Source organism: Megascapheus bottae, chromosome 1, assembly GCF_031878675.1.
Source record: "Megascapheus bottae isolate mThoBot1 chromosome 1, mThoBot2.hap1, whole genome shotgun sequence".
NCBI lineage: Eukaryota > Metazoa > Chordata > Mammalia > Rodentia > Geomyidae > Megascapheus > Megascapheus bottae.
The window spans coordinates 56,896,457-57,040,635 of NC_143509.1; the positions used below are offsets into that span (position 1 = coordinate 56,896,457).

General features: G+C 42.8%; 1 protein-coding gene across 1 annotated transcript; it reads right to left on the bottom strand.

Annotated features, from left to right (window-relative positions):
• Nucleotides 1-14,998: 14,998 nt before the first annotated feature.
• On the bottom strand, nucleotides 14,999-103,919 carry Pdia5 (protein disulfide isomerase family A member 5). The gene is made up of 17 exons (XM_090345345.1): nucleotides 103,824-103,919; nucleotides 81,491-81,617; nucleotides 79,096-79,183; nucleotides 68,362-68,445; nucleotides 68,072-68,117; nucleotides 65,592-65,684; nucleotides 61,427-61,487; nucleotides 56,124-56,191; nucleotides 47,674-47,765; nucleotides 47,513-47,584; nucleotides 41,054-41,190; nucleotides 28,637-28,707; nucleotides 27,972-28,132; nucleotides 26,210-26,340; nucleotides 20,972-21,042; nucleotides 15,577-15,711; nucleotides 14,999-15,224 (listed from the first exon to the last, which is right to left on the bottom strand). Exons 1-17 carry the CDS (start codon nucleotides 103,866-103,868, stop codon nucleotides 15,144-15,146), a joined length of 1,563 nt encoding a protein of 520 aa, XP_090201471.1. The 5' UTR covers nucleotides 103,869-103,919; the 3' UTR covers nucleotides 14,999-15,143.
• Nucleotides 103,920-144,179: the final 40,260 nt, after the last annotated feature.

The following is a 144,179-nucleotide window of genomic DNA, read 5'->3' on the forward strand; positions in this document are numbered from 1 at the left end:
ACTCTTCTCATTCATGGAGTCAAATCATAGAACACTTGTAATCTACCCTCGTGCCCTAATAGTTACCTTTTGATAATGAAATAACCGGCAGTTTTCATTTTATCTTTTTTTTCTTTCTCAAAGCAGGGACCGGGAGTTTGGCCTAGTGGTAGAGTGCTTGCCTAGCATGCATGAAGACCCGGGTTTGATTCCTCGGTACCATATACATAGAAAAAAGCCAGAAATGGTGCTGAGGCTCAAGTGGTAGAGCTCTAGCCTTGAGAAAGTCCAAGGACAGTGCTCAGGCCCTGAGCTCAAGCCCAGGACTGGCCAAAAAAAAAAACAAAAAAACAAAAAAACCTATAGCTAATTTCCCTCAATCTGAGTAGTGCAGAGAGGATCAGGGAGAAAATTATAAAATACTTAAGAATCAAGTCAAAATGAAAATACAACTTGCTGGATACTTTGGGAAAGAGTAAAGATGGCTAAAAGGAAAAATGTATAGCTATGAATGCCTTCATTAAAATATCAGAGCAAGATGGGTGCCAGTGGTTTACTTCCAAAATCCTAGCTTCTTGGGAGGCTGAGATCAGAGGATCTCAGTTTGAAACCAGACAAGACAGTAAGTCCGTGAGACTGTTATTTCTAGTTAGTTACCAAAAAGCCAGAAATGAAGCTGTGGCTCAAGTGGTAGAGTTAGCTTTGAGTGAAGAAAGTTAAGGGACGGGAAGAAGAAAAAAATAAGCCGAGAATAAACCAAACCACGAAGTACTAGATGGAAAGAGATAATGGAGATCAGATTAGTAAAGTGGAGAGCAAAAGAATAATATAGTAAATAAGACTAACATATCTTAGCTAAACTGAAATAAAGACAAGGACCCAAATTAAAAATTATAGATGAGCTGGACGCTGGTGGCTCACACCTTTAATCCTAGCTACTCAAGAGGCTGAGATCTGAGGTTTAAAGCCAGCACAGACATGAAAGTCTGTGAGACCCTCACCTCCAATTAACCACCAGAAAACTGAAAGTGATGCTGTGGCTTAATATGGTAGAACACTAGCCTTGAGCTGAAGAGTTTAGGGGAAACACCCAGGCCCAGAGTTCAAGCCTGAAGACCAACCAAAAAAAAAAAAAAAAATAGATGAGAAAGGAAAGATCACACCAAATAACCATGAAATTCAGAGGATCATTTGAGAATACTTGAAAATGTATACTCTAATAAACTAGGAAATCTAGAAAAAAATGGATAAATTTTATATGTATGCGACCTACTCAAATTTCAGTAAGAGGATATAAACTACCTAAACAGATCTTTAGAGTGTCCCAACAAAGAAAAGACCAGGACTAGATGGATTTACTGCTGAATTCAACCAGATCTTTTTTTTTATTGTAATTAGTAAAAGGGTTACATGATACTTGCCAGATAGAAGGTGCATTAATTCACATACTTTGATACCCTTTCACATGTCTTGGTACCCATTTCCCTCCCCCCCCACACCCCCCACCCGTCTTGGTTTTCCCCCCTTCCCTATCAAATTTCAAATATCCAAATACAAATAAATTCAATATGTCAGATAACAAAGTGAGATACTATACCAATATGAGATAACCAAGGGACAGCAAAGGAGATGAGAGACAACATAGTACATTAAGGACAACAATCATTCATTATATGGCTTTTGTTTCAATATCCTGGAGGTCCTTTCAATTAGCTTCACATTATATGGCCTTATGTATCAAGATTTTGCTCTATTGCAGATCTCTGCTAGTAGAGCCCAAGGTTTCTACTGATTATGACAAATGAGGGAAACCATTGAGCCTAAGTTCCTTTGAGTCTGGCTTACTTCACTTAATATGATTTTTTCTAAGTCTTTCCATTTCCTAACAAATGGGGCGATGTCATTCTTTCTGACAGCAGCATAGAATTCCATTGTGTACAAATACCACAACTTGTTGATCCACTCATCAACTGAGGGACATCTAGGTTGGTTCCATATCTTTGCTATGGTGAATAGTGCTGCAATGAACATTGTTGTGCTAGTGGGTTTAGTATGTCCTTGTTTCTGGATGGTTGGGTAAATGCCAAGTAGTGGAATTGCTGGGTCATAGGGGAGTTCTATGTTTAGCCTTTTGAGGCACTGCCACACTGCTTTCCATAGTGGTTGGATGGGTTTGCACTCCCACCAACAGTGTAGTAGTGATCCCTCCTGGCCACATCCCCTCCAGCATCTGTTGTTATTCGTTTTCCTGATCCTGGCCATTCTAACTGGAGTGAGGTGGAATCTTAGAGTTGTTTTGATTTGCATTTCTTTTATGACCAGAGATGTTGAGCATTTCTTCATGTGTCTATAGGCCATTTTTGTTTCTTCTTCAGAGAAGACTCTCTTTAAGTCTTTGGCCCATTTTTTAATGGGATGGTTGTTACTTTGGAGGTTAGTTTTGGAGTGATTCAATTTTTTGAGTTGTTGATATATTTTAGATATGAGGCCTTTGTCCGTTGTTTGTCAACCAGATCTTTTAAGACAAACTAATACTAATGTTCCTCACACTGTTCCTTATAATAGAAAAGGAAGGAACAATATTCAATGCATTTAATAATAACAACAAAAAAGAAAGTGTTGTACCAGAACTCAGTTATGAGAAAACAAAGAAAGCCACATTTTGAGAGGTTGAATTGGGAGCCTTTATTGGGAATCTGCAGGTAGGCTCCCATCTCAAAGACCTGCAGCCTAAAAGAGAGCTAGCACAAAGCCTTTAAAGACAAAAACCACATGTTTGGGGGTACAGGCCAGAAAAAAACAGAACTTTCGGTATAGGGGTGAGCCTCAAATTTCTCATACACAGCATTCACTGTAGCAAAAGCTCTCCTAAGTCTAAATAGCATGACATCTGCAATTCAATGAATGGCCTCTCTCACCTTTAGGCTTTACAGAAGTGGGTAGAAAGCCCCTGATACCCAGCAAGGCACCAGGATGGGTTTGAGAACTAGGCGATGTTGCTTAGACCCAGTCTTCTTACTTTAAAAGCAAGCAAGCAAGCAAACAGACATCCCCCATCCCCAATAAACAACAACAAACACTCAAAAGTTAAAATATTTTCACCATTCCGAAAAGAAGCTCAATAACTATAGCCCCTCTTCCATTCCCCTCACTCTGGGGAGCCATTAGTCTACTTTCTACCTCTATTAACTTGTCGGTCTTAGCCATTTCATAATTTAGTTGTATGAGGAGGCAATCTGAAAGGTGCTTTTGTGAGGCCCGTGAACTGTCTAAAAGCTGGGCATACAGCCTCTTGCCACCTTGAACCTGTGCTCTTTGATCTGAGTTATTCCCTGCCTGAAGTCACTTTACAATCATCTGAAGCTCCATGAAAAATGGAATTCACCAATAAAAATCTTGTGACAAAAGGCAAATTGCCCCTTAGACCTTCAGTGACTTCTTATCATTTTGAACAAAGCAGCCCCAAACTACAGACCACTTACACAGGAAACCTAGGGACAAAGACTGAGCTAATGGTCAAGTAGGCCATACCTCTAACTTTGGGCTCTTTTAACTGTGCATAGCTTTTTCATTCCTATTCTTGCTATTTAACCTGAAGTCAGTTGCCAGGGGTCCAAATGTGGCTCACACCTGTAATTCTAGCTACTCCAGAGACTGACTTATGAGGATTGCTGTTTGAAACCAGCCAGGACAGGAAAGTCTGTGAATCTCTTATGTCCAATGAGCCATGAAAAAGCCAGAAGTAGAGCTGTAGCTCAAGTGATAGAATGCTAGCTTTGAGCAAAAAACTCAGGGACAACACTCAGGCCCTAACTTGAAGCTCCTAGGAACAGCACAGTAAAAAAAAAAGAAAGAAAAAAGCAAGCAAGCAAGCACAAAACAAACCTAAAACCAGTATTTATACTACTGAAGAATGCTGAAGATATATGTAAGTGGTCTTCTCACCAGCTGTCACATAACTTCTTTCCTCTGTCCTCATCATGTCTCTTTCTTTTCATATGAGAGGGGTAGGGAGAGGCTAGATCTAACCTAAGATCCCTGGGTCTTGGGTCTTAAAACATGGTTTTAGTTTCATTGTGACATTTTCATAAAGGTATACATTGTATCCAGATCAATCTCAATCCCTCTATTATTCTTTCTTATTCTTTTCTTCCTTTATTAAAACAATTTCAACAGGTTTCATTGTTCTATTTCCATACATGCAAAGAAACTACTTTTACCAGATTTTCATCCTTATTTTAACTGCCCTCTCGATCCCGTTAGCTCAATCCCCCCCTATTAGTACCCACCCTTCAATAGAGCTTGTTTTATTTTCCTGATACTCATTTTGTTCTAGAGTGTATTAATTGCATCAAGGGTTTCACCATGATATTTCAGTACATATATATTGTGTTTTGTATATTTATTTATTTATTTATTTATTTATGTGAGTCATGGACCTTGAACTCTGCCAGGGCGCTGTCCCTGAGCTCTTCAGCTCAAGGCTACCACCCTACCCACCCTTGAGCCAAGCCCCACTTCCTGTTTTCTAGAGGTTAATTGGAGTCTCAGGTCCTTTTGTGCCTGGGCTGGCTTTGAACCTCGATCCTCAGATCTCAGCCTTCTGATTAGCTAGGACTAAAGGAGTGAGCCACCGGTACCTGGTTTATGTTTTATGTTTTTTTCCTTGTTCTCTCTCTCCCTCCCTCCCTCCCTCCCTCCCTCCCTCCCTCCCTCCCTCCCTCCCTCCCTCCCTCTCTCTCTCTCTCTCTCTCTCTCTCTCTCTCTCTCTCTCTCTCTCTCTCTCTCTCTCTCTCTCCCTTCCCTCCCTTCTTCCTTGCCTTCCTGCTTTCTTGTCAGTTCTGGGACTTCTGAGTTTTGAACTCAGGGGCTGAGCGCTGTCCTCAAGCTTTTGTGTGTTTGAGTCCTGGTGCTTGAACTCAGGGGCTTGGACATCATGCCTGAGCTTTTTTGCTCTAGACGAGCACCCTACCACTTGAGACACAACTCCACTTCTGGCTTTTTGGGTGGTTAATTTCTGCCCTGGCTGGCTTTGAACCTTGATCCTCAGATCTCAGCCTCCTGTGTAGTTAGGTTGACAAGTGTGAGCCAGTGGCACCAGGCATGCTTGTTGTCTCTTAACTAACATTTTTATCATCTAAAGCATATTTCAAATTAATGTGTTGTAATTTACACATGTTTTATTATTACATGTCTGGATATTTGGAACAATACTCTCATTTGTTATTTATGTATTTATTTTTTGTTGGTTGTGGGACTTGAACTCTGGGTCTGAGCACTGTCCCTGAGTTCTTCAGCTCAAGGCGACCACCTTACCCCTTGAACCATAGCACTATTTCTGGCTTTCTGGTGGTTAACTGGAGATGAGTCTCATGTTCTTTAGTTCCTGGGATGGCTTTGAACCTTGATCCTCAGATCTCAGCCTCCTGAGTAGCTAAGACTGCACCTGACTTCTTGTTTTTTTTTTTTTTTTCTGGTACTGGGGTTTGAACTTAGGGGCGCGTGCTTGCTAGAAAGATGTTCTACCACTTGAGCCAGGTCCTCAGCCCTTTTTAGTTATTTTCCAGATACAGTCTTACATTTTTGCCTGGGTTAGCCTCTGCCTGGCCCCAGTTACAACTCCATCATAGCTAGGTTGAAGTTGTATGCTATACACTCAGCTTATTTGCTGAGATTCATTCTCAGCAACTTTTTCCTCCAGACTGGTCTCTAAGGGCAATCCTATACTGTACAGTAATCCCCTTAATGTGCCACCATGTCAGACCCTTTATTTTCTGTAATGAATAATGAACAGATTAATAATCTCTTGCTTGTAACTTTCTATTTTGGGGATTATTTCATAAGGATATATTCCTACAACTAGAACTGCTAAATTGAAATGACATTTTTGTATTTCCTGACATATATTTCCAAATAACGGCCAAACATGTTTTATGTACTTTGAAATATTACTGGTGCCAGGCACTGGTGGTCATGCCTATAATCGTAGCTATTTAGGAGGCTGAGATCTGAGTATTGTGATTAGAAGCCAGACTAGGCAAGAATGTCTGTGAGACATTCATCTCCAATTAACTAGCAAAAAAGGCTGGAAGTAGATTTGTGGCTCAAGTGATAGAGCATAACAGCTCAAAGACAGTACCTAGGCTCTAGCACAAATTAACTGAAAATGTTTTGGTTCCATGATTTAAAAAATACTTTGCTCATCTGAATGTAGAAAAATGGCTTATTTTAATTCACATTTCATTTTATTGCTACTGAGATTATACTTAAGCATCTCTTCTTAGAGGTATGGCTTTCTAGTTTTACTCATTTTTTTGAGTTAACTATTAATGCGAACAGTAATCAGATCCATCATACATTATATGTGTAGCTATACTTCCACAAACAAAAATTAATGTGTATATTTCAGAAGATCCATTAACTTTTTATTTTTTATTTTTTGCCAGTCCTGGGCTTGAGCTCAGGGCCTGAGCACTGTCCTTGGACTTTTTCAAGGCTAAAGCTCTACCACTTGAGCCTCAGCACCACTTCCGGCTTTTTTCTATGTATGTGGTACCGAGGAATCGAACCCGGGTCTTCATGCATGCTAGGCAAGCACTCTACCACTAGGCCAAACTCCTGGCCCTAACTTTTTATTTTTATATTTTAATACTAGTTCTGTCCTTGAGCTCAGGGCCTTCTGTTCTCACTTGGCGTTTTTCACCAAGACTATCACTTGAGCCACACTTTCACTATATTTTTGGTGGCTAACTGGAAATAAAAGATTTTGGTCTTTACTGCCTGTGCTGGCTTTGAATGATATCCTCAGATATCAGCCTCCTGTGTAGCTAGGATTATAGGCAGGAGCCAACTAGGATCCAACTAAGATCCATTAACTTTAAGTTTGTTTCAATAGGAAATATGTTTGTTACTTTGTCATGGAGATGATATATCTTCAATAATTTTCTTCTGTACCTGTTGAAGCAAAATCTGTAAACGGGTGGGACTTTTCCCCCTTCTGGGAAAAGAAGGGCAAGTGAGGTTAAAAAAAAAAAAAGATTAGCAAAAATTTCAAGGAGACAAGGTATCATTATGTCTTGATATTGTTAACGTTAAAACTTTATAGCTAAGTTCTTATCATTTTGTAGACACCTTCTAGTGTGTAATTATTTAAATATAGCCTATTATTTTAATTATCTCTAATTAAAAGCACTTTCACATATCAATGTATAGTTCAGTTAAAAGGAACTTTGAGTTCTTCTACTTTATAATACAAGTCTCAAGTTCTCTCTTTAAAGTAATTTTATATGTAGGCAATAAGTCTCAGAGAGTTTCTTTAGATAAGCCATGAATTTTAAAACTCACTTTTTTATTTTATTGTGCTACAAAAATAAATGTTAAAAGACTTTTCACTAAGTGTTTCTTGCCTTCACTAAGTACTTTTCTTTTATCTGATTATTCACATGCTGCTTTCAATGAATACTAACTATTTCTATTTGGCATTCTATTTCAGGGTGGAAAGTGGATTCACCACCTTTTAATTATCATCATTATTCCATTACCCAGGTCATCCTTAGAGGCTACAAGAATCTCTTGTTATTTGCAGTTATGGTCAGTCAGCACCACACAAAATTAATGTGCAATTAAGTCAAGTTATAAATATCCCCCTCACCTCTCTCTCTCCCTCTCTCTCTCTCTCTCTCTCTCTCTCTCTCTCTCTCTCTCTCTCTCTCTCTCTCTCTCTCTCTCTCTCTCTCTCTCTCTCTCTCTCTCTCTTTCTCTCTCTGCCAGTTCCGGGGCTTGAACTCAGGGCCTGAGCACTGTCCTTGGGCTTTCTCAAAGCTAGAGCTCTACCACTTGAGCAAAAGCACCATTTCTGGCTTTTTCTGTGTATGTGGTACCGAGGAACCAAAATCAGGTCTTCACACATGCTAGGCAAGCACTCTACCACTAGGCCAAACTCCCGGCCCCAAGTTATGAATATCTTGATCCAGGTGACTCATTTGAAAAATTGGAATTAAGAAGGCATTTGGGGCAACTTCATAACATTTTTCCTTTCCTCTTTTGGAGAAGACTCCATCAAAAGTTTACAAAATGGTATTTATTTACCTCCTTTTCAACTCTGACTCCCACTATCTTGATAGTCTCATCAATTTATTATTCTGAAACTAATTAAGAAAGTTTCCATGGGGCCGAGAGTTTAGCCTAGTGTAGAGTGAGTGCCTAGCATGCACAAAGACCTGGATTCGATTCATTGGTACCACATACACAGAAAAAAGCCGGTAGTTGTGCTGTGGCTCAAGTGGTAGAGCTCTAGCCTTGAGAAAACCCAAGGACGGTGCTCAGGCCCTGAGCCCAAGCCCAGGACTGGCCAAAAAATAAAAAAGTTTCCAAGATGGGCACTTATTTTTAATCACCAAGTCCATTTTACTTTCATTATTGTTTTCATTCCTCCTATGGTTGCTCTCTTTTTTCTTTCCTAGTACTATTTTATCTTAATTTCACTAAGATCCCCCTCTACTTCCTTCTTGGTACGTTTTTGTAGTTTTCTTTTTACATTTCTAGAGAAGCTATTCACTGTATTTATTTGTACTAATACTAGGGCTTCAACTCAAGGCCTCATGTTCTTCATCATGACTGCTTTAGTGCTGGAGTCACACCATCACTTCCAGATTTTGCTGGTTAATTAGAGATTAAGAGTCTCTCAGATCTGTCTTCCCAAGCTGGCTTTCCATCTTGTTCCTTATATCTCAGACTCTTAGACAGCTGGGATTATAGATTTGAGTCACCAACACCTAGCTCCAACTCTAGTTTAATGAAACCTCAGTTTTTCTCAATCATCCTTTTTTTCTTATAGGGACATTTCTCATTTTAAAACCAATTTCTGCCTTATCAAAAATAATCGTGCCCATTAGAAAATCTGTAAAACCACAGAAAAGAATGGAAAACTCCTTGTAAGTACAACTTCCAGAAGTAGTTTCTGTGAAATTATGATTGATCCCAGATTTTCTAGCTGCCACTTCCTGTGGCTGAAACCACTCCATCCCATTCCAGCCCTGGCTGATGAAGCTTTTGTTTACTCACTCATTCTATGAGCTATTGTTATCAGTATTTTCCATTTTCTCAACACTTCTTTTACTTTCTAACAAGGCAGAGGCTTCTGAAAATGAAATGTCTGCTTGCATTCAGATAAGCCCCATTATGCTTTTACAGGTTTATTTTTTGATTTGAAGACTTTTAAAACCCAGGTAAATTTCTGAAGAGAAAGTGGATAAATGGAAGGCAGTCAGGAGACTGCCCTAACATCCTGTTAGAGGAGACATCTGCTTGGTAATTCTCAGCCTAGAAGCCAGGCCAAGCAGTCAATAACATGGTTCATTTACTGGTCCAGACAGATACAGAAATGGACTTACTATTCCTACCCTTGAGTTTTCCAGCTGAGATCTTTGTAGCTGTGTGTGTGGTAGCTTTGTACTGAGTGTTGATAGCATGAATGTGTTTATATAAGTAGCTTCCAACTGAATGTATGATGAAAACAACTTGAATATTAAAAACACAAAAGCAACATTTTAGAGAAGGATGTTGGAAAAACCTAATTTTCCTGTTTTCCTAGCTTTACTTCTACACATATATACGACCATCTCTTTGTATTCTTGGGAGACTGCTTCAAGGAAAAGTCTTCAGATGCTCACATCCTTTTATAAGGTGGCACAATATTTGCACAGAACTCACACACTCCTGTATTCTTTACTACATCATTTCTGGATTACTTAAATACATACTACCATGTAAATGCTATGCAAATAGTTGTTGTACTAGATTAGTGAGGGAGTTATAACTAGAAAAAGCCTGTTCATGTTCAGTGCAAACCCAACCATCAAAGTCCTGTCTTTTAATCCACAGTTGATTGCATCTGAAGATCTGAAGTATATGTGGGTACTCAGGGCTGACTCTACCTGCATGGCCAGCCCTGTGCACCTCGGCAGTTCACAGCAGTTTACCCAGGGCGCTCAGTGTGGCTGCGCAGTAAAGTAACCTGGAGGTCTTTTGAAATATGTAAGTAAGTGTCGAGGTTAGAGCTAGGGAGACTTATGGATCCATAAGGGCATTGTTTTCAGCTCATGAAAGTGACAGACTTAGAGAAAGCTGAAATACGCAAAGTGAAGTCAATGACTAAGGATGTTTTCTTTAATTACTGTCAGTTTTGGCAACCATCAAGCGGTCCTTGGGCAGCTCTCTTCTAGCCTGTTCATTATATGTCAGGAACTGTGTGCAGGCAAAGTTTTAAGAAGAGTCCAAGGAAACTCAGGGCTTTATTCCTGCGATCTGCAGGTCTGCAAGGTGTGGAGAGACTAGGTGATAAGGCCCAGATGTGCCTCGTTTGGTCCGTCCATTGTACCTAACTGTCTAGTGGCGCCCCTCTGGTGCTATTGCATCAACCACTCCTAAATAGACTGGACACATGTCCTCCATCCTCTCATTGAGCTCACTTTTCAAATGAAGCTGTCTTCACTGTCTTCACATTTGTCTCTAGCATTAATTGGCTTGTTGTGTGGTTAGCAGCCACACAAGAATACAAGATGTAACTCAAGATGAGGATGTTCTAAAAATGCATTTTTAAAAACAAAACAGTTATTAGAAAGGTGATATACAAAAGTCAAATAATGAGTGCATTTCTTTTTGGACATCACCCATTTCTTTGTTCTCTCCTAGTTAAAAATGTGTCTTTTGACTTCACAATTAGAAGTGATTTCAGTGAAAAGGAAGACACATATTAATCAATGGGAGATGATTACTTAATAATTAATGCAATGAACTTAGATGGTAAAGTGAAGCAGGGTGGGGAGGGGAAGAAGGGAAAAAGAAGGGAAAAGAAAATGAAGGCACACATCAATCAAGCCAGCAGTGTTTGCAATGGGAGATGAACTTACATGTTAAAGTGAAGGGGGTAAAAAGAAGGGAAAAGAGGTTGTGAGAGAGGCCTTACTGGAAAATTTCTAGAAAGCTTTGCCAACTAGAGCTTCTAAGAAGCTAGAGATGACCAAAAGGATGATTTTAATTCAGTCCAATAGTACAAGGAAGATGTGGGCTTTTGTTTGATGAGAAATGAATATGAAATTCCTCAGCTTCCATTTCTGTTTACTTGTCAAGCAGAGTGCTTACTGTACTGAGAGGATATCATAATCTTTGGTTAGAAGAAACTCAACTATGAGACAGAAAGTTTAACTGGAAAAGATTTATAAAAAAACAGCCAGAACAAGTTTTAAAATGCCAGCAGGGAACCAAAAGACAACAAAACAATCCCCAAACCTCCTACAACAACCAAACAACACACACACACACACATACACACAAACAAAACAAAACAAAACAAAAAACTGGGGGTAAGAGTCTCATTGTAGTGGGGGAAAAAAAGACAATTCAAAATGGAGCTATTTAACCATCTCAAAGATTTGGAAACAACCTAGATGTTTCTCAGCTGATGATTCTATGCTTCCTTCAGAAAGAATGACATCACCCTATTTGGAAGGAAATGGAAAGACTTGGAAAAAATCATATTAAGTGAAGTAAGCCAGACCCAAAGGAACACAGGCTCAGTGGTGTCCCTCATTTGTAATGATTAGTACACATCCAGAACTCTCCTTGCAGAGGATTACAATAGCTCAAAACCTAGCTACATGAGGTCATATAGCATGAGACTAAATGGGAAGGGATGGGGGGGGGAAGGAAATGGGCACAAAAATATGAGAAGGGGTATCAATGTGTGAGAAATAGTGCACCTACTAACTAGCAAATGTAATTCTAACCCCTCTATACATTACCCCGACAATAAAAATAAAATTAAAAACAAAAAAAAACAACAAAATGGTGCTGAGACAAGTGGCTAGCCATTTTGAAAAACAAAAAGCTGGATTCCAATTCCATTCCTTAAATCAAAATAAGTATGAGAGATATCTTTAAATACCAGGAAAAAAATCATAATTTTGAAATAGAAAGTTGTTGGAATTCATACTATCTATATATGCATAGACATACATGTATATACATTAACACACAGACAAAAAGCATATTATGGAGATGAGGGTACAGCTGGTGAAGAAAGCTCACCTCACATGTATAAAGACTTAAGTTGAAACCATAAAACAATATATATTTGTTTACAAATGAACACTCTAAAAGGATACCTACCGCACTCAAGAGTAGTTAATTTGGGGGTATGAAATTAGAATACAGGGGCCGGGAGTTTGGCCTAGTGGTAGAGTGCTTGCCTAGCATGCACAAAGACCTGGGTTCGATTCCTCGGTACCACATACATAGAAAAAAGCCAGAAATGGTGCTGAGGCTCAAGTGGTAGAGCTCTGTTCTTGAGAAAGCCCAAGGATAAGTGCTCAGGCCCTGAGCTCAAGCCCAGGACTGGCAAAAAAAAAAAAAAAAAAAAAGAAATTAGAATACAGTGAGACTCTGTCTGTCTATGGAGACAGATACAATAGTGAGACAGTCTCTCTCTCTCTATACATGTACACATATACCTATACACATACACATGGAGATAGAAACCAGGGAATTAGTTGATTAAAAAAAAACAGGTAATTTCATATACTCTTAGCAAAAAAAATAATAAATTTCTGTCGTATAAGGTTTTTATGCTATTTTTTCCATATATTTTTATTGTAATTAATAGAAGGGTTACATTATATTCACCAGATAGAAAGTGCATTACTTCCCAAACATTGATACCCTTTCTCATGTCATGGTCCCCATTTCCCTTCCCCCCTCTATGCTAATTTTTAACAAGCATACTTTTGAGCTAAAAAATTGGTTCTGAAAAATGGGTAAAATAACACAACTAGAGATTATGATAGAAAACAATTATAACTTACATATACATAATGGTATTTACATAGGATGAAGTACTATATAAGCACTGGTTCTTAACTAGAGGTGATTATGTCTCCCAAGGGTTATTCTACAAAATCTGGAGACATTTTTGGTTATCAAAAACTGCAGCAGAATCTGATCCTAAATGTCAATAATACCAAAGTTAAGAATCTCTGCTTCAGTCTTTTGGAGTTATGTTGATAATTATTTAATGGGAAAATGCTCAAATATTTTGTTAAATTTTCTCTTTCTTTTTTTTTTTTGACAGTTATGGGGCTTGACCTTAGGGCCTGGGTACTTTTATGAACTATTTGACCTATTTGCTAGTGCTCTACCAAAGTGCTACTACTTTTGTTTTTTTTTGGGGGGGGGGAATAGTTTATTAGATTCGTCTCACCGGGACTTACCTGCCAGGGCTAGCTTTGAACTGTAATCCTCAGATCTCAGCCTCATCAGTAGCTAGGATTATAGGCGTAAGCCACTGAAACTGGGCATTTTGCTAAACATTTGAGACTACTAAACAGTAAATCTCATCTCCATGCAAATGAGCAGCAGGGTTATTCATGACACAAATTTTATTCAGCTTACCTTTTCAAGTTTGTTAGTTTTGTGGGTCATGGGGCTTGAACTAGAACTGGGTGCTGTCCCTGAGCCCTTTAGCTCAAGGATATCGCCCTACTTCTGGGTCTGGGTGTTATCCTTGAGCTCTTTAGCTCAAGTCTACTGCCCCACCCTAGAGCCAAGCCCCACTTGCCATTTTCTAGAGGTTAATTGGAGATAAGAGTCTCAGTCCTTTTGTGCCTAGGCTGGCTTTGAACCTTGATCCTCAGATCTCAGCTTTCTGAGTAGCTAGGATTATAGGCATGAGCCACTGCACCTGCCTGGTGCCTTTTCAAGTTTTATTAAAAAATAGAGTACCTTAAAATCAGTGAGAAAACATGTAAAATATCAAGGATTAGTTTTATCTATGAGTAGTGTGAAAGTTTTGGTGAATTTTGTGCTACTGAGCCTATAATCACGGATGAGATTAACAGAAGGTATGGTGTCTGGCATGAGAGGATTCAGGATTCCTTATTGCCTATGTGAGCCAGGCCTCAGCAGGATTCTTGGGCTTGGGCCCCAGTTTTCCCTAGTGAATTCCTGACATGAAAGGAACTCGTGTGTGTGTGTGTGTGTATGTGTGTGTGTGTGTGTGTGTGTGTGTGTGTGTGTGTGTCAGAGAGAGACAGAGAGAGAGACAGAGAACACAACAGAACTTGAATTGTTTTAGGAGAGGAAGAGGGTAAAAGAATGATGGGGGAATGATTTATTGGAACACACTGTATACATGTGTGAAAATGTCACAATGAAACCAGTTTGCATAGATAATGCATGCTAATAAAAATGAAGAAAATAAAAAGATTGAAGATGTTCTCTTCCATGTGGAGAAATGCACAAGTAGACAGAAGTTTCATAGGAGAGCTGGGGCTCTAGCTGTACCATTGGGCACAGAGTTCAGTTGGTCGTGCATGATGTAGAATACCAGAAGACCAGTGGGACAAGTGGGTCAGGGGAGTTGTTCACAGGCAGGCAGCAGGTCAAGTAGTGTGGATGTTTGAGGTTCTTATATCTGGGGTGGGGTTGCTAGAAGTAAGGCCTTGTAGCAGTGGTGCTAGCAAACAGTCAGTGCAATGGTCCCTTTCCCATGTACCTCCAAGGGGCTTCGGCATTACATTCAGCCTGAAGGGTGACTTAATTTTCTTTAGCAGGACAGCAGGAAGGGAATGGAGAAAGGAGAAAAGAGAAATCATTGGAAAATAAAAAATATGTAAATGAGTTTCAGGACGACTTACCAATATTAGAACAATAATTTGGAAGTCAATGCTTGGCTGATGTTGCTTTAGCATCCAGGTCCCCTGAGCATCTTAACATTCAAATATATTTCTCTGCTCAGTATCCAGCCTTTTCCCAATGGTATTTTTTGGTCTGATTTCTATGTCTGCTCTTTAATAACAGGCCAGCACCAATGCCCTCTCTGCCTGCCCCCAGGAGACCCTTGGTATTGATGTGGCACTCAGCACAGCTTTGCCTCCCAGACAGGCAAAGGTCTGAGGACATGTGTCTCTATTTCCATGTGAGCCTGACAGTCCCAGGCTCTGTAAAGACAAACCACACAACCAAATAAAGCTTAATTTTATTTCAAAATTGTACAAAAGGCCACAAGTGGCTATAAAAAAATCTTGTCTTCAGAACATGGAAATTCAAGAAGAAAGACAAAACAGATTATCATTCACAGTGTAATGGAAAAGCTTTCTCTGAGGTGGAAATTACAACTCCTCCTTCCTTTTCCCTAGTCTTTCGAGGTCTCCCTCTCGGAGGGTTCGAATAAAATTGGTAAATCCCAATTCCTGTAGTACAGGGAAGAGAGAGAGAAAAGGGACTTAAAACTCAGAGCTGGTACATACACTCCCTTCCCTCAGACTCCAAGAACTCAGGGAGGTGGGCAGACTGACAGGAAGCTTCTGCTGGGTTAGATTAGCCCTGAGACGCGCTGAGAAAACTAGCTGGCATCCACCTGGCTCTGAGACAACTCCTTGGGCTTTCTCTGCACAGTAAATACCCAGTCAAGCCAAGGGCTTGAATGTGTAGAATGTCCCAGCTGACTGTTGAAAAGACAACCTCTAGTTCCTGCTTTCCACAGTAGCTATTTCCTGGCCCATCCAGAGAAAGAGCTCTAGTCAGGTGCCTCCCCCAACTCACCGTACGGTCACTGTCATACTTTTCTGCAAACTTCCCATAGTGGTAGTAGTGGAAAGTGGGGTAGGCCTTCACGGCCTCCTGTTGACACAAGTCTTGATTCTTGTCCTTGGCGCAGTCCACAGCAGCACAGGCAATCTAGGGAGACAAGTGAAGCAAGTCAGCAGAGGCAACTTCAGCCTACACTCAGTTAGGTGCTGAGTTGAACAGTGAAGTGAAAGAACTTTTGAAGGCAAGTTTCCTAACAGCAAATCTTGGCTATACATTAAGCCTTATGGTGCTGTAATCATTTCAGCTGCAAGTAGGGATAATGATAATACCTAGGTTATAAGAGTAATATGAAGACCGAATAAGAAAAAGTAAGCCCAATCAGGACAGGACCTGGCACAGGATTAGTAGTTAGAACATGTTGGACTCTGACAATCACTCTTACCCATGCTCTGTCCCTGCTAGGAGCTCAGTGACCAAGCAGGGAGTTGGATAGAAACAAGCCTAACAATGTGTGATATGAGTTAGGATGCAGGGAACCCAGGTGTCAGGGAGCTGAAGGCATTCTGCACTACTCACTATCTGAGCCAAGGCCTGAGGACAAAGGAGGAAGCCCGGATAACATAGTCCAGAAAGGAGCTTAGCTAAGGCAACCAGGGGTTTTGGTCAGAAAGGGGTTCTTGAATTGGTTTATTTAGTGAATTCCACATGTTGAGTAACTTTTCCTTATTGTCTGTTGTTTCAAAATAAGAGGGTATAAAGTAGAATGTGGGAGTGTTTATTCTATTAAATGTCACAAGCTATAGAAGGAAGTGAATGGCAATATGTAATGTAAATGACCGGGAAAGGACAGGCCCTGATGAGGAGGAGTCCACGTGTTAGGCAAACTTTACTGACTCTCTGCTATATGCCAAGTCTGTTCCAGATGCTCAGGGCACAGAGATGACCCTGACAAAGTCTAGTCACCCAACATGTACCACCAAACAAATGACGTTATTCTGGAGTTCAATGAACCCTCTGAAGACATTTTGAAGGGTGACTCAGACAATTTAAATTGAAAACTACAATTCAGTTCTTTGCCTGCTGGCTGTTCACGTTATACAGAGGCCCTGTTCCAAGGAGGAAGACTCTGAGCCAACAGCCAGTTCCTGGTGACTCACCATGGGCTGAGTGGCAGGACTGAGTCATAATGGGGAAGAGGCATGGCCTTCCCATGTCACTCCCTCACCTCCCTCATCTCACTCTTCTGTCTTGCTGCTCTAGATGGAGCATCCTATATCACAATATTTTCCAGAGTAGTTTGCAAACTCACTGCACATAATCCATAGCTGGCTCTCAGTCCTGTTGTATTTGGCCCACAGAATTTAAAAAGAAAACAAATTTGAATTAGCTATCAATATAAAAAAGAGCTAGAGATTTAGTATATTACAGAAAATGGCTTCTCTTTAAATGTCAGAAGATTTGATGGCACTTGCCCTGCATTTCCATGGGCAGGAAATGGTTGGGGTAGGGCAGCTGTCTCCTTGAGGCAGGTTAACCCTTGCCTTCGCCAGTGCCCCCACAGAGTCTGATGCCAGCCCCAACAGGCTCCTGAGAACGCTGGCTCACCCCCTTACATGTGTGCTGAGTTATTTCAGAAACACGAGGCAGATGTTTCTGTGGTTTTCCAAGTGCAGGGTTTCATTCCTCAGGACAGGCGCATCTGACTGCCTATGCAGGGCCAGCGGTGGAGGGACCTCTGTGGCCAGCTCCAGGCCAGAGGCCGCCGCTTATCTGCTCTGCTGTGAGAGTGTTTGGTGAACAATGCTTCAGGCTGCTGCTCTCCCTGCATCCGCTTTAAATTATGAATTTAATTTGTATATGTGCCCTGGAGCTGTTAGAAACACAGTGAATGGTTTTATAAATCTACTAAATTAAAAATGTGTACTTCTTCTGAGTCTCCATGCTAGCTTCTAGCCACATACATGGGATACAACTTGTAGCTGCAGAAGAGAATCCCAGTTAGATGCAGTGGCTCACGCTTGTAATCCTAGCTACTCAGGAGGCTGAGATCTGAGGATCGTGGCTAAAAGTGAGCCCGGGCACTAAAAAGATCATGAGACTCTTATTGACAATTAACCACTAGAAAACTTGAGTGGGGGGAGAGGGGGCTGTGGCTCCAGGGGTAGGGTGGTAGCCTTGAGTTGAAGAACTCAGGGACAATGCCCAGGCCTAGGGGTAGGGCAGTAGCCTCGAGCTGAAGAGTTCAGGGACAGCGCCCAGGCCCAGAGTTCAAGCTCCATGACTGACAAGAAAAACAAACAAGCAAACAAAAAAAAGGAATCCATGCTTGGTTTGTACAGAAGAGCAGACAAGTGCAGCCCTCCCAATGGGATCACTTCCACTCTGTGCTCCCCATTTCATCCACTTACACCAGCTCTGCACTGGTCACCTGCACCAGCGTGTACACCTACAGCTCTGGCTTTGTTCTATGGTAGTTGGCACCAAATCCTGGGCACAGAAGCTGGTGTCCTGATAGGTCACTTGGGTCCTGCACTTACTATGGCACCTCAAGTCTCAGCCTGAGAGCTTCCTGCCAACCTCAAGGAGCTGGATGCACGGCTAGTGACAGGTAAGGTTCAAGACAACTGGTTTCCTCAGCTTTCATATGCGACAACTCAGGGACATATTGCCTGGGGATGTCTCCCACAGCCATCTGCACCTATCGTATCTACTTTTGCTTCTTCCTTTTTCTGTTACACTTCCTCGGTTCCCTCCTGTGTTTCCGAAGACCACTACCCAACTAAATTCCCTGAGAACAAGGGCCTGGCACAGTATCTGCTTGTAGGAGATTCAAAGTCTGGCAGTCCTATTGCTTTTTTCCAGCCAAGGGACTTGGGGCTGATCACTGAACCAGACTATAAGTAAAATGAGGGCCATAACAGTACATCTGATTAAGCTCTTGGGAGGACCAAACAACATATGCTTTTAGTGGAAGAAGAGCTCTCAGTCACTATCAAATGCTATTTTCCTTTATTTAGTCTACATTTATAAAGCTGTGAGATGCTAATACTACAGGGAATTCAAGGACAAATGAGGTCCTTGGCCCCCAGGAAGCTGTCACTCTTGATGGGCAGAATACTAGCCTGGCAAATGGAAGGAACTATAACTCAGAGCCATATTGCAATGATGATATGGATAGTCTACTGAAGGGCTCCTGCCTTATGATGCCTCCAACCCTGAAGAATAACCTTTGCACTTTTTCTTGCCCACCCTATGATATGGTTGGGCATACTTTTAAGTGTAGTCCAGCTGTTCCCTGGCATCTGATCCAATCCACTCACCTTCCTCATGGGTCTCTGTCCTCTGGACCCTTCAATAACATTCTCCATGCCAATACTAACATTATGCAGCCCTTTCTTCAGCAGCAGGTCAACTGATAAAAGTCCCCAACTAAGCTCCTGGGAGGGAGTGAGAGCTCCTCAGCTAAAATATGAGCTACTGCACACAGCTTTATTGATTCAGTAAAATAAATCTCTGCAGGAGCTAATATTGACTTTGGCTATGAAAATGGAAGTGAAGAACCAACTGCATATTGATTGGGGAAGGAGCTGAGACTGGCTTTTGTATGATGGGGTGGGGGAGCAGGGATACTAGCTAAGGGGTGTCAGCAAAGGGGAGGCGAACCACTTCTGGCTTTCAGTGACCCACAGGGCATCCCTGGGCATGGGACACAGCTTCTTTATTCCTCGTGAGCTAAGGAGTAAAGGAGATCAGTGGTCTTCAAACACTGGCCTGGGGCCAGCACCAGATTGGTGATTTTAGAAATCACCAATTTCCAGAAGCATCCCTTGGAGCTTCTGGCTTGACAGTTGTAGTATGCTGTAGCCATGCACCATGCCTGGGCACTGAATGTGCAAAAGTCACATTAGCCCTCAGGCTGGATGCTAGCCTAGACAACTACTGTTAGTGCTGTTTCTTTCTAGTAACTGCAGGTGGGCCAGCTGCTCTGATACATAGGGTAATATGTGCGTTTTAAAAACAAATGACAGTAACTCCAGCCTGAAAGATACTTGCAGGTCTTTTATCCTCCAAATCATCAAATCATACCCCACCATCCCTAGGATGGTGACCTATTTAGGTATTTGCCTTCCTTGCCCTGGCTAAGCCCCATTTCCACCTGCTTGAATTTCTGTATCATCTGGAGTTCTATTTAAAGTCTGGTCCTGAGTCTTTCCAGCCTGCCCTGCCTAGGAATCCACTTGGGACAAAAAGGTACTCCAGCAGCAGAGCATCTGACTCTGGATCCATGTGTATGAGTGTGGATCCCTTTAAAACCCTGTTCGTCATTCATATGGAGGAGAGGGAGTTCTGACTGAATCGGAGGGCTAGGGCCAATCTTTGCAGTCATCTTTAATAGCCCTGTTGGGACTGAGAAGATGATATGGAAACTCAAGGGCTGGAAGTATCATCAGTGGTATGGCACTTGCTAATCATGCACAGGAGTCCAACTCCAGCATCTTTTTCCCTAACATTAACAATATAAAGCAAAACTGCCAAGGAAAAGGGAAGTCAAGGATTAGATGTAGACAGGACTTTCTGAGTTCTAAGGTTTGTCTTGCCCCAGGGACTACACACTACCTTCTCCTAGTGGCATCCTGCTGCATGAGCTGCCTTATATTCACACTTGGCACCCACACCCAAATCCAATCTGCATCTAACTTATTAATTTTGTGCTTCATCAGTTGGGGGCTACAGGAAACTTTTGCTTAGGCAGGATGAGGCTCTTCTAGTATGGCCTGACTCCTTCACTACAGCCTCCTCCACTTGGCTTTTGTGGGGTTTTTAATTGTGTGTGTATATATATATATATATATATATATATATTTTTTTTTTTTTTTTTTTTTTTTTGCCAGTCCTGGGCTTGAGCTCAGGGCCTGAGCACTGTCCTTGGACTTTCTCAAGGCTAGAGCTCTACCACTTGAGCTTCAGCACCACTTCTGGCTTTTTTCTATGTATGTGGTACCGAGGAATCGAACCTGGGTTCGTGCATGCTAGGCAAGCACTTTAACCACTAGGTCAAACTCCCGGCCTTAATTGTATATTTAATTATATAAGTAATGAATGACCACAATCCTAATGTTAAAAGGGTTCAACACTAAAAACTGAACACACGGCTCTCTACTACTCACACCTCCAAATGAGTGCTGTAATAGTTCAATTTATCCCTTTAGTCAGTTTTGCAGTGTAAATCCAGCCCATTGTGTCTTCCTTGTGAAAAGGAACGATGTGCTGGTTTGCAGGAATGACCCTGCTCATGGTCTTGGCAGACACCTGTTTAGGGATGTGGATCGGATGGCAGGGAGGAAGGTGGAGGGTCAGTGGTAAGGCAAAGTTGGAGTTGGGACTGGAAGGAAGGAGGTGTTCTTACCTTTCGGTCATCTTTGAAGGCATCAGCAGTGGCAGTGAAGTATGGGATGACCTTCTTACAGTGTGGGCACCCTGAGAGAAAGATGACAGAGTGTCACACACACTGGGAAGTTAGAAAGCCAGGGTGAATTTCTGGAACCACTCCACTGCCAGGGTCTATGTGTCAATCTTACCAACCTAACTACCTTCATGTCTGGTCTCACATGATAGAAGTCCCTGCACAAGCACTGGTACATTTCTGTTCTGGAATCTCTCATCTGCCACCTGTGCAAGAAATGGAGGTCACTGTGTCTGTTCTGCAGAAGCTGTTTTCAAACTAAGAAGAGCCATATCTAGGCCACAGAGGGAGCTCTGAGCTTAGCACTGAAGGCTTATACTTTGCTGCTAACTTCTTCCTGGCAACTTCTACCTTTGCTTTACATTTCAACCTTTCAGCCAGGGACCAAACAGCCTGGGTTAGACAGGGAAGGCAAGCTATAGAGTCACTATCAAACCCCACATCTCTTCACAAGTCCTGTACCAGGAAAAAGAACTATCAAAGTCAATGAAGGCTTGTGATGATGTTTAACTTATGTCGTCTGTGGTCTTGTCCCTGCATTACCCAGAGCCTGTCCAGCTGGGAGGTGTGCAGGCAGGAATCTGCTTGTATCACATTTAGTTCAGGAAGCCACAGGTGCTCTGGCCCTGCCTCTCAGTAAAATAGATGAGAACGCAAACCTATCACCTCTCAAGTATTCCCTAGATATGAATGAAAAGATGACAGCCAACTTTGATTTTACCATGATAATCAACTGATTGAAAATAAAACCAAACCAAACCACAGGTGAGGAAAGCCATATGTCTTATGGGGTGACCTGGCGCCAGGCACAATTTCTGATAAACAGCCTGCTTGTCTCACCTGAGGAAGGCAGACAGCTGACTTGCTGACTTGGGGAATTGAAATGGCTTTGCTCTTCTGCTTTCTCCTTTTTAGAATAAGATAATAATGACTGGCATTTCAAAGGGTTTTGTGAAACCAAATTAAGGCTAAGCTACAAATTTAATCTGAATTTAGCATTTGAGCTGCTTTCTAAGATGGGCAGGACCACCCATATGTCCTGGCTGGCAGAACAGCCAGCTGGCCTCAGAACATCATGGGGGTGGCAGGAGGAGGCTTACAGGGATTTTCCCAACAGCTGATGCAGAAGAAGCAGACCAGACCTGGGCTAGCTATGGGTTATCAGAATTAAAGGAGACAGAGTGCCTAGCACAGCCTACATGGCAGATACCAGATGGATGACTTTTTAATTGCCTAAGATGGCAATTAGAAATAACACTTGACTAATTTGACCTAACAGAGGGACAAAAAACTCAAATTCAGGGAAATGTCACAGTATAAAGCAGCAATGTTATATGATTTTCAAAACATTTAAAGCACACAATCTACTGGTTAACAACATGTGGTAAGGACTAACCCTGTGGACAGTTATAGCCACCTGAAAAGGGCACAGGCCCATTATCAGCATGAGGTTGGCTGAAAATAACCTATGTCTGGCCTTAAAATCTGGTTTTACTATTAATTCTAAGTATAAAGGTAACTGTCAGTCTCATGTACATTCCTGTACCATCAACTTAAAGTATGGAGACCTGTGATTAATGGCCTCTGTTGCATCTCATTTTCTCATTATCTGAAAGAAAGAGCATACAGATGAGTAAGTAAAAGGGAGGCTGTCTCAGTAAGTGCACGTCCCAGGAGGTGCCAGCCATGAGATATTTAAATCTGGGCTTTTAAAGTGAAGAAATGGAGAGGACAAAGCCTGGTGTGGGGATGGGTACTGCACCCCTAGAAATCAAGCTAGACTAGAAGGGCAGTCCCAATAGTGAGCAGGACAATGCCCAGCAGGAGGAAGAGCTGTGGAACCCATGTGGGCAGGGTATGGGGGATTTGAGATCTGGGGATAGCAGATATGGTGGAGCAGGAAAATGGCAAACAGGCAGGATATGAAGGGACAGGGTTTGTTTTTACTTTATACTTTTATCAGGTGTCTCCCTTCTGTGTGCAGTACTTACTTAAGTTTTCTTGATCTGTTTTGCTTTTTGTGCCAGTCCTAGGTCTTGAATTCAGTGCCTGGGTACTGTCTCTGAGCTTTGATTCCTTAATTAAGGCTGGTGCTTTACCACTTGAGCCACAGTTCACTTTGGCTTTTATGGCAGTTAATTGAAGGTAAGAGTCACATAGACTTTCCTGCCCAGGGTTGTTTTTTTTTTTTGTCGGTTGTGGGACTTGAACTCTGGGTCTGGTTGCTATCCCTGAGCTCTTCCGCTCAAGGCTACCACCCTACCCCTTGAGCCACAGCACCACGTCTGGATTTTTGGTGATTAGTTGGAGATAAGAGTCTCATGGACTTTTAATGCCTGAGCTGGCTTTGAACTGTGATCCTCTGATTTCAGCCTTTTTTTTTTTTGCCAGTCCTGGGCTTGAGCTCAGGGCCTGAGCACTGTCCTTGGACTTTCTCAAGGCTAGAGCCTTGAGCCTCAGCACCACTTCCAGCTTTCTTGTATGTATGTAGTACCGAGGAATCGAACCCGGGTCTTCATGCATGCTAGGCAAGCACTTTAACCACTAGGCCAAACTCCAGGCCCAATTTCAGCCTTCTGAATAGCTCAGATTATAGGCGTGAGCCACCACACCTGGCCCAGGTTGGTTTTGAACCATGATCTTCAGATCTCAGACTCCTGAGTAGCTAGAATTATAGGTGTAAGCCACCAGTGCTGAAAAGATTTTATTTTTTGGTGGTGATGGTATTAGGACTTGAACTCAAAGCCTTGTCCTTGGTATGTTTTTGTTTTTAATTTTTTATTGTTATTATAAAGGTGATGTATAGAGGAAAGCAGGTGTGTGTATATATATCTCTTTCTATATCTATTTTTAAAATAGGGTTTTAGATTTATGCGTAGGCTTCCCTGGTTCACAACCCTATTTGCACTTCTTGGGATGACAGACACACTTTTTATTGGATGAGATGATGAGATGGGGTCTGTCACACTTTTTTGCCTACCTAACTGAGATCCTCCCAATCTCTGTCTCCCAAGTAGCAGGGTTACAGGAGTGAGCCACTACACCCAGCTAGGTTCTTTACACGTGTGTGTGTACATATGTACACACACAGGTGCAAGTATATACTAAACCATATCTTTTATAGCTTTTTTCTTTTCCAGAGCCAGGGACCGAACCCAGGGCCTTGCGCTTGCCAGGCAAGGGCTCTTCCACCGAGCCAAGCTCCCGACCACTAAACCATATCTTATATAATATAAATGAGTAATATTTTCTAATATTATTATTTTGAAATCATTATTATTTTAATCATTAAAAAACAGAAAGGTTCTTTGTCCTTGGTCTTGCTACCACCATACAGATGAGAGAAAAATTGAGAAGAAAGATAGGGACTAAGTCCTTTGCTAGAAGCTGAGTTGCTATGTGACTCTGCCTTATGGATTACATTACAATAATTCTATCACAAAAGACTGGACGCCTCTAAGGGATGGAAGGCACATGATTCCTTCTCTTGTATCCTGCCCAGACCTTTGCCCAGCACAGGTCTATTTGATGAAGGAAGGAAGAGAAGGAGAGAGGGAAGGGGGGAGGAAGGAAGAGAAGACATTCTCAGTAGCCCATGGCAGTATATAAGTCCCTATGTCAGATTCCCTGAGATTCAGAACCAGCCTGCTCTAGCAGCCAGTGAAACTTTGTGTCTTTCAAGGGTCCTTCATTCAGGAACAATGAAGAGGAAGGCCTGCCTCTGGTCTACAGGCCTGGGCAATAGAAAGGGTTCATTTCTAGGGTGGAGTATATACTCTGGTCTTTGTGAAAGTCCATCTGGAGGCTGGTCAAGGACTCCTTCTTCTGTATTCACATGCTTGCTCATTGAGAACACTGAATCTCGTCTGTGACAGAGAAGGCCACTCAGACTGCAGAAAGGTCTGTCACTAACTGATCACAAGCCTTGAGGAAGTCACGTACAACCTGGTTCAGTATTCATTTCCTCTACCTAGAGGAAGATACTAACTTCTTAAAATCCACTCAAGTTTCTAGGCATACTTTAAGGACAAGTGAGGACAGCAAGAAGCTCTGTAACCGCAACTGAGGGAATAAATTCCACTCTGTGAAAAAAGGGCCAAAGCAGAGGGTCAGGGAGACTGTGGGATCTGAGGTTCATGGGATGGTGAGGTCTCCCGGACAGTGAGGTTGAGAAGAGAGATTATGGATTACTGACACTTAAACAGTCCGAGGTAGGAGGGGAGCAAACAGGAGGGCTGGCTACAACTGAGCAGGTTTATGACTAGATTGAGCTGCCTGGCTTCTCTGCAGATTGCAGCTTTTATTATCTTCACTCCATTAAGCTGAGCTGTAACCTGGGGGAGAGAGAGAAGGGCAACAGAAGAGTGGGAGATTCTAAGAACTTTTCTAAGTGTCAATTAACAACTTCAAAATAGGAATACATAAAAACTTGAGGTCACAAATGCCAATGTAAGCAGATATGTTCCTTCCTTCCTTCATTTCCTTCCTTCCTGCCTTCCTTCCTTCCTGCCCCCCCTCTCCCCTCCCTTCCCTTTCCCTCCCTCCCTCCCTCCCGTGCCCTCTCTCCCTCCCGTGCCCCCCCCTCTCTTTCTGCCAGTCCTGGGGCTTGAACTCAGGGCCTGCACTCTGTCGTTGGAAACTTTTTGCTCAAGGCTGGTGCTCTGTCACTTGAACCATAGTGCCACTTCTGGCTTTTTCTGTGTATGTGGTACTGAGGAATCAAACCCAGGGCTTCATGCATGCTAGGCAAGCACTCTACCACTAGGCTATGCTCCTGGCCCAGACATATCATTTTCTTAGCTTAGGCTTTGATTAAAATAAGACTCACATGGAAATTTGGGAATGAATGTGCCTGCCCTATGTATATCACTGCCCAAACCACAAAGAAGTGGGGAGTGGGAGGGGGACAGCATAGCAGAGCCCAGGGATGTAAGGAGAACTGACCCTGCTACAGGAGTCACAGAAGAAGGCATCTCCCAGATGAGGATGTGACCTAACGAAGCTGACAGGAGGCCCTGGGTTGTTAAGGCTCTCTCAGCCTCAAAAGAAACCTAGGAGCCAGCCCCCAGTGGAGATGATTCCAGAGTTGACTAGTGACTTCCCTGATGCCTGAGAGTGGGGGTGAGGAGGATCTCCTTGGCTGAATAAAGGGGATCAAATACATTAGTACAGGCTACTCACAAGGAGCATAGAACATGACCAAGGTATGTTTCTTCTTCTTCAGGGTGTCCCGGAAGTTGTCTCCTACCAGATGTAACACGCTAGTATGCTGCTCTTCCCATGTGGGCTCTGGGGGTGGAGGAGCCTCAGGGCTGTGGAAGCAGAGGTGTGGGGAGAAGGCATGAGAAGAGAGAATCACTACAGGCAGGAGTTGCCATCTCCAGTCACTTCAGATATTAATGAAGATCATTTGCATTCCTCTAATTTCATTAGAAAACATTGACGTAAACACCAAGGTGTACACCACACCATCACCCACAAAGATGCCTCCTAAGGAGCATTCTGTGGGGTTCTTTAGTGAAGAGATAGAGACATGTTACCATTTTAGGGCAGGACAAGGAGCCATTATCTCCTTGTCCAGAGCATAGAACCTCCTCCTCCTGACTCCCCAGCTGCCCCTTCCTGCCTCCCAAGGTTCCCAAATGACTTTCCATTATCTTCTGTTGCAAAGTCTTTTTTTCCTCCCTCTGAGACAGGGTCTCTGCAACCCAGTCTGGCCTCAAATTCAAAATCCTCCTGCCTCAGCCTCCCACAGGCTGAGATTATAGGTATGTATTACCACATCAAGTTCTCTGAAGTTTTTGTGCTGGTATAGTGCATAGGCTGAGGAGTGAGGAGTTAGGAGGGCCTGGGCACAAATCCAGATTACCTGCCAGCTGTGTGGGTTACTAAATTCCTCTGGTCTTCCATTTTCTTTGTTAAGCAAGGGCAGTGTTATCACTTCAAGAGCAGAGACAGTGTTATAAAGTACCTATTATGCCAGTTAGCTGATACGTGCGGAGAACTTGGAAGCTCTATACTCCAGGTGCTGAGTAAATGTCTGTAGGCAGGCATTTCCTCCCTACTCAACTGGAATTTTCAACTTTCCCTCACATAACAGATTCAGCTTGCTATAGTTTGGATCTGTAGTGACATCCCTGCCCCCACAAAATCTATGTGTTAAAGGCTTGGTCTCCAAAGTGGCAGTATTAGAAAGTAGAAACTTCTAGGACCTATTGCCTACCAACCTGGATTAAAACTTCCAAAACTGTTTCATAAATGAAATAAGAAAAGGAACTCTGACCTCTACTACTAGGCCAGATCTAGGGGCAAACATAAAACATGAAAGCAAGTGACAAAATCAGGTCTCAGGAAGCTATGATAAAGGAAAGATATCTGGTGGACCTGCTAGAATTATGTTTGGAAAAGACAGGGTTGGGGGCACTGGTAGGATGTTTTCAAAAGTTGTAAAGGTCAGAGATGGCTCAGGGCTAAGATGAGCAAGGACACCGCCTGGTAGTGTTGGGCATGGTAAGAACACATGGCTACTTTTGTCATAAGACATGGGATCAGCACAGGAGAGTGGCCTTCAGATGGGGGAAGTGAAATCTGGCAAAGCTCTTGTGGACCCTGAGCTGAGGACAGTGGCCTAGGGGCTGGCTGGGAATGTTGCTTAGTGGTAAAGTGCTAGCCTACATGCATGAAGCCCTGGGTTCAATTCCTCAATACCACATAAACAGAAAAAGCTGGAAGTGGTGCTGTGGCTCAAGTGGTAGAGTAGTAGTAGAGTGTTAACCTTAAGCAAAACAAGTCCAGGGACAGTGCCCAGGCCCTGAGTTCAAGCCCCAGGACTTGCAAAACAAAACAACAACAAAACAGTGGCCCATAAAGTTCACTTATCCCCTCCTGTGGCCTCCTGTGGCCAGTGCCAGAAGTCAGGATGTATCAAGACCATAAAACTTACTTCTGCATCCACTCAATAAACTTCTTCTTTGTTCTGAGTGCAGGCACTGCATTCTTCTCTCCATTCTTAAAATACTTCAGTGTAGGAAACTCTGAGATGTGAAATCTTTCTGCCAGGGCCTTGTTAACGGTGGCATCGACAGCTGCAAGGACACCAGAGCTCTGGGATGGGGGAAAGGCCAACCATGCGTTACAGCCTCAGACATGGTGCTAGCAGAAAGAGGAGCCCAGGTGCTGACCCCCAAGCTCCTCTGGGACTGGCTAGAATGTAACTGGGGATCCCTTGTCTCTGGCCTTGCAAACCTCAAAGAACAGCTGAACACTGGCATGGCCTTTATTTCCATGTGATATGTTGAGATGGGGCTTTTGAATCTGCTCCACTAACCATGCCGGGAAACTGGGGTCTGCTCCCAATTGTCAGGGTCTCAGAAAAAAAGCGTGAACTGGCGGCGGTCACCTGGATAAGGATAGCAACATGGTCCCACCGGCTTTCCGTCCACCCTCCTTCCATGGTAGGGGTCTCACCAATTTAACCAAGATGTGCCAACTTAGGGAACATGAAGTCTACAGGCACCCAGGGACAGGGATGGCTGCTTCAATGAAAGTCCCTGTCACAATTCTATATTCCATCAGCTGAATGGTTGGGGAACAGAAAAGAAAACTCACATCTGCTTCTCCATGAAGGACTTCTGCAGCACTCTCAAACTCTGGCTTCATTTTCTTACAGTGTCCACACCCTGTTGAAAGAGAAGAGAAGCTATCCCCATAGCATGGAGGCCCAGTGATGTCCCCTGTGTGTTTCCTTAGACACCATTCCTAGAAACTGGGTACCTGGGAGAAAAGATGAATGCTAGCTCAAAGAAAAGACTCTTCTCTCTTAATACATGGGGTGTGTTGGACTGGCAGGGGACCCAAGAGACAAAAATGAAAAAGTTGTACAGACAACACAGGCAACATGTATACAGCCCCAGCACTGCTCTAGTACTTTATATCCATGCATCAGCCCTACAAGGTAGGAACCAACATGATGATCCTCATTTTAAAATACACTAACAAAGGGTAGATAGATAGCTACCTGAGGCTGCCCACAGGGGCACCCAATAGAGCTGGGCTGAACCATAAGCAATTCACAAGGAGGCCACAGCTGTGGTTGGCATATGCCTTCTGCTACCACATTCTGGTCACTATTCCCATCTTTTCCCAACTTTGAATTGTGAAGAATTCACAGAAGGAAAGCTTCAGGGTGGGGAAGTTAAGTTCTGTTTGTCCCCATAGGAAATGGGATACAATTCAATAGGCACATTTACCTGACTTATTTTCAAACTGATAGTATTTTCTTGGAATAAAGATTCCTCTGCTCTATCTTGATGACTACATCATTGTGGCCAGACATCATGAAGAATAAGATTTGATACATCAATAAGAAAACAGATGTTTTGTACAGAAGACATAAGGGTATTAGAAAACCATTCTGTCTTGGCTCCAAATACTAGATGCAGCTGCAAGGTGAAGAAGGTCAGACTAGCTCAAGGCTGCAGGCTGTCCTCAAGAGGAGCCTGGCTATCTATCTAGGGAATCTGAATAAACCAGGCTAGGGGGATGCCAAGATATGACTCAGACTACAGGATTGTATGCTACTGTGTGGGATACTGATTGTTAGGAAAAAAGAAATACAAGAAAGGAAGACAAAGGAACAAGCCACATCACAGGAGACCTCCCATAACTTTCTGGTAGCCATCTGAACCACAGAATCAGCTCTTCTAATTCCCACAATGCTCAGCTCCAGGTGGCAGACAAGAGCCTCTCATTCCTAGTTTCGCCAGTTCCTAGTTTCTCCATTCTCCCCTTGTTCCTCAGGGACCAGAGGCTCTAGAGTGGCTATTCCCACTTATGAGAGAAAACCTAATTGACTGCTAGGCTCTGGGTAGTGTTGTAAAGGCTCTCCTCTCAAAATGAGCACTGGGACTGGATTCAAATATTAAAGTAACTCTGACAGTATCCAGTCCAGGGAGTGGGTAGCATTGTAAGCTGTATCAACATACTGGTTCTTCCCAATGGATCTACAGCAAAGCCACAGACTCACAACATGGAGGCTCTGCAAAGCCTACCAAGCAAGAAGAGGAGAATGGCAAGGGCATAGGTACACAGCTGATGTTATAAAGGGAGCTCCCCAATCCTACTGGGCTACAATGCAGAAGTAAGGGGAGAAAGAGTTCTAGCCCTTGAGCTCCTTAAACCTGAAGACAGAGGGCCGGGAGTTTGGCCTAGTGGTAGAGTGCTTGCCTAGCATGCACGAAGAGCCGGGTTTGATTCCTTGGTACCACATACTTAGAAAAAGCCAGAAGTGGTGCTGAGGCTCAAGTGGTAGAGTTCTAGCCTTGAGAAAAATCCAAGGACAGGGCTCAGGCCTTAAGCCCAGGACTGGCAAAAACAAACAAACAAACAAACAAACAACAACAACAACAAAAAAAAACCCCTGAAGACAGAGAGGACCATGGCCTTTGATCCAGGGAGAACATAATCCATACAAAATGCACTGGAGAAAGAGCCCTCTCTGTCCTTAATCTCACTCCTACAAACCAGGGAGCTGGCACTCCTTCTGTGTGTCCCTGCTACCCTCTGTACCTGCATTACATACCTATGCATAACAGGTAGAGTGTCAGGATCTCCTACCCTGTGCCTCCACCGGACAAAAGGAATGGTCATTTAATAGATATACAGTAAATATAGCAACAAAACGAATAGACTTATAGAGAAAGAACAAAGGTGACCAAGGCTGGAGAAGACTTGTAGGAGAATTCAGATGAAAGGCCCTTCCCCTTCCCTTCCCTTCCCTCCCTTCTTTTTGTGGGTCAGAGCTTGAACTTGGTCTGGGCATAGTCCCTGAGCCCTACCCTTGAGCCAATCCCCATTTCTCGTTTTCTAGAGGTTAATTAGAAATAAGAGTTTCAGGTCCTTTGTGCCCAGGCTGCCAGATCCTCAGATCTCAGCCTCCTGAGTAGCTAGGATTACAGGGAGCCACTGTGCTCAGCTCCCACTTGCCATTTTTCCAAGCAATCAGATTAAAAAAGGATTGTTTTGGAAATTGGATGGTTGTTTTCTTCATAGAAACAATTTTATACTTGGATCACAAACAGATTCCTCAGGAAAACCACAAAAGCCCATTTAATGGGATGTTCTGAAACATATAATGTTCAATGTGATTTCTATTTCCCCAAGCCTCCTCCAGATGGGATGAATGCATGTCAGAATCAGCTTGGAAGGTGGAACTGGCATCTCCCTTCACCTAGGGGGAGGGGGAGGAAAGGAGCCTTGGAATCACAGACACTCTGAGGTTGTAGGAAAGCTCCCTTCTTCTTCTCCTTCACCAATGAAACCACCATCTCCTTAATTTCATAAATAACTCCTGAGGAATCCTGGAATCCATCACTGGTTCTGAGAACTCAAAGTACCAGATTAGACCAGGACAGAGGAGGGCCAAGCAGATCCCTTTCCCAGGGAGGTGTGAGGAAGAATAGAAGGCTGCCCACAGCTACGCTGGTTCTAGCATTCACCCATGCCCATCCATAAGTCAGCAGCAAATGGGACATTCTTTAGAAAGTTCTACTAATTTAACATGAACTTAAAATGTTTAATACTAAACTGGACACCAATGGCTCACACCAGTAATCTTAGCAACTTAGAAGGCTGAGCTCTAAGGATCACAGTTTGAAGCCAGCTTGGGCAGGCAAGTCTGAGATTTTTATCTCCAATTAAAAAAGTCCTAAGTGGAGCAGGGGTTCAAGTGTTACTAGAGTGTTAGCCTTGAGCACAAAAACTCAGGGACAGGGCCCAGGCTCTGAGTTCAAGCTTCAGGACTGGCACAAAGAGAGAGGAGAGAAAAGAGTGGAGAGAGAATATAAATATTCGAATCTAACACATTTTTGAAAAAAGAATAAGTCATTCTGTAGGGATTACAGTGGGATGAAAAAGTTCTACAATTCTAATGGGGATCCACAACCTGCATCTACCCACACATCAGGGCTACCTCCCTTCCTGTTCCTTGCCTGAAGTGACCACCTCATTTTACTGTTCTCAGGCTGACTTCCCCTGGGGCAGAATTAGGTGGTCCACTCTTACATAGGAGATATGGAGAAAAGGAAACTCAGAGGCACTCCAGCTGCTGTGGACTTCTACCCTGGACAGAAGGAAGTGAGTGAGCCCAGCAATCTTCAAGTGCCACTATCTTGAGGGCCAGCTTGGCCCAGTGGCACACAGGGCAGAAGATGGTCCTATGAACACATTATCTTTAAACATGATGTGGCTAGTGCTGATATCCAGCCAACTTTGGCAGCATCCATGATCACACACACACACACACACACACACACACACACACACACACACACACTCCAGCAACAATATATATGGGGCTTAAGCTCAGGGTTTGGCACTGTCCTTGAGCTTTTATGCTCAAGGCTTGTGCTCTACCATTCTGAGCCACAACTCCACTTCTAGTTTTCTGTGGTTAATTGGGGATAAGAGTCATAGACTTTCCTGGTTGGAATGGCTCAAACCAACCTTCTCAGATCTCGCTTCCTAAGTAGCTAGGCCTGGGCCATTGGCGCTCAATGAGGACTAAATGTTTTCTAGGTAAGGATCATGCCTTGCATCAAAATGGTGCTAATTTGATTAAGTCTCTACTTTGTATAGTTTGCAGCCAAGACAGTAACAATGCACACAAGGTCCCTCCCAGTTGAACACTCCCTCTGCTTCTTACCAGGTCTGGAAAAGGTCTTTAGATATCTCCAATATCTATGGATTTTGTTGAAATGGTTTCTATATGTATGTACCCTAGTGTTTTCCTGATAGCATTAAGATTTTCAATTCTCCTTCTTTTTTCCTAACCAGGGGCTATAAACTTCTGAAAACAAGTGTTTATGGTAAGGAGACTGGGTAGGCCCAGAGAAGAAAGGATTGGTTGGGTATCACCTTCCTTGACATTGGCATGTCCTGAGGAGCTATGGTGGTAGATGGTGCCAGCCATTACCTGACCCCAGCTTCCTAGGTCTGGCTGTCAGGATGTCCTGGCTGTGTGGCTGTGGATTAAGGGAGGAGGGTTAGATGTGGGGAGGGGAGTTCTGGCCATTTGTGTTTAGTGTCCTCATTGTGATTTGATAGGCCATTAAGTTTTATCACCAAACTTTCTTGTTGGGTTTTTATCATCTGTGTAGGTGCTCTTGCTCTAAGTCCATGATCTATCATGGAGGTCTGCACACCAATCCTCAATCATACTCTCTTCTGGCTGCGGGAATGCTGGCCTCCTGTTATCACAAAGCCCTCTGCATTTTGTTACATTCAATTATTCTTATTTTATTAGCTATGGATGCTGGAACTAGAATTTTCCAGAGAATCAGATTAAAGCTCTCTGTTAGCCAGGTTCCTGGTCAGTACCTGAGACTTGAGATGATCCTGACTATTGTCTGGACTAGAATTTGGCTGGCACTTGCCAGGGTGGTAAGTTTACTACAAATGCTAATATACTCACTGATGTCTGGACATTGATTGCAAAGGGCACTACAGAGATTCAGGGTTCTCTCAAGTCTTCCAACTACCTACAGACCAAAGCTGACTCGCTGATACAAAGACCTCAAGGAAGACTCAAAAACTGATGGATGTCTCTATTCATTCCAGCTCTGTTCTCACAGAGCTTCCCCCCCCCCCAAGCCTACACACTAATGCCTAATATGGATAAATAAGTCTTTAAATTTTTATTTCCAGGTTTCAGTCCTGAGGAAATAATGTGACATGTGGACCAATAATGTGACATGTGGAAGTGTTCTTTGCAGTATGATTTATAATGGGAAATTCAGTAAACAACTCAAACCCTCAACATTATATTGCTTGTTAAGCAATTTATGGTGCTATATGATTGAATGTTATGTGGCCACCAAAAGTATATATAAAAAGGTATTTTTAGTAACAGAAGATAATACAAGATGACAAAAAAAGACAATGTAAAGGAAAAAGAAGTATAAAGGCCTAAAAAGAAATAAAGTACAATTTATTTCTTTTATCTGGAACACAAGCAAATGAAAACTTCAGATGAGATGAAATGAAAAAACAAAATATCTTAATAAAAGCTAGAGCACTGTTTTCACATTCCAGGCCAGACTTTCTAAGCAACCCAAAGGAGAAGATGGGAAAGCAGACTTGCAGAATGGCTCAGTGGTTAGGCACAGCATCCATCACTGCTTGGGTTTTAATGCCAGCTATGCTGTGTGGACTAAGTCTGCATTGAGGTCTCTGTGTGTGGGCTGTGTAGACTATGTGGAATAACTTTTCTCAAAGTTTCTTGGCTGTTAGGACCTCTCTTTATCTATAAAGTTGGAACAATCATGATATCAGTTTCAAAGGATTTGTTGTAAAGATTGTATGGGTTAATATACAGAAAATGCCTAGGACAATGCCCAATCCATAGAGGTGCAGCTATGATTTGGCTACAAAAATATAAAGCACCATAAACCAAGTTAAAGGAAGCAACAAAGAAGAGCCAGGAGTTTGGCCTAGTGGTAGAGTGCTTGCCTAGCAAGCACGAAGACCTGGGTTCGATTCCTCCGTATCACATATCTAGAAAAGGAAGCAACAAAGAGAACATCAAAGAAGCAGGAGGAAAAAACATAAAGATTAATATCTATAATTACAGAGTTCTAGGTTAGAAGAAAAACACAGCTCAGTAGAAAAGTGGGCAAAAGGGATGAATAGGTAGTCCACATAAGAAATTTTAAAAGCCTGATATTACGATGTAAACCACAAAATGTTCCAGCTGAGGGTGCTATTGGAAAGTAGTGGGACTGCAGGAGGTGGGACCTGGTGGAAGGAGATGAGCTCACATGTATTAGGACCCAAGTCCCTCCCTCTCTCCACTTCCCTGCTGCCATGAAGGGAACAGGCTGCCATCTCATGTGCTCCCTGCCACAATGCTGTCTTGCCACAGGGCTAAGCGACCACACACTAAAACCTTTGGAACCATGAGCCAAAATGAAACTTACCTTCATTTAAGCTCATTTTCACAGGCATTTTGCAGGGTAATGGGAAGCGGATGAACATAGCTGGTTACCACACGAAAGGACATTCTACTTTCCCAGAGGTGAGAGAAAGCAGAAAAGCTGTGCGTTAACCAGTTTAGCAGAAATATCAAAGGCTGATATATCCTGTTGCAAGGGTGCAGATTCTACAAGACACTGCTTGGTAACAGTAAACCCTTTCTGGGAGATAATCTCTGGCAGTATCTACTAAAGTTCCAGCACTGACTCCATGGTCAAGCAACTCCACTTTTAGAAATTAATCCTAAATAGTGAAACAAAAGCCATATAATGAATGATTGTTGTCCTTAATGTACTATGTTGTCTCTCATCTCCTTTGCTGTCCCTTGGTTATCTCATATTGGTATCTCACTTTGTTATCTGATATATTGAATTTATTTGTATTTGGATATTTGAAATTTGATAGGGAAGGGGGGAAAACCAAGATGGGTGGGGGGCGTGGGGGGGAGGGAAACGGGTACCAAGACATGTGAAAGGGTATCAATGTATGTGAATTAATGCACCTTCCATCTGGCAAATATCATGTAACCCTTTTACTAATTACAATAAAAAAAAAATTAATCCTAAATATTTAGACCAACATGTCTAAATTTGGATAGAATACCAGGGGATACCCTAAAAATATTTATATGTGTTCTCTTGCATGGTTTGAATAGTGACTGTAGACAAATGTCTGTCAATAAGGGACTGAATTAAAATTCATAGCATACCTGAATGAAAAAATACTACTTAGTTGTCAAATAATTGGGATAGGTATGCCAACAGCTATATTTACATAAAAACATCTTTAAGACCTGCACTGGTAAATGAAAAAGGAAACCAAATCACAGAAAAATGGATAGGAAATGATCCTGTTAACAAAGGAAAACAGTCCTGTAACTTAGGTGAAATATTACAGAGGAGGGCTATGCCAACTTTTGTACTGGCCTACCTTAAGAAAGGAGGGTTTCCTTGCCTGCACTGAATTCTTGTGTACCCCTTGAACCTTGTACTGTCAACAACAAGAAAAGGGCAATATTACTCTTAAATTACTTGTACAATTTTTTTAGTCATGGGGCTTGAACTCAGGGCTTGGATATTGTCGCCCTAAAGTTTTAGTACTCTACCTCTTTGAGCCACAGTGCTACTTCTGGTTTTCTGGTAGTTAATGGAGATAATATCCCAGACTTTCCTGCCTGGGCTGGTTACGAACTGTGATGCTCAGATCTCAGATCTCAGGATTACAGACGTGAGCCAATGGTACTTGGCTACTTGCAATTAAGGAAATGAAAAAACAAAAATATTATAACGAAAGATAGGGCAAAAAAGGGTGTTTTAGTGCATCATGGCTACATAAATCCATACCTGTGTTGACAGAAGGCCAACTTTACTATTAATTTATAAATAAAAGTTAAAAGAGGGAAAAATAAGAGGACTACAAAGAATGGTGCCCAGAAACAAAGTGGTTGTCTCTGAATAATAGAAGAGGGGTTATTTTTCTTCATCATTTTTCTTCATTTTTATTTTTTTTTTAATTCTTGTTAGATTTTTAAAAATAAAGATCACCTATCACTTTGAGAGTAAGACTAAGATAAAGCAAAAAGTTAAAAAGAAGGAGTTGCAAAGAAAATCTGAAGGCTGATAGAGATCTACTTCTAGAGACAGCCCAGATGCATAAAAGGTAGGCTGGAACAATGGCTTCTCATTCACACCCCGGGCAGGTGAGCTGGGGCAAAGAAAACATCTCACTTTGGGCTTGCCCCTAAGCCAAGGGACAGATGGAGCAGGGGATAGACAAGGACAAAGGATGGGCAAAGCAGTATGGTTCCTCAACAGCTTTTTCCTGAGCCTGCATGTATGTCAATGTGCCCACAGAAGGACAGGCTGCTCCTCAGGGATATTCTTTTTCATTGCTTTTAATCCTCTAGTAATGCTTGCTCAGATGGTATAACTACACCATGTCCTGTTCCAGGAGTATGTGGTGAGGGATGGAAAGCAAACAGGAAAAGAAGATGAGCAATAGTAGACTCTTCTCACTCAGAATATTATGGATATAAATAAAAGGCACAAGAGTGGGGCAATGGCCAATGTCCAGTAGACTTTATGTTTTGTGGGATCAGAGAACTAACTGGGCCTGTAGCCATAGCCTCCTACATCCATGTCAAGCCCTGAACTGCAGTACAGGGGTTGGCCAAGTGTAAAACGAAGGGCCAGGCTTCAACACACACAGCACCATGCATATAACCATGCCTTGCTTACTTTCGTTAGGTTACTCTCATAGTCCAGCTCCTGGAGGACAGAGTACAGAGGACAAACCTGGCTGTAAATGGTGAAGTAACATGGGGCAGGCTAGAGCTCATCCATGTGGAGAATGTGCTTGGAGGCTGCCTATGCTGACTAATTAAATGACAATCACTACAGCAGAGAATCTGCATGTGTTCTAACTGTCTAGCTGGGAAAAGAAGGGATGGAAGACCGTGAGAACCATGGAGTATAAGCTGAGTGGTAAGAAAAGAAGAGAGGGCCAGGAGTTTGTCCTAGTGGTAGAGTGCTTGCCTAGCATGCAGGAAGACCCGGGTTCAATTCCTTGGTACCACATACATAGAAAAAGCCAGAAGTGGTGCTCTGGCTCAAGTGGTAGAACACTAGCCTTGAGGAAAGCCCAAGGATAGTGCTCAAACCCTGAGTTCAGCCCCCAGAACTTGAAAAAAAAAAAAGGGTTTGATAAAGAAGGTCTAGATTATCAATGCTATTTAGCAACCAGGGCCTGGGTGCTTTCATGCCAGGAACGAGAAGTAAGACCACATACATGTCATCATAGTTCAGGCAGAAGAGCAAGCAACTTGGTTCTGAATCTACAATTTTCAGGAGGCACCCAGCCAGACAGGCACAGGTCAGAGGAAAGCTGAAGACACAGTCTCCCTGGTCTTTCAAAGAGAGATCAGGAAAGAACTAATGCTGGCTTGAACATTTAGCTCCATTTGTAGAAATAACACCATAAAGAAAGACCATGGTTCTTTCTGGGAAAAACAATCAGGAATTATCTCCATTTTCTTTTCTATTCTTTACCTTATTTTCTCTTTGTAAAATGTATATGAATAGCCACCTATAATCCTAGATACTCAGGAGAAGCTGAGCAGTAAAGTTCATGAGATTTAACCTCCAAAAACCAGATGTGGAAGAGGGTTCAAGTGGTAGAGCACTAGCCTCGAGAAAACAATAACAACAACAACAAAACTCAGGGACAGACTTGGTCCTGAGTTCATGCACCAAAGTAAGTACTGGCACCAAAGAATAATAAGTATATTAATTTCTTTTGTAGTTAGCTAAGAGCCATAAAACATTCTTTTTAGTTGGAACTTTACTATTTCGGTCTATTAAGATGCTTTAAAATCTTCCTTTTTTTAAAAAATGAAGGCATGGTAATTTGTCAATCTAGTGATCCCATTCCAAAACACAAACCAAGCACATCCAGCCCTCCAAAGTAGAATCAATATTCTGCTAAACTGACAGATCCTAACTTGTTTTTCTAAATCTCCAAGATGCTCTGGTCTCAAGCCATTCCCAAGCCTGGGATCTGCACCTGTAATGCTGTGTCTTCCAATATTCACCTTTTCTGTACTTGTGAAACCTGAATACTCTGGTTCTTCCCAGGCTGAGAAGCATGCTTCAAGATAAAGGAGAATATAGAGAGATATTCAATGCAGTTACTAGTATCTGACAGGAACATTGATGGGTAGTCCATCATGTTTTGCTTAATGTCTCTCACTCTGCAGTTAAGAGCCACAAATGATCAGGAGGATCAGTAAACTCTCTTGACTCAGATAGGAAAGACAGACACATGGAATTGGTCTTTGGAACATCCCAAATAAAGAAGCAGAAACAGCTAGTCAGAATCTGTCCTATAGTTGGGACAAGATTACAAGCAGGGTAAATGCAGTTCAACCTAACTTCCCAAACAGCTTGTTCCATCAGAAACTGTCTTTTTTTTGCCAGTCCTGGACTTGAGCTCAGGGCCTGAGCACTGTCCTTGGACTTTCTCAAGGCTAGAGCTCTACCACTTGAGCCTCAGCACCATTTCTGACTTTTCTCTATGTATGTGGTACTGAGGAATCGAACCCGGGTCTTCGTGCATGCTAGGCAAGCACTCTACCACTAGGCCAAACTCCCAGCCCCAGAAACTGTCTTTGAGACACATTCTAGCTGGGGAGTCTGCAGTACTACCAGTGGTGCTCTAACAGCAAGGATCTTCTAAATATGTCTAACCATAGGGATACTCTCACTAAGGCCCTAGCAGACCTGGAGGTATCCCATTCTTAAGGCTTTCTTTGTCCCTGTCCTGAAAAATTGGAGGGTCTCTGGAACTTGAAAAGAGCTTTTTGACTGCTTTTAGTAGAGCCACAGGAAATGCTTTTCCTTTGTAATCTTTAAAAAATTTAGCATAAGGGCTGGGAGTTTTGCCTAGTGATTGAATGCTTGCCTAGCATGCACGAAGACCCACGTTCATTTCCTCGGTACCACATACATAGCAAAAAGCCAGAAATGGTGCTGTGGCTCAAGTGGTAGAGCTCTAGCCTTGAGAAAGTCCAAGGACAGTGCGCAGGCCCTGAGTTCAAGGCCCAAGACTGGCAAAAAAAAAAAAAATCAGCACAGTAAGAAAGGAGTTAGGAGAGTCCACTGTATAAATGATCCGTGGATTATCCAGTTTCACATGATGCTGCTGGAAGGGGAGACTGGATAGGATCCCAGGGGTCCAGCCTCAATCCTATTCCCAGATTCAATGGCCCTTGAATTGAGAACCATCATTGGATTCATGAGCAGAAGACAATTTGCTATTTCTCTATGCAATAGTCTTCTTTCTTTCTTTCATATATTTTTTATTGTAATCAATAGAAGGGTTACATGATATTTGCCAATAGAAGGTGCATTAATTCACATACATTGATACCCTTCCACCTTGCAATAGTCTTCTTATCTGCAAAATGGAATAATCATATTCATTTTGTGGCACTGTGGGTAAGAAAAAGATGGCCTTTCAAGAAGCCACTGTATCACCACAGGGTGATGCACAACTAATAGAGTCAGAGCCTTATGCTAAAGATTAATCATGGTACATGGCTCTACAGACCAGAACCCTGCAATTATGACACTGATCCAGGAAGCACATACTTCTGGGTTTTCTTTCTCTTCCTCAATCTCTAATTCACCATTACTGGGTCAAAAGACCTGTCAGGAGGTTGTGAAAGAATACCCACATATGCTCACCTTGTCTCATGTAATGCTGAGATCCAGTTCTTTACCCATTGGACCAGCCCTTCCCCATGCATCCCCCACTAACTCCATATCTGGAACTACTGTCTCCTTGTTCTCACCCAACTCTTTTTCATACCTCTAGGAGTAGTCCCCCCCGCCTTTCCCGCTCCCCCCCCTCGTAGTTAATTTTCCATACTCCATAGGTGTGGGGAGGACACAGGTCCAGAAAGATCCTGACCTACAAACCTTTCAGATACTATTGTATGCACATGTTACAGCAGTGAACAATTTGACTTCCTGGATTCACTGTGGTCATCTCAGACTGAGACTGAAACCAGCTAGGGAAGAAACATTCTAGACCTGAGGAGATGAGGCTCAGGTTCTTGCATCACTTTGCCTATTCAGCTACCAGACAAGGACCCCAATAGGGGAAAAATAAAGGGAGTTCATTGCTCTAGGTAGTCTGAGGATACTCCCAGTCCTGACTCCTCCAGCTTATGCTGGCTTGGGAGGAAGATACTCAGGTCTGAATGGGCAGAACCTCACTAAATTCTTACTGAGGGACACATACAACCTGATGAAGGCTTCTGTGCAGTTCCGGCATGATGCTGGATGGAGACCTTGCCTGACCATGGAGACCTTGCCTGACCATGGAGACCTTGCCTGACCAACTGCATACCCTCAATACCTAACAAGTCAAGGCCTCAAGTCCCAGTGGTATGAATCCTGCTCTGTGGAGGGGACAGGGGAGCAGAGTTCCACTCACATGGGGCATGGAACATGACGAGGACAGAGGAGTGCTCCTTCACAAACTGGTCAAAGTCTTCATCGGTCAGGTGATAAACGGAGCCGCCCTCATCTGCCCAGGGAGTCTCGGGGACCTGGGGCTGTGGCGGCTGTGGACTGGAAGACCAAAAACAGGCAGAGCTCAGAGCAAGCCCCAGGCTTGAGCCCCCTTACAAATCCAGCCCCCTGACACAAAGTTCCCACTGACTCAGCATGTCTTACTCCTGGGCTTCAGCCTCTTACAAAGTGAAAACTGGCCCTGGAGGAGAAGCCAGGGAGTAGGATGGCCTGCCCACCTCTACCTTCCCACCAAAGTTCCAGAGAGGTATTGAGATGATAACCTGATATAAATGGTGGCTTTCTGCTACCCTTTCACTTGTCCCTAGGAAACAGGGAGTCTGCTAGCTCTTTAACACAATTGTAAACTATCAAGATTAAACAGTCACAGGGGAGGGTGACCTCTGGATTAGCTCAGTATTGCATTCAGTGCTGCACACAGGGCTGGGGAGGAGAGGAGGGAAAATGGGTTTATGCACAGGTAAGGTAGGAAGAAACATGGCCAGGGGTCTGAAAAAGACCACATCTGGGTGAAGGAAAAGCTGATACATGAGGGCACAGTGGCACAGAGTACTCACTGACCAGCTTGAGGAAAACAAGATTAAGGAGTGTCCTACCTCCAACAGTGTTCAATGCCACCTCACTATTCCTCCCAGAATAACAATATAGGTGGTTATCCCAGTATCCTCTGTCAATTCCATCACTCATTAGCTGCAAACCTGAGGCACCCCTGACTTCTCAAGAGCCTGTTTCCACCAGGTGGAATCACGCACTGACAGCTATGCCCCAGTACTATGAGAAGGTTCACAGATACTCTCCTGTGTCTAGTACAAGATGGCTGGTGACCTAAGACTTCTACTCCTTTACTGCCAAGCACCTCTGCTAAAGCATCCTAATGCAGCTTTAAGAAAAAACCCTTAAGATGACAAAGGTGAAAATATAGCCATTGTTTCTGGCTTGTGAGAACCTGTTTGGCAGGAAATGTTTTAAAGTCTAGCAGTAAGGGCTGGAGAATTCATCACAGAGCAAGATAACTCATATAACAGACTGCCAGCATCCTGGCTCCACACTCTACTACAGAAGCCCACACTAGTGCTGCTGACTGGGCATACTGGCAACCTTAGACTTCCTGGTCCCAAGAAATGGGAAAGTAGCAGGAAGTCGTAAGCCATTTCTGCCCATGCATGTCTAGTGGCTGATGAGACAGGGTAGAATTGAGCTTGGAATGAGTCACCAACAAGTCTCAAACAATATCATGAAATATAGCTTCCTATTCTTGGCTTGAAATGCTAACCATTCACATATCTCTAATTCTATGAATAATCTGTCTTTACAGTACACCTGCATACATACCAAGTTATGTATAGTTATGCACATTTAAAAATATTTAATATAGTGCTGGGAGTTTGGCCTCGTGGTAGAATGCTTGCCGAGCATGCACAAAGACCCAGGTTTGATTCTTCAGTACCACATACATAGAAAAATCCGAAAGTGGCTCAAGTGGTAGAGCTCTAGCCTTGAGAAAGCCCTAGGATAGTCTTCAGGACCTGAGTTCAAGCCCCAAGACTGGCCCCAAAAAAATCTAATATATATTATTTATTGTAGAAGAGATTAGAAACAAGCCAGTGTGCATTGGAAGATGACAGGTCAGGTACACCATGCTCCATCCCCATCTGGAGGGCTGAGAGCTGAAGGAAGAACAAGAACTCTCTATATGCCCACACAGAAAAACTGCTTGAGATATGCTGACTCTTGCATAAAAGGTCACTAATGGACGTGGAGGTGTGTGGCTCAACTGGTAGAGGGCCAGCCTTGAGTGAAAAAAAATATACTCAGTCGCATTTGCTTGCAACTCCCCAAAGAAAGACTAAGAATATATGAGAAGATGGGCCGGGAGTTTGGCCTAGTGGGAGAGTGCTTGCCTAGTATGCATGAAGACCCAGATTCGATTCCTTGGTACCACATACATAGAAAAATCTGGAAATGGTGCTGTGGCTCAGGTGGTAGAGCTCTAGCCTTGAGAAAGCCCAAGGACAGTGCTCAGGCCCTGAGTTCAAGCCTCAGGACTGGAAAAAAAAAAAGAGCGAGAAAGAATATGAGAAGCTGAAGCTGTAGATGTCACCTAAGTGGTAGAGCACCTGCCTATGGGCATGACACCTTGAGTTCAAAGAAATGAGCTGCATAGAAGTTGTTCCCTATAAGGTGTGGGAAGGAGAATACAAAGGAGGAGAGGTGTTGAAGTGAGACTTCAATGTGTACTTCTCATCTTAAATTTTATTTTCTGTGAATGTAAGCTATTAAAACATCAAAACAAAAATTTAAAAATTCAACAAGAAAATAAACAAGACAGAGAAGCAGGAGCTGAGTAGGAACACAATCATAAGAAAGTAAAAAATATGTAGTCAAACAGGGAGTAGAATGCACTCTAAACCCACTAAAAAAAGTAGTAGAGGTTAAAAAAACCATGAATCCACTGGAGCAAAAAGAACAGAAAACATCAAGCAGAAAAGAGTAAAAGAGGTCAGAAAACCAACATAGTGCAACAGAAGGCAGAAACCACGCCTTGAAGCAGTGCTGCAGCTGGGCTGGAAACAGAAGCTGGAACTGAAAACTGGAGCAGTTACACCTTAGATATATATGGGGATACACCCATTCCCATTCAGCAAACAAGCAGTTTACTGCAGGATGGGCACAGTGATAAGAGACATGATAGAAAGAAGGAGGAATTGTAAGTCTGAGCCTGAAGCACTGAAGTATGCTTTTCACTATATGTCTCTTCTTAATGGAAAGCTCCCTGAAGACTGGGCCTCTTTGTCATTTCTTTTCCTGTTGTATCTAATACATAGCAGACACCTAATAAATGCTTGTTGAATACCCGAACGAGAGAACAATACGTTTAAAAAGTAGTTCAAAGTAGATATGTTAAGTTTGTTGGGGAGAAAACATGAGAGTACCCAGTAATTATCCTCAAACATTTCAGACTGCTTCGAAAAATAAATTTTCTATGACTTAAAGACAAAAACCAACGCCATGCCATAGAAGCTCCAGAGAAAGAAATTAACTCAGTGTAAGGAAGACTGTTCTATTTATAGTAGGTGATCGGGACAGAGCAGAACTGGGATTTAAAAGACCTGCGTGAGCTCTATTTCTACCTTTAATCAGATCCAGGAACCTAGGTAAGCAAATCCTACTTAAAACATCCACCATGGCTGAGAGTGTGGCTCAAAGGGTAGAATGCCTACCTAACAAGCATAAAACCCAAGTTTAAATCCAAATATCAACAGGGAAAAAAGCCTCAAAACATAGGCCAGTGTCCTTTATGATCCTTTATCTACCTCTCAAGTTCACTTAAGCAGACATAGACATGACACATTTTAGAAATATAGAAAGCCCTGCCCAAATGTTCCTAGATACCCTGCATAACCTATACTAAAACAGCCAAAATAAATGGGCAACTTTGAGATGAGGAAAAGGCACTGGGGGTAGGAGGAGGGGATGACTGCCAGGTCAGGTTTGCTGATTTTTCTGTGTCTTTCCAGTCTCTAATGTGGTGTGTTCCGCAGATTGGAGGAGGAGGATGATAGCCAAGGCACTCTAAAACTGAAAAGGCCACACAACACCTCCTATTTCAGGAAAGTTTGTTTGCCAAAAACAGGAAGAGGCAACTTGGAGCATTCCAACACAAAAACACTTGATGTCTATTTCAGTTTGCTTCTTGTTGGTATTAAAATATACAAGATGGGATGCACAGCTAGTCATATACAGTATGTCCTTATACCTGCCTGCATAGCTTAACTCACCATTGTGAGCTCTGCCAGCAGGGGATGGAACCCAAGGCCACCAGAAACATCAGGAGGTACAACTGCCATAATTATTCTGTGGGTAGAGTCACCAGACTTCATTCTTGAACTTTCATAAAGAGAAGTCAGCCAGGCTAGATGTACCTTTGTCCTGCACATAAGCCCCAAAATGACTCAAAGCCAAAGGAGAGGCCTGAGGCATAGGGAAGAGTGACATCACTACCTGCCAGGATTTAAGAGAAAAATTAGACTTAGAGCAAGCCAGGAAAACTGCATGTGGAACTAGGTCAGAAAAAAATCTAGAAGGAAATTTGTCAAAGTATCATTTTTGGATAATGGGGAAGGAAGAGGATTTTTGTTTCACTAAAGTTTTTTTTTTTAATAATAAGCATATCTCACTTTAATATCCTTAAAACTGAGGAAGACTGAAAAATTACGCTACCTGCCTGCACAGTAACATTATGAACTCTTACTGGGGGACATTATGTCTGACGCTCACTGGGTATCAACAGGAGATTCTCTACTGGGGATGTGGACTGCAGTATACCCCAACCCAGAGTGCTCGTGGCTGGCAAGGAGGTGTTACAGGGATCTGCAGATGTCCCTTCTCTTTCCTGGCAGGTCCTCATGTCTAATCTCATGCTGCTGATCACCAGTGCACCACAGGCTGCTAACAGAGGTTCTTCTCTGGTGAGAGGAGGAGGAACTGGGCAGTGGGGACACAACTCTGCAGCCAGGCAGCCAGGGTGTGGGCAGGCCAGAGCAAAGAGAGGGAGGGAGCTGGATACAGAAAGGAGGGTGGCAGGCTCCAGCGGGGAGATAATAACTTGTCACAGAAACTCCACTGATGTGCTCCCCTTGGATTGGGCTAGCAGGTGATTCTGAACATTTTTTTTTCTTAAACACCAAACCTTATCCTTCCACAGAGATATGAGGGTGTTTTGAAGCCAGAAAAGGTTAGAGAAGGGGGAGGGAAGCAGACAGATTTTATGCTTTGGTGACAAATGAGATTGCTATTTGTTGAAACCTTCTCCCAAAGCAGAGTGAGCTATGTCTAGCTGGAGGAGAGGACATGTTTATTATCAAGTGAAAAGGAGGATAGGAGAGTGAAAGCCCAGTTAAGACAATGAACACATAATAATGGGGAGCAGCCTTCCCAGGCAGGGGCTGAAAATGAGGGCACTGATAGGGACAGAGATGTGAATATGCTTCTAAGAAATGAAAGATGCTATGCAAACACAAGGCTGCACTGGCTGCTCATCTCCCAGGCCTCTGGGGTGGGGAATAGCAGAGGACAGGGTTTCAACCTCTGGAAACCCAAGTTTATTTCTTATTAAAAAACCTAAAGTCTACCTTTTTATCATTCTGAAAAATACACCATGCATCCATATCTTAGGGTATCTAATTCTTCACTCTGGATTTTTAAATATTCCAAGCTGGTAGAACTGTGAAAGGGGTAGTCCTCCAAGCAGAGCTCAGAAGGGGCTGAGCCAGGCCGTGGGGAGCAGCTGGAAGGTGGCATCAGGCTGCAGGGCTCAGTGCTGGCTTTGTTTCTGCTCTCTGCTCTCAGGCAAGTTGCTTCATCAGTGCTTCAGTTACCTCATCACCTAAACAAGGATAATAATCATAACATCTCCCTGACAAGGCTATTGTGAGCATTAAGTGGGAATCCTGGTGGAGCATCTAGAACAGTATTGGCCACAAGAGAGATCTCAAAATATTTGCTGTTTTATCTGTAGAATTACATACAAATAAAGAACACAGAGTGCAGGGCAAGTAGCAAAGGGGGTGAGTGCTCAGTGGGGGTGACTTGGGAGGCTCCAAAAGACACTGAGTCTGCATGAAGGTGCTGGTGCAGTTGCCATGGATGGGCTTGGACAGTGGGGTAACCAGCAGGGCACAGCAGCAGGTGGGAAAGTGGTACCAGCAGAGAGGCTGGATCTGTGTTTTGACAGCACTAGAAAACATGGATGCAGTTTACCATAAAGCATGGTCTTGGCCAAAGGCATGGGGTTGAGGGGAGTGGGGGAGAAGGTGAGAAGTGGGGAGGTAAGGTGTTCTGAAATCTAAGGCATTAGGCTGGTTTTGGAGTAGCATCACTGCTACCATGTTGTGTTTGGAATAAACATTCAAGTGACAATTCTATTTTCAGAGAGACCTCCAAGTGTTTGGAACCTTTCTCAAACCTGATTTCCTGGGTGAGAAACACTTCTACCTATCAGACAGTGAGGAACAATTCCATTTGAAACATGGAAAGATTTCCAAAAGCACTTGAGTTATTTCAAAAGAGCCAACAGGCTTAGGCATCCCCTTCCCAGCTCACAGCCATCCAGAAGAGGGAAGGAGACAGATGCTGACCAGGGCCCATCTCTACAGGCCCAGGGTTCACAAAATCCTCACAACTCCTAGGACCCCAATCACATAGATCCCCATGCTGACTTAGACTTTAGCTAATGTATATTACTCGGTAATGTACACAGTTCAATACATCTCCTACCCTTCCTTACTCCCTTTACTAGCCCCTGCCCTGAGAATGAGAAGCTACCCTTGAGCCTAGCACCTGATATAAACACCCAACTTACTTCTTCAGCCACTCCATGATGTCCTCGGCTGTAGACCCATAGTTGTCATACTGGAACAGAAACCGTCCTTTCCTGTGATATGTAGAGAGAGCATGGCTAAGCCAGGGACACAAATGCCATTGGGGAGACAAGTGAGTGCCACAGGAAAGTAGGGGACTTACTCAAAATAGCAGATGGTGGGGTAGCCACGCACATTGTACTCCTCCTTGATGTTTTCAAATTCAGAGGGGTAGACATTCATCCCAGCCAAGACCTGGCAAAAGGAAGAACAGACTAGTCCACCAATGTCCATGCACAGCCTGGCCTCGTTGTCCAAACAGAAAAGATGTATGAGATCAAGCTTTGCAGACAGGTTAAGTCACCAGGGCTACTGAGAACAAGTTTGACTGAATTATCTGGGAATAACAATAGAGTACTCTGGAAAAGTCAGATTTATAGGTCCATACTTAAACATCTGGTCCCTTATACTTTGTTCTTTAGGAAGGACAACTCTGAAGCAAAAATAAAGTTCTGTGGGCTAACAAACTTGCTACCAAGTTCAAAGCAGAGTCTAGTGTTGGGATATAGCTACTCAAATGCATTCTATGTCTTTTTCTCTTCCATGTCAACTCAGGTTATACTTTTCCTTTTATATAAATGGAAATAAAGTGGTTTTCAGACACATTCAGTGTCTGCATAGACACCTCCAAGGGTACCGCATGGGCTGTCGTTTGTCTCTCTTGGCTTAACGTAGAATATTCTCACACCTCCTAGTTCAGATGTGGCTAAGTACAACATGAGAAATGTGGTATCTAGGGACCTGCCTGTCTCTCTTTCCCCCGGACCTTATAATGCCTCCCTAGCTATTTCCTCCTTTTGTGACTATTACCCTCAACCTGGTTTGACCAAAGTCTCAGAAGTTTGATCAAATTCTGGGGCCACATGACCAGCACACCTGAATCAGAAAGAAAATAGGTAGCTGTATTACTAATATATGGCTAAATAGTAAGAAAAACCTAGAAAACAGCATTCTGAGTCTCTTCCCTTTCCACCCCTAGGGTTGGAGCAAGCACTTGGACTCTGAATATGCTCTCATGGGTAAGTACTGCTAGACTAGCCAATGGGAAGGCTGTCCCAAAGAACAGGGTGGCACGAAGGTAAGAGGAAAAGAAGTCCCAAGGAGCCAACAGTAGTTATAGCAGCAGAGAAAAGAAGCCCAGGGAGCTAAATATTTCCATTTCCAATGCATAGGATACATAAGAGAAAAAGGAATACAGTGGTTTCAGTAGGCTATGAACTGGAATCAGAAGGCTGCTTTCACCTACATGTCATATGGCTTTGGGGAAATCACTCACTCTCACTGAGTTCCTTGTTTGGAAGATACAGGAAATTATACTATCAAAGGGTTCTTAAAGAGAATGGAATGAGATGACCAAGTCGAAAACTTCAAGAACAAAACTGGTGTTCAGTAACTGTCGAGGTCCTTATTCTCTACCAAGTTTTCTTGGTGATTGGGCCACTTGTGCCTCTGGTCTCTCCATTTCCAGAAGCATGTAAAAGTGTCATTCTGTTTTAAATACCTAGCACAGTGTCTGGCATATGACTGCTTGGGAAATCATGGGGGCTTTCTCCAGCCAGTATGGGATGCCACAAAGAATACAGGGAGAACAAGTCTGAAATAGAACTTACTAGAAACCCTGGAGCCCTCTAAAAGCTATTCTGCTCATTTCCCAGATTGATTTGGCCTGTTCCAGTAATATCTGTCTACTTTAAACTTCTTTCTTTTCTGCCTAATTGATCTCTTTGTCAGTGTGCATTCACAAGATTAATTGCACACATTCCTCCTCTTTTATTACATCACTTCCCTATACCAAACCTTCCAATTCCATTGAATACATGCTAAAATCCAATTTCATACTAAGCCCATATGGTCTCTGTCTCATTTCTAAATCTTTCTTTTTTACAAAATTCTTAATTGTACACCTGTTAGGGTGTATATTTTCTATTCTTCCAGGAAGGAGACAGTCTGAGATTTTTTTGCACAGGAAGGAAGTTAAACCTTCTGCCTTCTCAGAAACCTTGCGGAGTGAAGCAGCAGCATCCAGTGACTAGGAATATGGGCTCATGGGTCAGGGTGTCTGAACTGCAATCCCTTCTCCCTACTTAGCAAATAACTTTTCTGAACAAGTCACAATGTCATGTGCTTTTGGTGAAGACTAAATGCAGTAATATAAGTAAAGCCTCTGTAACAATCAAAATGAATTAGCTGTTTTTGTTAATACTACTGAGAGGTTCTCTAATGCTGTGTACATTCCAGAACATACAATGCCATTCCCTGGCCCCACTTTATGTCTTCTAGTTCTCTTGCTGAAGATGCCTATTTCCCACCACTAAGCAAATCTTTAAGGCAAATCAAATCTCACCTCTGTGGACAGCTTCTCTAAGCTACCTTTGCTATGGGTAACTCTTACTCTTAGCACTTCTGTGCTACTTTTGCAGCAGTGTATACAAACATACTTTTGAAGATTTCTTTTTCCTTGCCAGTCCTAAGCTTGAACTCAGAGACTGGGCACTGTCCTTGAGCTTTCTCAAGGCTCTACTACTTGAGCCACAGCACTACTTCTATTTTTTTCTGTGTATGTGATACTGAGGAATGGAATCTAAGGCTTCCTGCATGCTAAGCAAGCGCTCTACCATTAAGGCCACATTATCAGCCTTTTATTTTTTTTAGAATTGTGGTATTCTAACTTAGGGCCGTGTTTGCCAAACTAGTGCTCTACCACTTGAGCCATGCCTCCAGCTCTATTTTCTTTTCTTTCTTTACTTTTTTTTTGTTGTTGGTGGTGGTCATGGGGCTTGGACTCTGGGCCTGGGTACTGTCCCTGAGCTCTTCAGCTCAAGTCTACCACCCCATCTCTTGAGTCATAGTGCCACTTCTGGTTTTCTAGTGGTTAATTGAAGAGTCTCACTGACTTTAGTGCCTGGGCTGGCTTTGAACTGCAATCCTCAGATCTCAGCCTCCTGAGTAGCTAGGATTACAGGCGTGAGCCACTGTACCTGGCTTCTTTCAGTTATTTTTGAGATAAAGTCTCTCTCAAGCTTTACTTCCCAGCCTGGCCCCAAATCCTGGACCTTCTGTTCTCAGCCTCCTAAGCAACTAGAATAATAGACCTGAGGCAATGGTACCCAGTTCAAGTTGGGACTTTCAAAGCCACATGAGAGAAAACACTTAGCTTAGTCTAAGGTGGCAATAAGACCACAATTCCAAATGTGTCTGTGGGGCTGTACAACTTGTACAAACAACATACTCTTCACATCCAATTCCAGTGCCTTCCCAGGAACACTCATGGAAGCTGCATAAGGGAGTTAGCACAGGGTTACTGCCCAAAGGAGGATCAGATTTCCATAGATAATCCAGAAAAGGCCATGGAAGCAAGACAGCAAGATTTGGCTCAAGAAATGGAGAACACTGACAGCAGAAAAGATTTGAACTACCTAAGAAATAAGGGCTCTATTCAGGATTGAGAGCTATTGAGGTCTAATTAAGCCTCATTATACTCATTCTTTGTAGCTGGATTGGTATCCTACAAGGATATCGAAATCATTGGATGTTTGTATCTCCTATATAAAGTGGAGCTTTATTTGTCTATAATCTATATATTTCCTCCCATGTCTTTAGATCATCTTTGCACTACTTTTATATGTAATGCAATATACAGTTATATACATGGTTGTGATCATATAAACAGTGACTTAAAAATCTATACATGTTAGTACAGAATCATTCTTTTCCAAATATTTTTGATCCACTACTGGTTGAATCCATGGATGAATACAGAAATGCATAGGGCTGACTGTATAAAGGATAATCTGTAAGGGAAAGGTGTGGGTCATGGAAACAAGTCAGTAGACTTTGACCACCAGTTAGTGTGGCCTGACCTAGGATAGGGGCAGGGACAAGATGATGGGTGAGAGATGTTCAATGAGGCCCCAGCAGAGGACTTGCTAGAGGAGGAGACTGGGTAACTTAGAAAGGGTTCTAAAGGAAAGCTGCTGTCTATCAGATGGAAAGATGCTGACTTTTATTTTAGATATTCTGCATGTGGGACATGGAAAAAAATCCTAGGCTGAGGGGAAGAACTTGGGCTCCTCAAAGCTACATTCTGCTAAAGCTGTTAACACAGGCAAGATCCGTAAAGGACAGATTGTATCAACACAAGAAAAGCAGTGCCAGGCCCATGTTCCATATGCTAAAACAATAGAAAGCAGAGGCACCACCCCCTCAGCCAGAGAACAAGAGGGACAGGGACAGAAGAGTTATGTGGAGAATGAATCGTCTGAGTCTGCCAAGTGTTTCTCATGACAACCCAGGGAGAAGGGAAGGACTGACATTATCACTTTTTTTCACAGATGGTGCAACAGAGGTTTCAAGACTAAGCAGCTTGCCCAAGAACTCTCAGCTCGTGAGTGAAAACCAGCACAGAGCATGACCTATACAAATCTGTCACCATGATGGTTCCATTTCAGTGTTACGTTCATACTGTCCCACCACGGCTGAGGTTATTAAGAGACTGGGCAAAGCTCAAAGGTGCAGAGTGGACATGGATAATGGAAAAGATGGGAAGCTGTGAAGCAGGCAGGTAGAGATGGGGCTCATTCTGAATTAGGGAGTAGCTTAGCTGCTGGTGAAGGTACCAAGTAGCAAGCAGTAAAAAGGACAGACCCTAATGCTTCACCAGACATCAATGACAGCCTAAAAGAAGCAGATCTGAGGTTTGAAAATGGCAAAGGCCGCACATCCCTGTTCTGGCTTCCTTTTGGATGGCTCCCAAAATCTCTACAGAGAAGTTCTGACCCTTGCTACAGATGCAGTTAGCCAAAAAGGCCTAAAAAATGACAGAGATGAGGGCCAGGAGTTTGGCCTAGTGGCAGAATGCTTGCCTAACATGCACAAAGACCTGGGTTCGATTCTTTGGTACCACATACATAGAAAAAAGCCAGAAATTCTTGGGAAAGTCCAAGAACAGTGCTCAGGCCCTGAGCTCAAGGCTGGGACTGGCCAAAAAAAAAAAAAAAAAAAAAAGACTAGAGATGAAGAGGAGGCAGGGGGCTCTTGGCTGGATAGATTTCAGCACTGGGAGGGGGAGCTTTTGATGCCTGGGGAGGAGCAGCTTATCTGTCAGACCTGTGTGTTTATATGAAAAGCAATCAATACCTCTGGTTGCCTAGCCCCTCTAGTCCTGTGCCTCGCTACTGGAGAGCTGCTGCTGACCTGGAAATCCTGTCCTCCAAAAGCATCTACTTAGCTGGGGGAAGAGCTAAGGGGGAAAACAGAATAAAACAAAAACTTCAAGCAAGGGAACATTTCATGACACCTTTCCTTCATGCATATAATGCAGATGACCTGGGAAGAAGTAATTAACACCTAGCCTCCTATGGGCTGCCCAGATCCAGATCCAGATCTTGACTTTTCTATAACATTGTTGAAGGAGCAGAAAGGGCACCTTATACAACTGAAAACCAGGACTCAGCCAGAAGAAAGTAAGTCCTCTGATCACAAATAGTCCTTGGGGGCTGGGAGTTTGGCTTAGTGGTAAGAGTGCTTGCATAGCATGCATGAAGACCTGGGTTCAATTCCTCAGTACCCCACACACATAGAAAAAGCCAGAAGTGGTGCTGTGGCTCAAGTGGTAGAGTGCTAGCCTTGAGAAAGCCCAAGGACAGTGCTCAGGCCCTGAGCTCAAGCCAAAACAAAAACAAATAGTCCTTAGGGCTTACCTTGTGAAAAAGCCCGAGATGAGCCCAATGCCTGGGATCATCCCTCAAACCTCCTTCCCACTATCTCTGCACTTAATAACAAATTCTCTGGATTCCTTTAAAGGGAAAGAACATCACTACACATAACAGTCTAAAATAAAATGTACCTAGGAGAAACACAGTTATTTATCTTTCAGCATATATTGGGTACCTAGTATGAGCTTGTCCTTGTGCTTTGGGCTAAAGAAACAGATATAATTAAGACATAGCTTTTGCATCCAAGAGGTTTATATATCACAATCATTATCAAATGATGAACAAAGTAAACTGGAATAAAACCAAAGGTGGAACCAGGTGCTTTTGGCACATGCCTGTAATCCCGGGTACTTGGGTGGTTGAGATCCATAGGATAGGGGTTCAAAGCCAGCCCAGGCAGAAAAGTCTGTAGGTCTCTGCCTTCAGAATAATCAGCAAAAACCAGATCTGAAAAGTGTGATTCAAGTGGTAGAGCACCAGATATGCGAGCAAGGACTTGAGTTCAAACCCCAATACCACCAATTTTTAAAAAAATCAAAGATGGTTAGACTTGGCCAGGGACAAACTCTATGGCATTGGCGGGAATGGGCCATGAGGTATAAGTGACTGGCATCAAGTCCTCTTTGATTGGTCCAACTGGAATAATTCATTCATGATCTGATTTGGGGCTGGAGCTACTTATATGACAGCTCCACAGGGTTTGGAAGTTGAACTGAACAGTTTTCTAAGTATACAAGGGCACAGGAAGATATAACACAGTAGGCAATTAAGTCTTTTCTCCAGGCTAAATAATTTTAAAATATGGTATCTACTGTAGCCTCCCAAATGTGCAGAAACTCCCTCAGAGTGTGATATATATGCCTCAAGGCCAAATGACTCTAGGCAAGCTATTGAAATTCATTAGTGAAGAAACAAGTAGGATCCTAGTGTTGTCCCAGAATGAGGTCAAAGAGAAAGCCTTGGTTTTTGGCAAGCCAGACTTGCAGCTGACCAGTAGGGCTATCCAAATGTCCACATACTGCCAACTTACATGTTGATTTTGAGCAAATCACCACATAATTTGATGCTTAAAGATCATGCAGTTTTAAGACCCCAGGTCTTCCTTAATAATGGGCCAGTCCCATTGAGACGGTTCTTCCAATAACCTTCCATTAAAGCTTTGTGGATTCTTCCATGCTTTCTGTTGCCACCAAAACAAATTACTTCTGCTATTTAGGGTGCAAAGTAGACAAATAATATATTTCAAAACAACTCAAAGCAGTATCTCAAGGAAATACTTAGGAAATAAGGATACTGGGTCTAAGTAACAATGTCTTGGTCTCACAGCCATCCTGGTGCTTTGCTGGGTGGTGGGGGCTTTTTGACCAGTACCCTGCTCCAAAAAGCCTAGAGGTGACATAGACCATTCTTTGAATTGCAGATGTCATGCTGTTTAGTTCAAGAAAAGCTTTGCTGCAGAGAATGCTCACCCATGATTTCCCCTAAATAGTTTGCTTTGCTCGCCCATCCCACCCCCCATTATTCCCCTAAATAGTCTTCTTTTGTTAAGGTTTGAGTTTCCACCCCAAACATGTGGTTTTTGTCTTTAAATGCTTTTAAATGCTGTATTCTGTGCTGCAGGTCTTTGGGACAGGAGTCCACCTGTGGTTGCCAGCTTTCTAGTAAAGACTCCCAATTTAACCTCTCAAGATGTGGTTTCTCTGTTTCTTGCAACTGAATTCCCACATAACGCTTATACTTGCAATACTCATGTCTAGAGAAGCATAACTTACAATAGCCAAGAACTAGAAGTAACTCCTGCCCATCAACAGAGAAAGAAAATATTGTGTATAGATAGATAGAAAGAAAGAAAGAAACAGACAGAAATATAGATAGGCATATACGTACATACATATATTTCTATATGTATATATACTTCTATATATGTATATGTATATATACATACACCTTGAAAAATTATTCAGCCTTAATAAAGAAAAAAAGCAAAATAAGCTAATCACAAAATAACAAATAAATGATTAATCATATGAGGATATAACGTTGTGAAATTCAAAGAAACAGAAAGTAGTTGCTTATCAATTAAGAGGAAACTAATGTTTAATAGGTACTGAGTTTGTTTTGTAATAAGTTCTGAAAATCTGTTTCCCAATGGTGTAAATATATTTAGCAATTATCATGTAGTATTATTTTTCCCAGTTTGAAAAAAGCACAGACAGAAAAGAAAAAAGGGGGGATACAGATAGCAGAGAGTCCTTAGAGATAGATCCTCAGCCACAGCTCCCTTCCCTCTGCTGTGTTCCCAGCTCCCCTTCTGCTTTTCTGTGCTACACTGGTTGTTCTGACTTCTCTAAAGGCCCATTTCCTCAATGGCTTCTCTTCTCTTCCTAACCCTCAAGGTATGTTTCCTTGGGACGCACCTCTCTACTTCACCCACTCTACTCTCCTCCCTCCTACTCTAGGAACTGCCTGCATGCCAGCATTCTTGACTTTGTAGCTCTCCATTGGGGCTTGCATTTCTCTGTTCTGCTCTTCTTTTCCTGGCCTCAGGGAGCTTCCTCTGCTTCTGATCTACCAATGGTGACACTTATTTCTCATTAACAGCCTCTTCTACTTTGGAGCTTGACCCCAATAATCTTGAGCCTCTTGGATCACTAGCTTTTGGCAACACCAAGTGTATGGTTGCTGTATCTCTTGCTATTTCAAACTTTCTTAACTTGGCAACAATGTGGAGTTAGTTCTCTACCATCATAGGGAACAGATCACTGAGACACAGCATTGTTTTATGGACCACCATTCTTCTTCCCCACCCTGCCCTGCTGGCCCAGAAAGCCTCACTTACAAAGTGGCCTCGCAGCTGGGTTGCAGCCTTCTGGAAATGTGGCATCATCCTCTTGCACATGCTACACCCTAGTCAGGAAAAAAACCAAGTTCAGTTACAGTGAGGCTGACCCTGCCCTCTAGTCTTCCCCAGAAAGTCCCCTGCCCACAAACATTTAATCAGACTGCATAGACAATGGACATCCCCCCCCACACACACACAAAAAAAGGAGGCAGAGGCTCTGTCCTCAAAGACCTAAGAATCTTGATCATACAAAGCAGGGGACAGCCCATAAGTCCCTCCAGGAATGTTAAGACAGAATAACAAATGTAACACAAAGAGCAAAGCACAGTACATTCGGTGCTGTTGACCAGCTCAAGTGGAATTTAGGGGATGGGAAAGCAAGCAACCTCTTATATACATAGCTAAAAGCCACCTTCGCCATTTAGCCAAGGGTTGCCAATGAACCAGTGAAATTCCACAAGGAAGGACAATTTGTGACCATAAATACAAAGACTTTGGGAATTTTCCATGCCTCTTTTCTCTTCCATTAATAAGGATAATTAAGCAATGACTGAGGCAAGCTGAGCATGAAAGGTGCTGGCTCTGACAGCTGGGAAAAGAATTCAGCCAGGACTCAGGAGTTAATTTTTCCTAATCTGCTAAGGGCCCAAGCCAAGTCAATGTGTCTTTCTGGGCCACTCTTTCTTCTCGCAAATGGGACAGTTCTAAGATCAGAGGCTCCTGTGAGGGCTCTGGCTCAACCTTCTCTGTATTTCTGTGCTATATTTCTCTCCTTTAGTCTTGAGGGTTTCAGAGTTAGGCTGGCCAGGTCCCAAATATCTACTGCGACTTCAGTGTGACTTTGATTTAAACCCAACCAGAGAGCTATGATTCTGTACTGACCCCTCTGGACAGGAGAACCAGTTTCCTCAGCCACCAGGAATTCTGACATGCTAGGCTGTCACCCTTTCTGACAGCTGCTCTGTGAAAAACAGGCTTTGAGAAGCATCTGAATGCCTCAGAAACCCAGAGCTGCCTGGAACCACATCTTAAGCTGGTTCTCATCTCAACTCAGTGAAGCGGGGCCATGGCCCACTGGGTGGCAGGCTGACAAGCTCTAATCCATGTTGAGCCAGCATTGTGACAGCAATGATCAAGAAATTGAGATTACAGAGGCCTCTCCCCTTCTGGAGAAGATGTAGGCGCTGCAGAACTTTGAGAGGAGGTCAAAATTCCTCCTGGGTCACCTATTCCTGTCCAGCACCAAGTTTACTGGCTCCCACAATGCCCCACAGCCTGCTGCTGACATTCCTATCCAATAGACATGTAGACACACACATGCTGATGCCTATGAACCCTAGATGTGAGTTCCTGACATCAGTCCAGGCATATGCAGCACCTGTCCTGGAAAGATAATAGGGCTTCTCTCAGGGACATGAACACCATGAGTGGCAGAAGAGGGGGACTATGAAGGTGGTTCGGCCATTGTTCTCACTGTGCAGAGTCATAGAGAACAGGAATTGTGACAATGCCACATCAGGAACACACAGGTTAATGCCTACAGGAGTAACAGAAGACTCTGAGAAATGAAAGCCCTTGTCATCTGCCCTTAGCCCAACTAGCTGTAGCACTGTAGGCTACTTAGACTATATGATCCTCAGTGTCCCTGTCTGTAAAACGGAGACAGCACTTGCCAAGCAGGCTGGGTACTTGTCCTATAGGTGTTAGGTAGAACTAACACCAAGAAGATCCACAAAGCCTGGCCCTCAGCAGGGGACGCTCAGCACCTGGAACATAAGGCCTAAGAGCTGTCTTCCTGTTCTTTATAGGAATACTTCTATTGGGGAAAATGAAGGGCACAGAGGCTGTAACCACTTCCTCTCTCTCTACTGCTGCTTCACTCAGCAACCTGAACATGCTAGCCACTTCCCATCCAGCCAGTCTTCCTTCAGGAGCTTAACTGATCACCTGTTTCCCTTCATAAAAGTGGGATCTCTTCTAGCTCTGTCCACTGGCAGCCTGTGGCAACATTATCCTCCCCTTCTTCCCAAACAGGCCAACTATCCGCAGGAGTAGAGGCCAGCAGCTCTGGGTGAAGAGGTTACTGGGGAAAGAGCAGTAATAGGAAGCTATATGCCCAGCCAGTTTCCAATTTAATGTTACCAAAAATAGAGCTGGTACTGTGATTCCTATCTGAGTTTATCTTTCAGTGGATTCATTGGGGAGGCTAGAGAAGAGGTAAGACTAATTATCATTCTCAAAGCCCAAAAGTCAGAACAGTCAGCCTTTCTATTTTCTCATTAATTCAGTGAACATTTACTGAGTAAGCAGCAAGGCCTGGGGACTGGATGCCATGTCACAAGTAAAGGCCCCCAGTGCCTCTGGATTCATCCATCCCACACATGATCACAGGATCAGAGTCCCAACAGCCATCCATGTGAAGGGGACTGCTGTTATCCCAGGAGAAAGCTGAATTCCAGAAAGCTGGAAACTGTAGTGGACTCGTTTAATAAAAGCAGGAATTTGTTTTATGAAACATATACACATAGCAAGAAATCTGGGGTTCCTGGTACCTTGGAGACCATCCAGTCTGACTTCAATGGGAAACTGAATGTAGCAACTATTTTTTATTTCCCTCTCCTGCCCATTAAGATGCGACACCTGCAAGGTTCCTAACCTTCCCCAATCCCGGCTTTCTGTCATATAGAGATGATCATACTGCTCACATGACTGCTGTGATGACCAGGGCAGATACACTGTCAAAGGGTCCTGGGAAAGAAATAAGTAGCTGGAGAATAGAACAAATATCAGGCGCAAACTGGTTTTTAAAGTGATTAATGTTTTTAATAAGGATATTTGCACAACTGTACCATGATTCTGCCTGGGGACCTATGCTGTCTACTGAGATACACCCATTTCACTAACTGTTGTGACCTGAGGGTTCTCAGATAAACTAAAAGAGTTCTTACTTCTTCAGGGGCCATGAAAGCTAGGTATTTCTGAAGTAATTCATAGCTGGTCAATAAAGAAGATGCCTCCAAGAAGAAAGAAAAAATGATGAGACATGTAATGACCATAATAAAGAGAATAAGCCAGGGGTGAATATGCAGGCCATTCTGGGCAGAGCAGGAGCCATGGGAAGGGAGAAGACAGGAACACCTTGGGGCTGAGTAGGGGATAAGCAAGGGGGTAGAGCTGGGAAGAATCTCTTGTCATGATGAACGAACCATAGGATAAAGTCAGGTAGAACCAGGAAAACTACCAGAACTGTGATACTCTTGACTTGGGCTCCTACAATTGACAGTCTCCTTTCTCCAGCCTTCACAGCAACGACATCTCTGGCTTCCTGAAAGGTATGTGCAGTCCCCACAGTCACAGCTCAAAGGGCCTTACGAAGTTCCAATCGTGCTATGCGTTGAGTCCCATAAGACTGCTAGATGGTCCTGAGATTAGGCCTCTGTCACAATGGTTAATCTGCCATTAAAGCTCAGAAGTAGTCATAAACAACATGTCAATATACAGACATGACTGTTTCAATAAAACTTCACTGAAAAAAAGAATAGGGGCTATCCATGGGCCATAGTTTGATGATCCTGCATTAAAGGCTTATCAAGCGGGAGATATAATTTGTTTTCCAATAAAAAAAAAAAAAGAAAAGAAAATAGGTACTAAGTGAAATGCCTCATGCCTGTAATCTCAGCTACTTGGGAGGTAGAAATTGGTAAATGGTGGTTTGAAGTCAGGCTGGACAACACTCCATATCAACAAATAAACGATATGTGGAATGTGCCTATCATTCCTGCTATGCAAGAGACATAACTAGAAAGATTGTAGTCAGAGGCCAATCCTGGGCAAAAACCAAGACCATCTCCCTCAGGGGACATGACTCAGGTGATGTAACACCTCCTTAAGAAGTGTGAGTTTCCCAGTATTCCCATCAGGAAAAAAAATAAAAAACCCACAAAGAAACAAAACAAAACCAAAAAATACTCCACACCCAGTGTACATAACATCTGTTTCCTTGGATGTTAGCACGTAGTTTTGTAAAACTTTAGTTTCAGCATATTTATGTATTACTCATATATACTTAAAGTACTGGGTTGTAATATAAACTGTTTTTTAAATGTGTGGCAGTGGGAGGGGGTTATATCTTTCTTTCCTTCCTTCCTTCTTTCTTTCCTTCCTCCCCCGTCTCTTTTCTTTCTTTTTGCCAGTAGTAGGATTTGAACACAAAGTCTCATGCTTACTGAGCTTGCTAGCTTGGCTAGCATTCTACTGTTGGAGCCACACCTCCAGCCGTGCTCCATTTGTTTTTGGAGATGGGATCTTTTAAAAAGAAACTAGAGTTTAAGAGTTTTAGGAAAACTCTTAAGAGAGTTTTCTGCCTAGGCTGGCTTTGAACAAAGGTCCCCTGGATTATATGAGTTGCCAATATCTGGCTTCTGTGTATGTTTTTTGGGACAAGGTTTTGCTATGTAGCCCAGATTAGTCTTAAACATTTGATTCTCCTGCCTCCATTTCCCAAGTGTGAGATTATAGGTTCAAATCCCATGATCAGCAATAGGAAAGTATTTCTAAATCTGTGAAATGTAGTTAAAATTCCTATACCCCAAGCTCTTCTCTTACAAGTTTGAAAACTGAGATCCAGAGAGGGGAAAAAAATTCACCCAGCTTGCTGGTGACATAGCTGGATTCAGAATCCAGGCTTTCCTGTTGCTACCTCAATGATCCTTGCCATCCACATGGCCTCTGTCCTTTTACAGGAACAAACCCCAAGCCCTATTTCTCTGATGCAGGGGCCAGTAATGAAGAGCTGGTGTCTCCTCCCATGAAGCAAGCAGGCCTGATGAATGGCAGAACAGCAGCACTAGAGTGCACTTGAGACTAAGGACATATGGATCTGCTACATGGGAAGGCAGAGCTAAACTAGTCAGGGGACTGTATTGGGTCCAAGGTAAAAAGTGCAAAAAGCTGCTGATTCCAGTGGATGAGGGCAGTAAGAGACAGGGAATCTGATAGAAAGGCCAAGAGAAAGAAAAGAAGTGTGAACAGAAAGGAGTAAGACTGTTCGAGGACCTGGGTCCGATTCCTCAGTACCATATACATAGAAAAGCCAGAAGTGGTGCTGTGGTTCGAGTGGTAGAGCTCTAGCCTTGAAGAAAGCCCAAGGACAGTGCTCAGGCCCTGAATTCAGTCCCCAGAACTGGCCAAAAAAAGAATGATGCAGTAAAAGACTGAGGCTAGCTTCCTCCAGTTGGCCCCAACAACCCCAGCTGCCCATCCACCTAAGGAGACTAAACAGCAGGAGAATGTTCACTCACAAGGGGCATAAAACATCATGAGAAGTGGCTTCTCTTCCTTCTTCAGGAGCCGTCTGAAGTCCTGTAGCACAAAGACACAAAATGCCAGCAGGTTATGTATCTAGCACAAAGACACAAAATGCCAGCAGGTTATGTATCTACTATATACTAACAGGAGGCAAGCTTTCCACTCCTCTTGCCCCAGTACCCACAGCAGCAGGATGCACAGGGGGAACACTCCAGAACTCACATGGGACAGTCATAGCATATCAGGTGCTGAAGAACTTGGGTTAATTATTCTAGATCATCCTTCCATATTATATCTTTTTTTTGGGGGGGGGTATCCATCATGGGACTTGAACTCTGGGCCTGGGTGCTATCCCTGAACTCTTCAGCTCCAGGCTACCACCCTACCCCTTGAGCCACCGAGTAGGTCCCATCCTTCCATATTATAGAGGGAGAAACTGTGGCTCTAAGGGGACAAATGGCTTTCTCAAGACCAACTAGTGAGATAAAGTAGGTAGGACCAACTACTGCCTTTAATTTTGGCTCTGTCTGAACAATTCTAAGATATCAAGAAGTTGTATTTGTCCTATATGATTTCGGTGTAGTCTTGTGGTAGGGATAGGTGCTTCCATGTCATGTCTGCCTAGCCTGACCAGATGGGGATCTGCTGGTTGACATAGCCCTGACCTGTTAATCTCTTCCCAGACTCCAGCACTATCACCACTGTTTGGGCCCCCAGGTCCATGAGGCCCATAAAGGCATAAGGATGAAGACTGCCCAGTCTCTCCAGAAGTTTACAAGCTCAAGGGATCAACTGTAAATCCATAGATCAGAGCCTGGTACATTATTAGGCAAAGCATAATGACCTGTTAAATAAATATGATAAATGTAAAAAGACAAATGGTCAGAATGATGCTAATGTGAAGACTTAGTAGGGCAGAGACATTATTCCAATGGGAGCCAATGATGAATGTTTTTAAAAGCAAGTTCATCAAGGGCTGCAGTGAAGCACCAAGACACTGCATATTTTATTAAAATAAGCTCTTCTAACCAGTTTTCACAAAAGAAAATTAGAGGTTTTTGTAAAGAAAATAAGAGAAAATTTCCAAATGGAGCTTTCTGACAGCAACAAGACATTAGGTAAATAAATGATGGCAAATCCTGCACAATGGAATTCTACTAAAGCATTAAAACAGAAAGAGGCATATTTAATGTCACAATGAGATATTCATGTTACATTAAGTGAATGGGGGTATGGAGAACAAGTTACAAAACAGCATATAAAGTCAAAGGGCATTTTTGAGAGTAGAAATATTTATGTATGAATTATGTTAAAACCCTAAAAGGCTACAAAAATATCAGTTGTAGGTATTTCTGAATAAAAAGGTATGGGGGGATTGTGGTTTTCTTTTATGCTTAAGTTGTATATTCTATACAACTTAATTTTCAATATTGAATGTGTATTACTTAAAATTATTCATTAGATAAAGATTACAGTATTTTATAATAAATTCTGATAAGTTTACTCTTATTTACCTAACAAAAGGGTTTAGGGTTTAGGAACTCATTTTTAAACAGAATGGGTAACTAAGTGTCAACCTAAATAATAACTACAGAGGTACTTTAAATACTCATGATATTTATTTGGAAGTTAGCAGACAGCATTGCAATTCAGTCTGCTATCCATGGAAACTACAGCAGGATCACAGGGAAACTTTTAAAGGTAAAATGAAAACTAAATAAGCTCTTTTTAAACTATTGGTCACAGGGTTAATAACAGGGATGTTTAGGATCAATAACAAGGGTGCTGTCAGTCTAATTTTTTAATTTTGCCTCTTTTTGGTGGTATTGAGGACAGGACTCAGAGCTTCCCCAAATTGCCATTCCTAGTCCTTTTGCCTTTAGTCAGTTTTTAAAATAGTCTCAGGCTTCTGTCTAGGCCAGTGTCCAATGGAGATCCTCTTTTCTTCACGTTCTGAGCAGGTAGGTTTACAAGCATGAGCCACCACAGCTTGTTTCTGAGATAAGGTCTAGGTTTGTTGTTGAAATTAATTCTCATGCTTTATATTGGTTTGGCTCTGAACCACAACTACTTTGTTTTTCATTTTAGGGCTTAACACAAGTGACTCCATTTTGATTCCGACAAATTTCACAGGATATTTGATCCTAGCTGAGGATGAAGGATGTAAATAACTTTTAAAATTATCTTCTGGGGGCCGGGAGTTTGGCCTAGTGGTAGAGTGCTTGCCTAGCATGCACAAAGACCTGAGTTCAATTCCTCGGTACCACATACATAGAAAAAAGCTGAAAGTGGTTCTGTGGCTCAAGTGGTAGAGCTCTAGCCTTGAGAAAGCCCCAAAACAATGCTCAGGCCCTGAGTTCAAGCCAGAACTGGCAAAAAAAAATTAAATTAAATTAAAAAAATTATTTTCTGGGATCTATGGAGATAAAAAAAAGAAATGGGGGAAGGGTTTATTGTGTATATTGCAATTTGGGTTCTTATCTTCAGTAACAAATATTATATGCATGGTGCTTATTTATCTCTAAAAAGTACAGAATCTAAGGCTACAAACTTTGAATCTGAAATGTTTAGTTATTTTATATGGGGATTCCAGCATCAGAAAAGCAGCCACACTTCAAATTTCTGCCAGTCAGAGAAGAGGGCAAAGAACAGCAACTGGTAAAGGAAATACTTCTGCTTAATATTCCCGCAGTTAGGAAAAAACAATCTCAGGAACATGACACTGGAGGAAGACCTGCCTCAGAAGCTAAACATTTATATCAGGAGCAACAACCAGCTCGGCTCTAAGCATCCATGCCACCTTCTCCTGACAACTCCCTCTTTCTCCAACATGCTTTCTAAAAAGACCCAACCTACTAGCTGACAATACTGATGCATTCTATTCCAGGAATATAGACACCCAGCCCCTTACATTGAATTACCACACACCAATGCCCTTGCTGAGAGTCAATAATTTTAAATGAAAAGGGAGAAGAGGCAAGAGGAAGATAAAAGGTATTCCATAACTTATCAAGATAAAAACAATAATTTTCCTACCATCTACAAAAAAATCTCACTTGCAGGCACCAGTAGCTCACATCTATAATCCTAGCTACTCAGGACGCTGAGATCTGAGGACCACAGTTTGAAGCCAGACTAGGCAGGAAAATATGTGAGACTCTTATCTCCAATTAACCACCTGAAAACCAGAAGTGGCATTGTGGCTCAAAGTGGTAGAGTACTAGCCTTGAGCAAAAAAGCTCAGGAACTGCAGCCAGGCCCTGAGTTATGGCCCACTACTGTCAAAATAACAAACAAACAAAATGAAACAAACAAACAAAAAAACCATCACTTTCCTCACAGACTTAGGGAAACACTGGGGAGAGGACCTGGCTCCTCCCTGTGGGAGGGTGCAGCTAGTCACATGAGATATTATGCAAACTAAGTATGAACAAAGAGGATACATTCAGATCAGATGAGACAGACTGTGATGGGAAGGGAAGGTTGACCGTAGCTGTGGCTAAATACTGCAAGAAGTAATAAAGGCTATAGGTAAGACTCACTTTTCCACCCTTCCTTCCTGGTCAATTGCACAAAGAAGTTCAAGAAGATACAAATTTGTTTAAGTTTATATAAATTATAAAATTATATAAGGACTGCCGGGCGCGGTGTCTCACACCTGTAATCCTAGCTACTCAGGATGCTGAGGATCAAGGTTCAAAGCCAACCTGGGCACAAAAGGACCTGGGACTCATCTCCAATTAATCTCTAGAAAATGGGAAGTGGGGCTTGGCTTGAGGGTAGATCGGTAGCCTTGAGCTAAACTGCTCAGGGACAGTGCCCAGACCAGGTTCAAGCCCATGACCCACCAAAAAATTTTTTTAAAAATTATTTATGGATTAAAAAATGTATAGCCAATGGCACCTATATTTGAGTATATATACTCAAAATGAAAAGCTAAACACATTAAAATATCTTAAATAAGATAGTGGAGAATGGAGAACTTTCTCATGCAATCACTTGTCCGCTACTGTTCTTTACATCACAGAGAGGAAGTAAAATATTAAGGTTCTGGCCTAGTTCCCCTAGGTAGGGTACAAGTGGTTCTGGAATAGTTCCTTGGACTATTCTCATTGAGAGAGTCAGATATCAGGAAAGAACTAACAGGGACTAAATTACCTTTTCGCTGTCAATGTGGACAACGTCCTTGGCACCAGGATCTTCTTCCCACAATGGAGGACCTTTAGGATCCTTCAGAAAGGCTACTACGGACTGGAAGAGGGATGGAAAGAAGAGAACACGCATTTAAGCTGGGATAAGAAGAGGGGATCCAGAAACTTTCCTTGTTTGACGACATATTTGAAGGGCAACTATTTCCACTGTTCACAGATGTCACTTCTAATGTCCAAAAATGCACCTCTACCACTCCCATCAGGCATTTTCACTCACATGACAACTCATTGGTCAGCTGATCCATACCTGTTATATGTATCTTCAGAGACATACCAGTACTTTACCCTTCTAAGAAGCCTTTATGATCAACTGAAAAAGGCTTCCAGTCTTGTCCACAGTAGATACTTCCACATCCCTGAAGTCACTAAAACTGTCAATCTTATAATTACAGATAATTGCATCTGCTTACTACCTGTTAGGCAGTTCAGGATAGATATTGGTTATGATTTAGATAGGAGTTATTGAGTTGTGCTATGCTATGTGTATGAGTTGGGCCCAAGTGACTTCTCTTTCTGTAGAAACCCCCTTTTCTAGACCAGAGTAATGAAGCTAAAGGGCTTGTTACCTAGCATTGATTCAAATCTCCACTCCTTTAGGATACTGAATAGGCAGAGAAGAGGGGTGCTGTCCCTCCATTCTTCTGCCTGTCCACCCTGCAACAGATTCTGGGAATCTGGGAAACTTCAGACTCATAGGGAATGGCTACTTCACCATATGTACATGCCCTGATTCTGGGGAAAACATGTAGTGGGATCTGTAACTTGAAACAGGTTTAAAGCTGCTAATCTAGGGGGAAAAGGGGTCTGTCCCACATCCAGTGTGAACCACACAGCCTCTTTGCTCCTACCTCCACTCAGCATTAGAATACAAAGATGAGGGGCTGGAAGGTTGGCCTAGTAGTAAGAGTACTTGCCTATTATGCACAAAGACCAGGTTTGATTCCTTGGTACCATATATATAGAAAAAGCCAAAAGAAAGAAAAAAAGAAAAAAAGCCGGAAGTGGTACTGTGGTTCAAGTGGTAGAGCTCTTGCCTTGAGAAAGCCCAAGGACAGTGCTCAGGCCCTGAGTTCAAGCCCCAGGACAGGCAAAAAAAAGAATACAAAAATGATATGAATTGGCTGCCTACTTTGTCTGAAATCAAAGACTAAACCTGCACAATGCTTAGCCTACTTCTTCTCCTTGTTAGTACAGCAAGAGTGGGAGTATGCTACTCCCATTCCAAATATGGGACAAAGCCAGGACTGTGCCTCCCATACTAGACAGAAGCAAGTTGGGTCCTCTGGGCTCCTAGCTACTTCCCTCGTAAGAGTTCTGAACAGCTGCTACTCTTGCTCCATGATCCTAGGACAGGTTACTCTGAGACCCTACCTGAATATAAAACCAAGACCCAACTTTTCTTTGTAATTAATGTAAGCAATAACCCCATCCCACCCATTACATCTTGCTCCTGGGGAACACATATTCACTCACACAATGTAGTTAACACCATAACACAGAAATACAAGGGGACACGTAACTATAGTGGGAAGAATTCTCCAAGTATCTAAGTGGGTGTTAAGATAGAGTGCTCAGACAAAGCCCTTACATAGAATGAAAGCCCCAACAACTTAAAAAAAAGTATTAGTAGGTAAACAAAGTATGAAGCGAGAGGCACAAAGAGAGAAGGGGAAATAACAGCTATATAGACAGTGGATATGTAGGAAAGAATGGGAGGAGACATACATGGAGAAAAAGACCAGAGTGCAGGGATCAATCTCTGTCTGAGTAGAGGGGAATCAAGAGAAGCTTAGTTCAACTCAGATTGGGACCAGAAGAAATTGGACTCTGTCAAGGCAGAGTTTGAGAAAGAGGATGCCAAAATGAAAGGAGAACTGAAGAGGTGGACAGCTGCTCTATGATTACCAGGAGGCAATAAGAGACTATAAGATCTCACTTCCCCTCATTAACACATTTTTATCTACTTCTAGGTTGGATTGTAACAGGGAATACTTCAGTGACATCCACAGCCATAGGGCTACATGGGCCCAAAGGTGCCAACTTGCCCATATTCTGTATCCTAAACTAACCTGGGCAGAGAATGTCCCCTTTGTCCTATGGATGGTTATTGTGCATACTACCACAGAGATAATGGGATGACTTGGAAGCAAATGCTTTTGAAAGATATCTAGACCTATATAGGGAAGAGGCAATGATGTTACCTGAATGACTCTATACCTCCCAGACACTCACTGACTTATCTACAAGTCTAGGCCATCCCCTTGTGTTGACAGTTACAAACTTTGGCTTGGGCTCTAGAGATAAGGGTCCTAAGGTCATTTGGGAAAGCCATTACACAATCTGCTCTTTTTCCTCTCGGAGAAAACCAGACAGACTTTAGGCATCTATTTATTCTAAGTCTGCTGAAAACAAGGAAGGAAAATTTACCTTAAGTGTCAAAGCTCGATTATATTCAGTATGAAATGCACCATCCCTATCAAATGAGAAGAAAAGAAGGTTAACTGTCAGAATAGTTGGAAAAATATATACCTTAGATTTCATGAAGCATTTTAATAAGACTTAGCTATTGAACAGTTTGAGATTTAAAAAAAAATTATAAACAGAAAAAAAACCATTCTGAAACAAAATTAATCTAACTAAAAATTGCTGTTCACTGAGAATACCAATAAAAGCTTTCAACACTTACTTGAAAATAGGAAATGCCTATGTGTACTTACTGATAATGGAATAATTCAGCCTTTTTGTCCTTTGAGCTGAGGTCAACTTTCATCTTTTTGCACAATTTTCTACTTTCTGTGTCACTGAAAGACATAAATGTCGGGAAGCATTTGTTACTTAAAATCCTCACATCAGTATTGATGGTAAAATCTGCTGGTAGGTGAAGAAATAAGCCAGATAATCTGGAATTCTCAGTAATAGGTGAGGACTTTCTGACAGCAGGCTCTTAGAGAATTAGACCAGCAAGACAGGGGCTGGTCAAGAGAGACAAGCAGACAGCAGAGGATATGGTACTACTCAGACAGAACTCATCATAGTAAAAAATAAATAAATAAATAACCTCCAAGCCAGGCACATAGTACACACCTGTAGTTTTAGCTACTCATGGGACTGTCAGAAGGATCACTTGAGCCCAGAAACTTGAAGCCAGTCTGGGCAACAAAGTGAGACCACCCAACCCAACAAAAGGTGGGGGAGGGGGAGGAAGCAGCTCACTGGGAAAGTTTAAGACACACTGATTCCCTGGTCATCTCAGGCCCTTAGTTCAGACTGGGAGGGTAGGGCCAAAAGCAAAATGTTGCTTTTAAAGCTCTTACATGTGTCATCTTTTTGTTCTTTGTTTTTCTTTTTTTTTTTTTTTTTTTGGCCAGTCCTGGGCTTGAGTTCAGGGCGTAAGCACTGTCCTTGGACTTTCTCAAGGCTAGAGCTCTACCACTTGAGCCTCAGCACCACTTCTGGCTTTTTTCTATGTATGTGGTACCGAGGAATCGAACCTGGGTCTCCGTGCATGCTAGGCAAGCACTCTCCACTAGGCCAAACTCCCGGCTCCCATGTGTCATCTTATAGGCCACATGACTAAGAAAAAAGGAAAATGTTCTGCCGTGTTGGAGAAGTGCTAAAATCTGATTGAGTACTGGCAAAAGCCAGAAGGAAAAAGGGGAATACTTGGTGTCAGAACGAGGACACCTGCAATTCTGACAAGAAATGCCCATCAGCGGCCCTGTGCTGTTTACAAACTACTAGGGAAAGACTTCACCTAATGTTGTTGTCCTTCCTGTTGGACTAATGAATCTTCAGACACAGTCTCTGAACCAACATCAAAATGCAAAATAGCCCCATCCTAGATCTACTAAATCAAAACCACTCACATATTAGAGCGACTGTGTTTTAACATACTTTCCAAGCAATCCCAATACATGCCCACTGTGTGAGACCACAATGCTTCACAGCTCTTCTTCCTCTACCTACCCCAGTGTATCAGCCCCTCAGGGGCTTTCCTGTTTGTTTTATCACCATCTCTGACTCTGCTGTTCTGTAAGTGGCTTGCCCACTATCCTGCATTGCTTGTCTCTAGATCTGAATGGACTCAAGAGAATAGATGAGCAATCTGTCATTCACTACACACCTGTGCAGTGCACCTGTGCCACAGAATGGCAGTTTCTAGAAAATGTTCTGCTGGACACAACAGTCACCTGTAGTAAGGTCCTACCTCCCCCACCTGTTCATTCTCCTCTCTAGCCACAGCCACCAGCTTCACACAGCTGTACATGAGCCCCAGAACAGATGGATTCATTAAGCTACTCAGCTCAGTTCTACAAGCAATATCATCAATGGATAAGAAATTTAACTAACTTCAAGTATAAAGATGCAAAGTCAAAAAGCATGTCTCAAGGAGGAAAGGTGTGTGGGTAGAAGGAATGTCACTCTATTATCCTGACTCCACCTCGTTCAGACCACATTTCCTTCCCATTGGTCAAAGCTAGCTAGCCACCTCTATGGCTACTTCATTTTCCAGCTACCAGTCTATCAAAAGCAGAAACTCAAAAGTACATGACAGCCAAATACCATCTGGTTCATGCCTATGATCCTAGCTAGCTACTCAAGAAACTAAGATTTGATAAGGACACCTGCTCAGCTATGCTCATCTCTGCACTATTCACAATAGCCAGGTGATGGAAACAATCCAGATGCCCTACTGCAGATGAATGGATACAGAAAATGTGGTATATATACACAATGGAATTCTACATAACCAACAGACAAGATTAAATAATGACATTCGCAGGGAAGTTGATGAATCTAGAGTGAATCATGTTGAGTGAGACAAGTCAAAACCTAAGGATCAAAAGGCGCATGGTATCCTTAATATGTGGCTATTAAATCCAAAGAGTACAAGAGCGAGGACTCAATAACTGCATACCCAAAGCTATGGACATGGTAATGGAAATGCAAACATAACTAAATAGACATAAAAACCTATGACTCTATAGACATAATGTTTTATTTCATAAATTAATGTTTCTATGACATACAAACCCTTAGCCTAATTGTGATTAAGTTCTAAATACTAAGTCCCAGTGATTGTAAATAGAGATTCCCCCCTTGAACACTTGTTTGTTAAACTTGTCATTTAAAATATGATGTAAAAATCAATGTTAATAAATTCTTTAATTAAAAAAAAAAGAAACTAAGATTTGAGAATCACAGTTCGAACCCAGCCCAAGTTCGAAGCTAGCCCAGGCAGAAATCTGTGAGACTCTTATTTCTAACCAAAAAGCTGGAAGTGGAGTTGGGACTCAAATGGTAGAGTGCTAGCCTTGAGTACAAAAACTCAGTGACAGCACATAAGTCCTGAGTTCAAGCCCTAAGACTAGCACAAAATAAAATAAATTAAAAAAAAAAATATATATATATATATATAGTGAGGGCCAGGAGTTTGGCCTAGTGGTAGAGTGCTTGCGTAACATGCATGAAGACCCAGGTTCGATTCCTCGGTACCACATACATAGAAAAAAAAAAGCCAGAAGTGGTGCTGTGGCTTAAGTGGTAGAGCACTAGCCTTGAGGAAAACCCAAGGACAGTGCTCAGGCCCTGAGTTCAAGCCTCAGTACTGGCAAAAAAATAAAAATAGCGCATTAGTGCATGATGAATGCAGCTGAAGTATGCTTACATTGCAATGGCTCCTTCCTCAGGTGATAAAGGAATTCAAAAACAGGGAGACTCAGAGAGAACTAAGCTGGAAATTAGGATAGCTAGAGGGGCTGATGGGGTACATCAGATGGCAAAGCATGGCATCTGGCCACGAGAAGCCTCCTTGTCCTTAAGAGCCCTGACACCATACATGCCTTCAACACTAGCTGTTTCAGCTTGGGTTTACTGGTTCCTAGAATCATTGTAGTCTAGATTGCTTTGAGAACAACTGAGTGAAGTATCCTTTATCTTCCTAATTCCCTGGAAAAGAGCACCACTTAAGAAGTTTACAATCATGTGTTTGGCATCCTTTTTGCCAGCCTTTACTCAGCTGTTAATGTGACTACAACCACTAACAGTTAACAACAAAAAGCAGATGCCAGAGTAGGAATCAAGCCTCAGTGATAGTGTAGCAGGCGCCCCTGGGACCTGAGAGCTTCAAAAGACACAAGGAGGAATGTCAGGGCTTGACTCAAGTCCCACCCATTCTGCCAGAACCTAGAACAGAAGAAGTTTCTAGAGCTGCAAATTTCAGGTCCTTTGTGGGCCCAGAAGCAATGCTCCTAATGAACCAACCTGAGTGGTAGAACTGGGCACACAGAGGCACCCAATATTCCTTTAAGTGGCCAAGAAGTCCAACGCAGCTTGCAGCCTGTGACCTGCTAAGTGAATTACCCAGGATTCCTAGTGGCTGACTATATGATCCCTTCTTTAGTTTATGTGACACTCACCCTGTCTCCTGTGCATACTCTGTCTAAAGGATGGGGTAGGTAGAAGATAGCTTCCTTCCTGTCTCAGCACTCACAATCTTCCTCACCATGCTCTCCATGACACTACTGACATCTGACCACCTATCCACTAACTGTTCCCACGAGAAATATTTGCTCCCTGAAGGCAAGAACTTATTTTTGCTTAAAGCTGCTTTCTTAGGGTCACAACAGCAGCTGATATATAATAGGCACTCAATGACTAACCTGACTGGGCAAATGAGCGAAATGAATGATGCTATTTATGTACCCCTGCTGTGATGAGGCCTGCATGTCTGTCTTCCTAGGATGTCTTCTGGGCTCCAGGAATCCTGCCAGGTGACAGTTCTTGATGGGGCTCTCCCAGCTCTGCTCCCTGCTGAGAATTCTGTCTCTTGAGAGTGTCTAAGTGTGCATGTGAACATGTACTAATTGTGCAGCAGAGACAAAAGTCATAAGAGTTCAAGGAGGGGAGAAAATTACCCAAGCTCAGGGACTTAAAAGGATCTGGGTTGATAGATTAAGTACAATTAATTGATCCACTGCCTCCCCTCCTCCCTCAGCTCATGGCTGAGGGAAAAGCAGGTACTTTATCCAAGACTGTGAAGGCCCTCAATTGCCCGTCCCTTGGTCTATAGGAACTTGTCATCAAACTGAAGGTCTGAGAGTCTCAAGGCCACTAATCTGCTACACCTTGTCCCTTCCCACCTGACACAGGAAATGAGGAGGGAAGAATCACAGAAGCCTATACATACCTCATACCCACCTCACGCCCCCACATCCCAAATGACACATATCCATGGGGTTTTTGTGCAATACTGCTATGGGGAGCTGGCTGCTAATCTGGAACAGCTGCTGCAGGTACACTGTGTTGATGAGATATTCATGTGCTACTGCACATGAATCACTCAAGAGACTGGTGACTTACACTCTTGGGAGTCAAGCACAAGAATAGCAGGTGGGTTTCATGGCAGGTGAGGACTAAGGAAAGAAGGTTTAGTTTTTTCCAAAATTGCAGCTTAACTGCCAAATCTTCCCTAGAGAAACAGCCAGTTGGATGATGGCTGTGGGATGGTGGCAGATCAGGTTCTGCCACCAGCCAGCTGTGACCTTTGATGGGCCTTTGGTTTCCTGAATTGCAAATTATAGAAGCTGTTCATATAAGTGAAAAGAGCTTCTAGTTTCTTGAAAAAGTGGCACTAAACAAGACGAGTTGCCTTAGCTGACATTGAAGATGGCAACTAAGAAAAATCAGAACTAATGTTACTTCTCTACTCAGTTAGGTTCTTATGTTCATGGGAAACCAAGTCAGGTCTTCTGGTAGGGTAGCGAAAAGTCTACACTGAAAACCAGCAACCAACGTCTCCATCTGCCTTGGCTGTGAACTCTGTGCCCTTGGCTACCCAGGTCTCTTGGGGTTCTGGTTCCCTATCAGTGAATCTTTTTCTGTCTGTTGGGCCTGAAAATCAGGAAACAGAAATGTCTTGCACTGCTCAAGTTTAAACTTGGACAGACCTTGGTTCCACAGAGTACTTACTGAGAAAGGAACTTTACAACAGAAGGCACCTACAATAAGGAAGAACTCTACACTGCAGTCACTGTCAGGAATGAGAGAGAACACTTCTCTGAAGAAGTGTTCATACCCCCTTTCCACCTACTCTGCTCAGGTGGAGATATGCCAGTGGGGACATGTCATCACAAATGCCTGGCTCAGTGCCAGTTATCTGAAATCATAAGGTGAAAATGGAACTTCTAGCCTGGCATTAATCCTACCTACTCAGAAGGCTAAGATCTGAGGAGTGCAGTTCAAAGCCAACCCAGACAGTAAAGTACATGAGACTCTTCAATTAATCACCCAAAAGTTAAAAATGGAGGTATGGCTTAAGTGAAAGTGCTTGCCTTGAGCAGATAAAGCTCAACAAACCCTGAGTTCAAGCCTCAGGACTGCGGGGGGGAGGAGGAGAGAGATAAAAAAGAAGACTTCTTCTGAGAGTCTATTTTATCCCATGGTAAGTAACTTTTGTTCTGCTTGTGTATAAGGGGCAAGTGTTAAACTCAAATAATGTTTTGAAGAAAATGTAAGACTTCAAAATATATCTGTCCCAGCAGGCCCCTGATTGTGCATCTTGGGAGCCATCAAGACTCTAGAAAAATCAAATGGGTAGGAAGAAAAGAGGTAAGAAAGAAAATGTGGCTATGCAATGATTTGGTGCCACATCCCATCCCCCATCCCCAGAAAACAACTATGTACTTGACAGGAGTCTGTCCTTAGCAAGGAAGCCTCAGGAATTTGCATGCCAAGTGTGGCATCCTAGGCTGGCTCCAAGCTAAATTTTCCAGACAGTAGCATTGCCTGATGAGGTTACATTTCCATGCCAGGCCTGGGCTACAGCATAAGACTACCTACTCCTACTGCACACAATGCATTTCACAGACTCTACCAGCCAATCAGAGAATGGCTATTAAGGCTGGAGCTAGGAGGTGGAGCTAGGAGGTAAAGAGAGTGGAAAGGACTGACAAATCCTAGACAGAAGTCACACACAGCCTATCATTGCACAAGTGACAGCCAAGCACTAGGAGGAAAGCCAGCAGAGAGGTCACCTGTCTACTAGTGTGCTTGTAGGAAAAACAAGGTATGTGTCAGGAAACCAAAAAGGAGGAAAAGAAATATCCCCAGGAGGAAAAATGAAACCAGAGATCTAAAGAGTGGAAGCACTGAGATTCAGCTCTCTCTGGGAAGAGGCAACAGAAACCGTGAAAGGAGAGAAATGACACAGAAGACAGCACCTTGGGGAGGAGGATAGGAAATATCCAGAATGGGGAGAAATCCAACAATAGAAAGACCCAACACTGAAAAGCACAAGCTGGAAAGCTTCTAGCATTTTCTAAATCAGGCTCTTTAGGGAAGAGAGCAACTTGGAAGGTTCTGCTACATACTTCACAAATTAAACAATACTCTTGAGAAATGGAGATTTGCTAAAGGCCTCATAGCAATTGGCTACTAATGTGGACTTAAAATCAGTTCCTTGCTCTTTAGTTCAAACTCCACTGCATTTTATATTTTTATTTCTTTAAGAAAAGGCCTTGTTATGTAGTTCAGATCTCCTGGAACTTGCAATCCTACTGCCATAGTCTCCAGGATTGGCCACCATTCCCAGCTCACCCCAGATTTCATAATTAAGTAGTAGTAAAAAAAAACAAAAAAAAAAAACAAAAAAAAAACCTCAGTGGGCTAGGGCTGATTCTCATGACCAATACTTTTTGTAGGGGTAGCTTCCCTAGAACTAAAGGATTTTCACCCAATAAACACACCATTTCTCCAAAAAATGATAACAAAAGCTGAGTGCAGTGGCTCACACCTGTAATCCTAGCTACTCAGGAGGCTGAGATTTGAGGATCAAGGTTCAAAGCCAGCTGGGGCACAAAAGAACCTGAGACTCTTATCTCCAATTAGCCTCTAGAAAAATGGAAAGTGGGGTTTGGCTCAAGGTTAGGGCAGTATCCCTGAGCTCTTCAGCTCAGGCCAAGTTCAAGCCCCATGACCTACAAAAAAAAAAAAAAAGATATCAACACAAGTATATCTCACGTTTAAATTATTCTATGCCATCATAAGAGCTTGTTCCTTACTATAGAACTGGAGAAAAAAAAGACAGAATATGTAGCCTTTCTCACTTTGCAGACGGGGAAACAGATTAAGTGTAATCAGTTGTCCCAAGTCACAGGGCTAGTAAGTGGAGGAGGGACTAGTTTATTCAACTAGGCCTCCTTTGTAAGTCCTAAGCTGCGTCCATTATTCTACAGACCTGCAAAGTTGTCCCCAAATAACAGTAGCACCTTGTCTAGAGATTTCCTGTAGCCCTCAGCTGCCTTTTAAAGGGAAAAAACATTGTGATTTGTTCATTCCTCACCTTCCCGGTCACCTCATCCCAAACTATACTAGCATCTCATTCTAACCACCAACCTTTTGCTAGTAAGGCAGTAGGCAGAGCTGGAGAAGGTGAGATGGGAATTACAAAAGAACCCACTAAAGGGAACACATACTAGCTGACCATCTGTTGCTTAACAGTGGGGCTAAAGAGAGCAGTGCTGGCACTATACCACCTCCTCCCTCCTCTCTCCTTGCAGATGGCAGCAGAAAGCATTCCCAACACTCCTGCCCATCCTAGGAGTGTCCCATCCCCATGCTCACATACATAAACACAGATGGAACACACATGGGACAATAGCAGCAACTGCCACCTCAGAGCTGTTTGGCACTTACATGGGGCTCCCCTGAGCATTTACAGGACAGATGTTGATGACCACAAGTAGGAGCAGATGAATGGTTTAATAGTAATCCCTGAGAATTTCCACCCAGGTTGACCAGGGTACCAGTGCTGACCCCTTCAACAGCTTAGGGAAGGTTTGGTTACATTTGCCCTCTAATTCCAAATATCCTGGCTTCCGACATAATCCACATTAGGTCCTTAATCCACCTGCTTATCTAAAGCACTTTAAAGCTATTTAACATTTCAGTTTGTACTTCCTCTTACAGGGGTAAATTCAATAGACTGAGAGGTATCTATGTAAAACAGTTCAACCTTTTTATATATATATAAGGCATCTGTTTGAAGTTCTAACATGCCTTCCACCTCAAATCCACAGGCTTTCTCCACTAGCATTTTTATTGGCTATAGACATCAGACTCTGTTAGTCCTAAACACTTTGGTGTGCATGGAACTTAAATGTAGGGGCTGGGTGCTGTCCCAGAGCATTTTTGCTCAGGGCTAGCACCCTACCACCTCAGTTGCAGCTCCACTTCTGGCCTTTGGGTGGCTAATTGGAAGTAAGAGTCTCATGGACTTTGCTGCCAGGGCTGGCTTCACACTGCAATCCTCAGACCTTAGTCTCCAGAGCACCTAGTATTACAGGCATAAACCACCAGGTCCTATTCTCTTACTTGTTCATCTGTCTTTGCACATGAACCCTTAGCCCCATGTAGCTTAGTCATCTTGTTCAGGATGTTTTACAGTATGGGACAGAGTACCACTTTTGCCCTGAGGGGCAAGCTTGGAAGCCATGCTGTGAGAAGCTCCTGTGGGGAAAGACAAGGCACATGGAAACGACAGATCTTTGTCTCCCTTTGAACTTTACCTTCTTTGCCTGTGACTGCCTGCTTAACAGCATTCCATGACTGGTGGCATAAGCCAGCCTGTGTGTCTACCTCCTTGGTACATTCTGGGCCCTTTGAGGGAATGGTTACTCATCTGTACATCCTCAAAGCACATAGTAGGTGCTTGGTAATGGCTGGCAGATGGACCCTAGCAAAAATAGCAATGAACTAAAAACTCTTCTGTCCATTTATTCCAAACCTTAAGTCTCTGAAGAATCCCCAACAATAAGGCTCCTAATCTTGGCAGGGCTGTCATTATCTTCAGATATGGAAATGCTAAAGTGCCTAGGATAATCTAATAGGCTTTGTCACTTTAAAAAAAAAAAACAAATTTATTTTTTTAGATTTTTTATTATAATAATAGAAGGGATACATTATATTCCCCAGATAGAAGGTGCATTACTTAACAATCATTGCTATCCCATCTTATGTTTTTTGTCCTCATTTCCCTTCCCCCATCCTCTCACCTCATCTTGTTTCCCTCCTTCCCTATCCTATTTCAAATAACCAAATAAACATATATATACAATATATCAGATAACAAGGTAAGATACTGTAACAATATGAGATAACCAAGGGAGAAGAAAAGAGATGAGAAATAACATAGTACATTAAGAACAACAGTCACACCTTATATAGCTCTTATTTCTGTATCCTGGAGGTCCTTTTATTTAGCCTCATCCTATATAACCTTATGTATGTAGGTTTTGCTCTATTGTAAACCTCTCCTAGGAGAGTCCAAGGTTTATACTAATTTATGACAGATGAGGGAAACCATTGAGCCTATGTTCCTTTGAGTCTGGCTTACTTCACTTAATATGATTTTTTTCTAAGTCTTTCCATTTCCTTACAAATGGGGTAATGTCATTCTTTCTGATGACAGCACAGATCTCCATTGTGTATAAATACCACATCTTGTTGATCCAATCATCAACTGAGAGGCATTTGGGTTGTCACTTTGCCAGCTTCATAGTACATGACTGGCAAATGTGGGAGATAGAGATACCTAGAAGATATGAACACATTCAGCATAACTACAAACTAAAATTAATAATGGCTAAGATCTTGCCAGTTGCCTAGTGAATAGTCTTTTCTATTCAGCCAGTGTCAGCATGAAGCTGGAGGTATGAGATAGACAGACAGACAGACAGACAGAGACACACATACACACACACACCAGTTAGCTTTGTCAAAGTATAAACAAACATAAACAAAGCTCCTTTGATTCTCTCTGGTCATTGATAGAACAAGTCCAAAGTCATCAAGTTATAAATCAGCATGTCCCAACTTCACTTGTAAAATAGTCACTTAGAACTAAGGAAATAGGCTTACATTGGGGTAGGGCCCATGAAAGCTCACTTTTAGCCTATGAGATAATTACAGGGTTTGAAACCTAGATAAGAGCAGTTACACTAAAGGTTCAGTTGATCCCCCAGGCTTGCTCCACCTCAGGAGCCTAGGTGCAGTGACCTACTAGTTGCACTATCACTATGATATAGGAATGGGGATATCCTTTGTTAGAGGTAAGGCTCATTGTTTTTTCTGCAGACCTATTAGAGGATAACCTTGAAATCACCCTTGTGCTCTGAGCATTAAGGGTTTCCTCTATGTAGGAAGGATCTCCTCTAACACCCACTTCCCTTTAGGAAGACAAACTAAGGAAACACAAGAGAGCTCTATGGAGAATAAGAAGAAGCACACCTCCCCTCTGCAGGGCAGAGGTAACCCCCAGGACAACCTGGGTGATTTCTGATCACTTCCTCTTTTCCAGAGAATTAATCACAAGACAATTCTTCTCCATTCACAAAAGCCCCCAAATATCCTTCCCCCATTCCAGCTGCTGGACCTGGGTCCCCAGAACTTACCCACAGTCTACCCAGCAGATAGTGCCTTGTCCTTTCACTGCCTGGGCCACAGTGGATAATAACCTGAGATGATTTTCAGCAGCTGCTTCTGTAAAAGAACAAAATAATTAAGCATTTATGTCCAAGGGCTCCTGGGCCATGGTTAGGGTGGGTGAATATAAGAAAGAAAAGATCTCTGAGCCCAGGTATCAAGTCCATAAGTCTGCTTTGGCAGGGTCTTGAGGACAAGCATCTATGGCCTGGATTTCAACCCCATCATCCTGCAATGTTTCCTTGTAGGGTGGCTGTGTTTGACATCTGTACCCAAGACAACGTGCATCACTTTCTCCATCTGACCCTAGCAAGCTCATTTAAAAGGCCCGCCAGGCAGGCGCTGGTGAGGAGAACAATCTGCTGCCTCTTCTACTCTACACCATATGACACATCCCAAAGCCAAGTAGAAATGATGTCTGAATTATGGGCCTCTTCAGATCTCCTCTTCCAGGGTAGATAAGGTGGCTGTTTATGAATACAAAGCATGTTGAGCCTTTCACAGATGGGAACAAAAAGAATCGTTCAGGAAACATGCACTGAGTGGCTCAGAGGAGGCACTCCCAGGAAACCACTGCCAGGGCAACAGGAGGCTGGACCACTGAGGCAGCGAAAAGCCATTGTTCTACCCTGCAGATAAGACTCTGAAGTGAATAAAGGAGAGCAATACAAAGCTCTGCCATCCCAGGCCTGCCTTTCAGCTACAAGAAGGAGGCACTACTTGGAATGATGGGAGAAGGGGAAGGAAATCTAGTTTCTGTGATGCTCAGAAAACCCACAGGAGTTCACAAGTCCGATGCGGCAGTAATGGGCAAAGATGAGATAAAATAACCATCCAAGCCCTGCTTCCATCAAGCCAAAGCAGGAAAGAGCCTAGGGAGTGAGCAGCACAATGAACTGAGACCAGATGGCCAAGAGATGAAGAGACAGAGGTCAGGCCCTGCCTCCATTGTAGGCTCAGTGAACCAATCATCCCACTCTCACTTACTGTGAGATTCCCTGTCTCAGTCCCATGCTCCCAAAGTCCTAGGGCTGTAGAGGTAACTTGTTTCTTCCTAACTCTCATCAGAGAATCCAGGAGGTAGAGGCAGCAAAGGGCACTGACTCTGCCAACCTGGAGTAGACCTTAAATGAGTCAGTCGTTCCCTCAGCTTCCTGTGTCCTCATTTGTAAACTGGTCTTTGTCTGACAGCCTGTGCTGCCTCTCAGTGCTGGCAGAGGAGCAAATGAACTGCTCATCAAAATACCCTATCATGAGTCTGCCCAGAGAAGAACTGAGCACACCCTCTTCACTGACAAGATACCCAGACCCAGGAGTATCCAAGGGATGAGCCACACCTACTGAGGGCACAGAACCCAAGAAAAACAATCCTTTTTGCCTCAGTTTTCTCCAGTTCTGATAATTAGTTCATAAGCTGGACTCTCAACAACAAACTCAGGGAGTATGTGTTCCCAGACTTCAGAAAGAGAAGCAGCAGCAAGTGGCAACAAGGACAGCCATGTGCCAGGGATACTTAGAAGGTGCAGGTTTCAGGAGGGACACATGTCCAAACCATCCATCAACACTGAGTGCCAATGAATGTCAAGGATGACTGCCAGGGGAAGCTGGGTTGAGAACTAGTCCAGCTATTGGCTTCTGCTTCTCCAGGGGCACAGGGATCTTGGCATCCTTAAGAACAGCAAAAATATTTAACTCTGCTGGAATAACATCAACAGAGGCAGCCATTTGTCCTTCCTCAAAGTTACTGCCAAAAGCCAAGCAATCTTCTTTCCATCCTCCATGCCCTTATCAGCCTCAAGGTCAGAAGAGCATAGGCTGCTATTCCTACCCAAACTAAGCTGCTGTGTTGGCGCCTAGGACTCACTCCAAAGTCAGTTTTGCATTCGACCCAAAGCAGGACAGATGGGAGCTAAGCAGGGCCAGAGCTGCTGGCCTGGGTGAGTGCCCCCAAACCTGGGACCAATTCAGCTGGCAATAGGCCAGCCTGAGCAGTTAATCAGCTGCTCCAGTGAAGCATACCCTGGCAGAGGTTTAGCCTGAGCCTGTGCAGGAAGCTGGGTGTCCAAGTTGTTAATCACTGTGGTCTTCCCACGTGTTCTTTACCTCTGAGGTAGTGAGGGACCCAAGAGCACATTTCCCAAGGAATACTCACGATGAGGAACTGAAGTGGCCCTCAGGATGTTAAAGGGCTGAACTAACACTCCTACATAACTCCATCTTCTGAGAAAAACTGACAGTTCTAACACTTTGGGCCTTCTCTGAAGATTTCAGTCCTAATGTCTCACCTTGCTGCCTCTGCCCCCCACCCCAATGCCACCCCACCTTATTTGACAGGTGGCCCCAAGTCCAGGAAGGAACACTTACCAGATCTGGAGTAAAGCACCAGTACGTTATTCCGGGTTCTGAGAAGTTTTTTCAAGTCCTTAGGGTCAGAGATTCTCTCAATGAGAGAGGAGACCTTGACAGAGTAAAGCCAAGTTGGCAGGACCACCTGAAAAGCAAGCAGTCAAGAATAATGAATCCAGCTTCTGGCTTACCTATGGCACCCACAAGATGTGTTGTCTAGAGCACATTTTACTTCTCACCAATCCTTAGGACACCACCACACCTACATCTTTATCTGCAAGGACACTTCCAAACCCTCTCAAGTCACCATCCCTTCCTCCAGGTACTTTGTCAAGCTTGTGGTCTTATAAACCCACTTGCTACACTATCACCCATTAGTTTAGAGTTCCCTGGAGGTCCAGCTCTGCATTTTATACATCACCCCAAATGACACACACTAGAGCAGTAAGAAAACTCCATCCCACTTTGAAGTATCAAAGCAAAAACCCCACAGAAAGCAGGTGTTCAGGATGACAATGGCCTAGCAAACTTAGGTCAGTTACACAGGTAATTAAGTTGAACCTGAATCCCCCTGGCTTCCTTTCTACAGCACCAGCCAATCCTTTGGGTCATCTAATCAAGGACCACCTGAGATTAAACAAGCTACTTTCCACTAAACCTCCAGTCTAGTGTTTACCATGACACTGTAGAGAACTTAAGCTCTATCCAAAATACAATGAGCAAATTGACTTTGCATGAAATCCATCATGGGGCACAAAGCTGGGGCTGGCACTGAGCCCTCCCTGTAGTCCATCTGCCTCGTCCTTATTTACCTGACCTCCACTCCACCCAAAAATTGAGGCTGTGAAGGGCAAGGAACCTGAAAACTCTCAGGAAATGTCTGTCCAGCTTTTAATAAGTGACAAATGACACCTCACAACGTGTCACTCACAGAGGATAGGTAACAAGTGAGTCCTTGGCAACTCTTATGCACTCAAGGAGACCATAGCACAGTGAGTGAGTCTGGCATGAAGCTGGTTGGAGAAGGCAGTTGGGGTACAACTAGGGGTAGTGATAACCTGGCTAAAGAGCTAGCCCAGACAGGAAGTTTGGGTACATAGCTGACAGATTAGCAGGATACAAGAACTGCTAACTCATCTGCCCAAACTCAGATAGGGCAGGCAGGAGACAGTGACCAAAGGCTGTCTAAGAATCTCCAGGGAAGTGGAACTGTGGCTCAACTGGTAGAACACTAGCCTTTTTCACTGAGAGGCTCAGGGACAGCACCCAAGCCCTGAGTTCCCAAGCCCTGAGTTCAAGCCCACAAGCACCAAAACAGGGAAAAAAAGAAAAAGAAGAATCTCCAAGGGGAAAATAATCAAGTCAATGACTTGATTTGCAGGCAGGAAGAGGAAGAGAAAACTCTGAAATGGACCCAAGGACGCTTAGTGTTGGGAAAGACCAGTGGAGAAGGCTCTTCTGCAGGGCTGAGGAAGACAATGACAGACTGAAGCCATAGATGTGTAATCAAGAGACACTCATGAACACATCCTCCAGGCTAGAGAGTATGCCACAAATTAATTGACATCTCTATGAGCCAGGGCCTGAAAAAGGAGACAAGGAATACCCCAGTCCAGGAGAAGGAAGGGAGGGAGAGTAGGAAGGTACTGTGGGTACTGCTCAAGGAAGACATGCAAGGAAAGACTGGCCAGGCTGAGAGTGAGACAAAGTCCCTGGGGACACATGGGGGAAATTTCAGTGGAGTGGGCAGACTCAGGGAAAGTCAGGCTACCTATCAATGCCATCTAGCATAGGAGCTGAGTAACAATGAAGTCAGGGGAAGAGTGGTAGACATAAAAGATATGGGATTTACCTGGAGAGGCAGAATTTGAAGATCTGGGAGCAAGAGAGGAAAAAACAAAGGAGATGTCCAGATCGAGGGAGAATGTGGGAAATGACGGACAAAGCTGCTTGTCTTCAAAGGAGAAAAGGATGAAAGGCTGTGTCTGCCCCAGACAGACTTTGCCCCAGCCAGTAATCACAGAGGCAGCCAAGAAGGCAGTGCTTCTTCCCTCCCCAAAAGCCCAAGGGGACCATGCAGCCACTTAACATTCTGCTTGCCATTCACTCGTGACTGTTAACCTTTTTGCATGTATGTCTTCCTTTCCTTGAGATGCAGTTTCAGTGAGCTTGGAGCGCATTGCCTAAAACCTTCCTGCAGACTCTGTAAGTCACAACCCACAAACTTCGATGACAACAATAACCAAGGCCACAATAACATTGCTAGTGGTGCAAACTATCAACTCCTTGTCGAGCCCAGGCAGGGAGGGGGCAGTATGGGAGCAGTGTTTTCAACCCTAACATGGTATTGTTCGAGCAGTTGGCATGCTTTTCACTTGGAAGTCAATGCTCTAGCAGGCAGGGGAAGAAATAGATGCCTATGCTCACTGTCTCCATTTACTGCCTTTTCCCTACTTGCCAGCACTCTGCTTTACCAGCACTGACCTCAGGCTGAACTGCCTGGGGCTGTTCAAGCTGAAAACATTTTCCTAGCACAGCCAGGCCTTCTCAGAAAAGCAGCACCCCATTCTATTAGAGTACCAGTCAATTTCCATCACCCACCAACTCTTGGTCAGACTGACAAGATCTCTTCAGAGCCCTCCAACACCCAGAGTGCTTGCCTGACCCTAGCATTGCTGGACCACAATGACTGAGTTACTTCCTCACCTACACTGTTTCCTACCACCCAGTTTCAGGTCTCTGGACTTTCCCTACCACCCCTCCCTGCTTCCCTTCTCCATATTCCAGACACTGTAGAAAGAGTACTGGCTTTGGAGTCAGCCATTTACAGCCAGATGATCTCAGCCTGGACACTAGACCTCTGAGTCTCATCTGCTCGCTTGGAAGGGGAGAGGGCAATACAGATGCCAAACTGGCAGGCTGGCTCAGGGTTACAGAGGAGAGGAAGGACATAAAGAACCTAACAATGCTTGGCACACAGAAGCACATAATGATGGTTAATTACCTTTATTGGTGCTATTAGTGAGCATGAACAACAGCATAACAGGGACTGCCTCTTCCTCTCCAGGGCCTTGCCTGTGATCAGGCAAAGTGGCCAATCCAGACAGGAAGGGAGGCACACATACATACATTCAGAAAGCCTAGCATTATCAGCCAGCTGCACAGAGACCCAGATCGAAAGGTCACATGGTACACTTAGAACACACTTTCCAGGTTATGTGTATTGGGCCTCATTTATCCCTCACAATGATTTGAGAGGAGTCCATGCCTCCTCTACAAATGGGGTTAAAAATGACCAAAATCACAAAGGAGGCTAGCAGCAGGATCAGAACAAGAACATGACCTTGACTCCTGGCCAGAGGAGGTTCCTTTCTGAACCCTACTGGCTTCCTGAGCAGTCAGCAAGCCATGCCAAAAAAAAAAAAAAAAAAGCTGGCCATCTTCCAGTAATCTGCCAAAATGACGAACACAAAGGGAAAGAAGAGAGGTACCTGGTACATGTTCTCTAGGCCCTCAGGAAGCATGGAATTGTTCCTTCGGCCACATACATGAGAATCTACAAAAAGGGTGATATTGTAGACATCAAGGGAATGGGTACAGCTCAAAAAGGAATGCCCCATAAATGTTATCATGGCAAAACTGCAATGTTACCCAGCATGCTGTTGGCATTGTTGTGAACAAGTAAGTTAAGGGCAAGATACTTGCCAAGATGATTAATGTGCGTATTGAGCATATTAAGCACTCTAAGAGCTGAGATAGCTCCTGAAACAGGTGAAGGAAAATGACCAGAAAAAGAAGGAAGCCAAAAAGAAAGGAACCTGGGTTCAACTGAAGCGCCAGCTTGCTCCACCAGAGAAGCATACTTTATGAGAACCAACAGGAAGGAGCCTGAGCTACTGGAACCTATCCCCTATGAATTCATGGCCTAAGAGGTAAAAATACATACATACATACATACATACATACATACATACCTCTGGACTATAAAAATGAAAAAAAAAAAAAAGCTGTACTTGCCAATAAAAGAAGCAACCCATAAGCCCATACTCCCAGATAGGGGTGGGGGGTCATGTTAACTATTTGCTTTCTGCAAGCCCAGAATCCCTGGGTTGGCCAGGATTCTAAGGATAAAGGTTTGGAGTTCCTTCCCCAAATTTGTTTCCATTAGAAAACTGTGTGCTAGGTGGGTACACATTCCTTCCTCTACACTTCATCCTGTTAGACACCTATTCATAGCACACCCACACTCTCCTCCTTCCACTCAAGTCAGTCTGCCACCATCCACCACCATCACCACCAAATTGAAGAGTTACACCACTGGAGAATCATTAGGAGCACGGTCCTCTCTGTTACACCCTACCCTTTAGAAAGCTCCATCTTGGGAGGTATGCCAGCACCCTCCTGCTCCTCTGCTATTGAGGGACAGAGCCGTCTGTCATTCCAGATTCACTGTCTGCTGCAGATCCTGAAGCCAAAGACATTTAATTATGTAAAAGCAGCTTGCCAATGAAGAAAGATTTGGGGACAGAAGATTAACATTTAGGAGGAAGGTGGAGGAGGGACTTGACCTTTTTGCTCTGTCACCTGCATAAAGAATTTCTTTACTGGGAGGTGTGAAGAAACCAGTTTAATTTAGTTTTACCCACATTTTGCTCAAAATAGCTCTGAAATGTCTAATCTGGAAGTTTAGACATTTAGAAGAAGATGGAGGCGAATGAAGTAGGAGAGGAGGTTAAAAATGGATAAGGGTCTAAACCCAAAGTCAGAGATGAACTGGCTAGGAATGCAAAGCTTAAGATTTGGGAGAGAAGGCACTATACTTATAGTCAGAAACCTAAGTTTAGTGCTGATCTTAATGGCTACTGGCTTATGACCTTGAACCAGTCATCTCTCCTCCAAGTCTCAGTTTCCTCCTCCAGAAAATGGAAGGTCTAAAAGTATCTCTCAAAGTCCTTTCTAATTGTAGCACTATGTATACTGTTGGAAGCTACTAGGTTTCTTTGGGCATGTGGCCACTCACAATGAGAGCCCTCCCCTTCAGTCCCTTCAACAAGTATGTCCATGTGGCTATCTCCCCACGTTTAACCCTGGAAGATTTAGGAGGCAATGCCTAGGATCTGTCTCTACTAGACATCTGATAGGAGTTTTCTGGTTCTTCCTGCTAGCTATAATTTATACAAGATAGCAGCAGCTCAAGCAGCCAATCTGAGACAATGAGAAGAAAGGACTTGCTGAACACACAGTGTTAACAAGATAGAAGATATGAGGTTCCCTGACTATACAATTGTGGTGGATCAGAAATATCCCTCTTTTACTTTAACATTAGTAACATTTATGGCTTCTCTTACATAGTATCATTCTGAGTCTTCTGCTATACACATATACAAGTACTGTTTTGTTTTATTTTTTTTTTAAAAAAAGCACCTTTAACTAGAAAGTAATGTAAATATCTATTCCTATGGAATTACTGCAAAGTACCTAATCTTTCAATACACCTCAGCCAGATTGTGAAGTGATTGCTTCACCCTTGTTCTTCCTGATGGAGTGTGCCTGTTCTTATCTGCTATCTTGGTCACTTGGTGACAGGTACCCACACATCAAGAGAATCAGATGGAAACTCTGCAGGTTCCCTTCTTAGCCCTTTTGTAGTAAAGGACCTGCTGGAGATCAAGAGCCCAGGATATCTGCAGTACATAGGTTTATGTGCCATTTTGAGCCTTAAGCACCAAGGACTCAAGATCTCCACAAAATTCTCAACCCAGCTCACCCCAGAAGGTTGAGAACCCACTGTGTTAATAATAGCAATGCCACCATGGTTTGTCCCTCACCAGATTCTTCCTGGATAGCTCGTCACTGAGAAACTTAAACTCAGGGGAACAAGCTTCAAGCTCCCTTTCCATGCCAGGTGTTTGCCAATTGCACTCTAAAGATGGTAAATGCCTCCTTTAGGCCTCTCTAGGTAAACTAGCACAAGCCTTCCCATGTGATCTCAGGTCCTTCCCCATTTTGAAGGATCCTCTACCAGGTCAGACCTCATTCCAATGCTGGAGATCAGCACTAACACTTGAAGAGTAACATGTTGCATTGCACTGTGATTTATTCTTAGAAATAAATACCTATATTGGCTGGACGCAGGGGCTTGCACCTGTAATCCTAGCTACTCAGGAGGCTAAGATCTGACGATCGGGGTTCAAAGCCAGCCAGGGCACTAAAGAATGTGAGACTCTTTTCTCCAATTAATCAGTAGAAAACAGGAAGTGGGGCGGTGGGTGGTAGCTTTGAACTGAAGAGCCCAGAGATAGCACCCAAGCCCAGAGTCCAAACCCTATGATCAATAAAACAAACAAACAAAAAACAACCTATGGTTCCATAATTCAAAATACAGGAAATTAATCTCAACACTAAAATCCCCACTGTTCCATGATAGTTCAAAAAAAAAAAGAGGTTGAAGGCCAAGCACACATGTCCTACCTCCTCAAGAAGAAGAGATCTGAGAATCACTGTTCAAAGCTAGCCAGGGAAGGAAAGTCCATGAGATTCTTATCTCTAGTTAACTATCCAGAAACCAGAAGTAAAGTAGTGGCTCATGTAGTAGAGCACAAGCCTTGAGCAGATAAAGCTCAGGGATAGTGCCCAGGGACTTCAGTGCCCTAGGACTGGCATGCACATTACACACACACACACACACACACACACACACACACACACACACACACACAAAGAATCACCATTAGTTAATCTCTTAAAATATGAAACCCAACTATCATACTGCTAGCTGAAAGCTAAACTATGTAAGTCTGTTGAAAGCTACTTGGCATAATTATCAGGTATCTCAAAGAGATTTATCCTCTTTTAATAATTCCATATCTGATTTAGTAATTCTACATCTTGGAATATATTTTGAGGAAATCAACACAGGGTCTATCTCAAACAAGATTCCCATGATCTTTTCTGTAAGATTCTAAACCTGTAAACACTAACTGTCCCACAGCCAGGGAATGGTTATACAAGTTGGAACAAATGCTCCAAGAATAATACAACCAGTAAAGATGAACTTAAAGATGGTGCAATGCAAAAGTTTTGGTCATTATGTTTAAGAAAAGTTCAAAATATACAAAGTGTGATTACAATTATGAAAACAAAATTACTCAGAAAAAGACTACATAAAAAAAATGCACAAAGGTAGATGTTTTATCCTTGGTAATAGTTACTCTTACCTTGCAGTCCCAAAGGATCTTCTCACCAGAAGTATCCCCTCCCCTACTCTTTCCCCAACTTAGGAGCCAATGTTAATATTACCACTCATAGGTCAAACTGACATCATGTATACTGGCTCCTGATACAATGAATGAATGAGACATCATCAAAAACCTAATTATGAGAAATCCTTCAAAAATGTCAAGGTCACTAAAGACAGAGGACCCATTCCAGGGTAAAGCAGAATAAAGGACAACTAAATGAAGTCTGGGGTTCTACATTAAGTCCTGAACTAAATATAGTTGGCCCTTACATATCTGTGGGTCTGCCATCTTTAGACTCACTGAAAGTCAGATCAAAAATACTGAAAAACGCTGTCATCTGTACTGACATTCACACTTAATTTTCTTGTCATTATTTGCTAAACAATTATAATTGTCAAAGGCTAGTTAGAGATGATTTAGAATGTGGGACAGAATGTGTGCAGATTACATGTAAATACAACATTTTCATAAAGCATTCATGGATTGTTGTAGCCATGGGCAGGGTAGGACTGAAACTAATCCCCAATAGATACTGAGAGACAATTGTTCCTGACTTTAATCATTGTACTGTGATTATGTAAGATATTGTCCTTGTATTTTAGGTAATGAGTCATGCATCAATGGACAGCAGGGATTAGTTCTGAGAAATGCAGTCCATCAGGGGCCCAGATAGCAAAGGAACAACATACATAAACTTTATATGTGCAGAGAAAACATATTAGACACATGTATAAAATATTCATATTCATGGAACCTGGATTTTTAAAAAGAACATATGAAAATTCTTATTCTTCTTGAACTCATGTATTAAGTCTAAAACTATTATCAAATAATAGAGAAGGGAAAAAAAAAACTTGTCTAGTAAAAAGAAAAAGAAAAGTGATACTCATAACCCAAATACTGACCTACTCTTCCTCAGACCTTATAACCAGGACGCTGCCCTGTGGTGCTCACTGGTATTTTCCATGTAAGCGTGATGTTCACTTATCTGTCCTAACTGCTGGCTACTGTGTGTTTCTCCACTCATTTGACCTGGGGTAGTGGGAGTTGGTGAAATGTTTATGTTTTGGGCAGGATCAGGGTTCGAATTCAGATCATCATACTTGGTACACTCAAATGCTCTAACCCCTGAGCCACATTCCTGCTGCTGTTTCGTTTTTACAGGAACTAATATATAGACTCCATAAGATATTCTGCATATAACTCATAACTAGCAAATACTTGTAAAGTGACTTCAATGAGAAAGAGATATACAAAAGAACATTAATTTCAAAATATGAGTAATTTTCAGACAATGACAGATGCTGGAGGGGTTGTGGAGAAAAAGGAACCCTACTGCACTGCTGGTGGGAATGTAAACAAGTTCAGCCACTCTGGAAAGCAATGTGGAGGTTTCTTGAAGAGCTGAAAATAGACCTTCCCTATGATCCTGCCATACCACTCCTGGGCATCTATCCTGAACATCATAACCCAGGATATGATAAGGACACCTGCTCAGCTATGTTCATCTCTGCACTATTCACAATAACCAGGTGATGGAAACAATCCAGATGCCCTACTGCAGATGAATGGATACAGAAAATGTGGTATATATACACAATGGAATTCTACATAGCCAATAGACAAGATAAAATAATGGCATTCGCAGGGAAGTGGATGAATCTAGAACGAATCATGTTGAGTGAGACAAGTCAAAACCAAAGGAACAAAAGGCGCATGGTATCCTTAATATGTGGCTATTAGATCCAAACAGTACAAGAGCGAGGACTCAATATTTGCATACCCAATGCTATGGACATGGTATTGAAAATATAAACACAACTACATAGACATAAATGGACATGGTATTGGAAATATAAGCACAACTACATAGACATAAAAATTTATGACTCTATAGACATAATGTTTTATTACATAGATTAATATGTACCTATGACATACAAACCCTCAGCCTAATTTTAATTATGTTCTAAAATTGAAGTGCCAGTGATTATATATAGACATTCCCTCCTCAAATACTTGTTTGTTAAACACATCATTTGAAATATTATGTAAAAATCAATGTTAATAAATTCTTTAATAAAAAAATGAGTAATTTGTTTCTTAAAAGGGCAAATTTTAGCTGGGCACAGGTGGCTCATGATTGTAATCCTTGCTATTTAGGAGGCTGAGATCTGAGGATCATGGTTTGAAGCCAGCCTGGGCAGAGAAGTCCCTATGAGACTCTTATCTCCAATTAACCATTTTAAAAAATGGAAGTGGAGGTGTAGCTCTAAGTAATAGAGTGCTAAGTTTTGTGAATAAAAGAGCTTGGGGATGGCATCCAGGCCCTGAGTTCAAGCCCCGTGACTGAGCAAAAAAAAAGGGGGGGGCGAGACAAATTTAAGCATCGATCATTAACCAGATGGCAGAGCACCACTTTTAATGAGGAATGAAGATCCAATCACAAAGCACATTTGGCGATCTCACCACTCATGTTGTCTGATGCCAATGTCTACCTGGCAGGCTGTGAACTAAAACTGGGCACCAAGAATTCGTTCTTGAATGGTGACATAGTGTGTATGTGGGGTGGGAGGAGGAACATAAAAGGAACACATGTAGGAATAGATATACAGAAAACAACAGAAAGAGACAGAGAAAGAAAAAGTATATTGAAATGGAAGGACAAGGGCTGGAAGCATGGCCTAGTGGTTGAATGCTTGCCTAGCATACACAAAGCCCTGGGTTTGATTCCTCAGTACTACAGACACAGAAGAAGCCAGAAGTGGTACTGTGGATCAAGTAGTAGAATGCTGGCCTTGAGAAAACCCAAGGTCAATGTACAGGCCCAAGATCAGAGTTCTAGCTCCAGGACTGGCAAAATAGAAAAAAAGAAAGAAAGAAATGGAGGGACAAAGGGTGAGCAAATGCAGTAGAGGTACTTAGTAGACACTATGTTGAAAATAACTATACAATTCATGGGCAGGGACCAGAAGGAAAAACTGATAAAGAAAAGGAGGGGTGATAATGTCCAAAAAGAAACATACTCTTTACCTCATTTAGAAACAGGAGCTCTTCTGTACATCACCTTTACAATAACAATTTTTTTAATATTTTGTAATTTTTTTGAAAAGGAACAGTCACAAAGACAGATGCATGGCCTGGGGTGTTCAACCCTTGGCTAGCTGCAATGAAAAAGACTAACGGTGCTTATTAAGAGAGAAAGAGGCCAGGTACTGGGAATACTATCTAATCATTTGGGCAAATATAAGAAGCAAGTACTGTTACTATACCTAGTTTAAAAGAAAACTGAAACAGGATTAAGAAACTCACTGTACTATATGGCTTTCACTCACCCAACAAAATACCTGAGAAAATGACTTACAAAATGAAGAAGGTTTGGGCCGGAAGTTTGGCCTAGTGGTAGAATGCTTGCCTAGCATGTACCAACTCAGGAGTTTGATTCCTCAGTACCACATACATAGAAAAAAGGCTGGAAATGGTGCTATGGCTCAAGTGGTAGAGCTCTAGTCTTGAGAAAGCCCAAGGACAATGCTCAGGCCCTGAGTTCACGCCCCAGAACTGGCTGGTTCCGTTCTGTAGGGTCCATCCATGACTGGGCTAACATCTTGTTAGAATGCCAAGAAGCAATGGTGGGGAGCTCATAACAGGATACCGTGTTCATACTACATAAGCCAGAAAGCAAGAGGAAGAGGAAAGAGGCTGAGGTCACACATTCCATGCAAGTGAAACCCCCAAGAGCCTAAAGATCTTGCAGTAGGTGCAACTTCCTAAAGGTTCCACCACCTCCTAATAGGGGACTGACTATGTCTTTAACATGGGACACACAACATAAAACTATAGTACTTGCTCAAGGTTACCCAAATTCAGACTCCAATCTGACAGGTCCTAGACAAACATGAAGAAGACCACATACTCTGTGGTTCATAACATAAATACGAAGGGAGCTGGATTTCTGGCATGTACCCAGCATCCCTAATCTAAACATCTGAATCCAAAATACTCTACAAACCATTTTCTTCTTTGAGATAAGGTCTCATTGTGTAGCCTTGGCTAGCCCAGAATTCAAAATCTTCCTGCTTTAGCCTCCTGAGTGGTTGGATTCCAGGCCTAGACCACCACACTCAGCTCCAAACAGGAAATTTTTGAGTTTTACATGAAAAGTAGATTTCACATTTGATACCACATGATATACAAGCACATTAAAAACAATACATAAAATCACCTTCTTACAGAACTCATGTCTATAGACCTTGCTGGTGATTCATGTCTGCAATCCTCCCAACTCAAGAGGCTAAGAATTGAAGATTATGGTTTAAAGCCAGCCCAAAAAGAAAAGTCCAAGAGACCAGCAAAAAGCCAGAAGTGAGCTATGGCTCAAGTGATAGAGCACGGGCCTTCAGTGAAAATGCTAAGGAATAATACCCAAGCCATGAGTTCAAGTCCCAAAACTGTCAAAAAATTCCTTCACACAATGTATATAAGCTGTATTTGAAAGATAAATGAATTTTGGATTTGGGTCCTATCCCAATGATGTTTTATAATGTATATGTAAACATTCCCTCAAAAGATCAGAAATCTCAAATACTTCTGGTCCCAAACAATTGCATAAAGGTCCTCTACTTGCATTTTGGCTCCTTTAAAGAACCAAACTGCCTGTTTGGGGCTACACAGTACAGCCCCCTCCCCCTTAACTTCCACTCCCACATTCCCCACAGCATAAACGTGGCTGTCAACAGGGACAAGGTGGTGGGCAGGACAATTGATCAAGAGTCTCTAAAACAAGGTTTTCTTATCCTGAAATTGCAACCTGCAGTACATTTAACCAAGACTTAAGTCCCTGAGGGTATTAATGCTTTAGAAAACATCTTCTAGAGCCAGGAGGGCTTGGGTGGCTGCCAGCCTGGCGGTGCCAGGTCTGTTAACAAGGAGGAATTGGTAGAGGGAACATTGAATCACAGAACAGAGAAGGGGAGGAGGAGGTGAATTCCCACTCCAGAATCCTGGTTCTGCATCAAAACTCTGTTAATTGATAAGAAAACAGCAACTCAAGTATTCATGACCCAGGGTGTACAGCCATGCTTTTACACTCATTAGCTCATTAAGCACTTTCCTGAATACAGTCTAAACATATGTTTCCATCCTCCAGGTCTCAACCCAAGAGCAGTTACAAAGTCAGTTCAGTGAGGGGCTATTTTTTAATGGCAGGAAAAGCAAGACATCAATGTATGCCTCAGGTAGCAAGATGAACTATGTGTTCAGCAGAACATTCACATCTGCTGGGTTTATGTACATACACATAGGATTATATTGTAAAATGTCTAAGTGTTTTCACAGGAACTTCAGTAAAAATGTTTGCAAAACTGCTACTAACCAGTGCTGTGGGAGGTGGTCCTACCCCATTTCAAAGCAGTGAGCAGACTGGCCTAAAACTAACCAAAGCCAGGGCCTGAACGTGGTCTCTGAGCACAGACCCACACCCTTCTTAACACACCTGTCCCTGAGAATAGCTCCCACTCCCTACAGCTCCACATAGAGCACAGCTGGAAAGGCCAGCAAGACTGAGTGCAACCAACTGAAAAGAGCCATCCTGACAACCATCTTTCCTCTGCTCCCTGTATGCCAAAATCCCTTAAAGGGAAAGCAAAACAGCTAGCTCAGGTCAGCTGTTGCCACAGTGGAAGGATAGGGTGACATAGCTGGTGAACCTGTGTCCCACAAAGTGGTGAAATAACTTTGACTGGCCAAAATACCCCTGCTACTCCAAATGAATGGTACTTGCTACATTTAGATTTCCATGTCCCCCAAAGACCCCTGGGTTAAAGGCTTTGTCCCCATCCTAGGGTATAAGTGGAAGGTTGTGGAACCTGTAGGACATGACACCTATTGAAAGGAAGGTAGGTCATTGACAGTGTTCTCTTGAGCACCATTTCCAGCAGTCATGAGGTGACCAGGCCTCTTCTGCTACCAATTCCCACCATCACTGTGCCCACAGCATTAATCACAGGTCCAAAGCAACCACACTGAAATCTATGAAACTGTGGGCTAAAGAGCCTTTCCTTTTAAGTTGATTGTCTCAGCTATTTTGTCACAGCCACAGAAACGTTAAACATTCTTTCTGTCTCTCTCTCTCTCTCTGTATGTATGTATATATGTGCTCATGTGTATACATACATATTACGTATATGTATATATAATTATTTGTTGTACTATAGCCAAAATAGTACAGGTTTACAAAAATTCAGATTCCTGGGCCTTACTCTTGAAGAAAGTCACCTCTGGGATGTGGAGGGCCCAAAACCTATTTTTTCTCATATACCCTAAGGGGTTTTTATTCATAGCCACTGGAGAAACTCTGCTCCTGACTCATCTTTTAAAAACTCTCACCCTGCTCCATATAACTAATTTAAGCTGTTCATTACTCCCCTATCAACTCAGCTAGAATTTTCCACTTCTACCCTTATTCACTCCATCATTCTGAAAGCTTCCCTGAAATGATCCCTCCCCCGTCCTAATAGAAAACTCTTGAATCCTGTGGGCTCTCCAGTTGCACTGTGATAGACCTCTTGACTCCACAGGGAACTCTCTATCTCCCATCTATGCCTCCAGCCATCCTCCCTCTCCCCATCCTTGTTCTACTCTTTCCTCAACCACAGGAGACCTTACCCACTCTCTAGAACAGTGCCTCCAAATTAATGTCTCCATTCTCATCCTTCCTTCTAAGAACACATCCTGATGTCCTACCGCAGTGGTGTCTGGAGTAAGAAGCCACATTACAAAGCTAATCCCCATACAAATAGATATGAAGGAGAGTCAAGGTTTTATTTAACTCTTTAACAGAGAACCCACAAAAATAACAAAATCAGGTCAAAAGAAAGGAAGGCTCAAAAAAAAAAGATTTCAGAAAGAGGATACAAAAAGTAATATTCATAAGACCAATGTCAGGAGAAAGTACCCTGACTTAAGATCACTGAATGTGATGCAGTAGCAGTGAGTTTGTCAACTGTATCACAAAGAAACAGCTTGCATCCTGCCTAACTCTGCATTGGATGACCATTAGGTAGGTTATGGTGTGCCACTAACAGGTACAAAAATCATTTTTCATTTCCAAGTTTTAGGAAATTTTTCTTTGTACTGGGATCTATTATATAAAAAAATTTGTTCTTTTCGGTTTTCAGGTTTTTGGGTTTTTTTTTTTTTTGCCAGTCCTGGGCTTAAGCTCAGGGCCTGAGCACTGTCCTTGGATTTTTTTCAAGGCTAGAGAACTACCACTTGAGCCTTAGCACCACTTCCGGCTTTTTCTAAGTATGTGGTACCGAGGAATGGAACCCGGATCTTGTGCATGCTAGGCAAGCACTCTACCACTAGGCCAAACTCCCGGCCCTGGTTTTCAGGTTTTTAATTTGTTGTTTTATGGGGATCAAATTCAGGGCTTGCACTCTACCACAGAGCTACAATCCCCACTGAGCTTGTTTCTTTTCTTTTCTTTTTGCCAGTCCTGGGGCTTGAACTCAGGGCTTGAACACTGTCCTTGGTTGTTTTCCTCAAGGTTAGCCCTCTGCCACTTGAGCCACAGCAGCACTCCTGGCTCTTCTATGTATGTGGTACCAAGGAATCGAACCTGGGTCTTCATGCATGCTACCACTAGGCCAAACTCTGACCCACTGAGCTTGTTTTATTTGGAGATATGGTCCCACTAGGAATCACTCTTTTCCTCTCATTCCATCAAAGTGTCCTTAAACTCCCATGGCATGATGGCAAGGCTAACCCCTAGTCAGAAGTGCTCAAAGACCGTGGAAGAGAGGGGTGTTCAGAGGAACTACTGGGAAAGCAGAGGCAGTAGGGTCTGGTGGGCTGCCCTGGGAAGCTACAGCCACCAGGGAGCTACAGAACACAGGCACTCCAAGAAAACAGTTGCCAATACATTCAAATGAGCCACTGTATGTCCCAATCTCTTCCTCCTTACCTTTGCCTTCCTGGCCACACACACTTCCTACTTTGTTAATCAGTGTTATCACCCCACATTTTGTCTACTGAGCTCTGCCTTGGGGGAGGGGGGGAGTCACAGTACTTACTCAACACCACTGATAGGGAATATACAAAAATGTTCTGTAAACTCTAAGGCTGTCTATAAAAATGTATCAGTTGTCATGATTCTGGTAAAGGAGCAAACCAGAGCCAGAGGCTCCTGGAAGCAGCTGCAAGATGAGACAGGCAGAAGGATCAGACCAGCTCAGCATGGGGAAGCACTGTTTTTCCTCCTGTCCCTGCTCACACCCCAGGATGCCAGAGGAGGGACGAAGTTCAGTCAATGTGAAGCTCTTCTCAGACCCTACACATCCGTCCTCTGGCTATAGCCTCAAAACCTACCACAAGCACTAGGCAAGATGCAGGAGGCCCCCAGAACAAAACCAAAAAGCCTGGGCAAAACCCTCTAGGGATTAGTGTGGCTACTGGATCTGTTCCCAAGAGGGGGTTGACTTTCAAAAGGGAGAGAAAGGCAGTGACTCAAACCCCCAGCCCTTCTGGATGCAACCTCTCCTCAGGTGTCTCCAAAGTGGTCTGGCAGAGAGGGAGCAAGGTCAGAGTCAAGAACCAGCTTAAGGAATCCTATGAAGAAGCCCAGCAGACAGAGTCCCCCACTTGGCACCCATGTCACATGCCTCCCATTCACATACCCCCTTTTGACCCTTTGCTGCCTACCACCTTCTCTTCCCACCTGCTCACTTCCCACAGGCTCCTATTGAACACCATGCGTGGATACAGGATTCCCACTGCTGCCATGCTCTGCACTGTGTGCTTTTTGTATTAGTTCTCATTTTCCAACTCTGCAAAATGAACACACAAATCTAAAAACAAAAAAAAGGCAAGGCTGGGCCCAAAGCTACACAGCTCCTCAATATCTGGCTGGCTGAAAGCCCACATTCTTTCCTCTACATCATACGTGTAGATAACAGGAAGGCAAGAGGAAAAAGGGTCACTTCCATCATGTCTCTCCAATCCTTACATAGCCAAGTCTCCAGAGCTTTGTCAGACATTTGAGGTCCTGCAAGAGTGGCTCATGCCTGTAATCCTATCTACTCATGAGGTTGAAATCTGAGGTTTGCAATTCAAAGCCAACCTGTGCAGGAAACTCTGTGAGACTTATCTTCAATTAAGCACAAAACAACAACAACAACTGCCCAGAAGTAGAGCTGTGAGTGTTGGCCTTAAGCACAAAAGCACAGGGACAGTGCCCACACTCTAAGTTGAAGCCCCAGGATGGGCACAAAAAGCAAACAAGCAAGCTAGAAATAAAGAAAGAATTCACCTTTCAGATCTTATTCCCCACTAGTATATTTAGATCCTTCTTCCAGTCATCTTAACCTATAGTTCTTCAATTCCCATATCCTAGTCTGCAACTCATTCATTCCACCAAACAGGCTTTTGTGCTGCCTTACTGACAGGCCCTGGGCTAGGTGCCAAGGCCATGGTAGCCAGACAGGAAGATTCCTAAAGTCACAGATCTCAAGAATGTGCCCTCCTTGTGAGGCCAGCTCTACCTCTCTCTTATCTGGTCACTAGGTGCTCACTGCCTGAATCCCAATAGTCAGCACTTGCCATTCAAATGGCACTCAGCCACAGCTCCCTGGCTTCATGCTACGAACGAAGGGTAGCCACAGCTCCCTGGCTTCATGCTATGAGCGAAGGGTTTGTTTTAAGACTTCCCCAGTAATGTGTTTATTTCTGTGGGAAAAGTGCACTCGGGGTTCCAATCTGCATTATAAATGGCAATTAGGTCCTCAGGCCAGCCCACAAAAGCCTATTAAATATATAATGACCACAGAGAAGAACAGAACCCAAGTGAGTACACCTTAAAAGCTCTACAGAGAGACAGGGGCAAATATCTGCCTCTAGCACCTTCATGGCCTGTTTCCCTGGAATCTGGACTTCAAGCTACCTCAGGAAAGCAAGCGGGACAAAGGAGACCAGAAAGGCAGAGGAGTGGGAAGAATCTGATTTATAATTCATCAGGCCCGGCTCTACTCCTAGCTCTGCCTTTACTGATCAGGTGGCTATGAGGCAGTCTCTTCCCTTGGGAACTCCATAGCTCTAATATATAGCAAGGGGAGTGGTTGTGGCCCAGGAGTCAAGGGCGTACCTAGTGTGCAGGTGATCCTGGTGTCATCCCCAGCACTGCAAGATAAAAGAAATAGAGGGGCTAATTCTCATACTTCCGAATCTCATGGGCTACATTTCAAAATTATATTTGTGTATATAATGTTATATATTTTAAAATAAATTTTATCAAGAATTGACTTTTTTTTTTTCTTTTTTGCCAGTCCTGGGCTTAAGCTCAGGGCCTGAGGACTGCCCCTGGATTTTTCTCAAGGCTAGAACTCTACCACTTGAGCCTCAGCACCACTTCTGGCTTTTTCTAAGTATGTGGTACCAAGGAATCAAACCCGGGTCTTCATGTATGCTAGGCAAACACTCTACCACTAGGCCAAACTCCCGGCCCCAAGAATTGACTTTTTAATAGGAAATCATGAGGTATTACTACAAGCCCTGAGAAAAGAGCTCAGCAACAGTGCCCAGCAGCCCAGTGTTCAAACCCCATGACCCCCCACAAAAAAAAACAAAAACAAAAACAAAAAACCATTCACCATTACTGTATTTCCAAAACTGGTCACAGACCAGGTCTAGTCCTTGCCTGCCATTGGACAACTACTTAGCTGGGGGACTAACAAGCCATTTCTGCACCCTAGGACTGCATGAAGTCTGCATGGCAATCAGCATGGCCATGCTAGGTAAGGATCCACAGCAGTGAAGAGCGGGGGGCCTCCTTAGCCTGTGAGCTCCTCAGACTAATTGTGCTGCTTTTTACCCAGGTATTAGAAGACTGAGGAACAGCTTACAAAGAAGCTTAAGAAAAAAATAAGAGAAAATGACCTCAGCTAAGTTTAGTGGCTCAAGCCTGTGATCTTAAGAGGCATAAAGGGAGTTGAAAGGAGAATGATGATCTGAGGCCAATCTGACAGAAATAAGTGCAGACTCCATCTGAACTTATATATTGGCACTTTGGTATATACCTGTTATCCCAGTCACAGGGAAAGCACAAGGGATGGGTTGCATTGCCAGCACTGTCAGACTAGCCACATGAATAAGAACAAGTAAGAGGATCAAAGCCCTGGTTAGCTAGGTCATCATATAAGGCCTCAAAAATAACAAAAACAAAGTAGGGCGTGGTGGCTCATGTCTGTAATCCTAGCTACTCAGGAGGCAGAGATCAGAGGATTGTGGTTCAAGCCCTTGAAACTCTTATCTCCAATTAATCACTAGAAAACAGGAAGTAGCAGTGTAGTTCAAGGGGTAGGGTGGTAGCCTTGAGCTGAAGAGCCCAGGGACAACACCTCAGCCCAGACTGACAATAAATACATAAATAAATAAATACCAAAACAAAACAAAAAACAAGGGGAGGGGGCAGTGAATGCTCAAGTAGTTGAACACCGACCAGGCGGGCCTGAGAGCCTCCAGTACACTGAAAAAAATTTTTTAATTTTTCTGATTACAAAGTAATACATACATATTCACTTGGAAAACATAAGAAAGCATAAACAAAGATTTATATAAAAGTCATCTACCACTCCACCATCTGGAATAACCATTTGAAATTTCCATGCACGTTACTTATTCACATAACTTCAGCTACTTTAGGGTTTGATTTCATATCCTGCTTTTCATATCTGAGCATTTTTCCTTTTCTTTGGATAGTCTCCATCAATAATTCAGCATACCTTAACAATAAGCATTACATTCTAGTAAATATAAATATTCTTAATAAGCTTTGCAATGGATGGAAAGTTTGTGTCCCATACTAAATTTCTATGTTAGGGTCCTAACTTCAGTGCAAATATTAGGAGATAAGACCTTAGAGAGGAGGCGAGGCCATTAGGGTAGAGTCTTCATGGATGAGATCAGTGCCCACGAAAAGGGACTCAAAAAAGCTCTCTAGTCCACACAACAATCCAGCAGTCTGCAGCCAGGAAGTGGGCCCTCCCTAGAACCCTATCAGGCTGATATCCTGCTCTCAGACTTCCAGCCTCCACAACTGTCAGAAAAAAAAAAATTACAAACCTCTCTCTATTTATGGTATTTTTCTTACAGCTGCTCAAACTAACAAACATTGTTCTCCTTAGTATGAACAGGCCAGAAGTTACTCAACCATACCACTATCACTAAGGCATTTTCATGTTCTTGCTATTGTAAAACAATAAAATAAAATAAAGGGGGGGGGCAGGAGTGTGGCCTAGCATGCATGAAGCCCTGGCTTCCATTCCTCAGTACCATATACACAGAAAAAGCTGGAAGTGGTGCTATAGCTCAAGTGGTAGAGTGCTAGCCTTAAGAAAGCTCAAGAACAGTGCCCAGGCCCCGCATTCAAAACCCAGGACAAGACCCAGGGCTAGGAAAAAAAAAAAGTGGCTGCCGTTTATATAGCAATTTCTCTTGCACAAGGATGATAGCTCCAAGACCCTCACTGGTTGGCTAAAACTACAGATTGTACTAAACTTTATATATCCATATATATATATATATATATATATATATACACACTGTTTTACTTTATACACACATACCTTTTTTTTTTCTTGGTTATGGGGTTTGAAATCAGGGCTGGGGAACTGTCCCCTGTCCCTGAGCTCTTTTGCTCAAAGCTAGGATCCTACCACTTTAAGCCACAGTGTCATTTCTAGTTTTCTAGTGGTTAACTGGAGATAAGAGTCTCATGGACTTTCCTGCCCTGGCTGGCTTTGAACCACAATTACAGAAATGAGCCACAAGGGCCTGGCTACACAGACCTTCAATAGGTTAACAACACTAATAGTAATAAAACAGGACAATTACAATTACACTGTGATAGAAGTTATGTAAATATGGTCTCGCTCAAAATATCATATTGAATTGTACTTTTTCTGTTGACCACAGGTAACTAAAGCCATGAAAAGTGAAACTGGACAGCAAGGTTTTGGACTTTCCTTGGGTCACAGCCCAGCATTAAGCACACATCAGCCCTCAGTAAATACTGAGTGACCCAAAGGTGACCAGTATGCTCCCAGGCACCCGGGAAGCCTTATCAGATCCACACTGAACTTAATTTATAGAGCCTTATCCCAGAGACAGCAGACACTCATCATTTGCTCCCACAGGCTCACTCTCTCCACCTTGCACCTGCTAAACCAACTATAGGCTTAAGGGAAGGAGAGACTATAAATTCCTCAGGACTCCCGGCTTCTAGTGCTGGGCGAATCTCCAGCTCTTTTACACCACCTGGGAGAGATCTCCACTGCCTAACTAACTCCCAAACTTCACATTATGCTCAGCCTGTCTTAGGAAGGCTGGGTTGACACTCACTCTTAATTTAAATATATGATTCCCATTCAATGGAGGGTCTCAATAATTAGGGCACTAGTACTAGCATGTTGGCCCAGCCCAGGGCAACAAACTCCCTCACACAGACCAGGCACAATGTGTATTTTGCTTGTTACCCCAAATCCAACCCTGTGCCAAGCAATGTGGTTGATAAATGCTTACTGAATGAAATGTCAGATGCTGAAGGCATTTGTTTCCATGGGAGGGAAAGAAAAGAGAATTTGAAACCCTCACCTTCTCACAGAATTCAACAGCAAGCAAGGGACTGACAGGGGCCAGGCAGGAGATGGGCCCCATCTCCTGCACAGTTCTGCCTGTCATGGAGACCCACCCAGACAACTGGCTCTGGTGGCAAACAATATGTATATACGCAGATACTGTGAAGGACAATGTTCCACTCCAGTCTCCCTCTCTCAGTCCTGGAGGGAGAAGGGCAGAAGAGAGAACCGAGAGGCTCCTTCTCCATTCACTTCTAGCAACACAAAAATAAAAGCCTCTCCTCCCCAGAGATCCGAAATGGACAAGACTCAGAAATGTGAGTGTTTACAAGAGATACAAGGCACACTTTCTCCTCCCAGGTGATCAGTATCCTTGCCACACTCAAAGGGAAAAAGAACTGAAATATCTGGAGGAAAAAGAACTGAAATATCTGGATTGGTTGAGAGTGCCAGAAGCAGGAAGTTTCTTGAAAACTTGGGAAGGGGATGGAGTGGAGTGGGAGACGCCAGGATAAGGGAGCTCAAAAGTTACTGGCTAGAGAAAGAAGGCTGGAACATCCAGCCACACACCCAACACTAAGGCCAAGCAAGGCCAAGCCCAGGTCTTCAGCTCCCCGGCACACCCATTCTGACCACAGAGATGCCTGGAAGACACCCCACCACCACCACCACGAGTAGCAAATTCCACTCCGTTAGCTCATTCCTCCCAGCATCCTGACCCACCGCTCAAGCACTCATGTATGATTTTGCAGTTTGCATTGCTTCCTCCTCTGACTTCTCATCTGACCCTCCTCGCCACCTCACAGGAGAGGTACCCTTTCCGTCCCCATCTCACAGGAAAGGCGATGACACGTTAGATGTCACTTGAAAGTGACCGCGCGGTTCCTGGGCAGCTTTAGACCGGTGTCAGGGGTCAGAACCCATGAGGGGGGCAGGGGTGACGACCCCACTGAGTCCGCAGAGCCTGGCCCGGGGGAGGAGGCAGTGGGAAGCCACAGTTTCCCGAATCTCTTGGGGTGGAAACCAAGAACGAGGATGGCCCTAAAATAAGGTTTCCGGCAGCGCAGGTGGAAAGCACCCCATCCCACCGGGCACTCACACAGGTGCAGGGCCCGGAGACTGGGGCGAGGCGCACCCCACCCCCAGCCCGCCAGTGTCCCGCCCTAGGCGAGGGCGCCCCTGCCCCGGACCTGCGCCCCACGCCAACTTGTGGCCCGGCGCGACCACCCAGCAAGGCACCGCCCGGCGCCCAGGGCTACCTCCGGACCCCGCGTCCGCGAACGCCCGGTGGGAAGACCCCGAAAGAGCCCGGGAGCCCGCCCGCCGCCACCTGCGCGGCGCGCACGCCCTCACCCCGGCGCCCCGGGGCAGCTCCGCACCGCCCGGGAAAGGCAGAGGGCTGAAAAGCCGGCCGGCACGCGGGGCGCACGTGCCGGCCCAGCCCGGAACCCCCGCCCGGACCCCAGCCCTCGCCCTCACCCAGATCGCCAGCAGCAGCCCCCACGCCGGCCCGGCCCGTGCCATCCCCGCCGCCGCCGCTCTCCACTGTGGCTCTCGCGCCCACTCGCCCGCTAGCTCTGCCGCGGCCAACCGCCACAGCCACTTCCCAGCCGCTCCCCGCCTCCGAGTTCCCGGTGCCACGTCTGCCAAAGCATGCGCACCCAGCTGGGCGGGGCGGCCGCGGGGTGCATGCCGGGAGTTGTAGTCTGCCCACCCGGCACCTCTGGACTGGAACTCGGTCCCAGGATACCAGGGTAACCGCTGGATGAGCGCGGGGAGGCAGAGGAGGAGGGAAGACACGTCATTTGGGGGCCTAACTCTTGTGTTCCAGACTCAGCAACTCACTCTGCTCACAGAAGTTCACTGTCCCCACGTAGAAGATTAGCAGTAAGTCCACAGAAGATTCTAAGTCATTTGATTGCGAATGGTGGCATTCATGGTTTGTGGAGGGGAGGAAAAGCCCTTATCTCTGCCTCCTTTCTTCAGCAGAAATTGAGCTATTGGAAAACGTTTGGCGGATTCTCAAAAAAAACAAATAAACAAACAAAAAAATATCTGGGCATAGATTACCGTATGACCCAGACCTTCCTTACCTTAGGCATATACTAAAATAATTAAATACACGTTAAAAACTTGGATTCAATGTTCATGTCATACCAAAGCCAAAAAGTAAAAAGGCAAATGTCCACAAGGGAGCATGAGTAACAAAATATGATACATCCACACAACGGAATATTAGTGAGCCTTCAAAAGGATGTGCTAATGCAAGTTACCATATGCACGAAGACATAATGTAGATCACATACTGTATGATTGCATTTATATGAGTCATCCTTAATAGGTAAATGATAGAGACAGAAAGGTTGAGGAGGAAATGGGAATGATTGTTTAGCATCTCCTTTGGGGATGGAGTAAAATTTTGGAACAAGATAGAGATAATGGTTGTACAAGATTGTGGTTATACTAAATATCTCTGAATCATACACTTTCTTTAAAATGGCTAATTGATGTCACAGAATGCTATCTTAAATGTAAAAAAATACCTGGAGGGACAAAGGGTGACAAATGCAGCAGTGATACTCACTAGACTTGAAGTTGAAAATGAACAACACAATTTGAGAGTGGGGACAGGAGGGAGAAACTGGGAGACAGCAAGGGAAGGGCTGGCATTGTCCAAACAATTTTGCTCTTTACCTGAATTACCTAACTGTAACCCTTCTGTACATTACCTTTATAAGTACAATAAAATTTTAAAGAGAAAAAAAACACCTTGAGGTGGTATGCAAGTGTACACAAAAGATTTAAGGGAGAACTGAAATGGTGTAATTACTTAGAAAGGCTAACAAAAGAAACACCAGGAAATGGGTGCTCAAAAGGGAAAGGGTGGATCAAAGTGAGAGTGGTGGATGAATGAAGAGAGAAAGGGAGGGGAATATGGTCATAAAATCCAATGCACATCCTACAAAATTAAGAAAAATGAGGGAAGGAATAGAATGGGATGGGCTGGAGGAAATTGATGAAAGAGATGACATTAATCAAGATGCAGTGTATTCATAAACTGCTCTATTGAATGGCAACAAAGACTATGTGTATGTGCAAAAACTCAAACTCCTTCCATTCATGCATGCAATCAGTTCTTCATTTAAGAATGCTTGTTGGGGGCTGGGAGTTTGGCCTAGTGGTAGAGTGCTTGCAGAAGACCCGGGTTCGATTCCTCAGTACCACATACATAGAAAAGCTGGAAGTGGTGCTGTGGCTCAAGTGGTAGAGCTTTAGCCTTGAGGAAAGCCCAAGGACAGTGCCCAGGCACTGAGTTCCAGCCCCAGGACTGGCAAAATAAATAAATAAATGCTTGTTGGACATCTTTCCCCTGAAGCAGAAGATACACATTTCTCAGGAGTAGGATAAATATAATACCAAGTACTAAGAAGTGCAGACAAAGATAAGTTGGTGATGATGGGTTAAGTCTTGCCCACTGTCTAGAGGTCCGAAGCCAAAACTTAGACATTAATTTGACTTACCTCCTGTTCCCAACATCCCATCCTACCCCTCACCAGTTCCTCTCTATTCTGCCTCCAAAATACTACTCTTCTGCCACCTCCTCCTTCCAGGTCATCAACAAGTCTCACCTAGGCAGGAATAGCAGTCTCCTAAAGCAAGGCTGCTTCTTATCCAACAATCCAGGCGGCAATGCCATTTTGGGTCTTGCTTGCCACTTCCCTAAAGCCCTCTAATTGTTTACCATTAGCCCGATAATGAAAGTCCTCTATGACCTACAGTGCAGCAGCTCCTAGACCCCTCCCCATCATACTCAACTCCAGTTTCACACATGCCAGTTCCTGCTCCTCCCCTTCTAGGAGCAAATCAATTCCAGACCTTAAAGCTCTTCCCATCTTCTGCCTATCTGCGCCTTTGCTTCTAACTCTTGGGTGTTCTATCAGCCCTCTATCAGAGAGGCCCTTTAGAAAAGACAATTTTATCTTCCCATTTTGAATGGCCTCATTCCCCAGCACACGTTCTGTCAGTGCCTTGCTCACTGCATACCACAGTCTGCAATTTAAAAAGCAGCACTTTGTATCTGGATTCTATATCCACAATCAACTGTGGATTAAAAATACTTTTAGTTTTTTTTAAAGCAACTACTAATGTGAGCAGACTTTTCCCTCTTATCACTAGTCTGTAAACAATATAGTAGAGCATCTATTTACATAGCATTTGCATTGTATTAGGTGATATAAGGAATCTAGAGCTGATTTAAAGTATCCTGGAGAATGTGCACAGGTTATATGCAAAACTGTGCCATTTTATATAAGGGACTTTGGTTTCTGTGTGCTATTCTGGGACCAGTCTCCCATGGACATTGAGGGACTACTAAGTCATTAGCTTTGCTGTCTGTTCCTCCCCTTCCTGGCTCTCTTGTCAGGACCTGAGCCACAGGTGGTTTGCCATCCTGTTTTGGTGAGTAAATAACTGGATGAAATTCTGGATAGGGTAAGGATTTCTTTCGCATGCTCTGTTCTGCTCTGCAGCCTCAGGCCACCATCTGTATATAGGTAAGAGCCTCATACCTTTTCTCTGTGGGTCTGATTTTCAGCTGAAAAAATGAAGCAACTGGTAAAGACAGAAAACTATAGAGCCCTTGCACGTTACTAATGGGAACATAAATTGGTTTAACGACTTTGGACCACTCTACCTGTACAAAATATGTCCAAAACTGTTTATTGTTTAGTTTAATCAAAGGAACTATCACAAGCTGAATTGTGGTTCCCCATTCATATGTTGTAATCCTAACTCTCAGTACTTCAACATGTAATTATATTCGGAGACTTTAAAGAGGTGATTATGGTTAAATGTTGCTATTGAGGTAGGCCCTAATCCACTGTGACTAGTACCCTGATTTTAACAAAAGAAAAAGAAAGACAGAGAGATATGGAGGGAGGGAAAGAGGAAGGGAGAGAGGGAGGGAGGGAGGAAGGGAGGGAGGGAGGGAGGGAAGAAAAAAATAGCCAGGCACTGGTGACTTTTACCTAGAGTCCTAGCTACTAAGGAGATTGAGATCTGAAGATTATGGTTCAAAGCCAGTCCAGGCAGGAAAGTTGGTGAGGCTCTTATCTCCAGGTAATCTCTCAAAAACTGAAAGTTGAGCTGTGGCTCAAAATGATAGAGCACTGTCCTTGAGAATAAAAGCTCAGGGACACTGCTCAGGCCCTGAGTTCAATCCTGATGACCACCACCAACAACAACAACAAAATTAGGACGCACACGTAGAGGAAAAGCCATGTGAAGACACGGAGAAGATGGTGTCTTCCAGCCAAGGAGAGAGGCTTTCAGAAGAAACCAGTCCTGCCAACACATTGATCTTGGACTTGTACAGTCCAGGTTCATAAAAAATTAATTCCTGGTGTTTAGGCCATCTGAAGCTTTTTTTTTTTTTTTTTTTTTTTTTGCCAGTCATGGGCTTGAGCTCAGGGTCTGAGCATTGTCCTTGGACTTTCTCAAGGCTAGAGCTCTACCACTTGAGCCTCAGCACCACTTCCAGCTTTTTTCTACGTATGTGGTACCAAGGAATCGAACCCGGGTCTTCATGCACTTTAACCACTAGGCCAAACTCCCGGCCCCCCATCTGAAGCTTTTTCTTTCTATTTCTTTCCTAAAAAAGGTTATAGTTTTAGGTCTTATATTTAAGTCTCTGATCCATTTGAGGGTTTTCTTTTGTATATGTCATGAGATGAGTCCAATTTCATTCTTTTTTTTTTTTTTTTTTTTTTTTGCTAGTCCTGGGCTTGAGCTCAGGGCCTGAGCACTGTCCTTGGACTTTCTCAAGGCTAGAGCTCTACCACTTGAGCCTAAGCACCACTTCCGGCTCTTTTCTATGTATGTGGTACCAAGGAATCGAACTCGGGTCTTCATGCATGCTAGGCAAACACCTTAACCACTAGGCCAAACTCCTGGCCCTCCAATTTCATTCTTTTGCAAATAAATACCCAGTTTTTTCCCAGCATCATTTGTTGAAAAGACTATCTTCCACATGTAAGTGGCTTTAAGGGCATTCACATTGTTGGGCATCCATCACCAGAATCCACTCCATAATGTTTCATCTGTGGTGCTCAGTTATGGCAGCCTTATCTAACTAATACAGAAGCCAAAACTGGGAAATAACCAAATGTCCTTGAACAGAAGGATGGATAAATAAATAAGAGCATACTGATATGACAACAGGGATGGTTCTCAAAACTATGAAGAGCAAAAGTAACCAGACACAAGGGAACATATATCATGCAGTTTCATTGATCTGAAAGTCAAAAACAGGCAAGGGTGATCTATGATGATGAGTGACAGGAAGACATGGACTGGGAAAAAGCGAGAGTAAACTTTGTGGGCTCAGGGAATGTATTATATTTGTATTAAATGATGCCTACATGGTGATCTCCTTTAACTGAGCTGAATTATCTGAGCTATTATTTGTGCACTCATTTATCTTTAAAATCTAAACAGTGAAGGGTATGGTGAACCTACTCATTTCCAGAATTTCTTGTAATTAGTGTTTTCTAAGTTTAAGATTACCTAAAAGGTCTTGGTCTGGGGAAACGCTGTGTTAAAATTTGCAGTAGATGAGAGAAAGGGAAGGAGAGAAGGATGAAAGGAAGGAAGGAATGAAGAGAGGGCAGGAGGAAGGGAGGAAAGGAAGGAAGAAGGAAGAAAGCCATGTGCCTGTGGGCCAAGAAACCAGAGGACAAAAGACTGAGAAGGAAAAAAAAAGTTTTGTAACGCCAAGAAAACAGGCCATTTCATTCTGTAATTGAAACAAGCTAAAATGCAATTTATTGCCCTTGTGGGAATGTTTAGCAATTCTAAGCTTCACTCTCCTTGAAATATTAGGAGGAGATCACAGGACAAGTACGGTCCTTCCTCCATTATAGCCCCCAATAGGAACCATCTGTTTTCTAGCAGTCACCCCTCGGGGCCAAGCGAGAGGAACTCTGATCCTGCGGTATATTGTGAATTTGATGTCATGTTACATTTGGGCAGTCAGTCCCTTCATCATCTTGCCTGGGATGAGGAGTAGCACAATGACTGCTAACATGCCATCAGAATGGGAATTGGCTTAGAACAAAAAAGAAGGAATGCTGTGGCCGGGAGTTTGGTCCAGTGGTAGAGAGCTTGCCTAGCATACACAAAGACCAGGGTTCAATTCTTCGGTACTACATACATAGAAAAAAGCCGGAAATGGGGCTGAGGCTCAAGTGGTAGAGCTCTAGCCTTGAGAAAGTCCAAGGACAGTGCTCAGGTACAGGAAAGGAATGTAACCTTTGGGAATCACTGGGAAAGGGGCCTTTTGGGGTGTTGACAAGGGTCTATTTAGCCATCTGATTCAGGTTACAATGGTATATTTATACTGTGAAAATCATTTCATCTATTCATGGATTATGCTATACATACATTGTATCTCAAGAAGTTTATAACTTTTGAAAAAGAGGAGGAATCAGATGGAGGGTAGGAAAAACTAAGCTCTAAAAACAGAAGGTGAGGGCTGGAGGCATGGCTTAGTTAGTAGAGCACTAGCCAATGAATGAAAGCGCCAGGTACTAAGTTGGAATCCCCTTCTCAGAACAGCAACAACAAAAGAAATGAGAGAAGATGAAAAGGTAGATCCCAGAGAAGAATTAAGAAAATTAGCTATTAACCCTTATGCCTTTAAAGAGAAAGCCACCAAAAAAAAAAAAACACGATTGAACTGTGACATCAGAATACTGTTCACAATTCCCATTATAAGACTTTGCCTCTGCTCATCACAGGTTCAGCCATATTGGCTTTGTCCTCCCTTCTTTGATGGATCAGTCCTTGCCTCTCTTTGGACATTCCTCTCCAAAATCCTGAAAGGACACTTATCATTCTCCCACCAGCATCGCTACCAGTCCTGGACTTAATAGCGCTTCTTTCTATGCCCACAACTTCCCCTGTAAGCATGGTTCTTAAGAATGTGTATTGTAAGCAAGGCAAAGAAAGCATAGGAGTGGTTTCTAGGGGCCAGGGAGAAGGGTGAAAAGATTTACTGCTTAATTGGAGGCATTTCCAGTGAAGATGATGAGACAGAGAGGCCGTGAATGGCCACCCCACAATGTGAATGTTCTTAAAGCCACTGACTATTCACTTAAAAATAGTGAATAGTCTTTTCAACAAATAGTGCTGGGAAAAGTAGGTATCTAGGTATGAAAGAATAAAATTGGTCTCTTTCCTCACAATATGTACCAAAATTGACTCAGGCTGAAGAGCTAAAGGTATATAATTTATAGGAGAAAACATAAGGAGAAAGTTGCACAGTGTTGAATTTTGCATTGATTTCTTAGGCGTGCAAACAAAAATATGAGCAACAGGGGGCTGGCAGTTTGGCCTAGTGGTAGAGTGCTTACCTAGGAAGCATGAAGACCAGGGTTTGATTCCTCAGTACCATATACACAGAAAAAAAATGCAGGAAATGGTGCTGTGGTTCAAGTGGTAGTGGCTCAAGGACAGTGGTCAGGCCCTGAGTTCAAGCCTCAGGACTGGCAAAAAATAAAAATAAAAAAATACAAGCAGCAAAAGTAAGACATAAATTGGACTAAGTAAAAATTTGAAACACTTGTGCACCAACTATCACAATCAACAGAGCAAAAAGCAAGCTATACAGTAGTAAGAGATTCCTGTAAATGATGTAACTAATAAAGGGTTACTATCCAAAATTCATAAAAGCACTCAAACACAAACATTTTTAAAAATAGGCAAAGGACTTAAAATACACAGAAAAAATATAATATCAGTAACATAAGAAAAATATGAATGGCCAGTGAAAAGATGCCCGATATCATTAGTATTTAGAAAAATGTAAATTGTATAGATTTTCCCCTCCTATTTCAAATAAACAAGTAAACATGAGGGGAGGGGTGGGGGGAGGGTAGTAGGGACAAAAAACATAAGAAGGGATATCAATGTGTGATATATTTGTCTCTATCTGGCAAATATAACTGTAACCCCTCTATACACTGAAATAAAAAATTATATAAAAAAAGAAAATGTAAATTAGAAAAGATGCCACTTCACACCCAGCATGGCATTTAAAAAATAAGAAAAGAAAAAAGAACCAAGTATTGGCAAAGATGTAGATATATTGGTTTCCTTATGTTCAGTATGTGAAATATCATATCTCCTGTGGAAAGCAGTAGGGTAGTTCTCAAATTTTTTTTATTACCACGGGCTATGGGTTTAATTGAATAATAAAACACATTGGAGGACCAGGGTGTTATCCCGATGATGATGATGATGATGATGATGATGATGGTGACATAATAATGATAATAATAGTAACAACAACAAACGCATGACTTAGCAGTCCCTTCTGGACATATATCCAAAAGCAGTACAAGCAAGTTTCATGAAGAGAGATTTGTACATTCATGTTTGTGGCCACTTTATGAACAATATTCACTCATGTGTCTGCTGCAGAAAATCATATGAAATAAGTGGTAGACATAGAATGTTATTCAGTTTTGATTTTTTTGCCAATCCTGGGCCTTGAACTCAGGGCCTGAGCACTGACCTTGGGATTTTTTTTTTTTTTTGCCAGTCCTGGGCTTGACCTCAGGGCCTGAGCACTGTCCTTGGGATTTCTCAAGGCTAGAGCTCTACCACTTGAGCCTCAGCACCACTTCCAGCTTTTTTCTATGTATGTGGTACCGAGGAATGGAACCCGGGTCTTCATGCATGCTAGGCAAGCACTCTACCACTAGGCCAAACTCCCGGCCCGGATTTCTTAAGGCTAGAGCTCTACCACTTGAACAACAGTACCACTTCTGGCTTTTTTTCTATGTATGTGGTACCAAAGAATGGAACCTGGGTCTTGCTGCATGTTAGGCAAGCACTCTACCACTAGGCCATTATTCAGTTTTTAAAAGGGAGGAAATTCAACATATCCTAAACATGTATGAAACTTGACATTAAGTGAAACAAGCCAGTCATTTAAAAAATACTTTAGGGGCCCCTATTTTATATGTATGTTATAGCAAAACTTAAAATTTTTAGTCTGTAAAACAAAATGAAATGTAGAGCTGGGAGTGTGGCTCAGTGGATACAGTGCTTGCCTAGCATGCAAGACCAGGTGGGATTCCTTAGTACCACATACATAGGAAAGGCCAGAAGTAGTGCTGTGGCTCAAGTGGCAGAGCACTAGACCTTGAGGAAAAACCCAAGAACAGTGTTCAGGCCCTGAGTTCAAGCCTTAGGATGGCAAAAAAAAGAAAAATGAAATGTAAAAATTTCAAACTAAGAAAAAATGAAACTTCATAGTAAGTTTTATGTTACATATATTAGTGACAGTTAAAAAAACAAACACCCCCCTTCTTGAACACTTGTTTGTTAAACTTGTCATTTGAAATATGATGTAAAAATCACATTTTCCTGGGGGAAAGAGGAGACAGAGACAGGGACAGGGACAGAGAGACAGAGGCACAGAGAGAAAGGAGGATGGAGGAGAGCTTGAAGAATAAATATGAACTATGAAAGACAAAGTCTTCATCTGGTTTACTTTGTCTATTTTTGTATCTTCCAGTGTCTGACATGTAGTAGGAAATCATTAAATGTTTGAAATGGACTTTGAAAAGAGGATTTGTCAATACAGATAAGGGAACTTCAGCATTAATATATAGAAACAAATGGCAGAATAGATTGATCAAGTAGTCTTAAGATCAAAAAAAGAATTCTCACAGACCTGGATTCGGATGTGTCCTTCCAAATGTATGGTATCTCTGTCACTCTCTATTTCCATGATAAGTCTGAAAAGAGTCATAATTAGCCATTCATTATTAAACATTGATTGGACATTCTTTCTAGACCCATTTGTAGGGCTTTCATCAGACATTGCATTAAGAAAGCTGCGCAGCACAGGGTCTGGTTCGCAAGTTGGCAGATACACTCTTGCCTGCCCTTTGGAACTTTATCTTCCTTTTTCTTGGCCACCTTTTATCTGTGATCCTCTCAAACTCACTTCTTGTTAGAAAATAAAGCCTCCAACCGGGTGCTGGTGGCTCATGCCTAGAATCCTAGGTACTCCGGAGGCTGAGAAATGAGGATCATAGTTCAAAGCCAGCCCAGGAAGGAATGTCCATGAGACTCTTCTCCAATAAGCACTTAAAAAGCCAGAAAAGGAAATGCAGCTCAAGCGGTAGAGCATTACATTTGAGCAAAAAAAAGCACAAGGACAGTGTCCAAACCATGAGTTCAGGCCCTAGGACTAAAACAAGGAAAAGAAAGAAAGGAAGGAAGAGAGAGAAAGGTAAGCAGGTAGGCAGGCAAGCAGGCAGGCAGGCAGGCAGGAAGGAAGGAAGGATGAGAGAAAGAAAGAAAGAAAGAAAGAAAGAAAGAAAGAAAGAAAGAAAGAAAGAAAGAAAGAAAGAAAGAAAGAAAAAAAGCAAGAAAGAAAGAAAGAAAGAAAGAAAGAAAGAAAGAAAGAAAAGAAGGAAGAAAGAAAGAGGGAAGGAAGGAGAGAGTGAGAGAGAGAAATAAGAAAATAAACTTCCATGTGGCTGGAGTCTTCACAACACTATCCTATTGTGATACTTGGGGCTTATGCTTTGGACCCACTAGAAGCTTAGACCCTAGGTAAGACCAGAGAAGTTGCATGACTGAATTTGACTTCCTTCTTAGCAGTTCTCTCAAGAGCCAGTTCTATCATGTGTTCAAAGCACTTCATTTTTATGTTTTTCGGAATGCTACTCTCTAACCAGCTTCATTTACGGCCTCTGGCTGTAGCTCATTAAAATAAAAATTTTAAAAATCATTGTCTTGCCAAAACTAAATCTAGAGCTGAACTTAGAAGATACCACTTTCTTCCTTGATAATCACATTCACATTACTAGACTTCAAGTATATATTTAAAGTCACATGTCAAAATTGAAGATAACCTCATAGCCTCTACTTTATGAGACTACCATTCAGTTAATAGTCACATTTAAGTGACTCAAATCTCATCCTACATATAATGTGGAGTGAAACACTTTTGGGGGAGATCTCAGGGACTCTTTAATATGTGATTCTAGGGACTCTCAGGGATGAGATTTTTTTTTTCTCTCTCTAAAGTTCCAAAATCTTGTTTCCACTGAAGCATATGAATTTCACTGGTACTTTGCTTTCTCACCATCTGTGTTGACACAATTATAGTGTGGCTTTTCAACCTATGTGATCTACACTAACTCTAAGAGTCAGTGTCAGAACAGAATTGAATTGTTGGACACCCGATGGTGTTGGGGAATCAGATAGGAACCCTTCTGTAATGGGGAATGCTCTCGGGGAGCTGTGTGTGTGTGTGTGTGTGTGTGTGTGTGTGTGTGTGTGTGTGTGTGTGTGTGTGTGTGTCTGGGTGTGTCTGTGTCTGTGTTTCAGAGATCTGCAACTATGTAGATCTTGATATAAGTCAAGATCCTGTTCATATTTATAGCTCAAAAGCCATATTGCAGCCTAGATGTGATTCAAATTCTTCCAATTAGCTGATTTGGTAGATGACTTTTTCTTTGGAGAAGGTGATATAAATGATGCACAGATGTTTACAGGATGGACTATGTCCAGACATTAGAGCCCCAGTGTACTCCCTAATCAAGTGTGGCCTTGCCTAGAGAGCTAGCCATGCAATTTCCTAACTATTTTCCAGGACCAATTCTCCAATTTTCCCTTGACAGTTTTAATTTTAAAACATGTTCACAAATTCTTTGGTACACCTCATTATCAAGAGCTGGGCCTTAATTGCCTAACTCCTTAAGCTGGAATAGACTTAGTGACCCATTCTCATGAATAGAATATATTGAAATGACAATATTTTGCTTCTGAGACTGTTATAAAAGGCATTGAAGTCCTCTTCTCTTTTCTTTTCTCCCTTCTCCTCCACTTCTCCCTTCTCCCTTCCCCTTCCCCCTCCTCTCCTCTCCTCCTCCTCCTCCACCTCCTCTTCTTCCTCTCTCTCACTCTCACTCTCTCACTCTCTGTCTGGAGAAAGCTGTCTGCTATGTCATAAGGACACTTAGGTAGCTTAATAGCCATCTTCAAGAGAACAAAGACTTTTGCCAACAATAGGAAACTGAGCCATCTTTGAAGAACTACTTCACCCCACTTGAACACCGAGCCCACCTGACATTCTGAAGTAAAAGATAATGAAACCCACCAACCAGAACTATTCAGCTTAGCTACTTCCCAACTTCCAACCCTGGAAAAAGAATGAGAATATAGACATATATTAGGTCCTGTAAATTTTTGGCTGATTTGTTATGCAGCATAATAACCAATATACTCCTGAATTCTATTGCTTTACAGTGATTTCTTTTTCTGGTAAAGTTAGTTAGGATCAGGGTTGATTTTTATAGCCGAGAGCCTTTCTTCACATTTCCTTTCTAGTAAGGAAGTTACTAAATGATGCAATCTCTCTATCCTCATCCTGTCACAGGCCACATCTCTCAACTCCTGCCTCTCAATCAGGTAGGGCAGCTCTGATTTCTCATGATCTTCCCATCACCTCTGTTCCTAGTTGAGAAATCATTCTCACCACTCCCTGAGCAGGCAAAGGCAGCTTCAGCCTGCCATGGCATTAAATAGCTTATAGCTCAATCCCCATCCTCAACCCAAGGTTTGCCACCTGTCTTTCTTTCCTCTCACCAACTCCCTGCTGCTCCTTTGGTGGTGCCTCAAGATCTCCTTGTGAGCTGAATCATCTTGTCCCTGACCCCAGAATCTGCCCTATCTTGGCCTGTCTGCCATTCTGAACACAGTGATTCCTTTCTGGAAATGGTCTCCTTCCTTGTCTTCTTCAATCTGGCACTTTCTACAGTTCTGCCCTACATCACAAATTGATTTTTCTAAAAATTTCAGGTACTTTTTCCCTGTTGTACTTTCCTAAATTAAGTCATCTCTTATGTTTATGTTGACTTTCCATCATTTGCAAACAGAAGATTCTGGACCAGTATAGTTGCAAATTATAAACTGGGGCTGTAAAACATGAGTGTGGTTTGAAGGTGGCCTCTTGAGTGGCAGGGACAAAAATAAAACCTGAGTTCCTATGAAGCAGTGATCTCCTGCAAGAGGCTCTATGGCTATGGTATCCGCTATTAGCTCTGATTGGCTTTCCAATCCCTAACATTTCTCCTGAACACTGACCACCTTCCTTTATGCTCAGTTACTCTAATTAGCTCTGTCACTGCTACTTCAGCTTAGCTTTCCTTTCTGTCTATTAATGGTCTCATCCTTCCTTCTGGAAGCCAGGCTCTGCTTCCCAGGCATCTTTGACATTTTCTTCTCCCTTACTCCCACTCTCTTCCACTGCCGAGTCTCAGCAAATCTTTCCTTCAGTACAGCCCACTCTCCTTTCTAGTCAGACCCTGTCACCTCTTATATTGACCGCTGTGAGTACCTCTTTGTTATCACTGCTCCCTCTGTGCCCCCTTAACTAATATCCCCCACATACAGACTTCTGAGCAATCTGCCTAAGGAATAATCTCCATCCTATTTACTGCCTCACTTAAGAACCATCCATTACATTCAACAGTTACTGAGTTCCTACTGTGTGTGTATTATTTATGATTTTTTGTATGAAACCTATTGAAACTAACTTGTGCTAGTTTGAACTGAAAAGGAGGACTTTGGGGCCAGGAGTTTGGCCTAGTGGTAGAATGCTTGCCTAGCATGCACGAAGACCCAGGTTTGATTCCTCAGTACCACATACATAGAAAAAAAAAAGCCAGAAATGGTGCTGAGGCTCAAGTAGTAGAGCTCTAGCCTTGAGAAATCCCAAGGACAGTGCTCAGGCCCTGAGATCAAGGCAAGACTGGCAACAAACAAACAAACAAAGAGGACTGGATTTCACGGATGGAAGGAGGATTCCTAAAAATCCAAGGATAGGAAAGCAGCCAAGGCTCAAGACTGGGAACACAACAATATTCTCTCTCTTCATTTCCTATCTGATTGCTCAGATATACAGCTCTCTTAGATACACAGCTTCTTGCAGGAGATCATTGCTCATAGGTCAGATTTTTATCAGCTGGGAGTTTGGCCTAGGGGTAGAATGTATGCCTAGTATGCACGAAGACCTGGGTTCGATTCCTTGGTACTATATACACAGAAAAAGGTAGAAGTGATGCTGTGGCTCAAGTGTTAGGGTGCTAGCCCAAGGACAGTCCCAGGCCCTGAGTTCAAGCCCCAGGACTTGATAAAAAAAAAAAAAAGATTTTATTTTTATTCCTGCCACTCACGAGATCACATTCAAATGGAAATTAAGTCTAGAATCTTCTATTTGCAAATGATGGAAAGCCGGAAAGCCAACGTAACTAGCTTGACTAAAGGGTGCTTTATCAGGAACTGAATAGCATTCATCTCTCTATCTCTAAGCTTCTTTGCTTTGAGTAGACTTACTTGTTAAAGGACATGACCACTGATAGTGATAAATATGTCCAGCTAAGAGAGTAAATTCTTCTTTCCCAGGCTCTTTTTTTGATGATTGACATTTTTCTTTTCTTTTTTTTTTGTACTGTATAAAGGGGTTACAGTTATATTCGCTAGAAATTAGGTGCATTGCTTCTCACACATTGATACCCCTTCTCATGTTTTTGTCCTCATTTCTCTTCCCCTCACAATCATCTTGTTTTCCCCCCTTCCCTTTCCTATTTCAAATAAACAAATAAATGTATATATAATATGCCAGGTAAAAAAGTCAGATACAGTAACAATATGAGACGAATCAAAGGGCAAAAAAAGAGAAGAGAAATAACATAGTACATTAAGAAAAACAATCACACAAGATAAAGCTCTTGTTTCCATTTCCTGGAGATCTTTCATTTACAGGCTCTTATTTTTTTTGTCTTTGATTTTTTTCATATATTTTTATTGGAATTAATAGAAGGGTTACATTATATTCACCAGCTAGAAGGTGCATTTCTTCACATACATTGATACCCCTTCTCATGTCTTGTTAACCATTTCCCTCCCCCCACCCCTGCCCCTCATCTTGTTTTCCTCCCTTCCCTATCCGACTTCAAATAACCAAATAAGCATATATACAATATATCAGATAACCAGGTGAAATACTGTAACAATATGAGGTAACCAAGGGACAGCAAAAGAGATGAGAGATAACATAGGACAATAATGACAACAATCACTCATTATATGGTTTTTGTTTCTATCTCCTGGAGGACCTTTTATTTAGCATCATTCTATATGGCCTTATGTATCTAGGTTTTGTTGTATTGCAAATCTCCTTGACAGTGGAGGAGAGAGCATAGAGTTTGAAGGCAGTCTGTCTAAGCTTGTATCTGGGCTTTGATATTTCTTAACTGTGTCTTGGCATTTAAACCTCTCTATGTCTCGGTTTTCTCATCTGTAAAACAACAGCACCTAGTTTCTAGATTGCTACAAAGATTATATCTAGTGCTTAGAATTGAGCCTAGCACAAGGTAGGACTCTCTTAAGTGTTAGAGATGATGATGCTGGTAGTGATGATGATGATAATGACAACTACTGTGAAGAACTAGAGAAGAGAGAGAAAACACTTCTTGATCACATGGGGAGAGGTGAGAAGTTAATCAAAGATAAGATTTACTAGTTTCATAGGATTACTATACTAGGTGGCTTAGAAATGGACAGTCCTAGAGGCCAGAAGTCTGATGTCAAGATGTCCGCAGGGTGGCTTCCCTCTGAAGACTTTGAAGGAGTTGCTGTTTCCTTGGCTTCTAGAAGTTGTTTTCCCTCACATTATCTTTCCTTTTCTCATGTCTGTCTGTGTCTCGATGTCCTATGTTTATATTTATCTATTTAATTATTTATTTATTTTGCCAGTCCTGGACTTGAGCTCAGGGCCTGAGCACTGACCTTGGGCTTCCTCAAGGCTGGAAGCAACCACTTGAGCAACAGCACCACTTCTGGCTTTTCCTATGTATGTGGTACCAAAGAATTGAACCGGGGTCTTTGTGCATGCTAGGCAAGCATTCTACTACTAGGCAAAACTCCCAGATGTTATCCTCTTATTATAATGGCACAAGTCATATTGGATTAGGATCTCTTAGCCTGATCACTTATAAAGACTAAATAAGTTTCCATTCACAGATATTAAGGACTTAAACATTATATAGGTGAGGCAGGGGACACAATTCTTCCCATAACAGAGAGGATGGGACAGGGTGGATTTGACCAGTAAACTCTCTACATATCTAATTCCCAGCAGAAAATATACTCCTAAGTCCTGCTCAGGTCAATTGCCCATCTATAGTCTTCCATAGTGTCTGAGGAAGGGTTCATTTTTTTGAAAAACACAAGCCCAAAATCTACCTCTGAATGCACTGAATATGCATCCTTCCCTAAGAAAGGTCTTACTGCTTCATTTTGGCTCGATCTTTCCTACTGGAGAAATGGTCCTTGGAAGGTATTCTGTGCATGACTGGATTGAGGTCCTTGAGTCACCTCTCTTACTCATGGTGTGGTCACAAACTGCCTCCTTTATGAGGCTCCTTCTGTAAAAGGGAGTTAATAAAGGTTAGTTCCTATTTCACAAACATAATAATAAATTAGAGGCAAATAAATAAACGCATGATAAATTAATAATCTACATTGATATATATTATATTCTTATGCAATATATAATTTGTAAAATTGACACCATTAATCTGTTAATAGAGCAGAATAAAATGCTATTCTCTACTGTCGATGTCATCCATTTTCATTTATTTAATATTCATTTAAGGAGCTATTTTCATGCCATCTGGGGGCAAGGTACTGCAGGGGACACAGGTAAAAAACATGCAAGCTACCCTTGCCCAACAAGCTCTCAAGATTTACTGGGGAGACATAGGGAAAGTTCGGTGTGGAAACCAAGTACACAAATGACCTTTAAAGATCCTCCTGTGGGTGTTGTGTTTTATGGTCTCTGAAAGAGTGTGAACTATTTACTCTCTCTTCCTCCCTCCCTCCCTATCCCTCTCCACCCCTCCCACCCCCATGAAGTCTTTGGGCCCCAGGCCTTGAGAGAATTCTGGCCTAGATTCAGATGTTATTGATGGTTAACCCTTCACTGCCCAGTCTGTGGTGAGGACTGGGCTATGAGCCAACTTTAGCTACCTAAATGCTGCACATTGTATTTTCAATTATCAATATTATATCTCTTCCTCTCTCCCAACCCCCTCTTTCAGCAGTTCACTAGTAAACGACTTCTGTTCTCCATCAGCATCCGAGAATCTGAGATGCCTTATAACAGTAGATTCTCCGGAGGAGGGCTCTGTCCGTCCCTCAGTATCTCATCACTGTGGACTCTTTCTTCTCCCCCTCTGGGACGTGAGCTATTATTTCTTCTTCACTTCCAGTGTCCTCTGGAAGATGATTCCTCAAGGTACTCATCAATGCTCCCTACATTTCAGTGGTGGGGGGATGGGGGAGGAAAAGGGAGGGAGGGAGAGAGGGAGAGAGCAGCAGAAGCCTTAGCAAATGAAAATCAGCATTTCCTGAGAAATTAACATCCTGTTTCTCTGGGATTTCTTTCTGAAATACGGGACTGTTAAAGGGATGTTGTGGTTGGAGGACTGCAAAGTGCCCTGGACTCCGATTCACTTAATCAGTCCTAATTCTCATGTTATTTCTGTACTTACTGGAGCTTTAGTTTCTTTGTCCTTGCTCACAATGGAATCCTGGTAAACTCATCATGGATTGAAAATATTGTAAGTGAAAAAATGCACAGAACACACCTGACCTACCAAACCTCAAAGAGTCGCAACACAGAATGCTGTGGAGCACGCACACTTTCTCCTCCTGATCATGGGTCTCGGTGAGAGCTGCGGCTGCTTAGAATCACAAGACAGCTCATGTTGGATTAGCTCATGGTGAACCCAAGAAAAGACCAACATTCAAGACCTGAATATTGTTTCTACTGAGTGCAAATCATCATAAGACAGAGATGTCTCTACTCTGGTGTGTGTGTGTGTATGTGTGTGTGTGTGTGTGTGTGTGTGTGTGTGTGTTCTTGAGGTGTGAACTCAAGACCCTGAACTTGCTTGGAAAATGGGACTTGAGCCATGTGCCAGCCCTTTCTATTTTAGTTTGTATTTCAGAGAATGTCTCCCACTTTTGTTTGACTAATCTCAGACTTCAATCATTCTACCTCTGCCATGTAACTAGGATTAGAAATGTAAGCACCATGTCTGGCTCTGGACTTACTCTTTTAAAAATACTGTTGTTAAAACAGGATAAGGAGGAAGGAGAGTATTGAGGGAGTGATTGAATCAAAGAACACTCTCCGTACTTAGAGAAACATCACAAGGAAACTCTCTTGAAAATTAATAAAAAGATTCACCCATGAAAATACAAATCATTGAAAATCATTTTCATGTCTTATGTGATTGGAACAAGGGAATAATTTCTGTTCTTAGGCCTTACCACCCTAGGCCCACTGGGGACTTTTATCATCACTGACAACTCCAAGATACATAATCAACAACAGCCTCAGCTTTCTCCAGCAACCTCCACCCTTCATTCTGCTCTGTTCATCCCCTTAAAACTCTAAGCTCTATGTTCTCTGTTCTCTCTCTCTCCTTCTCCTTCCCTCCTTTCCTTCTCTCCTTCCTTCCTTCCTTCTTTCCCTCCTTCTTTCCCTCCTTTCCTCCCTCCTTCCCTTCTTCCCTCCTTCCCCCTCTCTTTGGAAGGGAGACCCTCTCAGGTTTTCTCTAACCTCCATATCGTTAAAGTTGTTCTTGTCTCTGACCCTCATTGCTCACTCTAATCTTGAATATTTTCCTTATACTATGTATCTCATTAAAAGATGCATCCTGCTGGCTGCCAGTGGCTCACACCTGCAATCCTCGCAACTCAGAAGGCTGGAATCTGAGGATTATGGTTTGAAGCCAGCTCAGGCAGGAAAGTCTGTGACTCAGAAAAAGCCAGAAGTGGTGTTGTGGCTCAAGTTGTAGAATGCTAACCTTAAGCAAAAGAAGCTCAAGGACAGAGTTCTCAGGCTCTGATTTCAAGCCCCAGGACTGGCAAAAAGAAAAAAAAATGCATCTAGTAAAGATACATTCTTATAGTAAAACAAGAATTTAGATAAAATATTAATTAAGTTATTACAATAACACACACATAGTGGAGTCTACACGAAGGTATACAACACACATCCCTTTTCCTCTTAACATTTCCAAGCTTCCAAAGTCATGCTTCTTCTAAGGCTAACACTTCTATTCATTTTTATGAATCTCTTCAGACACCTCTGCACACAGACAAGTGAATATGTATGTAATAGAATTCTTTTCAGCCAAATCAGTACATGCTACACATCTTTTAGGTGCCTGAATTGTTTTCATTCAGAAGTTTTTGGAGAGCTTTTTATTTTAGCACAAAATATATTCTTTTTTAGTGGCTGCATGATACTCTCAGACATGAATGTTCCACAATGTGTTTACCAGTCCCCTACAGTTGGACTTTCTGCATTCCCATCTCTTTTGTGCATGTATACTGGTACCAGGGCTTGAATTGAGAACCTCAAGTTCTCCCTCTGCTTGCTCACAGCTGATCCCTTACCATTTGAGCCATGCTTCTACCCTGGTATTTTGCTGGCTAATTAAAGATGGAGTTTACAGACTTTCTACCCTGTATGGTTTAGATTGTGATTCTCCAGGTCTCAACCGATTTGAGTAGCTAGGATTACAGGTATGAACTACCGCTGCCTGGCTTGAGATTTCCATCATTTGAATGCTCCTCAGGTTGGCAATTTAGAGAATCTATTTTATATATCCTCCTTTCTTCCTCTTAGGATCCCTGAGCCTCCAAAGTCAGGGTCTGTGGGAACTGGATGTAGCAGGCATTTCCGTTCTCAGGGAGACTTGTTGGCACCCATGAGTTGTGATCTCCTTGGGACACAGGAAATGGAGAAGGAAACAGATCGAGAAATGTCAATCACCGTCTTTGTCTTTGTTTACCACAACTTCCTGATTATCTCTAGGCCCAGGCACTAGTGCTCAACCTCCCCCCTCCCAGCCCCACTCCCTGTACTAAGAATTACCTAGGGAATGGCTCCAATCTCAGAGACAAACCACACTCTCGACCCATCTAATTAAACTAGAACCTCTGGGGCCAACCCTGGATCTCAGCACTCTGCTAATGTTTCACATTGTGCAGACACACGAAAGTATTACACAGAAGCTTGGAAATAATAATGCAGGACTAGCCTGAGGCCTTTACTTTCTTCCTTATTTCAGTCCTATGAGAGAGATATGATTTCCCCACAGTATACAAGCCAGAATGTATTTAATGATCATGCATACAAGATATGTACATTGAATAGTTCTTATTTCATTCCTTACTGAGCGTGTTTATTTGGTCACCTTTTTGACTCTTACTCAAAATTGTTCATGCAAATTGGTAAGAAGCTTTTAGCAGGCAATTTGGCAATATATATCAAGAGCATAAAATTGTTCAGGCTTGTTGGCCTAGTTATTCTACTTTTGGAAACTATCCTAAAGAAAGAACATAAATATAAGGAAAAAGTTATGTGCTTAAGATGTTCATTGCAGCATTGTTTAGCTTAATGGAAAGCTGTAACCTACATCCACGCATACAGGAAAAGGTAAGTGAATTGTGACGTATCTATTTGGTGGAATATTAAATAATCATTATAGTTATGGCTTGGAAGACAAAGCAATAACTTGGGAAGTACTTGTGCCATAAAGTTAAATGAAAACCCAGGATATAAGGTTATATGGATACAATATAAAATCACAGGCAAAGGAAGCAAAATAGAAAGGGAAAAAATAGAAAAGATCAAACTGTTATGTAGATTGTGTTAGAATAAGATCTTTTAGGTGGGCACTTGTGGCTCACATTTGTGATTGTAATTACTCAGAAGGCTAAAGATGGCAGTTTGAGACCAGCCTAGGCCAAAAAAAATGTCCATGAGACTTTTATTTCCAATTAACCAGAAAAAAAGCCAGGAGTACAAAAGCCAGGAGTACAAAGCCCTGAGTCCAATGCCCAGTACATGAACCAAAAAATAAACAAAAAATAGTTTGTATTTTCCAAGTTCTTACAATAACGTACTCCTTAGACTCAATTGTTTCTTTTTAAAAAATCTGCCCTGTATATTTTTTATATCTGCTTGAGATTCAGGATGCTCTAATGTTGAGATCTTTGTGTCACAGTACCACTTCCAGCACCTCAGGCTACTTGCTAACCAGGTGGTTGTAACTTCTGTTCCAACTTTATGGTGTGACCTTGAACAAGTTGTTCCTTTTTTCTAAACCTCATCCTGTCTGGGCCACAATGGATTCAACTAGGAGAATGCATAAGAATGTTTCAATTCTGAAATAGATGACCATAATAATGATGATGATGATGATGATGATGATGATGATGATGATGATGAACTGCAGTGCATTCAGGGCCATTGAATGTGAGATTAAGGAAGAACACAAGCTGCTCTAAATTGTGCCAGGGCAGGCTGCTTCTGTTTCTTATTTTGACATTCAGAATTGCTGCGTCTCATCCTGTAAATCCTGAAAAGCATAACTGAATAAATGTAAGGCAAATCACACACCTCTGTGCAATATTTGGTAATTTCTCTCCACGTCCCTCGCATGCAGCTCTGATGACTGGTAAACATAAGTGCTTTTGAAATATGCAGGAGAGCTCTTAGAGCCAAACAGGAAACCTGACTCCACCCACCCAGACTTTTCATCTTGATAAAGTGATTTTCCTCAACAAGCAGAAGACAAGGAGTTATAAATCAGTGACAACACAGCTTGTCGGGATCTGTACAGCTCAGGAAAGATGGCTCTCTTCTAGGATGTGGATGCTCCAGCCTCAGGCTAGAGAATAGCAGGGGGAAAGGGCTAAGGGTGGTGAGAAACAGGCTCAGTCTGATGGGAAGGAAAATTGAAACCCCAGGATTTAAAGAGAGCAATAAAGGTGATGATGGGAAATGTGAAGCCCACAGATACACAGTGCTACCTCACTCATCTGGCAGGAGGCAAAGAGCTGCTGGGTTTAGTACATTTTCCACACGACTGAAGTTTAACTGTTGATATGCCAGGACTTCATTTTCTTTTTGATATTGGCATTAGGGTTTGAACTCTGGGCTTGAGCACTGTCACTTAGCTATTTTGCTCAAGGCTGGTGTTCTACCACTTGAGCCACAGCTCCACTTCCAGCCTTTGTTTGATGGCTGTGGGGCTTGAACTCAGGGCTTGGGCACTGTTCCTAAGCATTTTCACTCAAGGCTAATGCCCTACCACTTTGGGCAACAGTACCACCTCCACTTCCAGCTTTTTGATAGTTAAATGGAGATAAGAGTCTCATTGGACTGTTATGTCTGTGCTAGCTTTGAACTGCAATCCTCAGATCTCAGCTTCCTGAGTAGCTAGGATTATAGGCATGAGCCACCCAAACTAGAATTTAATCTATTATACCACTTAAAATGCTTCTCTGTCTTCTTAAGTGGGAAATGATTTTGTCTCTAAGGGAAGGGAACCAAGAGTCCTTTCCTTATGTATTTATCTAAGAGACTATTTGTGAAATGCTGGTTTTTCCTACTAGATTGGAAAGAGGAGACAGAACCGATGTGTTTCAGTACTTAGGACTTGCACAGAGAAGGCACACAAGACATCCAAATGAATAATAGAACCCCCCTGGACTTTAATCTGGCATATTATCAATGACTCCACTTATTTATTTTTATTAGAAGATGACTCTTACCAAGCCAGACAAAAGAGATCAGAGATGCTCAGTTTTAGGAGTGAGACTGGCTATTCTCTCTTGGTTGCTTCAGTTCCTAAACTTCCTGGGCAGGATTTTAGTTGGTCTAGTTTGACTGGCATGCATTGCTGAGAAATAATCAAGGCAGAGGTCTTAGTATCACTACCTCTGAAACCATATAAATGTGAGGAGTCTTGTCAAATACAGAGGTGTGGACCTGCAAAGCAGTAGACATCTCTATTCATCTATGCAACAACCTGGAAAGACAGGTGGGCCTTTACAAGAGGAAAACCAAGTGAAGAGAAGATATGACATTTGGCCAAGGTGACATGACTAGTCAGTCATAGGTGGAGACCAGAGGCAGGAGAGATGAGTGAGTCTAGGCGGCCATCTGAGCTGAGCATTCTCCTGGGCCAGCTTCCCAAGCCATTTCTGTACACTGCAGTAATTGCAGTGGTCAGGATGGCCCTCCGGGCTCAGCAATTACTGACCTGGGAAACACCTTGCAAATTGCTCACTTGGAAAAAGCCCCAAAGTCAGCTTACTTGTGGCTGTTTGTCTCTCGTATAGCTAGAGAAATGTTGCAACCTGCCTGCTCTTGAGGGCAAGGGACTGAAGGTCACCTTCTGCAAAATTAATCAGTAAATCGAAGATCTGAGCTCCTTTTTCCCAAAGATTGCTTTGGTCCTCCGAAATAGCCATATTGTCTCTGCTGAAGCCATGAGTGCCTTTTACCTCTTAGGCAGCAGTCATTTCTGCATTTCCCACACTGTGCCCCGATGTTCAAGAGGGGTGGATTTGGGGGTGAAAGAAGAGTCCTTTGCAATTGCCAAAATGTAGGTAGTAGTATTGAGAGCCCGTTTTACTGCTCCTTAGACAACCTCTTCTTCCTGCTTAGCAGGTGACATGTTTGTCCAAATATGCCACTGGTCACGATTTCTTTGAGCTCTTCTTAATGTTTGACTTTGAACACCCTCTTTCTTAGGCACAAGCAATATGAAAGCCATATCTTTAATATTGTCACAAGGCTGGAAAAAATCCTCTATAGTATCTACATGATACAGCAGCTTGCTCATGACATTTGTTTTGTAATAATACTTCATATCCTGGATATTCCCCTGGTCCATAGGTCAGATCAGAGCAGTAACTCAGAGTGGGAAAGATGGTGGGGGAGGGCAGGATGGTGATGAAAATATTGTCAGGCTATTGCCTCAAGGAACATTTTATAATTATCTAGTAATAAGATAGCTTTGCTTACCTAGGGAGATCTGTGGTTCTCAAATTATCATTCATGAAAGGTGAAAAGGATGTTAGGAGCAGTTAGAAAAAATATTGTTGTCTAGGACCAACAAGTGCCATGGATTTGGAAGATTCACTTAGTGAAATTTCTCATACAGATTATAAACTGCTGGAGGGAAAGAGCTTTTGGAACAATAAACAATTCAAAGTGGCTGAATGAGGAAGAAATTACCACTAAGTCAGGCGCTGGTAGCTCACATGTGTAGTCCTAGCTACTCAGGAGGCTGGGATCTGAGGATTGCGGTTCAAAGTCAGCCCAGGCACAAAAGTCCATACGACTCTTATCTCCAGTTAACTACCAGGAAATTGGACATGGCTCTGTGGCTTAAGTGGTAGAGTGTTATCCTTGAGCTGAAGAGCTCAGGGACAGCGCCCAGGCTCAGAGTTCAAGTCCCATGACAATAAATAAATAAATAACCACTAATTCATGTATCAAGAAAGGCAGAGGTAAGACAGTTTTAGGATTGGTCAATTTGTTGATTTAACAATAATATCAAAGACCAAGTTCTGTTCATCTGCTTTCCTGCTATTCTTGGTGTACTAGTTATTAGTCCTCATAATCACAAGATAACTGCATTTTCTTCAAACATCACATCCTCACACATTTACCATCCAGAGGCAGATAAAGGGTAGCATTTGCATTTTTCTTATTTTCTTAGTACTAGGAAATTTCTCTTGGAACAATCTACCCAGAAAATGACTCCTAGTATCTCACTGGACAAGAATTCAGTCACATATCTTCTTCAAAGTCAGAGGCAATTATTTTCAAGAAATAAAATTGTCCGTTGGACCAGAGCTGAGGTGATCCACCTCTGAACTATATGGCTGTCTAATGTTTGAATATTTTTTTGCCAGTCTTAGGGCTTGAACTCAGCTGGGCACTGTCCCTGAGCCTCTTTATGCTCTAGGCTAGTGCTCTACTAATTGAGCCACAGTACCACTTCTGGCTTTTTCTGTTTTGTTTTGTTTTGTTTTTGCCAGTCTTGGGCTTTAGCTCAGGGCCTGAGCAGTGTCCTTGAACTTTCTCAAGGCTAGAGCTCTACCACTTGAGCCTCAGCACCACTTCCAGCTTTTTTCTATGCATGTGGTACCGAGGAATTGAACCCGGGTCTTCGTGTATGCTACGCAAGCACTCTACCACTAGGCCAAACTCCTGGCCCCTGGCTTTTTCTGTTTATGTCCTGCTGAGGAGTCAAACCCAGGGCTTCATGCTTGCCAGGCAAGCACACTATCACTAAGCTACAGCCCATGTTTGAATGTTTTATTAGGAACAAAGTAGGAAGGAAGATCTATTGGTCAGGATAGCAATAATGCATGCTATGGGGCTCAATAAACACTTCTTGATTCTAATCCATTTTATTCTTTTTAAACCCCAGGACATTTGATTCACTGACACCTATTGAGATAGATGGCATTAAGCCTCACATAATAATAAAGTGGTTTCAAAAACACAATAAAACTGCTCAAGAGAGACAGTGTTCAGAAAAGAATTCCTTGAAAAAGCTGCAGAATTGGTGATTGGTTTTCACTAACTTGCCTAATCTTCTAATTCTGTGTCTCATTGTGAAACATCACAGCAGCCCTTTAGGAAATAAATGTGTGGCTCTACCAGCCACCTTTGCATGTTCAATTCCATTTGCCTTTTTAATTAGCACTTAGGCCCCAGAGAGGATGACTATGACACTTGAAATAAAGTTGTATTCATAAGTATTTATACATCTGACTATCTAGCCATCCACCTCTCTACCTGTCACCTTTGGTAAGTGTCTGCATCCCACAGGAACTGAGACATGCTCTGTGACATTTCCATTAGAGGAACTCAGGACTCCCTCTCAGGGGATGACGTATGTCACCTTACCAACTCTGCTCTGTCACATATATTTTCCCTCCGGTTTGACACCGAAGATATTTCCATTGCAGGTAGCAGAAACCAACCATGGCTAATTCGTAAGGAAAGGGGATTTATTCAAAGGACATGGGGAAGCCATAGGATCAAGGGAAGTGCTAGGGATCTGGAACTAATTGCAACTGCTGGGAAGAATTAACTCTGCAAGCCATCCCCATCCTGTCCTGTCTTAAAGATTTGAGTGTATGGAGAGAAAGTCTGTTTGGCTGAGCTTGGGACACATCCTTCCTTGAGCAAGAGTTGTATATGTTGGGGGTGAGGGCAACCTAGATCACCACTCGTGGTAACACTAGTGATCTCGTTTTCCACAAGGAGATTGGAATTCTGCCACCAGAGGGGTGTGTGATGCACAGCAGACAAATGCAGCTGTCCAAAGCAACAGTCCAGCATTGCGACTAAAAGCCATAGAGTAAGAATACTGAGCATATAGGACGCAGAAAATGCAATAATGAAATAACTGTTTTTGGTGGTGTTGTTTCCTGTGTCTCTTTTAACTGGGTTGATAGAGAAAATTCTGAATGCATGATCCAAGTCACTTCTATATAACAAAACATCCTATGATCCCTTTAAAATGCAGATACACTCAAATTCAGTCACAGAATGTTAGTTCTATTATCCTATCACTCTTCTTTAAAAAATGGCTCCTCTGAGGCTCCCCCCAAAAGGAGGAGCTGCAAGCAAGTGGTCTGCTTTTGGGAAAGAGAGTGTTCCCATTTTCTTTCCTCACTGCCTGATGCAATGCCTTCCATTCCTCCATGGTCACAGTAAGGAAGGAAAGAATGGGAATGGGAAGGGGTAAAGAAAGTGCTACTTAACTGGCCCCAAAGGACCTACGATCTTATAGACAACATATCCTAAAACTGGTTTCTTGTGGGTACCTCATGTAGTTTATCAAGTCTGTGTGTGTCAGCACTAGGGAATTATCCCTGAGCTTTTTCAATCAAGGTGGAACTCTACCACTTGAGCCGCAACTCTATGTTTGCCTTTTTCATGGTTAATTGGACATACTAGTCTCATGGACCTTCTGCCTTAGCTGGATTTGAACAGAGATCCTTAGATCTCAGTCTTGCAAACAGCTAGGATTATAGGCGTGAAACAGTAGTGTCCAGCAACAAGTTTACTTTAATTGATAATAGTTGCATATGTTTATAGAGTAGAGTGGTATTTTGATATAGGGGTTGTATCTATATCTATCTATATATCTGCAATGTGTAATGATCAAATCATGGCAATTAGCATATCGATAATCTTCACATTTGCCATTTCATTTTGGAAAATTTCAGAGTCTCTTTAATTTTGATATGTACGGTAAGTTGCTGTTAATTGTAATTGCTCTGCTGCGCTACAGAACACAGATTGTTCCTTTTATTTAACTGGATTTTCATAGTCATTAACCAACTTCTCTCTCTAGCTCTCCCTCACTTTTCCTAGCCTACTCTGTTTCCTACATCCACGAGTTCAACCTTTTAGTTTCTGCACATGAGTGAGACCATGTGGCATTTATATTTCTGTGCCTGGTATGTTTCACTCAACATAATGATCTCTGGGTTTGTTCAAATTATTGTAGATGACAAGATTTCATTTGTTTTTATGGATAAAATGCATTTTACTGTGTATATATGCCATATTTTCTTTATCCATTCATCAGTTGATGGCCCATCAAGTTGATTCCCTATCTTGGTGACTATGAATAATGCTGCAGTCAATATAGATGTAAAGATATCTCTTGGACATACAGATTTCATATCCACTGAATATCTATCTAGTAGAAGGATTGCTGAAGCATATGGCAGTTCTGTTTTTAGAGTTTTGAGGAACCTTCACACTGTTTTCTGTAATGCTGTGCTAATTTACATTCCCACCAACAATGCCTGAGAGTTCTCCCTCTCTGCATCCTTGCCAACACTGGTTGATTTTTGTCTTTTTGATACTGTCATTCTAACTGGGATGAGATGGTATCGCATCATGGTTTTGATTTGCATTTCCTTGGTGGTTTGTGATGCTGAGCTCTTTTTCCTATGCTTGTTAGCCATTTGCATGTTTTCTTTGAGAAATGTCTATTGAGATCATTTCCCCATTGTTTAACTGAATTTTTTTTAATGTTGAGATGTTTGAGTTCCTTATGTATTCTGGATATTAATGCCTTATTGGGTGAATAGTTTGCAAATATGTTCCTCTAGTCTGTGGGTTGTCTTTTTACTCTGCTGGTTATTTCCTTTGCTGTGCAGAAGTGGGTTTTTATCTGTTTGTTTGTTTGTTTATTGATTTATTTGTTACAATTACATTTCTCTATTTTTGCTTTTGCCACTGGTACTTTGGGGTCATATTAGAAAAACAAAACAAAACAAAACAAAAAACCTTGCTTGTTCCTGAAGTCTCTGTTTCTTCATTGTTTGAGACTTCCCTGCCATGTCTCTTTTACTGCCACACTCCTGCTCTCAGCTTCCATGCAGCACAACTGCCTGCCTCTCTTGTCTCTTGGTTTCCTGGGATGAGACAATTGCTAGTCCCCCAGGCTCCTCTTCTCCAGCTAGAGGGCTCATATTGACTTTTCTAAATGGTTATGTTGAATCTTCCTTCAGTAGGCTTAACTTTAGTAATAGATACCAGATCCTCCTCTCCTCCTCAATTGCCATTTTCCCAATTCTTTTTGTATCATCATAGGATGTGAAGGGTTCAAGAAATATACTTTTAAAAAGTTTTGCCTTGGGCCGGGTGTTTGGCCTAGTGGTAGAGTGCTTGCCTAGCATGCACCAAGACCTGGCTTCAATTCCTTGGTTCCACATACATAGAAAAAAGCTGGAAGTGGTGCTGTGGTTCTAGTGGTAGAGCACTAGCCTTGAGAAAGCTCAAGGACAGTGTTCAGGCCCTGAGTTCAAGCCCCAGAACTGGCAAAAAAAAGTTTTGCCAAGGCCAGGTGTGGTGGCTCACAGCTGTAATCCTAACTACTCAGGAGGCTGAGATCTGAGGACTGTGGTTCACAGCCAGCCTAGGCACTAAAGTCTATGAGACTCTTATCACCAATTAATCACAAGAGAAGTGGAAGTGATGCTGTAGCTCCAGGGGTAGGGCAGTAGCCTTGAGCTGAAGAGCTTAGGGACAATGCCCAGACCCAGAGTTCAAGCCCCAGGACCAAATATATATACATATATACATATATATATATATATATGCCAATAGATGGCAATGACATTTTGTTATCATTTGTATTTCTTTAATTATTAATGAGAGTATACTTTTCAACTGCCCTGTACATGTGTCTAAAATTAGAAATGATTAGAGCTCTGGCCTGGGCTGTGATTCAGGAGTAGAACACTCATTTGCTTAGCATAGGTGAAGCCCTGGGTTTGATTCTTAGCACTCTAAAGAATAGAAATAGCTGGGTGCCAATGGCTCATACCTGCAATCCTAGCTATCCAGGAAGCTGAGATCCACAGATTATGGTTCAAATCCAGCCAAGGCTGGAAAGTTCATGAGGCTCTTATTTACAATTAGGCACTAAACAGTCAGGAGTAGAGTCCTAGCCTTGAACACAAAACTCAGGGGCAGTATCCAGGCTCTCAGTTCAAGCCCCAGGACTGGCACAAAAATAAATCAATTAAAAATAATAAAAAATAAGAAAGCTTTTACTTTGCACCATGTAGTAAGTTATATTATAGTCACTGAATCCTGTCATGGATCCCATGCTGTAGGTTCTGTTGTTCTTTCCATCTTCTAGCCAAAGCTCAGAATGACAAAGTTGTACAAGGCCACACTGCTTTTAGATCTGGCTCTGGATTATTCCTGCCTGCCTTGGCCTCCATTTTTGCTTTGTTCATTCAACATCATCTTGCTCCTTCCCCTTTTATTTTTTCCTTTCTGTCCTTTACTCTCTTTCATGTAGTCTTTGTCCTCCCCCTACCATTTCCCCCCATCCCCCAGGGAGCACTTTGACCTTAGTAGCTATGGTCAACCTGTTCAATTCAGTTCAACATTTAACATATGCCAAACAAATGCTGTGTTAGTGCCTGCTAGACAAATGCCCTCCAGTGTGTACCTGCTGTGATGGTATCTCCCTCAGGAGCAAATAGTTAGTAGGGAAATTATGAGTTACACCCTTGCTGTTCACATGACTTGCCAGGTACATTTACAGTTCTCTTTCTTTCTGTCTGTCTCTCTCTGTCTGTTTCTCTGTGTGTGTGTGTGTGTGTCTCTGTGTGTGTGTGTGTGTGTGTGTGTGTCTCTCTCTCTCTCTCTCTCTCTCTGTCTCTCTCTCTCTCTTCGTCACTTGTGGTGCTTGAATACCAGGTCTAGCTGTTATCCTTAAGCATTTTTGCTCAAAGTTAGCCTGTACCACTTTGAGCCAGAGCTCCACTTTTGATTTTCTACTGGTTAGTTGGAGATAAAGAGTCTTACTGATTTTACTGCCTGGCCTAGTTTTGATTCAAAATCCTCAGATCTCGGCCACTTGCGTAGCTAAGATTACAGGCGTGAGCCACCAGCATCTGGATTCTGCCATAATTCTTGTCCTCAGAGAGTTGAAATGACCTGTCTAAGATAACAAGTCATATAATCTGTGATAGAAGAAGGGAATGTGGCATGCACATCAACCTTGTGAGTTGTATAGAGACCTTTTCTTCTTTTATCATTTCCATTGCCACTCAAGGGCTGCTTGCCATTAGAAACAGCTTTTTCCTCCATCTTGGAGCTCTTCCTAAAGTTTACTCCTCCTGGAAGAGTACTCTCTGGTTAACTGAAGTGTTACTATAGCAACAGCCACAATGAAAAGGTACAGACTTCACGCCCACAGACTTAGGTGTGCAAACATATAACTTCATTTTCTTGTATTTCAAGTTAATAACTGACCTCAGGCCTCTCTTCTGCTTAATGCATGAAATCCTATTCACTTTCAAGTGCACTTAGTAAAATGCAGTATTACCCAGTCATAGTTTATTTAAAATGTATCAATTCAGGTTGATTGGGAAGGAGAGGAATCCATAAATTCTTCTCTGATGGCAGTGGGGTTTTGAAGCAAAGGGTCAGGTCTGTCTCTGGATTCACACCGTCGTGGCTGGACTTGGCTGAGGGGATGGTTGGCTTTCTTTGGGTACACTGTCCTACTTCCGGGGATCCCGGAGCTTTTCTTGAGCAGGAACCCTGTGGGGACAGTTCCTACCACCTTCACCTACTGTGTGAGCCCCTCATTCAAAGAAAGCCCAGCTTTTCTCTTTATTTAACTTTCTTTTACCTCATAAACACAAAGTTATAGACTCTCATATCAACTCTAGGTCTTAGAAAATCTATAGGTGCACTCTCTGTCCTTTCCTTAAGTCTAGAACGAGATAGAAAAGAGGAAAAAGTGAAAGAAAAAAAAATCAGTGACTAAGATCTCAAATATCATTCTCCTGTGTGTTAAAGTTAATTTTGATTGTCCACCCCAGGTTGGACTAAGAGACACCTAGGGTATGTATTTGAAGGCATTTCCAAAGCTGATTGATATAGGGTACTGCAATGGGGAAAAGAAAACACATCCTTAATGTGAATAGGTCGTCTAATAGGTTGGGGTTTGGTGGAACAAAAGCAAAAGGAGGAAGCTTGCTGGGCTTGCTCTTTCTTTCTCCTCAGCTACCCTAAGATTAGCAGCTCTTTCACCACAGGCTTTTGCTGCCATGATGTTTCATGTCAACATAGATCTACAGCAAGGAAGTCAGTTGAACATAGACTAAAATTTCTGAAATTGTGGCCCCAAATAAATCTTCCTTTCTTTTAAATTGTTACTCCCAGGTGTTTTGTTTGCCATCCCAAACACACTAATCTGAGTGCCAGCTATTTCCTCTCTCCTGACCTGTTGCCCTGGGGCTTGTAGATTTATTCCCCGTGGATGACCTCAGGCTCCACTTAGCATTGCTTTTTACTTTTTTCTATTCTTGAGTCACATGAACCCACCCAACAGGTTAATATCTTTTCTTTTCTCATACACAGAGGCCTGCTGGCTTTTTACTTGCCTTGAATCCTTTTTGGAAATAGATAGGTCTAAGATAAAATTATAGTAAACAACATTATTGTAGTCCTTTTCAGTTTCAACGACTAGAAGTGCCCATGTTATTGCCAAGTGCAATTGTATCCTGGTTTCCAAATTGCTTTCATTTTGAATAAATTTTCTTTGTGTGAAGCTTTTCATGTTTTCCCCACTTTTGAATCGGTTATGCCAGTTGAGTAAAAGAAAAAAGGAGAGGAATAATAGTATTATTGATGATATCACAGACTCTATGCTGGACACATTTGTCTGTATTATGTCATGCATGCATTAGATTCCAGATATATAGAGTCCTACCTATAATCTATGCTACATTTTCCCCTAAACTTCAGACATTTCTATGTAAGGATGCAAGGGAAATTATGCATTTTGGACAAAGTTTGGGCTTCCTATGGTTGTAGGGCTTAAATTTCTGAGCTTAAAGAGAAAATCCATTTGGAAAAGAGAGATTCATTCATCACATATTTATTGAACGTTTACAATGTACCCAACCTGAGATACTATTGTTGTTAAGTTTCGGGAAAGCCATATGCTGGGCCTTTTAAGGACTTATGGGAAGTAATTTGGGGGAAACTGAGATTTCCACCAAGCTACAAGGATAGAATTCAAAAAGTCAGCTTTGTGACTTTTCTAAGTCTACTTTGACACCCCCAATCAATGGGATGAAGTCATTTCATAGTTCATAGTAGGCTCAGAGGAAGTAAGACACACAAGTTCATTGATTTACCAATGAGCTTTTTCCAAAGAACTTCCAGTGGCAGTTCACAACATGACACAGTAAGAAAGCTTTAGGATTTCCAGGTCTCTGTGTTGTTAACACATGCAGAACCTTGGAATTTATCTCCTTGAGTTCCAATTTTTGCCTCTTGGTTTGAGACAGAAACTCTCTATGGAGCCCAGGCTGGCTTGGGAATCACAACTATCCTACCTTAGCCTCTCAAGTGCTGGGATTACAGATGCAATGGCTCAGGTCTGCATTTTATTTGAAAGAAGAAGCTAGCTACAACATTATAGGATTGTTAGACTAATTTTAGCCCCTTCCTACCTCTTCCAGCCATCCTTAAAAACTGAAGTTAGTCTTAACCTCTCCAGACACATTCCCTTCATGTCTTTCACTCAAACAAAATCATTCCTGCCCCTTCGGTAAGCTCTCTTTGGGGACCTTGAGAAAATGTGGTTCTGCATCATAGCATCATCTCTCCACCATTGCTAGGGACATACGACTGCCTTCCCTGAGCATGACCTTCCATGTGGGCATATGCCAGCTTCCCTGGGCATCCGTTTACATCTCTGACATTAATATTTCTAGGCCCTTTGTGAATTCATTTATATTTCCCTCATGTCCTACATCTTGGAGGAATGTGCTCCAGGAGTTTATTACCCATTTCTTTTATTTGTTCTAACTGTTCCTTGATCGGCTCCCCCTCAAGCAAGTATTTGGCTTGAATAAGTCCTTGTTCACCTTCTGCTAGTTATTGATGAGTTTACTGATTTTCTTTGTGATCTGTTCCAGTATAGTGCATTTTAACCTTTTTTTGGCCTGTCTTTCTTGGACCAGCCTTTCTTGTTCGTTTTTTCCCCTTCCTTCTCTGGTGTCAGAACATCAGAGGCCCAGTGACTAGATCTTACCACAAATCAGCGGTGGGGGGAGGGGGGCGGTGGAGAGCTGGGGGGAAGAAGGAGATTTCATGTTTAAAGAAATGCAAAGCATGCATGAGTGCAATCCTTTGCCGTTCCCTCTCACCCCTTGCTGATACCTGATGTGTTTTCTTGGCCTCTGGAGAAGCTGTGCTTCAAATTCATGTAGTGGAAGAGAAAATGTTTCCAAACACCCATTCCTGGCTTTTGATAGAAACATTAGTCACAGCATTTGAATTTGCTTATTTTTTTAACATATTGTACATGCCACGTTAAATTTATCTACCCCTTTTTTGACAATTTAAACAGCTCCAGCTGATAACAATAATAATTAGCATATAGTGAGCTCTTAAAATACCCTAGGCACTGTGCTTAAAAGTGTTCCTTTTTTGATATCTCTCTTAATCCTTTCTGCAACCCAACAGGCTATTAATGCCCAATTTCCATGATGAGAAAATTGGGAGAGAGATTAAGTAACTTGGTCGTCACATAGCTCGCAAATGGCAGAGCCTAGATACGAACCCAAGAAGGTCTGACATTCTCAGCTCAGATGTTCTAAGAAGTCAAGTCTGGCTGCAGATTACAATCACCTAAGACCTTTGGGGGGGAAAACAACGCCAGTGCTCCAGGTTCCACCTAAGACAATACATCCTTCTAGCCATGCAGAGTTATGGACCACTGCCTGTTAGGTTGCTTCCACTCACTGGAAGAACGTATTTGGAGCCATCTGCAATGTAAAAGCCAGTCCGAAGTCCTCCTTTCCTTAGTATTTGTAAACAAGGAAAACAAACCAGTCAGCTCAGATTTTTATTTTTTGCTATTGTTGTGGCAAAGTACATATAATATAAAAATTACCAAGTTAATCATTGTTCTCTAATTTAATTTTTTTTTGCCAGTCCTGAGCTTGAACTCAAGGCCTGGGCACACTGTCCTTGGGCTTTCTCAAGGTTAGTGCTCTACTACTTGAGCCACAGCACCACTTCCGGCTTTTTCTATGTATGTGGTACTGAGGAATCAAACCTGGGTCTTCATGCACACTAGGTAAGCACTCTACCACTAGGCCAAACTCCTGGCCCTTTTCTTTGTAGTCTATTGGAAGTAAGAGTCTCATGGAATTTCCGGACTGGATTTGTTTTGCATGATGATACTCAGATCTTAGCTTCCTGAATAAGTAGGATTACAGGTATGAACCACCAGCAGCCAGCTTCATTGTCTACTCCGTGTGTGTGTGTGTGTGTGTGTGTGTGTGTGTGTGTGTGTGTGTGTGTGTGTGTTTGCTGTTCCTGGGACTTGAACTCCTTGGGTGCTGTCCCTGAGCTTTTGTGCTCAAAGCTAGCGCTTTATCATTTGAGTCACAGCTCCATCTCCAGCTTTTTGCGTAGTTAATTGGAGACAAGAGTTTCATGGACTTTCCTCCCTGGCCTGTCTTCAAACCATAATCCTCCTATCTTATCCTTCTGAGTAACTAGATGAACAGGCATTAGCCACAGGCGCCCATCTGCTCTTGATCAAAAGAGATCATTTCCTCCACCTCATGTTGACTTAACCTTTTCTGGAAAAGTACCAAAAGCTCTTGAAAAGCCTTAGTGGTTTATGGGTCTCACCTCTTCTTTACCTCCTCAAAGAACTCCACCAAAAGCCACCTTTCCCTTCATGGCTCCTGCCCATGCCTGCATCTTCGTTGTGGCCCAGGTGATTCTGTCTCCCCCAGGACACCTCTGCCGTCCGCAGCTTGCCTACTGCTTCTTGTGAGGAGCAGCCTCTCCGGCATTCACCTGCTATTTACTTCCTGCATGCAACTCACATTCCCAATAAGATGATGATCCTTTAAGTGTTGCTTATCCTCTATCTGTGTCCTCTCTAGCCTCAGTACAGAATTGAGTAAATAACAGGGCTGGGAAAATTCTTATTTAATTGAAAGGAAAGTGCCTGCTGCCCATGTCCCTGTCCCCTAAATCAGTGCTTCTTAGCTCACATCTAAAATCCCAGCTACCTGCAGTATCACTAGGATGTGATAAAGGCACCTTCCATCCACCTCCACTTCCTAGACTGTGGGTAGAACCAGAGCTAAGCCTGAGTGACAGGCTCTCTCCATCAGCCCTTAGCCTGTAATCTACTTGGCTCCTATAACTCTCCTTTTCTGAGTCCATTATGCTTTCTGCTTTTATTTTCTCTGCTTTCCTATCTTAATATCCTAGTCAATCTATGTTCTAGGCTCTTCTTTTTCTTTTTCTTTTTTTTTTTGCCAGTCCTGGACTTGAGCTCAGGGCCTGAGCACTGTCCTTGGATTTTCTCAAGGCTAGAGCTCTACCACTTGAGCCTCAGCACCACTTCCAGCTTTCTTCTATGTATGTGGTACCAAGGATCAAACCTGGGTCTTCGTACATGCTAGGCAAGCACTCTACCACTAGGCCAAACTCCCTGGCCCTCTAGGCTCTTCTTAATGGACCCTAAGTAGAGGATGAGTTTTCATTATTTTGATTCTACTTGCTATTGTCTACAGGGTGCAGGGCAATCACTGGGCCTGTTATAACAGATTCTTAAACTGATCTCCCTCGCTTCAGTCTACCCACCACCATCTCCTCTCGGCTCCAGACCTTGCCTGGCTTATAGCAAGAACTCAGCTCCCTTCCATGGTATTCTGAGCCTTTTTAATATGACTCTGCCCATGGTCCTGCATCACCCTCTATTCTTCCCTCCAAATGTCTAATCAATAGCAATGCAGCAAAAGCATCCTCCTCATGGCTGGCTGTGTTATCTAGTCCTCGCCCAGTGATCAAGAGTGCTCAAGAGATCACACAGGAAAAGGAACGAACTGATTTGGCCATGTGTCTGTTCAAGTGTTATTGATTTCTAGATTCTTGTCTAGCTGAGGGATTTTGCCAATCTCTCATTTCCTCAACATGAAGACTTGGGGACATGGAATTCCAGAGAAGAGACATTTTGATCAAGGTAAAGAACCACTTCATTGATGGTCTAGCCACTCAGGCAGGAGGCCCTCCTTTTTTATTCCTTGTAAGTACAGACACAGGTGCACCTTTACCATAACAGGAATCCTTTTCCTCATGAGCTGTCCCTCTCTGGGGATACTGCCTAAGGTGACCCCCAGGTAACGCCTTGTCCTGTCCTCATTTTGTCAGGGCCTCTGTGGCTTTGCCGAGGTCCAAGGTGTTAATCCCTACACAGCTCTCTTTTTATGACCACATCTTACACTGCACCTAGAGAGCTTAAACATCCTGAGAGTGATCCCTGCCCCTGGACTGCAGTTGAGAAGTCCACTTATCCTCTGTCCTGCTCATTTGCTAGGAAGCAGAGCTCATCTACCCTGATTTAGCCATGGCTTTGTCCTGCCTTCTGGTCTTCCCTCCCTTCATTTCCTCCTGCCTTATCCAGATCTACAGTTGTTGACAGCACAGCAGGAAAGAGGTGGGGAGAAAGGTGCCTGGGAGGACCTGGGAAAGATGTGTCAAGCTGAGAATCAGTCCAAGGGCAAACTGCAAGTCAGCCCTCAGTTTTCTCACCACACCCTCCCCTTAGAAGATGTGGAAAGGACTCCAGGATTGGGGTCTCTGGTGGCTTGCACCTGTGATCCTAGCTACCAAGAGGTTGACATCTGAAGGATTGCTCTTTGAGGTCAGCCTAGGTAGGAAAGTTTGCTAGATTCTATCTCCAAAAAAGCCAACAAAAAGAGCTAGACATATGACACATGTGATAGAAAACCATTCAAGCAAGTATGAGGCCCTGAGTTCAAACCCTAGTAATTCCAAAAACAAAACAAAGCAAAACAACAAAGCAACCTCCTGCAATTCTACACATACTGGGACTGTTATCCACTTTAGATGTCTGAGTTTTCCAGGGTAACTGTTATAACACTGTGACATGGGATGTTACTTGTTTTATGGAGCCATAGCCCTAGGTGGTTAACTATATTGAAAAGCAATACTTTATGTTGCACTGTGATCTGAGTTCAAGACTCATCTCTCAATACTACAAGTCATATCACTGAGCCTCAGTTTTCCTATCTGTAAAATGGAGATAATAGTAATTTAGTCACTATGCTGTGAAATATGAGCTTCTTTTACCAAGTACTCCTCTGTGGGCTGGATTTATAGCAATGAATAAAGTAAGCAAAGGCTCTGCTTTGATGGAATTTATATTCCAGTGAGGAGAACAAACAATAAATGTGTACAATGAAAGGTGATTTGTCATTTTAATGTAATGTATATCTGATGAACTGATATTTGAGAGACTGAGTGAGGAAATGAACCATGTGTACCTTGAATAGAAGAGCTTTCCAGATAAAGAGACCGTCAAGCACAAAGGCATTTAGGGAAGAGCCTCATTGTTCAATAACAGAGACTGGTGTGAATGAAGAGGCATGTGGGAGGAGAGGTGGCAGGAGAAGCTGTCTGAAAGTGTCTGGTGGAGCTGGTAAGGGTGAAGCTTTTTTTTTCCTCTAGAGAGCTAAGGAGCCTTAATTTTTATTTATTTATTTTTTTTGTGCAAAGGAATGGCAGGGTCTGATTTAGGAGGGCATCTTTGTGGAGAACTGTATAAAGACAGGATGGAAAGAGGGCAGGAGCGCTAGTACTTGAGCCATGTCCAACCTTTACTTCTTTCTTTCTCTTTCTCTTTCTTTCTCTCTTTTTGTTGGTGCTGGTCCTGGGGCTCAAAATTGGAACCTGGGTGCTGTCTCTGAGTTTTTTTGCTCAAGGCTAGCTCTCTACCACTTGAGCCACAGATTCACAGGCTTTCTTTTTATTTTTTTTAATTGTAATGTATAGAGGGGTCACAGTTACATCTGCCAGACAGAGGGCACATCACTTCTCACACATTGACACCCCCTCTCATGTGTTTTTGTCTCCATTTCCCTCTCCCACCCTCTCCCAATCATCTTGTTTTCCCCCCTTCCCTTTCCTATTAGATTCACAGGCTTTCTTGGCTGGTTTGGCTTTGAATCATGATCCTTAGATCTCAGTCTCCTGAGTAGCTAGGATTGCATTGTTTTCCTTATTTCTTAGTTGGGTCTCAGATATACTCAGGTAAGTCTGTACTGAGATTCTTCTATTTATGCTTTTCAAGTAGCTGGGATTATAGTTGTGATCCATTGTGCCAAGCTGGGTTTATTCTGTGGCACTAGGGATTGAATCCAGGGCCTTGTGCATGCTAGGAGAGCATTCTGTATTTCTGAGCTATATTCCCAGCTCTAGAAGATTATATGCTTTTTAATTTTATTAGAGTAGAGAAGATTGAAGGGAGGTGTTGCTTCAGGAAAGAAAATAAGAAATTATGTGTTAGATATGTTAGTATGTGATACTCACATAGAAATAGGGGCAGGCAACCAATTCTATGCACAGGAGAGAGAGACACGGGGCGGGGGGAGACAGATAGACAGAGAGACAGAGACACAGAGAGAAACAGGCAGACAGAGAGAGACAGAGACACAGAGAAAGAGACAGAGAGAGAGAGATAGAAAGAACACTCAGAGTTGCAGATTTAAATGTATGTGCCACCAGATGGCTTGCCAAGGTCATCTAGGACTTCAGTTTGGCTGACTCTTTTGCATGGGTAGCAGCTTTGTGAGTGTGTGTGTGTGTGTGTGTGTGTGTGTGTGTGTGTGTGTGTAAGAAAGAGAGAACACACTAAAGCTTGAACTCAGGGCCTGGGCACTGTCCATGAGCTGTTTTGCTCAAGGCTACTAATGACCTACCCTTTGAGTCACAGCTCTAGTTTTTTGTTTTTGTTTTGTTTTTTTCTTTTCTGGTTTATTCAGAGGTAAGAGTCTCACACATTTTCCTTCTTGGCATGGCTTTGAACTATGATCCTCAGATCTCAGCCTCCTGAGTAGCTAGGATTACTGGCAGGAAGCAGTTTTTTTTTTTTTTTTGCCAGTCCTGGGCTTGAGCTCAGGGCCTGAGCACTGTCCTTGGATTTTCTCAAGGCTAGAGTTCTACCACTTGAGCCTCAGCACCACTTCCAGCTTTTTTCTATGTATGTGGTACCAAGGAATCGAACCCGGGTCTTCATGCATGCTAGGCAAGCACTTTAACCACTAGGCCAAACTCCTAGCCCAGGAAGCAGTTTTTATAAACTGTTTAATACCCGGAAAGGACTAAATACATAAATATGACAAAGAATATGATGCAAATCACAATTTAAAGCACCAGCAGGTGGAGTTTGTGAATGCTTGTGCCAGGAGGATCTTAGAAACTAGCTGACCTACCCCTTTTATTGGTTGGAGAGGCTGAGAGGCTGGCCCAAGGTCTTTGGGTTCTTCCATGGCCCAGCTATCCTAGAGCTCAATGTCTCTAACTGCTGGCTTTCCAGCACATGCTGCACCTGCCCACGTTTACTGCTTCAGCTCTCTCTGAATCTGTTAGCCAGGGCCAAGTAATTCTTCAAACACAAAATCTAATTATATCGCCTTGTGCTTTTACACATGCTATTTCCTCTGCCTGGAATACTCTGCTTCCTCCCACTTCTCTGTCTGGCAAATTCTTGCTCTATCTTTCATTGCTGGCTAGAATGGCCCTTTCCAGTGAAAGCCTTCTTGCACAGACTGGTAGGGCTGGTTGTTGGACCTCCACACAACTGCAGAGTGCTGGTCCAGTGGTGATATTTCTATTTGCTATGACTACATCTGTTTTTCCTCTCTGCCTGTGCAGCTCTTCCTATGACCCCTCCGCCTTGCATGGTTAGTGGCACTTAAATGTTTGAGAAGGAAGGAAGGAAGGAAGGAAGGTTTCTCACATTATTGGGGACAATGACAGAGCTGTCATTCAGTGACACTTCAGTTCCTCTGACCTGAGCGTGCTTTTTTTTGGTTCTCAAAGTGACAGTAACTTCTGGGATAGGAATTTGCTTTTCTTCTTTTTTCATCCCTAGGTACAGTGGACAAACAGTTATAGGACTGGGAAATGATATGGATTATAAGTGATTACTGTCCTTTTGTTTTTAATATTTTCTCTCTCTCCCTCTCTGTCCTATCACTATATGACCAGTGGTTGTTTATCTTATGCCACAAGGCAAGATTTGTGCTTGTACTGTGCACAAGCATGTGTACACACACACACACACACACACACACACACACACACACACACACACACACACACAGTCTCCTGGGAGACATTGTTCTATTTTTGAGAAGTATCTCAATTAAGATTATTCAGGAAATGCCCTGGGGTAGGAGGTAGGTTATAGTCTCATGCTCCTGTCTTTGTCACCATTGAATATAAGAATATTACTT

Excerpts from the sequence above, each read along its gene's own strand:
- Pdia5 (XM_090345345.1), bottom strand. The coding sequence starts at position 103,868 with ATGGCACGGGCCGGGCCGGCGTGGGGGCTGCTGCTGGCGATCTGG. Across the intron at positions 79,184-81,490 it reads GGTGCTTTACTCCAGATCTG|AAGCAGCTGCTGAAAATCAT; the intron begins GTAAGTGTTCCT and ends GTTCTTTTACAG. Across the intron at positions 68,446-79,095 it reads ATCTGCTGGGTAGACTGTGG|TGACACAGAAAGTAGAAAAT; the intron begins GTAAGTTCTGGG and ends TATGTCTTTCAG.